General features: G+C 36.1%; 4 protein-coding genes and 1 long non-coding RNA gene across 8 annotated transcripts; 3 read left to right on the top strand and 2 right to left on the bottom strand.

Moving 5' to 3' along the window:
* Window positions 1-5851: 5851 nt before the first annotated feature.
* On the bottom strand, window positions 5852-24092 carry LOC121428031. 2 transcript variants are annotated; one of them, XR_005971729.1, is made up of 3 exons: window positions 23702-24092; window positions 18690-18895; window positions 5852-6228 (listed from the first exon to the last, which is right to left on the bottom strand). It is a non-coding gene; the product is annotated as an uncharacterized LOC121428031 (long non-coding RNA). The 2 variants fall into 2 exon arrangements; XR_005971728.1 differs by having other exon boundaries at window positions 18694-18895; window positions 23702-24087.
* Window positions 24093-34608: 10516 nt separating this feature from the next.
* LOC121428168 (zinc finger MYND domain-containing protein 12-like) lies at window positions 34609-55699 on the top strand. Its single transcript, XM_041624773.1, has 7 exons — window positions 34609-34807; window positions 47047-47191; window positions 48814-48985; window positions 49473-49642; window positions 51691-51937; window positions 52398-52543; window positions 53854-55699. Exons 1-7 carry the CDS (start codon window positions 34701-34703, stop codon window positions 54001-54003), a joined length of 1137 nt encoding a protein of 378 aa, XP_041480707.1. The 5' UTR covers window positions 34609-34700; the 3' UTR covers window positions 54004-55699.
* Window positions 55700-57760: 2061 nt separating this feature from the next.
* Window positions 57761-73054, bottom strand: LOC121428169 (acetyl-coenzyme A transporter 1-like). Of its 2 annotated transcripts, XM_041624775.1 has the most exons (8): window positions 72941-73054; window positions 66931-67723; window positions 66561-66742; window positions 64535-64719; window positions 63669-63789; window positions 60882-61103; window positions 59871-60092; window positions 57761-57829 (listed from the first exon to the last, which is right to left on the bottom strand). In XM_041624775.1, the coding sequence occupies exons 2-7, from the start codon at window positions 67643-67645 to the stop codon at window positions 59889-59891; spliced, it is 1629 nt and encodes a 542-aa protein (XP_041480709.1). In that variant the 5' UTR covers window positions 67646-67723; window positions 72941-73054; the 3' UTR covers window positions 57761-57829; window positions 59871-59888. The 2 variants fall into 2 exon arrangements, with proteins under 2 accessions (XP_041480709.1, XP_041480708.1); XM_041624774.1 differs by lacking the exon at window positions 57761-57829 and having other exon boundaries at window positions 59699-60092.
* An 11078-nt stretch (window positions 73055-84132) lies between these two features.
* LOC121427509 (coiled-coil domain-containing protein 150-like) lies at window positions 84133-109986 on the top strand. Of its 2 annotated transcripts, XM_041623939.1 has the most exons (26): window positions 84133-84427; window positions 85059-85205; window positions 86516-86725; window positions 88023-88091; window positions 89021-89137; window positions 90418-90547; window positions 90842-90885; window positions 91759-91851; window positions 92947-93024; window positions 93696-93817; window positions 94420-94504; window positions 95099-95191; window positions 95787-95855; window positions 97159-97251; window positions 97591-97782; window positions 98257-98319; window positions 99545-99673; window positions 100321-100490; window positions 100662-100755; window positions 101104-101273; window positions 101839-102076; window positions 103492-103742; window positions 104975-105125; window positions 105818-106006; window positions 107352-107498; window positions 108033-109986. In XM_041623939.1, exons 1-26 carry the CDS (start codon window positions 84233-84235, stop codon window positions 108102-108104), a joined length of 3411 nt encoding a protein of 1136 aa, XP_041479873.1. In that variant the 5' UTR covers window positions 84133-84232; the 3' UTR covers window positions 108105-109986. The 2 variants fall into 2 exon arrangements, with proteins under 2 accessions (XP_041479873.1, XP_041479874.1); XM_041623940.1 differs by lacking the exons at window positions 84133-84427; window positions 85059-85205 and adding an exon at window positions 85891-85976.
* A 5101-nt stretch (window positions 109987-115087) lies between these two features.
* Window positions 115088-137606, top strand: LOC121427606 (solute carrier family 35 member E2A-like). The gene is made up of 8 exons (XM_041624086.1): window positions 115088-115195; window positions 119412-120301; window positions 121219-121354; window positions 121892-122140; window positions 129586-129639; window positions 131687-131759; window positions 136069-136199; window positions 136849-137606. Exons 2-8 carry the CDS (start codon window positions 119632-119634, stop codon window positions 137048-137050), a joined length of 1515 nt encoding a protein of 504 aa, XP_041480020.1. The 5' UTR covers window positions 115088-115195; window positions 119412-119631; the 3' UTR covers window positions 137051-137606.
* Window positions 137607-144179: the final 6573 nt, after the last annotated feature.

Here is a 144179-nt window from a genome sequence, read left to right on the forward strand (position 1 = left end):
TTTTTTTTATGAAAAATAAGTGAAAGTTTGAAATGCCATATCTTATTAGACATGCGATTTTGATGGAATTTTTAGTGTTATGCTAGTTTGATTTCTCTCTATTTAATTGAACCAACATTTTTCTGGGGTAGACTTGACCTTTAATAATGAGCTGTTTGATAGAGAAAAAAAGATGAATTGAGATTGAGGGTGATAGACAAAGAGAGACAGGTGTGGAGGAGCCTTTGATTAATGCCCGAGAAAGCGAACATTAGGCCTACCATATTTTTTTTTGTATTTCTAAAACTGTGTATGTTGTATGAAATGAAATGGGTATAATCCTTTAGTAAGATACACTCATTCACAGAATATTGACTTAAAAGAAAAAAACCCAAATATTTTACTGATTTTTCTACTGTTCAGAGACTCATATCCAAAGTACCCCCCCCCCCCCTTAACTTCAAGGTATTGGAGAGAGATGTTGAATGTGACGTGGCCAACTGCAGAAAAAATGCAGGGGGAGCCAAACATTTTTGGGATATGTTCAAGGGAGTGAAGCGACTGAGCAGAAAAATTATTCTGGGGATATTTGAGAGAGCGAAAAGACTGAGAACAAATGGAGGGGCCAAGATATTTCGAGAATATGTGAGAGGGAGCAAAGTGACCAAACAGAAGTAAAAAAGTAAAAGGAAAGAGGGACAAAAATTGTTGTGTGTGTGAGGAAGCAAAGCATCCGATCAAATAAACAGAAAGCAGGTCAGACAAAATATTTTCGAATTTGTGCTGGTGAGCGACACATTCACTCCTGAGCAATAGGGACTTGTTTAAAAATGGCATAGGAATTATGCGTTTTCTAAGCACAATACGGTAGAATTTAAGCTTTGTGAGAGTTAAATTCTGAATGAACTGTATTGGTAGCTAAGACATGCGCAGAGGATTATTTGTCTTTATCCATTTTTATTTTCCACATTTGTCTTTTGTTTGACTTTATTCTCCAGGGGGGAAACCCCAGTTCCTGTGGATGCCAATGGGGCGGGGTCTTGGAATAGTTTGAAAGGGTGAACCTGAACTTTAAAGATATCAAAGAGAGAGAAAGAATTGTAAAATGAAAATGAATGAAAGCAAAGAGAGGTGGAGAGAGTGAGAAAACAGGTGAACTTTCGAGGGGCATTAAAAAGTCTCAGATTAAAAACATTTTTGTTTTTGTAATTGATTATTTATTTCTTGTTTTATTTACTCGGTCAATCAAAATATTTTGGAAAATGTCTGCAAGGGAGCGACACATTTACTCCCGAGCGAAAGGGACTTGTTTTAGGAAATATGCAATTTCTAAGAATGGTAAACACATGATGTAAAGTAAATTGCCAATTCGTCTACTGCCATTTAGTCCACACACCACATAGTCTACCTTCATTCGGTCTAATGCCTTTTTGTCCACCACCCATTTCGTCCAATAGCAGCTTCGTCTACCACCCATTTGGTCTAATTTTATGTAGGCTTATGCCAACTCGTCTATTAATCAGTTCGTCCAATGTTTATTTATTACAATAGCCATGTTGGCTAATATCAGTTGGTCCAAATTGTCTACTGGTACTTGTCATTTTGTCCAATTGCCATTTCGTCTAATTATTTTGTCCACCACCCATTAGGTCCAATAATCAACCAACCAAATTGTGTAATACCCAGTTCGTCCAATTCTAAAATCGCTCAATTGTCATTTAGACTAATAGCCAAATAGCCAATTGGTGCAATAGCCATGTTGTCTAATACAAATAAGATGCATTATCCGAGGGGGCGAAATGACTTCTTAAATATACTTTGAAATTATTGAAGATAAAAAAGAAAACATATAACTAGGCCTACTGTCAGGAATGGAATGATGCAGTACAGCATACAGCATCCCACACGCTCTCTCTACTACATAACGCTCACAAAAAGGGGAATGGGAGTGGTTAAAAATGTTAAAATTGGAATAGGGTCCTTTGATTTGGAATTTTCCCTTTCTTGATAATCATCATTCATGATAATCATCATTCATCATATAACTGATAATATTAATAAATAATTGTAATTCACGATAGTACTAATAAATAAATGTACTATAATAATGATAATAGCTTTTGACGGTACCCAAAAAATTAAAAGAGAAAAAAGTGGGAAAGGAGGGGAAGAACATGACATAAGAACACAAAATGTATTACAATGGAGCTGAAAAAGTTTACTTATAAAAAAAAAATCAAACGACAGGTGTAAATTAATAACAAATCACAAGAGCAACAGGATGATCGAGTCAGCAATACACAGGCACCGAACTAGAAGGGCTGCTAGTAGTAGACTATTCCTATTTGATTATAGACAAAATGAATATTGGACCTATTGATGATTAGACCAAATGATTGTTAGAAAAAATGGGTTGAGACTAAGTGACAGTGGATCAACTGCAGTTGGACCAAATTGAACATAGACAAAATGAAAGTAGACTAATTGGTCATTGGCCCATTTGCCCTTAGACCAATTGGCAAATGGACTTAATGGTAATAGACATACTGTAATGAAAATTGGACCGTGACAAAATGGCAAAAATTGTAATTAGACAAAATGAAAATAGACGAAATGGTTATTAGACCAACTAGCTATTGGACATAATGGTAATTGGAAGATTTGGGAAACAACTGATTTTAGAAGAAATGACATACCATTTGGTGAGTGGGCAAAATGGCAGTGGATGAAATGGCAATAAACCTACTGTAGGCCTACGGTAGAATTTAGGTGTTTTGAGAGTTAAATTCTGAATGAACTGCTTTTGCTGGTAAGACATGCACCAAGGATCTGTTTCTTTTATCCATTTTATTTTCCACATTTGTTTTGTTTGATTTCAGTTTTCAGGAGGAAGCCCCCCCCCCCCCATCCTGTGGAAGCCAATGGGGCTGGGGCTTAGAATAGTGCAAGATAGAGAGGGTAAACCTGAACTTTAGATATCAAAAGACAAAGAATTGTAAAATGAAAATGAATGAAACAAAGACAGATAGAGAGAGAGTGGGTGAACTTTCGAGGGGCATAGGAAAGTCTGAGATTAGAAACAACGTTTTTGTTTATTTTTTATTCATTTATTCTGTTTTCTTTACCCAGGGTAGACTCTTGAGTACAAAACTGCTTTACAAGAGAGCACTGCACATCTACATGTATTTATCAGCATTAATCCCATCTAGGCCTGGGGGCCTCGGAGGCCCCCCCCCCCCTCAACGAATCGCGTGATATTTTCGTCGTGCGAAATTTTCTGACCGCGCCGCTCGCTGACTTTTTACTTTCAAGTCTTGCGCAACTTTTGAGACCAATTTTGCGTCACCCGGGTACATGGTTCCGAAATTACGCAACATTATGTAAGTGCATGTCAGACCGAAAATTGCTCAAAAATTGTGTTTTCAACCAAAATTCATAAATGTATGATTATTTTTAGTTTTTCTAGTCTAAATGTATTCATTTTATGCTTTTTATGATCACAGAAGAGTCCCCAACAAATTTCATTGAAAAAACAATGAAAAACAAAAGGTAAAAAAACAACAAAGAAATACATAAGAAATTGCAATAAACAACATAATACATAAGAAAATGATTTGATATCACAATTTTTTTCATGTACACTTGCTAAGGACACCACAAAGAGTTTCTATACCAAAAATTAGTACATTTGGAGCTTTATTTAGGGAGTTAAAGGGAAAAGTATGATTTCGCATACTAATTACGCATAAATTAGCGTAATAACTTAATAGCGATTCGCATGAAATAAATTACTATACAGTCTTGTAGATTATGCTCCAGGCAACCCGCGTGCCGATTTTCCGCGCGGTCGACGGCTGAGATCTTGGGGGGGGGCCTGGGAGCCCCCCCCCCCCCGCGGCCATAGGAACTCCAAAAATACCCAGGCCTAGATAGGGTTAATGGTTTACATAATTTCTAAAATTAGCGCAAAGCTCTGGCTGAAAATGTGTGATATTCCAACCAGAAATATTGGCATTTTAAGTGTATAAGCCCCTGCCACCCACAGGAGGGCAGAGGGGGCCTTCCCGCCTATGCTATTTTAAAACAAGTCCCTCCTGCTCGGAGTGAACGAGTCGCTCCCTCACACATATTCAAAAATATTTTGACTAACCTGCCTTTCTTTTTGATCGGTTGCTTTGCTCCTTCACATACCCTAACAATTTTTTTCTCCTCTACATTTTCTTCTGCTTGGTCACTTCGCTCCCTCTGACATATTCCCAAAATATATTGGCCCCTGCATTTTTCATATATCCCTAAATAATTTTCTGCTCTGTCGCTTCGCTCCCTTGCACATTTCACAAAAATGTTTTGCCCCCTCCCCCTGCATTTTTTTTTTCTGCAGACATCCATGTCCAGTCCAAACTCTCTATCTCTTTCTCAAATACCTTGGACTGATGGGGGGGGGGGGGGGGGTTGCTTTGGATATGAGAGTGACTGAACAGTTGAAAATCAGTGAAATATTTGGCTTTTTTTCTTTTGTTAGTATTATCTGTGCGAGTGTATCTTACAAACAGTTTATACCAATTTCATTATATAAGACATACAAGTATTCTGAGAAATACCAACAGAAACAAGTGGAATGCCTCTGGCCTTCTCTCGCCTGCATTACGCGATTCGATATAGCAGTAGTACTGACTTTGAAAACAGCTAGTACATAATTATTCACAAAAGAATACTATGTCCATTGACCCAAGATGATTTTTGACCATGATCATATGACCTAAGACATGTGCAAAACAATTATTTATACTTGATTACCTTATGTCTATGTTTCATGAACTACATGTGTAGATCCATACACTTTCTAAGTTAAAATGCAAATTCAACAAATATACCCAACACAGCAAATTTCATTGACCCTAAATGACCTTTGATTTTGGTCATGTGTCCAGAAACAAGCACAAAATATTCAGGAATACATGGTTACTCTAATGTCCCATGAACTAGATCTATAAACTTTAAAGTTATGACAATTCCACCAATACCCCCCCTCCACATTATCAAAGTTCATTGTCCCTACATGACCTTTGACCTAGATCATGTTATATGAAACTTGCACAAGATGTTCAGGGATACTTAATTGATCTTAGTCTAAGTTACATGAACTAGATCTCTAAAATGACAGTTATGACAATTCCTCAAGTACGCCAACATGGTCAAAGTTCGTTGACCAAAGTGACCTTTGACCTTGGTCAAGTGACCTGAAATTCAGGCAGGATCTTCAGTTATACACTATCACCCTTATGTCCAAGTTTCATGAACTAGGTCCATACACTCTAGAAGTTATGATATTTCAAATACTTAACCTTGGTTAAGATTTTGATATTGATTCCCCCAACATAGTCCAAGTTCATTGACCCTAAATGACCTTTGACCTTGGTCATGTGACCTGACACTCAGGCAGGATGTTCAGTAAGACTTGATTACCTTTACATGTATGTCCGAGTTTCATGTGCTAAGTCTATATATTTTCTACGTTATGATGACTTATGATTTCAAAACTCTAACCTTGGTAAAGATTTTAATGTTGACGACTCCGCCGTCATTGGAAAAGCGACGCCTATAGTCTCACTCTGCTATGCCGGCGAGGCAAAACCCCAGATTCTTCCTTATTGTCCAAATCCTTAAAAAAAATTATGGTAATTATGGCTCTTTCTATATTACCGTCATTCTTAATTCATCTTTTTTTCTATATCAACAGCTCATTCTTAATTGTCACCTTGCTCTATCCTGTTCTATTCTTCAGTCAGCTTGCCATCATTCCTTCTTTTCACAAACTTTTTTATCTTCTGCCATTCTAAGTCAGAATGAATATACTGTAAGACATCATTCGCAACACATTCCTATTTAATGAATTCACTTTTGTTACATGCCCAGTGATAAACTATTTCAAATAATCAGAATGCACACAGTGTAAATTATTTGTTGTAAAGTTGTGCAAATTATGTTTGTCCAAACTTAACAGCAAGTACATGTGATCTACACTACAGGATTTCTGTGTGGTCTTCGGCCTCTTCTCCAAGTTTTTAATAACAGTCCATTATTGGTGTTAACTTCCACTTTACTCCTCTTGGACTTTCTGGTATTGAGTAGTAGTGGTCCTCGAGAAATGAAGGTGCTGAAGACTTTGGTACAGGTGTCTTTGCAGTATCTGGGAGGGTGTTTGCAAAATCGAAATTCTTTCCAGGAATTCCTTGGTTTGGGTCATTTCTGTACGAGACAAATTAGAAAAAAGAAACATTTAAGAAAAAAATATATCAAACAAAAGGGAAGGTGGTTATTTTCAAGATGGCGTCCAAGATGGCCGTCACTCAGTATCCACCATAGAATCCCATTTAGTTCGATTTTCATGGTCTATGGGGTAAACAAAATTGTTGATACAGGCTAGAGTGAATCATACATGTAATCCTTCCAATGTGATTGGCAAATCCAAGATGGCGCCCAAAATGGCTACCATAGGTTAAAAATCCACAATTCATCTAATTTGCTTTTATTTGGTTCTTATTCAATGGTTTTAAGGGTGAAGTAGTACATTGGAACAAGTTACAAGGTCTGGTGTGTCCAAAAATCCAAGATGGTGTCCAAAATCCAAAGATGATCGATGGCTTCCCAAAATGGAGTTTAAAATGGCTGTTGAAAAATAAATTGGACATAGTTCTTTCATATCCACCTGGGACATAATGATTTTGGTTTCTAGACCAGGTTTCCAATGGTCAAATAAGACATTGGGATAAGTTACAAGGACAGTCGGTTCAAAAATCCAAGATGACTTCCAAAAATGGATTATAAATATTGCTGTTGCTACTTTAAAACAAGTGGAATGCCTCTAGCCGTCTCACCTGCATCACGCGATTCAACATAGCAGCAGTGCTGACTTTGAAAACTACTTAACTCGCACAAGAAGTTCAGTGATACTTGGTTAGAGCATGATCGGTTCATCACGGACGGACATTTGATAGATTTTGAAAGTTTTGAAGGCTTGTAACAAATTAGGAATAAGATGAACAAGGTTCCTTTGTGTTTTATAGTGAAGGGTAGGACATAGTATGCTGAATGATTAAAAAAGTTTGTTGCCATGGTTACCTACAAACACAGGTATCCACTAAATGTGCCATATCACGGACGGACAAGATAGAAATGTGGTTTTTAGAATTTTTGTACATTTTTATTGTTTCTATCTAAACAGCTTTACATGGACCAATTATTGTTAATGCACCTAACACTCGGGTATGTTAGCTTCTATGTTCAGCATATTGAATTTTTAACCAATATCAAACTTCCAAGAGAATTGCAAATATTTTGCATCACGGACGGACATCATGGACGGACATCACGGACGGACACAATTAAAATACAATGGAAGTACTCTGTAAAAAGTTCTTAGTACTTTTTTGGTAAACAAATGCAATTGTTTTGATGATTTGTACATATTTTAATAATATTAAACAGTATTAGTTGCACAAGTTGCTGCAACTTGATTTAAGATGTAGCAACTTGATTTCTATGCTAGACGCACAGTATAATCTAGACATACGATTGCTCTTAACACATTTCTTGTCAAAATCGAACGTAAAGAATAGGTGATGTACAACTGTATAATAAAAAAAATAAAAAAAGTAAAAAGCAATTGATATGCAGGCAGAAAGGAGCAAATTCACATGACAGTCCTTTTACTTTCAGAAGATAATAATAATAATAATAGCCAATTTTTATAAAGCGCTTTTCCCAGAATGGCCCAAAGCGCGTTACAGCATATTATTACCCCGGTCATTGGATTCGTTTCAATCAAGCACGAAAAGTGCACAATTTCCACTCCCTGGGATCCTTGCATTCATCGTAGCCACATTATGGCGCTGGCAAAACCAAACATACAATATCTTTCGCATCTACCGGTTAGTATGTTAGTATTCATAGAGAATTAGCAAGTGAAAAGACTTTAAATGAAAATTGACATCCTGGTTCTTCCCGCATACATTTTTTACATAGTTTTTGTGGCTCAACTTACCCCAGACGATGGCACAACTTACCCCACAGATGGGGCAAGTTGAGCAATTTGACATCCTTTTTTTCAAAGGTCACAATGACATTCAGCGTGGGGGTAGAAAGTTATATATAGGTGAAAAATATTTCCCAAGAATCAAATTTAAAGGTAAGGTACTTATTTCTACAATATTACTAGTCATATCAATTCTAACGTGCAAAATGCAAAAAGTGTCACAACTTACCCCGCCTTCCCCTATTGTCTTTTTAAAGTGTAGAATACAAGTAGGTTCAAAATCAACAGCTAGTTGATTATTGATCATGTTGATACAAGTATTTTTATGATCATGATGATTTTAGGCATTAATTTTCCAAGAGCAAAGATGTTTTTTTAAGGTCCAAAAACTAAATCTAAAAGATTAACAGGTCACTGATCCTTATGCTTGTTTGTTGGATCAACACTTGTCAGGGGCTCTCTTTAAATCCATCTTTTGCATATATCAAAGCGGAGACACCCCATAACATCAACAGCCCTCATGTATTTAGGCCCTGACCGAATCCAAAATTGAAATTGATATTCCAATCCAAAGCTTAACTTCTAAACACTACATTGCAAGCTTTATGCATTTTCACAGTTTACCAGATAAGCGATTTGCTTAAAATTAGCTCCAAAATGGACTTCGAAAAAAGGTATTCATGTAATTTTCACAAACCTATGTTCTGTTAGAAGCATTGTGAATCCATAAGTTTGTACATGGAAAAATTGATTTTTCTGCTTATCAGATTATGCATTGCATTCTACTTCTCCATCACTTTCTGCAAGCTTGAATTGATGAAATCTACAGCTTTGGACTTGTTCTTGCCATACTTTGTTTCCCGCTTTTTTGGCATATACATGTACATGCAGCTTTTCAACTCTATCTGCATTCCAATAATGCTTAACAATTTTCCTGACAACAATATAGCCCCAATAACGGCCAAACAAAGATATCACAAAAAATTGTGAAGAGTTGTAGGCTTATTCCATTTGAGTTCTGAATAATTCTCAGAGCCATTTTTCACTGCAATTAGAAGCTAAAATTAAACTCATTATCTGCTCAGCAAAGTTTCTCACTTGCATATATGAATCTTTCCACAAGTATTTCACTCGTCCGTCCGTGATGAAATTAATGTCCGTCCGTGATCATTTTTCATTGATTTATTAAATGCATAAAATGTATGGATTTTAGCTATGTTCAAATAAAATGATGAACAGTGTCCAGTGAAATACTTCTACACACTTTTATTTCTGTTTCTATTCTGATAAAGAATAAAAGCTGAGTCCATAGACATTATCCTAATAAAAATGATCACGGACGGACATTAATTTCATCACGGACGGACGGAAACGTTAACATCTACAAGGAAAGTTTACTTCCCATATTTTTTTCCTACTAATTTATGTTTGATGATAGATTAATGTTCAGAGTGCAAGACCATTAAAAAAATTGGAGTAACTTTGAAAACAATAAAACTAGAGTGAAATGAATTTGAGTGAATTAACTTTGTCCGTCCGTGATCAAATTAATGTCCGTCCGTGATCATTTTTGACTGACTTTATGATATGGATAAAATGTATGGATTTTAGCCATGTTCAAATAAAATAATGTACGGTGTTTAGAGAGATACCTCTAAACCTTTTTATTTTTATTTCTACTCTGATAAAGAATAAAAAAACTTTTCATCTTTTTTTCCATCACGGACGGAAATTTCAAAATGGAAATGTTAACACCTACCAAAAAAAATTAGTTCCCAATATTTTTTTTCTACTATATTATGTCTGATAATAGAGAAATTTCAGAGTGCAAGAACATCCAAACCAAATTAGAGTAACTTTAAAAACAATAAAACTAGAGTGAATTTAATTTGAGTAAAAATGTCCGTCCGTGATGAGAGGTAGTAGCACCCCCATGAATAAAATGGACTATTCCGGTACTTTCAGAATCATCAATCTTCATGAAACTTAGTTTTTTGAAACCTGAGATATCAAAGATTATTTTAAAAGCAAATTTGATAAAAGTACCTTAAAAAAAAATTTTCACCTCAATGCGAACCCTTAACCGATCATGCTCGTTACTCTTATTTCCACATTTTATGAACTAGACCAATACACTTACAGAGATATGATGGTAATTCAACAAATACCCCAAGGTTGCTAAAATTCACTGACCTAACATGACATTTGACCTTGATCATGTGACCTGAAACTTGCACAGGATATTCAGTGATACTTGATTACTCTTATGTCCAAGTTTCAAAAGTCAGATCAATAAACTTGCAAAGTTATGATGGTAATTCAACAGATACCCCCATTATGGCCAAAGTTCATTGACCTTTGACCTTGTTAATGTGACCTAAAATGCGCACAGGATGTTCAGTGATACTTGATTACTCTTATGTCCAAGTTTTATGAACTAGACCAACATACTTTCAAAGTTATGATGGTAATTCAACAAATACCCCTAATTCGGCCAAAGTTTATTGACCCTAAATGACATTTGAACTTGATCATGTAACCTGAAACTTGCACAGGATGTTGAGTGATACTTAATTACTATTATGTCCACGTTTCATGTATCAGATCCAAAAACTTTTAAAGTTTTTATTGTAATTCAACAGATGCCCCCAACTCGGCCAAAGTTCATTGACCTTAAATGACCTTTGACCTTGGTCATGTGACGTGAAACTCATGCAGGATGTTTGGCGATACTTGATTAACCTTATGTCCAAGTTTAATGATCTAGGTCCATATATTTCCTAAGTTATGATGACATTTCAAAAACTTAACCTCAGGTTAAGATTTTGATGTTGATTCCTCCACATGGTCTAAGTTCATTGACCCTAAATGACCTTTGACCTTGGTCATGTGACATGAAATTCTAATAGGATGTTCAGTAATACTTGATCAACCTTATGGCCAAGTTTCATGAACTAGGTCCATATACTTTCTAAGTTATGATGCCATTTCAAAAACTTAACCTCAGGTTAAGATTTGATATAGATGCCGCCGCCGCCGTCGGAAAAGCGGCGCCTACAGTCTCACTCTGCTATGCAGGTGAGACAAAAACGACAGTTTGCTCAATATCTAGAAATATGATTTTTCTGTGTCTATAACATGGTTAGATGGGTCAAATAATACATTGGGACAAGATACAAGGAAAGTCAGTGGTCTGTAATGTGCAAAAATCTGAGATGGATCCCAAAAATTAATTCTGAAACTGCTACTATTACTGAAAGCAGACATAGCTCATTTCATTTTGCCCTGGGAGTTGTGACTGTGATGTCTAAACCACTGGTTTCAATGGTCAAATAAAGTAATAGGATAAGTTACAAGGACAGTCAGTGGTCTGGTATGTCCAAAAATAGAAGATGGCTTCCAAAAACCGATCCTACAAAAAAGGCTGCTGATATTTAAAGCGGACATAGCTCATTTCATTTTGGCCTGGGATATGTGATTTTGTCTAAACCACTGGTTTCAAGGGTCAATTAATACATTAGGGCAAGTTACAAGTACATTTTGTGGCCTGGGTTGTCAAAAAATCTAAATTGGCTTTAAAAAAATATTCTAAATTGACTGTTGTTACTTAAAGCAGACATTCATATCGGCCTGGGAGATGCGATTTTAGTGTCTGATTTCAAGGTTCAAAATAATACATTAGGACAAGTTATAAGAACATAATCTGGTCTGGTATGACCAAAAATCCAATATGGCTTCTAAAAATTGATTCTAAAGTGGCTGCTGATACTTAAATGTGACATAGCTCATTTTATATCCACCGGTGATGTATGATTTTGGTGTCTAAACTATGGTTTCAAGGGTCAAATTATATAGGACAAGTTACAATGACACTCATTGGTCTAGTATGTTCAAAATTCCAAGATGGCTTCTAAAAATGGAGTGCAAAATGTCTGATGTTACCTTTTTTTTTAAGAAAAGGACATAGTTTGTTCAATATCTGTCTGGGGAATATGAGTTTGGTGTCTAAACTATGGTTTAAAGGGTCAAGTAATACACCAGGGTTAGTTACAAGACCAGTCAGTTGTCTGTATGTTAAAATCCAAGACGACTTTAAAAAAAAAAGTGGTGTAAATTGACTGTTTTTACTTAAAAGTATAAATAGTTTATTAGAATTACACCTCGGAGGTATGATTTTGCCGTCTACACTAGAATTTTAAGGGTCAATTCGTGCATTGCGTTAAGATGAAAGGACAGTAAGGTGTCAGGTATGTCCAAAAAAAGAAGATGGCTTTTAAATAGGGGTATTAAATGACTGTTGTTACTTAAAAATGAATAAAGAACATTACAAATACACCTTGAGTGTATTATATTCGTGTCTACGCTAGGGTTTTAAGGGTTGAAAATACTTTGGGACTGGTTACCATGAATGCAGTTATCTACATGTACTTTCCTTCTAAAAGTTGGCTTCAAAAATGGGTTCTAGATGAAAAAATTAAAATCCATAATTTATTGTTCAAAATAGACATGAAATGAAATACTCAGAAAATTTGCTTTGCCCAATTGATCATGGGCCCGGCAGCCACTATCCCTTTAATCGTTGAACGCCAAACAGGGTAGCTTGAACCCCCGACCTCCCAGTTGTGAAATAGGCGCTCTACCAACTGAGCCAACACACTGGTGTTGATGCTCATCAGGGCCGTCACCAGCTTTTTTCTAGGGGGGGGGTGCTTTTTATGAAAAAAAAACAAAAACACAAAAACAACGTATTAACTCAATTTCATGCAGTTATATAGCCCGCCGGCCCGAATGGATATAGAAAGTACATACTGGTCAACATGCCTATTGTTCCTCAATGCAGTTTCGGTGTCTGTGTGTCTTTTTTCTTTTTGGGGGGGGTTCTGAAGGGGGGTGCGTTCGCACCCTCCGCACCCCCCCCCCCCTGGCGACGGCCCTGCTCATAGTTCATACAATATCCACCTGTGAGAAATAATCTTGGTGCCTGCACTTATATGCATGGGGATAAGTTGTTTCATGAGTTGGTTAACATACCCATTTTGATGAAAGCTTAGAATCCACCATGAGTTTTGAAACAAATGGAATGCCTTTGGCGGTCTCAACTGCATCACGCGATTCTATATAGAAGCAGTGCCGACTTTGAAAACTACTATAACTCGCACAAGATGTTCAGTGATACTTGGTCACTATTATTTCCACGTTTTATGAACTAGACCAATACACTTAGAGATAGGATGGTAATTCAACAAATACCCCCAACGTGTCCAAAGTTCATTGACCTCACATGACCTTTGACCTTGAACATGTGACCTGAAACTTGCACAGGATATTCAGTGATACTGGATTACTCTTATGTCCAAGTTTCAAAAGTCAGATCCATAAACTTTCAAAGTTATGATGGTAATTCAACAGATACCCCCATTATGGCCAAGGTTCATTGACCTTTGACCTTGGTCATGTGACCTAAAATGCGCACAGGATGTTCAGTGATACTTGATTACTCTTATGTCCAAGTTTTATGAACTAGACAAACATACTTTCAAAGTTATGATGGTAATTCAACAAATACCCCCAATTTGGCCAAAGTTCAATGATCCTAAATGACCTTTGACCTTGATCATGTGACCTGAAACTTGCACAGGATGTTCAGTGATACTTGATCACTATTATGTCCACTTTTCATGTATCAGATCCAAAAACTTTTAAAGTTTTGATTGTAATTCAACAGATGCCCCCAAATCGGCCAAAGTTCATTGACCCTAAATGACCTTTGACCTTGGTCATGTGACGTGAAACTCGTGCAGGATGTTTGGTGATACTTGATTAACCTTATGTCCAAGTTTAATGAACTAGGTCCATATATTTTCTAAGTTATGATGTCATTTCAAAAATTTAACCTTAGGTTAAGATTTGATGTTGACGCCGTCGCCGCTGCCGTCGGAATAGCGGCGCCTTTAGTCTCACTCTGTTATGCAGGTGAGACAAAAATGAAATATTTACCATCCTTGTTACTTGTCCAAATATATTATTTGACCCTTTATACCAAATTTAGACACCAACATTATTTCTTATAGATAGATTATGTACAACTCTGACCATTGAGAGATATGAGTCGTTTTAGATGTCTTTTTTGAAAACCATCTTAGATTTTTTATGCAAACTGGACAACTGCATATCAATGTGACCAGTCTAAACGCATAATTTTAAACATGAAACTTTAGTGTGGACACCGAAATCATATCTCCTTGGTGGATTTAAATAAACTATGTCCTTTTTTTAAAGTAACAGTAGTCATTTTAGACTCTGATTTTTGGAAGTCATCTCAGATTTTCGACATACTGGATGACCACAGACTGTCCTTGTACCTAATTTTCTGACTTTTAATACCATGGTAAAGACATAAAACCTTGGAGGATATTACATGACCTATGTCCATTTGTAAATGCCAGCGGCTAATATTATCTTTAAGGCCACCATGGAGTTAAAGACATAATTGTCCATCCATCATCCTTGTAACATATTCTTATGTATTGTTTATGTTTAACCCTATCTAGGCCGGGGTATTTTGGGAGTTCATATGGCCGGGGGGGGGGGGGGCCATGATCTCGGCCGTGGACCGTGCGATCGCGCCGAAAATTGGCACGCGGGGTTGCCTGGGACATAATCCCGGGGGGGGGCACTTACATTGACGAGTGGATATCATGCACGACCAAAAAAACACGTAAAAAGGATGTCTTTTTCACGATAGGGCACGTTACGTACGTAACGTGATAAGGGTGTCAAAAACACAAAAATAATGAAAAAAGGGTATCTATTTCGCTAGGAAATTTACGTGTTTAGGGTCGAATTTGCGGGGATGATAAAACAAAATTAATTTGTTTTATAAAGGATATCCTTTTTGCTCCAACACTTCGTGTTTAGAGTCCGATTTGCGCGAGGTGTAGAAGTAAAGCCGAAGACCGAAGGACCTGTAACAATAAGACATTCCTGTACTTGTTTAGGGGTTCATTTCAGGGAATATTTGCCAAGAGTATCGTTTTGTTTCCAATACTTGTTAAGAGTAGGGTTTCACACGCCAATACTTGTTAAGGGGTGCATTTTCAGAATATGGAAATTACATGTTTAGGGTGCTTTTCGAGACCCCATGGTCGTGCATGGTATCCTCTCGTGAATGGAAGTGGCCCCCTCAGGGACATAATCTACTAGATTGTCTAGTAATTTATTTCATCCGAATCGCTATTAAGCGATAATGCTAATTTATGCGTAATTAGTATGCGAAATCATACTTTTTCCTCTAACTCCTTAAATAAAGCTCCAAATTTACTAATTTTTGGTATAGAAACTCTTTGTGGTGTTCTTAGCAAGTGTACATGGAAACAAGTGGAATGCCTCTGGCCGTCTCACCTGCATCACGCGGTTCAATATAGCAGCAGTGCTGACTTTGAATACTACTCTAACTCGCACAAGATGTTCAGTGATACATGGTTACCCTTATGTCCACTTTTTATGAACTAGACCAATAAACTTACAGAGATATGATGGTTATTCAACAAAAAACCCCAACATGGCCAAAGTTGAGTGACCTTACATGACCTTTGACCTTGATCATGTGACCTGAAACTCGAACAGGATGTTCAGTGATACATGATTACTCTTATGTACAAGTTTCATGAATCAGGTCCATAAACTTTCAAATTTATGATGGTAATTCAACAGATACACCCAATTCGGCCAAAGTTAATTGACCTTTGACCTTGGTCATGTGACCTGAAATGCACCAGGATGTTCAGTGATACTTGATTACTCTAATGTCCAAGTTTAATGAACTAGACCAATAAACTTTTAAAGTTATGATGGTAATTCAACAGATACCCCCGATTCGGCCAAAGTTCATTGACCCTAAATGACCTTTGACCTTAATCATGAGACCTGAAACTTGCTCAAAACTTTCAGTGATGCTTGATTACTATTATGTCTAAGTTTCATGAATCAGATCCATAAACTTTCAAAGTTATGATGGGAATTCAACAGATATCCCCAATTCGGCCAAAGTTCATTGACCCTAAATGACCTTTGACCTTGGTCATGTGACGTGAAACTCATGCAGGATGTTCAGTGATACTTGATTAACCTTATGTCCAAGTTTCATGAACTAGGTATATATATTTTCTAAGTTATGATGACATTTCAAAAACTTAACCTCAGGTTAAGATTTCGATGTTGAATCCTCCAACATGGTCTAAGTTCATTGACCCTAAATGACCTTTGACCTTGGTCATGTGACATGAAACTCTAATAGGATGTTCAGTAATACTTGATCAACCTTATGGCCAAGTTTCATGAACTAGGTCCATATACTTTCTAAGTTATGACGTCATTTCAAAAACTTAACCTCAGGTTAAGATTTGATGTTGACGCCGCCGCCGCCGTCGGAAAAGCGGCGCCTATAGTCTCACTTTGCTTCGCAGGTGAGACAAAAATTGCGATATCAAATAATTTTCTTATGTATTTTATTGTTTTTTGCAATTTCTTATGTATTTTTCTTTTTGACCTTTCGTTTTTCATTGTTTTTTCAATGAAATTTATTGGGGACTCTTCTGTGATCATAAAAAGCAGAAAATAAATACATTTAGACCAGCAAAACTAAAAATAATCATACATTTATGAATTTTGCTTGAAAACACAATTTGCATTGACTTTGTACACGAAATCACGTTTTTGAGCAATTTTTGGTCCGACATGCACTTACAAAATGTTACGTAATTTCGGAACCACGTACCCGGGTGACTTAAAGTTGGTCTCAAAAGTTGCGCAAGACTTGAAAGTAAAAAGTCAGCGAGCGGCACGGTCAAAAAATTTTGCACAGCGAAAATATTGCGCGATTTGTTGAGGGGGAGGGGCCTCCGAGACCCCCCCCCCCCCCGCCTAGATAGGGATAACCCATTTAACAATGGTATAGGCACAAAAATCATATTCCGGATATTGAACAAACTATGACATTGGGTTTTTTTTAAGTAGCAACAGCATTTCTTACTCCTTGGATTTTTGAACATACCTGACCACTGAGTGTTGTCCCAATGTATTATTTGACCATTGAAACCATGATCTAGACAACAAAATCATATTCGCGCCTAATACTAATTTTTATTATTATTAGCTCACAAGCTTCAGATGAAAATTTTACAATTTTTAGAACTTTTTAAACTCAAACACAATTGAATAGGTTTACAGGATTTTATTAGTCATGATTTTAATGCATGTATTTCACATTGTAACAACTAAAGGGAAACTGTTTTTTATGCCAACATTTTACTCATTTTTATTAAGATTTCTTATGTGGTGGAAGATGTGTTATTTTACAAACTGCGTCATTCTCCAAATTTTAAGTAAGCGTTCTCAGAATTGAGCAGGACGGTTTCTTGGGACGGGCGACCACTCAGCCCCCCCCCTTGGTTCTTCTTCTTTTTTTTTATCTGTATGCTTAATGAGTGCAAGGTGTCAGGGGTGACTGCTGGGTTGGTGGGTGCAGTTGTTTGATTTAACGTGCTTATGGTTGTTTGGATGAATGAGGAGTGTGCTATGAATGTAAATGTTTTTTTTTTTTTTTTGTAAGAGATTGTTTGTCGGCCCTATTAATGTAGTGAGGTTAGCTGACCCTAAGTTCCGCCTGAGCGATGGATTTGAATAACCAATTCCATTGCCCAGGTTGAATGGTGTTGTAGAGGATTGGCATTCCCTGGCTGGAGCTGTGCATTGAACTTGACTGCTCGCTCGTCCCCAGACACACTCCTGTCTTTAGTTCTTTTGTTACTTGCTTAAATCTACGTTTTTATTGTTTGAATTTGAGTGGCGATGTTTGTCAATAAGCATTCTTCCACCACCACCATCTTTCAGTCTTCTATTTGTTCTTTTGTTAAGTTGCATTATATTTTCTTAATCATTTCAAGTTTTGATGTTTTTAAATCAGCTATTTATACATGTATATACCTGTAAATTGTACACAATACAGCCTTTTGGCTGCAACGTGCAATGATTTCGAATAAAATCTTTTCAATTCAATTCATCTCACATGTAGATATGATATCAGCTATGTCCATTTTAATCATACAGCCATTTTAAACTCAATTTTTGGAAGATATCTTGGATTTTTGGACACACAAGACCACTGACTGTCCTTGTAACTTGTCCCGATGTACTACTTCAATACTTAAACCATTGCACAGAATTGAATTTAGAATTAAAGCCACTGAAGTAATAGATGAATTAGATTTTTTAGCCTACGGCAGCCATTTTGGGCGCCATCTTGGATTTCCTGGTACCTTGGAGTGCTAATATTCACTCTAACTTCTATCAATAAATTTGTTTACCCACTGGACCATGGAATATGAACATAAATAGGATTCTAGAGTGGATAATGAGAGAACTATATCCATTTTCAGTGAATGGCGGCCACCTTGGACACCCTCTTGAAAATAAGTACTTTCCCAGATGTAGATTTTGGTAGATTTTTAGTACTTTATTCCTGAGGTCAAATACTGCCAGAAACAGTTGAAAAATCATTTGTTGCAATTTGTTCCAAGTCAAACCATATATTGACCCGTTTACAAATCAAAGGGAGATAATATGGAGTACCGGGTATATTTCTTTATAACACATATATGATATGGATCTACTGTACCTACTTAAGACGAGGCGGGAAATCAAATATGGTTGGGGCAGCATCCTGTCTAAGACGAATCGTTTGCCCAGTCCAGTCAAAGCAAGCATCTTCAAAATAATCAGAACAGAGTACAGAGCTCTTGGAGGAATTCAATGAAGCTTGCTTCATATTGACCATCCATACTATGTTACAGTACCGGTACAGTCCAAAAGCTGAATGGAAATCTGCAGAAAATGTAAACACATGTCATAAAATCAATTACTCATGAGAAAACTCTAGGCCTACTCAGCAGTGGCCCATTTCTCAACAACTGGACAAGTTAGTCATATATCTTTATCTACCAAACACAGAGATAGTTCCAATCTTACCCAGAAGGATTAACTTGAATCCATTGATATCATTATATCAATACTATCAGTAGAAGGTACATAAGCCTAAGTCACATAATAGCATATAATTTTCAAAAAGTAAACTTATGATAAAACTTACAATTATTGTGATGAATCTGGAAATACATCCAATCAAAATAATAGCAGAGGCAAAATAGAAGGGGGTGAATATAAAAATAGTATTTCTATTTGAAAAAAAATCAATTCATTTGATCACCTCCTAGTGTTTTATCATGTTGACCTCAGCATCCATGATTACAACTCATGCAGAAATTGTAACAAGCAGAACCAAACAGAATCAGTTTGCCACACTCAAATTAATTTGCATTGTTTATTTGTTACATGGGTCAGTCCATGTCATATCAACCAATGCTTGTCACCCAACCCACTTCGATTTTCTTTAAACTCGCACAAAATGTTGCCCCAAGTGTCTGACGGAAAAATCTGAAATATTTTGCCCCAAGGTCAAATGGTTGCTAAGATACGGCCTCCCATAGCAACCAATGCGCGCACAACAAAATTATTTTAAATAAAATTGCCTATTTTTGATTGACTACTGCAGCAAAGTTTGATTGATAGCAGTCTTTATTTTCAGTAAATTGGAAGAACTTTTTGGTCTAAACATGCAGAGTATACTGTAGCGCGGACCTGTCAACCGGATTTTGCACACGAGGTCACCGAAAATGGCGTTAAGCATCCGTGTCAATGATTTCAGAAGCATGTTTGGAGGCTCATAAATCCAAAACTAAATTAGCTTAGAACCAAATATTGTGCACATTAATGTACTTTCAGATACTCAACAGATTTACAAAAAATTGACCAAAGAGTATGTGTCGTTTTCCTGTAGGGCGCCGTCAAAGTTGGATATTTTCAAAAGATGCCAAGTTCAAGGTCACGGATCGCCTCCCGTCCCATCGAGGAGGGGGACCAATTTCTGTGTTTTGATAGACATTTACCCATATTTTCAAGTGTTACTTGAGAAATTTTGCTAACGGAATGTTTAGTGGCTGATTTGCGCATTCCAAAATGGTCGTAAACACCCTAAAATTGATGTTAATGACAATATATGCTTTTCAACAATTTTCAAATTGTGATAACTCAAAGATGAAGAGCCCAAAGACATTGATATCTTCTGTGACGATAGTCTGTAATTAGTATTAAAAGAATATATCTTCAGAAATAGTTTTTATTGTTGGCAAGGACCTTGAAAACACACCTAAAATTCAATAAAAACAGTAAATTTGCTAATTTTCCAGAATCATAATGGCATTCAAATGGTGTTTACATTGACTTTCAAATGGGTGTCATTTCAATACAAAGGGTGAGCTTAAGCCAAAACTTGAAAGACATGTTCAACTTTTGGTCTACTTTGGGCAACATAAAATATTTGAACTCAAAACCATATCATTTGACCTTGAAATTATTCCAAATATAGCTATTTGTTGCTTCATAAGTACATGTAGCACATCCAAATCGCGCGTGTACTTTGTACTTTGCAACACATTTCAAAATGGATTTTCTCATAGAGAGAATACCTGATCAGGCTGATATTTGCAGTATAAGTAGTTGGTAATGAGTTCTTGGAGGACCTACAGATTAAGTACCTATTCTCTCATGACAATGACCTTGAAAATACAGCTGATAATCGTGAAAATCAATAAATCATACTATTTTCATTAGTAATCAAGTGTTTTTAACCCACTCATGTCTTGATAGAATAGTTACCTAAACTGTAGATTTTCCAAGCACTAATTACAGACTACTAATACTGCAAATATCAGCCTGATCATGTATTCTCTCTATGAGAAAATCCATTTTGAAATAGGTTGCAAAGTACAATGTACACGCACGATTTGAATATGCTACTTATAAAGCAACATATAGCTATATTTAGAATAATTTCAAGGTCAAATGATATGGTCTTGAGTTCAAATATTTTATGTAGCTGAAAGTAGACCAAAAGTGGAACAGGATTTGCAATTATCAGCATGAACTCACAATCCAAGATGGAATAACACACAATGAAAAGTTGATAAAAAACACTTGATTATTTATGAAAATTGTATGATTTATTGATTATTTTCAGCTGTATTTTCAAGGTCATTGTCATGAGAGAATAGGTACTTAATCTGTAGGTCCTCCAAGAACTCATTACCAACTACTTATACTGCAAATATCAGCCTGATCAGGTATTCTCTCTATGAGAAAATCCATTTTGAAATGTGTTGCAAAGTACAATGAACACGCGCGATTTGAATATGCTACTTATGAGCAACAAATGGCTATATTTGGAATAATTTCAAGGTCAAATGATATGGTTTTGAGATCAAATATTTTATGTTGCTCAAAGTAGACCAAAAGTTGAACATGTCTTTCAAGTTTTGGCTTAAGCTCACCCTTTGTATTGAAATGACACCTATTTGAAAGTCAATGTAAACACCATTTGAATGCCATTATGATTCTGGAAAATTAGCATATTTACTGTTTTTATTGAATTTTAGGTGTGTTTTCAAGGTCATTGCCAACAATAAAAACTATTTCTGTAGATATATTTTAATACTAATCACAGACTACCACCACAGAATATATCAATGTCTTTGGGCTCTTCATCTTTGAGTTATCACAATTTGAAAAGTGTTGAAAAGCATGTATGTGTCATCAATATCAATTTTAGGGTGTTTACGACCATTTTGGAATGCGCAAATCAGCCCCTAAACATTCCGGTAGCAAAATTTCTCAAGTAACACTTGAAAATATGGGTAAATGTCTACCAAAACACAGAAATTGGTCCCCCTCCTCGATGGGACGGGAGGTGATCCGTGACCTTGAACTTGGCATCTTTTGATAAAAATCCAACTTTGAGGGCGCCCTACAGGAAAATGACACGTACTCTTGGGTCAATTTTTTGTAATTCTGTCGAGTATCTGAAAGTACATTAATGTGCATAATATTTGGTTCTAAGCTAATTCAGTTTTGGATTTATGAGCCTCCAAACATGCTTCTGAAATCATTGACACGGATGCTTAACGCCATTTTCGGAGACCTCGTGTGCGAAATCCGGTTGACAGGTCCGCGCTACAGTATACTCTGCATGTTTAGACCAAAAAGTTCTTCCAATTTACTGAAAATGAAGACTGTAATCAATCAAACTTTGCTGCAGTAGTCAATCAAAAATAGGCAATTTTATTTAAAATAATTTTGTTGTGCGCGCATTGGTTGCTATGGGAGGCCGTATCTTAGCAACCGACCTTCTGGCAAAATATTTCAGATTTTTCCGTCAGACACTTGGGGCAACATTTGGTGCGAGTTTAAAGAAAATCGAAGAGGGTCGGGTGACAAATTGTCTGAAAATTGGTTGATTTGACGTGGATTGACCCACATACCTATCCCACTTATTATTACAAAAAATGCTTAGAATGACCATTTTTCGGGTCGGAATCTCAACAATTTTTAGCTCGCGCTTTGCGTTCTCACTATTGAAATATGTACTGTCCTCTAGGGTAAACAGTCCTTAACAGGTCCCTTTTCGATAATGCTCGAACACTTACTTAAAACAATTCTGCTCATGCTTGGCATTTTTAGTAATTATCTAGTTACATATGCATCTTGTTCAGGATCACAAACAGTACCCAGAATGTTGAATTTTCAGGACAAAATACATGAAATTCAAAAAAAGAAAGAAAAAAATATTGGCTCGCACTTTATATAGGGCCTATGAGATTATTTCATATTGATGTTATTTTATAAGAATAATGCTAAGAAGTGACTGATCAGGGAAAATACAGATAATTTTGGGCCCCTTCCCGGGCCATCATCCCCTATTGGCGAAAGTCGGATCCACCCTTGTGACACACACACACAGAAGAAATGGTGCCCCCTGGCCCTGCCACTGAAAAAGCAAGGATCCCCAGTGCCCCCCCCCCCCCGGAAAAATATCCTAGCTACGCCACTAGACTGATTTCTTCATCCCAAACCATTACAAGATTATTTCTATCCAGGATGTAAATCAATTCTAGAAATTCATCATTCTGGGAGTCTTACCTCTGGCCGGGCAGCAAATATTTTTTCTGCATATGGAAACGCTATGGAATATGAATAATTCATACGTTGATTTAAAAAAAATGAAGTGCGCAGGCGCATGGACATGGACTTGGCAATAGTTCTCTAGCTTTATCAATTTGTACATGAACAAATGGACGAGCACACTCTTGTACATAAATTAATGGACTCCATCGCATCCTCCCCGCTTTCTCAAAGTTTTGATTTCTCTCCCTTCCTCTCTCTAATAGCTGGCTTGGTCACATTTGTCCTACGGCCGGCGTACGGCAGTACGGTGAGTCGAAAGCAGCAGTTTCTTTAATTAGGTGATCTGTCAATCGACAATAATAATGCCGTTTTTACATTATATATTAAGATCTAGGCCGGAATATCTTCAGCCTGTATAATTCATTACCATTTCAGATGTGCAGAAAAGACAAATCACCCTCCCCGGCCCCATGCTGTACTGACAACAGTACATAAACTTGAATACACGGGACTAGCATTGTTTTTGCAAATGCAAGTTTGGTAACGATTAACGAATTCGCGAATTTCCCTTTTTTAACGTAATTTTTGAGTCGAAAACATTTAAGCTGAACTTACGAAATCAATGTCCATCCCAATCCTAGCGATTAGAGCAGTTGTATGCAGCTCATGTAGGCATGAATAATGTGAAATCTAAGCTAAGACAAGTTCACCAACTCGTCAACAACTACGTGACCGGCCCGACCGGAGCTTTAGTACAGCTAGCTAGCTGCAGGCGCTGGCAATCAGCGACCCATAGCAGACAGAGGAGACAAAATTTTTTTGTGTGTTTTGACACAAAATCATTTCGTCGACGGAATGATTTCGCAACGGAACGAAATGAATAGACAGAGACAAAATTTTTTTGTGTTTTGACACAAAATCATTTCGTCGACAGGATATCGCATCTGAACGAAATGAATAGACAGAGGAGACGAAATTTTTTTGTGTTTTGGCACAAAATCATTTTGTCCACGGAATAGATATCGCATCGGAACGAAATGAATAGACAGGGGAGACGAAATTTTTTTTTGTGTTTTGACACAAAATCATTTCGTCGACAGAATAAATTTTGCATCGGGACGAAATGAATTTTGTGGACGAAATTGATTAAGGGTGACACAGAATAAATTTCGTATACGAAATCACACTGCATCATGACGAAATGATTTTCGTTTGAGTGAAAAAACAAAGTGTGCATACAGAATTTTCCATTGGACACTTAGGGCGCCATTTCGTTAGATCAAAATTCATTTTGTACATACGAAATAAATTTTGTGGACGCAATTACATTTCGTCTCAACGAAAATTGATTTCGTCGGACGAAATTAATTTTATGTGACAAAAAATAAATTTCGTATACGAAATAAAACAGCGTCATGACAAAATGATTTTCATATTAACAAAAACAAATTTTGTGTACGGAATGGCGTGAATTGGACGGAATTAAACATCGGACATTTGGTGCGCCATTTCGTTTGATCAAAATTCATTTCGTATGGCACGCCAAATAAAGTTTGTGGACGTAATTACATTTTGTCTAGACAAAATTTATTTCGTGCATTTCGTCGAGACGAAATTAATTTTATGTGACAAAAAATAAATTTCGTATACAAAATAAAACAGCGTCATGACGAAATGATTTTCGTCTGAATAAAAACATATTTTGTGTACGAAATGACTTGATTTGGACGAAATATACTGGCGGACACTTGGCGCCCCATACATGCACTGTACCCACTGGCGGATCCAAGGGAAGCACAATTAAATTTGTGATGTAAAAATGGTGTTAAAACAGAAGTGCGCCCCCCACCTCTTGAAAGTGAAGACCTTTTTTCATCTTTTTTTTTTGCTTGTCATTTTTTTTCGTGGACGAAATACCCTTAATTTTTGGTCAAAACCCTTTTTTTTGGCTTATATAAAGGGTATTTAAATCTATGGCTACCCCATTTGGGTAACACAGCACTTGGTATACTAAATACGAAACAGCTCGACGACACCAAGCGAACAAATTTTTCGTTTTGATAGTAAGATTCAGTGGAGTGGCAAGGGGGCACGCCCCCCCCTCAAAAAAAAGAAACGAGGGAAAATGGAGAGAAAAAAAGAGAAACGGATCAAAAATATTTTTTTTAAATTGGATTAAGTATTTGTTCATTTGGCTTGAGATTTATAAAAGAGAAGTTAAATTGTATGTATTTCATTTTAATTGCTAAATTTTATGCCATCTGCATGATTGTTCTTGATTTTTTTTTAATTTTGTTGGAAATGAAGAAAAATTTAAAACTAATGAAACTATACATTTTCTCCTGTTGTTCGGATTGTCTGTTTAATGAGATATATCATCCAGTTAAAGAGGAATATATAGCGCAAAAAACAATCCGTTTTCAAGTCAATAATCAACAAATATTATTTCTCGTGCTTCGAGCTTTTGTTATTTTATTTAGTGACATATAAATCAGTTTCTCCAAGTACCCCCCCCCCTTTATCACATATTTGTATTAGTGAAAATCGTGTGCTCTTTATGAATTTTTATACAAATAGTCCTTCAATGTCATTTTCGGGGCTGAATATAAAAAAAATTCAGCTCGCGCTTCGCGCCCCCAATATTTGGTTTGTGGGATATCTATGTTCCTCATATGGATTCCTAGACATTTTAGTAGTCCATAAAATGTCACTCTTTCGGGTCAGTATATAAATTTCAGCTCGCGATTCTCGCTCGTATATGGTTTGTTTTGAGAGACAGGTATGCTCTTCATTAATGATAATAAAAAAATCCTCATAATGTAAATTCTTCGGGTCAATGTGTGCAAATTTTCCAGCTCGCGCTTCGCGCTCGCATTGTTTGTTCAGTGCGACACGGAGCAGAAATTTTGATTTTGATTAGTGAGATAGCATCCTTTTCATGTATTCCTACCATGACCCTTATTCCACATTTTATGGTAACTATACCTGGCAAGGCGCTGTCAATAAGTGATTCACTGGTAAGATTTAAGCATTATTTATGACTTAAAATACTACAAAATAATGGAAAATTGTAGTTTACATTTTGTCGACTATTTTAAGAAATTTATGAAAACATAATTTTGTTGTTGATGTTTTGTGTAAGGCGGGCATACAACAGCCACAGGCCTACTGTTTCCAATTATCTTTCAACATGAGGTAAATAACATTTTATATACCATGGCTATAAGAAGCGGGGTAGAAAATCCACTATAATATAAAGTGGCATTAATGAAGGCTGGCAAAAAAAAACCGAGGGGAGGAGAGAAAGAAGAAGGAATAAAAATTTTGCTCAGGTCATATGGGTTCATCACTCCTTGTGCTCGACATTCTCTGTTTAGTGAGTTACCCGTTAGGATTAAATAGTGCATGCTATCTGTTTTAAAGTCAATATACGCAAAATATTTTTCTTCGCACTTCGAGCTTTTTTATCCATAAAAAGTCCTGGGAATTGAACAAGATACAGTGGAGTGAAGTTGAAACTGGAGGGGGGGGGGGCACACGGAAAAGGGGAACCTTCTCTTTCGAATAGGGAACAATCTTAAAACAAAGAAAAATTACTTATAATAGTGGTGCAATGAGAAAAAATTGAGAGGCTAGATGTTTCGCATTACGTAAGATTTATAAGCTACGAGAAAGAGCACCTGATAACACCTAAAACAGGCCCTCGTCAGGTGAAAAAAGGGAGCACTGTACACGTTCGAGAGGGGCATTCTTGCTTCAAAAAGTGAGGGCACTGTGCCCCCACGGGTCGCCTCCCCTGATTTGACAGCTTTGCCACCTAAATTAACATTTTAATCATACAATACAACCTATACCTTTTTGGTGCCAGCTAGAACTGAGGACATAACTGAAAACAAAAGTTTAATACAGACATCCCCAGCATTTATTTTTATCATTTAAAGTGGGTTTACATTTCAGGGACTGCGGAAGCGGGGGGGGGGGGGCTTCAGCCCCACTTTTTCCCAAACCGTGTTCAAAATTGGAAAAATGACGATACGATTGTGATTTTTTGCATGGTCAGCCCCCCTCACTTTGAAAACCGTTCCGCGGCCCCTGCATTTCATATTTCATTTAATACTCGTAATTTCTCCACACTTTTCCCAAGCATGACAATGATTAACAGAAAAAATCCTAAGCCATTTCACGTGAATCACTGCTTCGTGTAAAGCAGATTTCAACAGTTATATCGTCATTGGCTTTAGGAGAACTGTACCAATGTGTAAATGTGGAAAAACGTTTCAATATATTACAAATATGATATTTCGTGGGATTATTCTTAAGTGCAAACTTTTTGTATACGCACTGTATAGTTGCATAAAATCATACGCATCTTTTCCATGATTGCTTTTAATGATATCACCTTTCAAAGTCTAAATATATAAGAAAAATGTTCAGTCCGCGCTTCGCGTATACGCATTACTTATTAGTATGCTCTTTATGAATTCATAGTCCCTTATCTGGACTGAATATGAAAAAATATCGACTCGCGCTTCGTGCTCACAATATTTGATAAATGAGACGTATCCTGTTAATTATTACAAAAAGTTCCTAAACTTTTCTGTGTGTAGGTCTAAATCTAAAAAAAAGGGGGGCGTCCGTTTCGCGCTAGTTGATTGTGATGAGATAACGAATGCTCTTCATGAATTCCTATAAAAGAGTCCTTAAAACGGCCCTTTTGGGGGTCAATGTATGCAAAAATTGCAGCTCGCACTTCACTGTTTTGGTCGGGAAGGAGGAAGCCCAGCCATCAGGGATCAGAGCGGTTCATCTTGCAATTCATCGCAAACCTTTGTCAGAGTGGTAGGTCCATGGTGTTACGGAGCCCAGATTACGTTACTTACAAACTGCTCTCCATATGTAACCTACATTCCAATAAATTACATCAAAATGAAAAGGATTTTATTTAAAGCTAGTCTAGACATAATAATGTTAATTCAAATTTTCCTTTACCCCCACCCCTCTCTCACTCTCTCTCCTTTGCCGTTTGTACATGTATAATAAGATATATTGACCTGGGGAGCGTTTATTTTGTCTGACAAGTTATCAGATCTGACTACCTTCCTTTATTCATGGTTTATTTATTTATTCCAAAACAATACACATTTGGCAGCCAATGGCTGAAAAAAAATGCGTTTACAAATGGTTCACATATATATACATATAAAAAAGATACAAATTTAAAATGATACATGTATTAGACCTCGTAGACTTAAAATTGTTGATATGATGACAATGTTGGGTCCGTTGAAAGTAGTGAATAGATTAATCAGAATTTGCCACAAATCGTTCAAAAGGAAATGCCAATGAGACACCAGTGCAATAAATACAAAATTCAGTAATCAGATCAGTAATCAATCAGTAACCCTTTATTTTGATTGGCTGAGATAGCAGTTCTATTATTTTGGTAACTGTTGGATTGTCGGACATGTCGGCTAAAACGTCCGACATATGCCCTTTCATGAACAGGGCGTTGTGACGTGCGCCTATAATCCAAGCTGTGGGGAAGTTACAAATTGATGCTGAGGTTCGAGCCCCGATCACGTATTTCGGATGGTAAAAGGTCGGTCCCAGACGTAAATAATCATAATTATATCTGATTGGTACGTCTGACAAAACTCAAACACACACACACACTCTCTCCCCGCCGGTCTCAGCCAGACGAATTTCAGCTCTTGGCCTATAGGATTTATTATTTTGGAAACCTATTATTGGTTGTCAACATGATAGATTGGCATGTCGAGGGAGCGCAGCGATCAAGATTTTTTTTTATTTTTCAAAAGTTTGCGTTATAGGGCATTCAGCCCACTCAGTTGAATGTTTTCATAGTTGTTATGTTTGTCTTTGCCAAGCTACCGAGGAAGCCGGTGATGCAAAATTTAATTTTGCATGCCCCTCCCACTTGACACTAGGCTTGGGAAGGGCGAAATATTAGACCCCCCCCCCCCGTCTCTGCTTCTAATGCCTTCGAATGTACTCATTCAAGCAATATAATATATATATATATATATATCTCTCTAAACCAACGAGAGTCACAACCCATGCAAAGGACGTATCCCTGCCCCCCCCCCCCCTGACGAGCTTGAAGACCTTTCTTTTTGCTTGTCAAATTTGCCCCTCCCCCTGTGGAAAATCCTAGATACGCCACTGGGGCGTACATAATATCATAATGATTTGCGAGCCGAACTTTGTACAGGATGTTTGATACTGCCGTGGTGCGTGGCGCGTGCTGAATCATTCGCCAGCTAATTACATATTTTGTCTGCCGCCCTCTACATTTTATAACATTATAAAGCTACACGAATGAACGAGTCATGACAGTTTCTGTTGTTTTTTTAGTCGGTTCAGCTACTTGGTTGCACTGTTTGTTCGTACCTCTTTCTTTCTTCTCTCTTTTCCTTTCTTCCTTTATTGATTTCTTCCTTCCTTTTTCTATCACTTGTTGTTTCTTTCTTTTTTCCTTACCTTTTTCTTTCCTTTCTCCCTTCCTTCATTCTTATGATCCTCCTTTATTCCTTCTTTTATCATTTTTTTTTACATTTTTAAATTTATTGAAGGAGAGTGGAAATACTCTCATTTATTTCATTCAATAATATATACATGTAAAAACATACAAATATCATACATTATTTTTAATATAAATATACAAATATAATCATGAAACATTAAGATGAGATTTGAAAAAAAATAATGAAAGAAAACGTATATCCCAAAAAGCCTCAAAGGCTTGAAAAAAGGGAAACCAAGAATAAAACATGATAATGGTTATAGAAAATGATTTACGAATAGAACAGATAAGAGAACCGGAATGCGTCGCCACAACAGTAACATTAAAGTTTGATTGCGATGATTGGCTTTTTTCATGTTCTTTCTGTCTTTTTTTTCTTTCTGATATTTTTAATCATTTCGACCTAGGACCAAAACATTCTATAGACATTTTTTGTCATGTTATGAAAATGATGACTTTCATCATGCGCTTAGATCGAGAAATATTCCTCGTTCTAATGAGCACGCGATGAATTAATATAGATGTATGCATATGTATGATAATCGAAATGCGACGGGGGAAGGGGTAGCTGATAACTGCAATCAGGCCTAAAAAGTGATATGTTGAGAACTAGATATGGAATACACGAAGAAAATATGTAATGTAATCAAATTGCGAGCGCGCAGCGCTCGAGCTGAAAAAGTTATTATTCAGAACTTTAAATTGAGATTTCACGGAGCACTTTTTTAAAAATCAATTTGTAAATCAAATAATGGTGTCCGAGCTGAAATATATTTTGTATTATTGACTTCAAAACTATTTTAAGCTCTATATCAGCTTATTGAGCAAGAAATGTATTTCATATCGAACAGACAATGAGAGCGCGAAGCAGGAGCAAAAATGTTATATAGTGGCAAGATTTTTTTTTATTTTTCAAGTTTTCCCCTCACCTTATTTTATTCACTCGTCTTCCTGATTCAGTTTCAGTTTTATTTTTTCTCATTTCCAACAAAACAGCAGTCAAAATCCATCTTCAACAGGCGCGCCGGAACACTTTCAGTTTTGGGGGGGCAAAATCCCGAAGGGGGCACAATTTTTTTGACAGCGTGAGATACCGAAGCGATCGAGCGGGAGAGGCTATGGGACCCCCACCCCCCCCCCCCCCACGGTAAGGATTTTGTGTAAAAACGGAGTATAAAAGTTGCGTTTCTAAGTGCATTCAAAAATAAAATTTCTTGAGAATTAAACAGTCTTGGAGTTCTTTTTGCTCCTTCTGTTTCCTCCCTTCTGACCCAGCCTGGTGCTTCTTCATGACCAGGGTCGCAGTTCCAGCAAATTACGAGCCTTATTGCAAACGAAATTGTTTCAAACCAATGTAATATAGGCCTTTTAAAGACTTTGAGATGACAAAGATGACCGTACGCAGCCGGGGCCGCCGATCGAGAGGGCAAAATTCACAAAATTCACCAAAAGTGTGCACGAAATCCTTCAATTTTATTCTAGAAAATGCAAAAGCTCCCCATCACAAATCCCCTCGCTCTTACGTTTCTTCGAAAATTTAGGTCTTGCAGCCCCACCCACTCCTGGGTTTTTTTTTTATTTTTGCAAACGTCCATGAATAACAAAAGCTGGGATGAACCAGAGAACATAGCTGCCATCTCAATCTGATTAGTATCAGGTAATGGGAAGAAGCTTTGGAATCTAAAATACATATGAGCTGAAATAGTATCAGACAAAACGCCTTCCAATCATGCCAATGAAAAGGAATAGAGGAAAATACGGGGCTGTGAAAATATCTTAAGATTTTTTTATAGTAGAGCAGTACTGTAACGCTTATTTTTTTCTTTTACATTCTTTACATTTTTATTCATATCTCGGATAATATGAGTCCGGTCAGGAAGACACTTTCACAGATGATTTTATTTTTTCATGTCTAAACATTATCTCTAAGTTGCTTTCGAGTGGGATTCACCATTTTTACAAATTATAAATTATAATCCTCTACACATGATTATTCTGAGTGTAATTTTCTGATAACATGTCTATATTGAGTTGAAATGACCTTGGTATTTTCTTTAGGGCACTGAATTGTTATTATTATTTGTTTGGCGTCACCTGTGCCTGGGAGGCGAAAAGCGAACTGAATCACTATGATCCACAGGTCTCTCCTCCCGATATAACTGATTGGGGGGGGGGGGGCAGGTGGACCTCGACACCGTGGTTTCCCCTACTCTTATACGAATACTGTAGTGCAAAGGTGGTGACTCTCCTCTACAAGGGGCCTCCATTTAACGTCCTATCCGAGGGACGGAGTGTTTTCCATTGTAACATAGCCTGCATCTATGAAACATGGGAGACTGACGTTTACACACAACGCACTGACTTCAGTCATCCGCCCAGGGTGGACTCGAACCTACGATCTTTGGTTCGACTTCGACGGGCAGACGCGTTACCGACTGAGCCAACACCGCTCTCTTGTTATCACTGTATTAACTCAATTTATATTTAGTTGAAAATGAAATAATTGAAACAAGTTTCTCGAGATGTTATGGTTTCTGGGCTTGACAGCTATGACATAGATTCCATATCTTGCTCGAGTAACAAGTGTTCACGTGCGTTAGTGATATCGGGTCCGGTCTTAGCATTTTTGGGCGACCGCGCGTTTGTTAGACGACACAGCCAGCATCATAGAATTATAAACCTAATCATTGGTGGACCACTATCAATTTGCCATTCGCTTTTAGTCTGAAATGTATTCATTAAAAGGTTAAACGTTATCACACTGTAATAAGATGGAAAAGGGGGTTTATCAAAGCTATGTTTCACAGAGGAACTGTTCGTCAAAAGACGCGAGGCTTACTATGATAATGTATTTGCCCCGTTAGGGGCAAAATTTTTTCATTTTTGACAATGGAAATTACAATTTTCAGGCAGAAAAGTGCCTTCATTTACTTTTGTCCTTAAATAATTTATCATTTTTCATCTTTCAGGGGGGCACGTTGGGGGGGGGGGCAAAATCTCGTTTTGCCCCCCCAAATTTTATTTGGGGGGGGGGCAAGTGCCCCCCCTGCCCCCCCGCTTCCGGCGCCCTTGATCTTCAATACAGTTATAATAATTGAAATGTAATAAAGAAACATATAACACAATATATATATTCATCTAAATTATACATTTGAAACTTGATATGGATTATCAAAATGTATGCCTTCATGATTGTTGAGAAGTGGTGACGAGTTCTCCGAATACCAACAATAATAACGACATTGTGGCTGAAAATACCATGCTGGAAATTGAGAGGTCCACTGTGAAGCTGCGCTTGTAAATCGTGGACCCCTCAAAACAAATTATTCATTAATATTAAATTACATAATTAAAATAATGATAGTGGCCAAAAGAGGCTGGAAGAAAAGTGTGAAATAAACAATAACATGATGCATGAAATTAGTAATGTACGAGGAATAGCAAGGAGAGACAATAAGAAGAACATATCTGCATGTGGACTAAAATAATTAAGAAAATGTTTCACAGGTGATGTGTAACGAGTATGAAGTAAACGCGCAAAGGAAAAGGGTCAAAATGTATGCCTTCATGATTGTTGAGAAGTGGTGACGAGTTCTCCGAATACCAACAATAATAACAACGACATTAGTAATAGAAATAATAATAAAGTTGATGATATTGATATTCACAATAAAAATAGTAATAGTAATCCTCTTTATTTCCCCCTTTTTTTCTCCTCTCTTTTCCCACTTCTTTTGCTTTTTTTTGCTCCGCCAATAAGGGGGGGGGGGGGGGGGCTGGCCCAACAGGATCCGCCTATGACTCCCAAAAACTAAAAGAAAATAAATGTGAAATGATATTGTTCTTAACCCTGAAGTAACATCGCCGGGGAGGAGGTTGATTCAAATTTCAACCCCCTCGATATTTTACGCGACCATTAATTTCCTCTGCGTGATTTTTTTTTACCAGAGCGCTCGCCGACTAAATACTTTGAATTTTATAGTCTTGCACATCTTTTGAGCCCAAATTTACGATGCCCGGGCATGCGCTTGAAAAATTACGCAACATTGCGTATGTCAGACTCTAATGCTCCAAAACGTCATTTTGAGTACAAATTAAAAATTGACATTTCTTATATTCATAAGGATATGATTATTTTTTTACTTTCATCCGCTGAAATTAATTGATTTATAATTATGCTTCCATCAAAAAGGTTCTGCTGTACAAGCTACTCATATTTTCATAGTGTAAAAAGTCAAACTTTTAACTATTTTGGAAAAATTAACAATCAGATACAGCCTTGTATTATATCTCACCTTTTTACGGCGTTCTCGCGATCGGCAGTCGATATCTCATGGGGGGGGGGGGCCTCGTCCAATTAACCCGACCTCCCCGGCTTTTTGACACCCCCAAAAGCCAGGCCTTAGTTCAATTCAGTTGTTAGGCTTAATTATTTACGTTATTGACGGCGATCGGTCAGGAGGCGAGGGGGTCAAACAATAACAAACAAACAAAACGAGCAGAAAAAAAATCTCACCGTAATCGCCGCCTATATGCTCATTCTTCACTTTCAGTTTAGGCTTATACGGCTTCACTCTTTTTTCTATTCAATAAACGTGAAAAAACGTAAAAAGGCATATGATCGTGATTTTATGCATGGTCCCCATCCCCCCCCCCCTTCAGAACCTTCTGCGACGCGACCCTGTCCTGTACACATTGCATTCTTCCGAAAAATCAAGTATTGAAGATTGACGCTGCCTTTCTAAGAGCCGAGCCAATCCAATGACACAGATAATTATGTGTCATATTACACTTTATTTCTTATTAACGATTTTTTGTCACGCATTGTAAATATTTAGTGCAATACAAGTTAATAAATATTAGGTAGGGCATACATTAACGAAAAATGTGGAAATAAGTTAGATTTAGATCAATTCTTCAAAGATCAGTGAAACCATTGGCGTGTCTGTCTTCAAATTGGCAACTTTATTAGGTTAGCAACGGAACGCTGATATTGGTTTGCTAATTTTATCTGTAAACATTGCGAACTTCTTTTTTCTTGAGTAAAAATATTAGAAAAGTATCTTTAAAATGACGCTCAATCCACTGTCGAATCCAAAAGGTGTTAAACTTCTCTGTGAACTTTGTCAGAAGCCAGCTTTCATACAATGTACAAGATGTAGAGTGACATATTATTGGTAAGTGATGTAGGCCTAGACTTATTCCACTGAAGTTAGTCCCACATGTTATATTTCCTGTTAGTATGCATGCTGCATGATCAACTCGGTTCAGCTCACTCCTAGTACCAATGAGGTCCAAACTAGTGCTGTAGCTCGGTTCCTTCAACTCGGTCCGAACCCGGCTCGTAAATCTTATCAGAATCATAGCTCGACCCGGAGAGGCCCGGTAACCCGGTCCGGCTAAAATTGATTTATGTCCATGCAAAAGTACAAAGTTTTGACCTACTTGACCAGTAGAGGAGCTGGTCAGAAAATTGGGATCGTCCCAGTTTACAGGGACTGTCTCAGTTTATAAGGATTTCTTCACACAAGAAATCTAGGAAAGTTCATTCACCTGTCAAGTGCCGACACCAATCAAGTGTGCTAGTCAATGTAAACATATCAGGTTTCATAACAAGATTATTGGAAGACGGTAAGTCATGAAAAATAGACGGTGAACTGGGGGGAATTGAGGTCACTGAATCTATTTTTAGCACTCTCAATTTCCGTAATTGCTGTCTTTGTCCCGTAGGGGGAGTGAAAAAAAAAACGTCCCCATAAACAAGGACAGTCTCAATTTGTCAAGACATGATTTGTCTTGGTTTATGAGGATATCCATGTTTTCTGGGACAATCCCAATTTTTGGACCAGCGCCTCTACTGTTGACTCTTATCTGTGACCGACATCACCTTCTGACCCACTCACACAACATGCGAGGTTAGTAAATACTAACCTCGCACAACGCATGTGGTTTCATAGTGGACTTTGACGTTTTCATTCATCACACGAATGTGAGGGAATTAGAAACGCCAAACGTTTCAGTATTTCTCCACTAATGATTTCTTTTTAATAAATTTAGTTTAAAAAAACAAAATGAAGTGGAAATTATTTATAAAACTGTTTTTATCGCTTACCTCCAAGTCTCAACCAGGATACTCCGTTCGATCCGTCCTTAATACTGCGGTGGAAAGTACGCAAACAACAATCGAAAAGCAATTTTTCGTATCGAACATTCTCAATTCAAGTCGTCAGCGCGTAATAGGAAATTGTACCAAAAATCAACAGGTTGCATCTCATGTATATACTTATTGGTAAAGTACGCCATCTTTTGACAAGATGATGATGAAAGTGGATTGAACGAGCAAGAAAATAATGCTGATCGCCTAGAATGCAGCTAGCTTGCAACACCGTAAACAAAGGTACGGTAGGCACTTAAGAACCAAGTTTGAAAGGACACTCGTAAAATTATGTCACTCTCGCGATGAATATTCATTAGATCCGGTTGTGCGTGTTCAATACAAACTCTCTGCATGCATGCACTCGGTGTGTATTGAACACGCACGACCACGATCTAATGAATATTCATCGGCCAGAGTGACATAATTTTACGAGTATCCTTTCAAACTTGGTTCTTAAGTGCCTACCGGCTTGGTGAATAATATCGCGCGCCCTCTTTAGGCAAAAGTTGATATCAACGCTGACCAGGAGGCATCTACGTGAAGATCACGAAAAATGCTCTTATTTTATTAAAACAAACAACAAAAAGAATTCAACAAACGGTCCATATGGTTCGGTTAGTATTATAGAAAAATCATATTTCATAGCTATGATGTAAAGTCATAGTTATTTTAGTAAAGATGGTGTGAAAGATTCGCGTGCACCAGGTGCATATGAATCCTTCACACACGAGACGATTTGAAACCATGAGTGCTTCTGACCTTGTTCTCAAAAGACGATACAAACCCCAAAAATATTTAATTCATTGTTTATATCATCCAGTAGTAATGTAGAGAGGAATTGAGAGTTTGAGACGATACAAGGCCAAATCGCAATTCCTCACATCACCAGTGCAGCGGTCAACAGCACAGTCTGTGCACCGCTAGTGATTTACTACGAAACATGTGCTTTGAGATGATTTTTTTTTTGTGTGTGTGTGTGTGAAATCAAGAGGCAGATTACAAACCACATTGTTTATTATGTTATCATTCTGGTGACCCAATTTTCAAACAGGCTCTCACAGAGATTGTTTCTGTCTATCATAGGGCAGATTTTTTTTGGAGGGGTGGAGGTGGCAGAAAGAGTTAATTTCTGAGCGTATTTCATTCTTCATATTTGCTTTGAAGCAATAGAATATTTTAATCAAACTATTTTTTGTGTATGATTTATTTTTATCTGTCTTATTCTAGCCTTCAGCTACTGGTAATAATATTTTTAATAAAAATATTTTTAATAAAAAAAATGAATCAAAATACATTTTTATTTCATATTAAACTTTGACAATCGGTCCAATATCATCCTACCCCCATATCATCCATTTAGTCATCTCTCACGTTTTTTTGTTTTTGTTTTTTTGCTCTTGTACACATACCCCCCCCCTTCTCTCTCTCCCGGTAACGGGTAACGGCACCCTCCTCTTCTCGTCCGTCTCGTCCACCCTCTTTAATGTATCCTTTAAATGGGAATTAAATTGTTTTGCACCCACTCCCAGCTGAGCTATTATTTTCGGATCACCGACTTTGTGGAAAATGTCAACACAACAGGGTTTTGGGGGGAGGGAGGGCTTTTATGGTTAGCAGAAAAAACTGGTATAAAAGATATCTCAATAAACCGGACAGATTATTTTACAAAAAAAGAGAGAAATATTCCGCATGTCATCACAGTCATAATATCAAAAGGAAAACTTCTTGAGTTATGACCATGCCTAATGGACCAACTGGCCTTTACTTGTAAACAAATTGGACATTCTCACCCAGTGAAACCATTACTCTCAGCCAATCACATGACCAGTCAGACAATATCACATGGCAGGTACTGTGTGCATGTGCGCCGTTAGCCGGCTAGCTATATCATCTCGATCCCTCACACACAAGGCCATAACTCAGGAGGTCCGATCATGATGGGGAAAAAATGAAAAAAAGGTAGGGATGATTGGCCTTTGACCTGTCCCCTCGACCATCACACTAGGTGGATGGATTGCTTGTTAAAAATAGTTTCACAACTTTTATTGTGGTGACAAATGACACCTCAAATATTATCAAACAATCCGGGTTTATTTTCCGGGTTCGAGAGATTAAAAGTGAAACCCGGCCCGTAAAGCTCCGAGCCGGTCAATGCCAACTCGGAAGTATTCAGCCCGGTAAACAATCCGAGCTACAGCACTAGTCCAAACATTACATGAATGGACCTCATAGGCGACATCAGTGGAAATGCGGGGTTAGAAATCTTTGAGTACAGGATATTTCGATATTATTTCACAAGTACGCGCTTTATTTGTTATTTTCTTTAAAATTATAATTAAGGATCATAAATACATTGTTCGCAACAACAATAAAATGAAAGATATTAAGGGAAACTTACATTTTGACGACTTTTTCCTGATTTTCTTGGCAGTTGCTCTTCACTTCTGACTCGCGATCGTAGCTGTTATGCAGATCACGTGATACGCTTTCTCGTCAGGTGATCGGTTGGTTATTCTTTTCGCCAGACGTTGATAATGATATATTTCATAACGCTAGCATTCATCGCAAATTCAGGTGAAAGCGATTGGAGTTAACAGCGCAAGCTTTAAATTTTTCAAAAAGTAAAGTTTAATTTATTGCATAAGTTTCGCGCCGGACATGAAGGATCATTTGGTCCCATATTGGAGTAATGCATAACAACGGGGGGGGGGGGGGGGGGGGGGGGGGGTGTCCCTACCACTTCAACGACTATAGCCAGAAATTATGATTTTTTTTTCTCTCCTAGCTTTTTTAACCAAAATACCCCCCCCCAAAAAAAAAAAAGGGAACTAGTGTTAAAGAGAAAGAGAATTATGATAGAGGAACACAAAATACTTTATTTTTTTCAGCTTTTATTTATTCGACTTATAATCCCATAATCAAATATTAAATGGGGCTTCCACAGTTTTTTAAGCCCGGGGGCCACTTACATTGACGAGTGGATACCATATGCGCGACCAAAAAAAAAAATCTTTTTCACTAAAGGGCACGTTACGTACGTAACGTGATAAGGGTGTCAAAAACACAAAAATAATGAAAAAGGGGTATATCTATTTCGCTAGGAAAATTACGTGTTTAGGGTCGAATTTGAGGGGATGATAAAACAAGATTAAAATGTTTTATAAAGGATGTCCTTGTTTTCCCCAACACTTCGTGTTTAGAGTCCAATTTGCGCAAGGTGTAGAAGCTAGGTGGGGTCGTACTAAGCCAAATAAGGTAAAAAAGCCGAAGACCGAAGGACCCGTAACAATAAACATTCCTGTACTTGTTTAGGGGTCATTTCAGGGAATATTTAAAGAGTATCGTTTTGTTTCCAATTCTTGTCAAGGGTACGGTACACGTCAATACTTGTTAAGGGGTGCATTTTCAGAATCAGGAAATTACGTGTTTAGGGTGCTTTTTGAGACCCCATGATCGCGCATGGTATCCACTTGTGAATGGAAGTGGCCCCCGGCTTTTAAAGTCAATTCATAAAAATATTCCTCCTCTGGATTTGAGCTTTCTTTCATGAAATATCAATCTTTTTCGTGATTACCAAAAATACTTAAAATGTCATTTTTTTATCTTTGTATAAAGCTTTAGCTCATGCGTTGCGCCTGCAATATTTTAATGTTGAGATACAACTTTATGCTTTTAATGAATTCCTAAAAACACTAAATTCTCAGATCATTTGTCGCAATCGAATGATTGGAAATGAATGATTAATAAGTTTCATGAATAATGTTTAAAATGCGTCTCTCTATCAGTTTTGAATATTTAAAAAAAAATGTCAGCTCGTGCTTTTTGCTCGCAATATTTTGATTAGTAAGAAGTTCTTGTATATGCGAGTTTGATAGATAAATAAATAGAGAGGGGGAGGGTCCCTCAGCTACTTGTCCGCGATCGCTTATTCCATTTTTTTTATTATGCTCGTACATGTTGTGAGGTTTTCAAAGTCTTCTTTTTCTCACCCTTTTTATTGTCTCGGAGCTTCCCTCTATTTCTTTGCTACGATGTATAGCCCTTCTTACTTGTTTCAATTCTTTTATGTTCTCATTTCACTGAAAACATAATTATTAAACTGACGTAGAAGACTTTACAACAAAATTTTGATATTGTTTTTTCTTGTTTGTTTGGCTTTCTTTTTTCTTCTCCTCATTTCTTGTTTTTCTTCTTAGTTTCCCTTTCCTTATTTTCTCTTATTTCATTTCATGAGGCATCCGCCAACTTATATACAACAACAAACATATTTAGAGGCCGATATCCAGTGAGGGGGCATGGTGGTATGCCCCTCTAAAAAAGGAGGAAAATAGGAAGGAAAAAAAGAAGGGAAGGGGAAAAAATAAGAAAAAAGAAAGACGATGATGGCAATGATGATGATGATGAAAATTATCTTGGTGAAGATGATAGTGGTGGTGATGGTGGTGGTGATGGTGGCGGTGATGATGATGATGATGATAATGATGGTGGTAGTGGTGACGAAGATGAGAATGAAGTTGGTGACGATGCTATGATGATGATGACTAGATGTAATTTTGTTATTTTGTCTTTAAAAAAATAATAGTGCACAGGCGAAATCATTTAAAGTTTATCATGAAAATAGCAGAAAAAAATAATTTGAAAAATTGTACCGTTGCGTATCCAGTGGAAAATCCATCCCCCACCAAAAAAGAAAAAAAAAGGGAGATTTTGTTTTGTTATTTGTGACGGCGTAGGTCTATGCGAGCAGCTATGGGATGGGAAAAAAAGTAAATGAAATGTCAAGAAATACATGATAATGACTTTTATTGTACATTCAGTATATCAGTAGATAACTTCATACTCTTTCCAAAAAAGAAAAAAGTGGGTATATTATGGACCATTAAAAATGGGCAGTTGCTCTGTATATTATATTACATAGAATATATAGAGCAACTGCTCGTGTGTAGCGGTAAGTTATTCACTGGGGACCGTTTCATCAACATTTTTGTCTGACAAGTTGTCAGATCTGACATCTTTTCGTGATTCTGATTGGCTGAGAGGCACTGTTACTATAGTAACTGTCGGATAAAATGGGACTTGTCAGATAAAACGTCCGACAAGTCCTTTCATGAAACGCTCCCCAGATCTACATAATTCATGCGGCGCACGGCGCGTGCGCAATGTTTAATAATTATTGCTGTGAACACAATGAATGTCATCAAAAACATAATCTCACAGATCAAATAATGCCAGCTCGACGTGCAAAATCAGAAATTTTTTTTTTTATCTGCCCTGATAATTTGGTAACCCTAACCTAACCCAATTTCTAAGTATTTTAAACATAAACAGGATAACTACAGACAATGATTTAAATTAACTTTATATTCTTTTGCGAAAATGAATATGAAGGACAGCTTTTTGATAAAGAACACAGTTTTAGAGTGTTAGAGCGCGATTTATACCTACAACCGCTAAATCCTGTCACTGTCGGTATGAAGCAGTGATTCCATCAGCTTACGGTAATAATTTTTGCAACACGGGCGCCAGTCCGAGAAACAGACAGGTATTTGCCCAAACGGACAACATCTCAACCTCTGCTCATTTCTTTTTGCACGGGCACATAAAATCTCGACGTAACCCATCACATTTCTCCCTATTTTCTCCTCCCTTTTATTTTCCATTAATTTTTCTTTCGTTCACTTTTTCTGTCTTCTTTCCCCATTTTTTTTTACCCATCACATTTCTCCCTATTTTCTCTTCCCTTTTATTTTCCATTAATTTTTCTTTCTTTCACTTTGTTTCTGTCCTCTTTTCCCTTCTATTTTTGTTCTCGTCTCACCGCTTTTCCTCATCCCCCAGCCTCCGACGCCCGTGCAGATTCGCAAACAATATCAAGAGTATGTCTACTTGCAAGGGCGGAAATCTCTCCCCAAAGGTAGGGGGACCAGGGGCTGGAAAATTTGACAAACAAACAAAAAAAAGAAGGTTTATCACCCCCTAAAGAAGGTCATCTTAACCAAAAGAAATTTGACAAGCAAACAAGCAAAAAAAGGGGGGCATCCCAAAAGTAAGATCGTCTCTTCCAAATGTTTTATTTCGATTTTGAATGAAATGACCAAAAATAGTAGGGGGATATTTCATAATGTGCCCCCTACTATTTTGGGTGAGGGGTACATGTCCCCCGGCCCTGGGATTTGCGCCCATGTGGGTGGGGGTGTTGCGCCTCCCTATCGGGATCATATCACAGCGAGTATACACTCTTCCATATGGAAGAGTGTTTACTCGCTGTGATTTCGATCTCACACATATAAAAAAAATAGAACAGCTAAGCCTTGATCACAGGCCAAAATGCCTAACGATTTCTCCGCGGCATTAACAACTCTCGTAAAGGGCGCTCCATTTATAAATAGAGTTGCATGAACAGCTGTCTATGGCGACAAAATCGTAGGCAGAATTGTTGCCAGAAGCGTGGGAATTTGGCAGAAAATTCAAGAAAAGAACCGGTGAGTACCGATTTAACAGTAATTATATATTCATTTACATTTATTGAATCATAAGAATAAAGATTTTTTACGGAAAGAAAGCTTAGTTCTAAGCTAGGGCTGCCCAAATGCGCGTGAGTGGAGTCCCAGTTTCTTAACACGGGTAAGTATTGCGGTGTCGCCTAGAGTGTTAAAAACTAAGTTAGGCCTAGCGGTAGATCAGCGGAGCCTAACGTTAGGTGAGCCCACTTGTCCATAGACCAAAAGCTTCGGTCTATGTTATGTTGGTTGTTCAGCTGAAGTTAGTGCTGAACTCCGTTGGCTTCACTCACCAAATACAGAGACCGAACTTCTAGCGCGATCTGTACAGGGGACTCAAGTCAAGAGTCAATGGCATATGTTTATGTACTTAAGATCGGATAAAACGTGGAAGTGAATTTGCGTGACAGCCGAGGTAAGTCACTGTTTTTGTTCCTTTTAACTTGATTTTTCTCAGTTTTTTGTCAATTAATGCCAAGAGGGAATATTAATTTGCATTTTGGTCGCATTAATTTTCAAAATTTTTATTCATTAAAGACAAAAATTGAAGAGCCCCGACGGGGGGATTTTGCATTGCAAGTCCCCTAATGGTGGCTGCACGATAGCGAGCCGTCTGTGTACGAGGAGAAATATAAAAAAATGTTGAAAAACTCCTCGAAACAGACGGCTGCCAGCTGTCTAACATGTTCACTGCTACCATCCTGCCTGTGTGAAGAATACAGGTCACTCACACATTGTACCGTGTTTGACCCTGGATTTCGAAGTAGTCGGCAAACATCGCTTCATTGCTGAAGTAATATTTGACGAAACTCCTCGCTACGCACCGGGGCTCTTGCCGGTAAGTAGCAATGGGGGCAACAAATAGGAAATTATTTTAAAATCATAATCATTAAAAAAAAGCAAATTTCGCTTACCTCGGCCTCGAAAGTGACTTCGCTTGTCTCTTTCACGGAAATACAAGGAAGCCCGTTGGTGGCGCTAATAATTTCACAACCTTGATTCAGCTCCTCGGTAATTTTATAACTGTATCTAAATTCTTTGAATGCGCAATCCTTATAATTAATTTACTAATTATGGGCATCAATGAATGAAATACCTTCAAAAACATAATTAAAGATTATTATTGGTGATGATAACACTTATTTGCAATGAATTTAAAAAGATGACTAATAAAAAAAATGAAAATAATATACGTGCCTGGAAAGAAACCAGCAGTACAAGCTTTAACGAACGTCATTAATACGTATACGGTATCCCAAAGTCTATACAATGAAAAGATTGGACACTTCACGGACTTCGCGTAATGCCTTGCGTCGATTTGCGTGTAGAAATAGTGTAGGTGCCTAGTCTTTCCCTTGTTGTGTCTTTGATCTGAATATAAATCGCGCGCCCTCTTTAGGCAAAAATTGATATCCGCGCTGAGCAGATTTCATCTCCGTAAAATCTTCACTAAAGATCAAGAAAATATACATGTTTTTTAAAAGAAACTTCAAGGAGAAGTCACGGAAGGATCTAAATGATTCGGTAAGTGTCATAGCAGAATGTGATATATGAAATTTTAAGTCGTATTTTATGATGGCAAAAGCCCAGCAAACTTTAATGTGTCGTGTGTGTCGCATGCATACGACTGATATTCCTTCGCACGCGAGATGCTTTGAACCCATGGGTGAATACAGGTAGGACTATGGTATGCCTATGCTGTATTGAGCACACACTTTGAAAAAACATTAAAATATCACTTTTGTGATCAAAATTGCTAATTTTCATACAGTTGCAATTTATGTTTCATTAGTAACTTGGGAATAATTTTTGTATTCACCAGAGCGCTCAAAAATATGAATTTTGGGCATATTTTGTGTACGCCCTCTATTGGTGGAAAGTAATACGGCAAGAAAATTTTCATTTTTCAATCTCTATTTTTAAATAAGAAATAAATAATTTACAAAATTAAATTTACATAAGAGCCAAGTTATATGATGAATAGCTGTAATGAAAACTGACAGTGTAAGAAAATCAAGCATTCGTCCCACAGAAAAGGAGAGAATAAGCCAAACATTGCCACCCTTATTTTGCCACACATGGAGATGTAACTGAGAACAAGGTTATATCATAACCTTGTTCATTGAATGAGTGGGTGAGCCTTGTCAACATCTTCATGAATGTTCATGATTCATCAACTTTGTCACTGTCATGTTTGTTGAGCAGCGCAGCAAGATCGACACTTAGGCCAAAAAAGTGCCCAAGGCCAAGGGACCAAAACAAATTATGATGGGGTGTCCAAACTTCGCGCACTTTTCAAAAATATTCATCAGGCTTAATTTTGTTCACAAAATATTCATAATTTATACAAAACCTATTCAAGAAATAGTTACCACATTGACGGCAAGATTGTAAACTATAATTTATAAAATCATGGACGAAAATGTAAAGTAGGTCAAGGGATTTCGCCAGTATCGCGATCTCAAAATTCTATTCTGATCGGCGAATGCGGGTTATGCTGGAAAACCGTTCAGAATAAGTGTGACCTAACTTCGCGCACCAAAGCTTTTGTGGAGATTTAAACAAACACTCAAGCTCAAAAAGTGAAATATTTATAACAGATTGATGGCAAAATGCTATAGAATTGGTTAGTACCACATTTTAACTCACATTTTTTATGATTTCTGCTTGCAAAATGGTGATATCGTGATGCTTGTTGATTTCTTCAAAACGGGCGCTAGCGATGACAAATTTGCAGATCTTTTGCCAATATTTTCATGAATACTGAACTCATCGTAAAGAAACTTTCACCAAAGGGTAATTTTAGGTCGCTTTTCACGTTGATGATGTCAGATTTTAAGGATATTGGCTAGTTTTTGAGATAATGACCGTCCGTGAAGTATGGACACGCGCGAAGTTTGGACTCGCTGCCATACAATCATTGAATCGAATAAAAATCATGTGTATTTCTGCAGTACCGTAAGGGCACTTGTATTCAACCCGTTTTGAGAGTTTCCTCAAATATAAAGAAATATGGAATTTACCTGAATTTCAGACCCATCTTATTTCAAAGAGCAAATGCTGGTTATTTTTCCGTTATTTTTTCTTCAACCAGTCGACTGTGTGCGTGGGTAGCCAGGCGGCTTCTAGTTCTAGAGAGTAAAAATCATTTACTAACGTAAGGTTACTCTCATACGAAGCCAGGGATCCTATCTCATAGACCCACACAAAGGAAGCCAAAACTTGAAACTTTCACCCCTGAGATTTCTACTTTCCTTCTAAAAGATCTAGACCTAAATCATGTACATGGGATAAAACTTCATTTCCGACATTTCTACGCTCTCGTTGTTATTTTTGAAGAATTCATAAAAAAATGAGAAAAATATTATGAATAGACGGAAGAGACTTGCCCGATGTTTACGCCGCCATCTTGTTTTCTATTGTTCTTCGCCAATGTTACCCGACGCACGCGTCTGTAACGTTGGCGAAGAACAATAGAAAACAAGATGGCGGCGTAAACATCGGGCAAGTCTCTTCCGTCTATTCATGATATTTTTCTCATTTCTCGTTGTTGCCCAGTGGATTAGTCTCCGGACTTTGAAACAGGGTTGTGGGTTCAAATCCCGGCCATGGCGTAATTTCCTTCAACAAGAAATTCATCCACTGTGTGCTACACTCGACCCAGGTGATGTAAATGGGTCCCGGCAGGAAGAAATTCCTAAAAAAAAGCTGTGTGCGCCTTAATCGGTTGCCTAGCCTAGCCGGGGTAATAATAGTAGTGTAGAGTGGCCGAATGTTCAAAGATACACCTCACAAAATCAGTCGTAAAACAAGCAAACTCAAATCATATCAAACAGCCAGAAGCACCAAATAAGAAGAACCTAAAATATAATTGAAGCTGAACTAAACTCAAAATAAAGATGTCGACAAAATGAAGTCCAGTGATGCTCTGATTTATTGGTCTGTAATCTAGACCTCACAAGGCATTGCCTTTACAAATTATACATTCAAATATATTCAAAAATAATGTCACATGATAAATTCAACCAATAGAGCAACAGAGAATGGAAGAACCCAGAAAAGTGGAAGAACCAAGATTGAAAGGTGAACCAATGAGGATGAGATAGGATGATATGAATGAAGAAGAATGTTATGAATGTAAATGAGAAAAGGACAATAGAAACATGTGGAGATGCATGGAGTTAGAATGGCAATGGAATGATGTGATATAGAAACTAAGGAATGAGAGAAACAGGTGTGGTATAGAAATGGGAAGTAAAGAAAAGTATGGAAAGCAAAGTGTGAAATAAATAATAAGATTAAATAAGGCAAAATTCAACCCATACAGTAGCAGTGCCTTTTTAAAGCACCATGAGCAATGAAGGTGGACCTGTGCGCTATATAAGTAGCCACCATTATTATTTTATTATTATTATTACTATAATAACAAAAATTATTTGCGACTTCGTGGTTTAGTGGTTACGACTCTCGTCCTTCAATCTTTAAGACATTGGTTTTAACCCCAGCCATGGTGTGTTTTTCTTCAGCAAGAAATTTGCCCACATTGTGCTGCACTCGATCCAGGTGAGGTGAAGGGGTAGCCAGTAGGGTTTATTCCTTGACGCTAGAGCACAGATGGCTATCAGCTTCGGCCGGGGTGATAATACGATACCAAGTATCAAAGCGCAGTTGAGTATATGCACATAGTAACTGCAGTATATAAATGGACATATTTAATGTTCTTGGTATTATTATTATTTTTGCTTCTATTTTTTCATAGTTCAGTGGAGCACCAGCAAGCTGACTGGGTCGGGATCCATGAGAAGATCTGTCAGCTCCTGATCCCTCTCAGAACCACCCAGGTTTCTTTCCTATCTTCCGAGGAGCAGCGAAAGAAACAAGAAGTTGAGATGCTGGAGAGAAGGGTAAGTGGATGTGTGTGTGTAAGTATGACAGAACACAATCAAACTGGGGACGTCTTAGCCTCTCAAAATGGTATGTAGATTGTGCTAAAATACTTCAAAAACTATAAAACAATATTTGTATGCACTCTTAGGGAGTGTTTCATCAACGTTTTTTCCCAACATTTGTAGGATCTGAGAACTTTACTTGGTATTGATTAACCGAGAAGCACTCTCATTGTTGTAACTTTCAGATAAAGTAGGACTTGTCAGATAAAACGTCAACAAGTCCTTTCATGAAATACTCCCCTGCTGTCCCTGGTTACAGGCATAGTTCCTCTGACAGATGGCCACAGTTGTATATAGGGAGTGTGCCTGTCTTTCATGTGTTACAGAGATTTTTGTTGTCGTCCCTGTCTAGCAGCATTTACAAGAATCTGTGTGTGTGTCCAGGAAAAAAATTGATGATTTCTGGGTGTTGTTTCAAAAAGTTGTTTGTAAGTTATGCAAGACCTTTAAATCGATATCCCCCCTTTGAAGAAATTTCTTCCTTCTTGTATCCATTAATCCATAATACCTCAAAACTTTTATGGGGCCTTAATCTCCCCTTTTTGACCTGAGAGAATGTTAACTACTTGACTAAATTGTCACTAAGTGTCAATCTGGACCTTATAATAATGGTCTATTGATACATCAAAAAACATTTGTTGCAGCTAAAGGCTAAATTGCAAATGCTAGTACAAGGTAAAAAAAGACATATAAATAGACAAAAACCACAAATATACAAACAATGTATATATTATATATGGATAAAAATAAATATGAAACAGCCAGTCAATACATAATAAAGAGTGACCTCCATTCGACCTTGCAAAAGTAACAAGAAACATAAATGAGTGGCGATATGGAATTAGGTTGGTAAAAAATCAATAAGTATTTAACACGTGTGGAATGGACACGGTAAGAACAACAGGGAAAAAGAAATGCGGAACAGTTGGCATAATCATTAAGTAGCATTGTGGATTATTAGATTATTAAGAGAACGATAAATTGGTGTAATCGAACAAAAAGGCAGTTAACAAGGTCGACCTTAACTCAGAACAATCGTATTCGAAGGACCAAGGCTTTGGAATAATCTTCCAAGCGAAATAACTAGCTGTTTATCTCTAAGTATGTTTAAATGTAAACTGATATCATTTCTTTTGTCCAGTTATGGACACTGTTAAGACGCACTGGCTGAATATATGTAATGTATTTGATTTGTACCTTTTTAAAGGTATAATGTGGTATAGTTTTTATTTATTTATTTTTTTCATTCTTTGCTCATCCCCCTCCTATATTTAACATTGTCCACTTTTCCTCTAATTCTTTACCCCTTGATTTTGTGCTAATTGTTTGGCTTTTCCTTTGTAGTCTAATTATTCTTTAGTGTCCGATCTCCTTACGAACTTCATAATTACTTTAAGGAACCTGTAGACACTACAAGCTCTGCTTTTCATGCAGGTTCCTTCATATTTCACTTTATTTACTGCCATTATCTTTGTATTTTTCTATGTAACCAAATGTATTTCTTGTATTATGTTATTATTTTGTTATCTTGTGAAGTATGAAAATAAATTCAATTCAATTCAATTCAATTTATCTAGGAACACATGATAGAGCTGACACGGACAACGGGTCAGAAGTTACTCTTTGAAGGAAAACACGAGCAGGCGGTCCCCGCAGCGATGCAGTCTCTCAGGTTTAGCATTGATGTGCACGGGCTTGATAGCATAGAATTGGTTCCTTCTTATCTCATCTTGGCTGAAGCAAGCATTGGTAAGTCCTACTTCATGAGGTTATGGAATTTCAAACTTAAGCAATCGGTAATCTAAGTCCATAGAATAGGGATCAAATGAAGCTTCTATTGATGATGATTTTGATAATGATGATGATCTTGATGATGATAACAATGATGGAATAATAATGATAATAATGGTAATGATAATAATAATAAAAATAACAATAAAAATAATAATGAGAATAATAATGATGATAATAGTATCAATAAAAATAGTATCAAAATAATAAAACAATTATTGATTATTATATTGTTATGATAATTAAGATGATGATGAATGATAATGATAACACTAATCATGATATTACAACATTGCAACATTTATTGAGAGCTTAATACAAAATTTTCTAAGCTCCAGCTTAAGCGTGGCTATCTGATTAGGTGCTCCAGCATTCAAGGAATCTTCCTACCAGCTTCCCATTTACTACGCTAGTCCATTTAATTTTTGTGTGTGCCATGATGCAGGTCTTCACAAGCTAACGCAGGCAGAGGAATACCTTGCCCAGGCTCAGTGGACTGTCGTGAAGACACCCGATGCTAGTCACGCCATCAAGTCCAAACTCTACAGGAACTGGGGACTGCTCTACGCAGCAGAGGGCAACTATGAAGAAGCGCTAAGGAACCTGGCTGATGACGTAAGATGAATGTTTTACATGTATATTGACAGGTTTTGGTGTTGTAGGAGTGTTATTTTGACATTGGATTTCCTTAAAACTCAGTTATTCGCTTTATTTATTCAGTTCCAGCTTTGGTGTTCAATTCCATCAGCTTTGTTTACATTCTTTATACTTATGATGTTATCCATTTTCATTTGACTTTCACCCTGCTTCTCTTGTCATTCCTTATAGATGTGTTTATTCATCATATTCTCATATCTGATTCTTTTATTTTTTCTTATCATTATATCATTTATGATAATAATTGTGATGATAATGGTACTTTGTAAATCAACTAAAATTCCCAGTACCACTCACGTGCACGCTCAAAACGAAAACTCCTTATTGCATGACAGTACTGTGAATTTACTACATATATTGAGAATAATTCCCCTGTGTACACTAAACATCCCCATTATTATTGATCATTTAAAGAGGGAATCCAACCCAAATAAAAACTTGTTTTATAAGGAAAAGAAAAATCAGACAAGTTGATAGCTGAAAGTTTGAACAATATTGGACAAACAACAAGAAAGTTAAGAATTTTTAAAAGTTGTAAATATTGGTAATCACTATACCCATGGAGACTTCAAATTGGCCACATATGGGATGTCATAGTGATGTAAGGCAAGGACTACTCTTCCATGTACTCCAATACATATTATGGCTAAATTGTCTTTTTTCCCAAAAGTTTTATTTCAAATTATATTTTTCTTTCATGAGGACATAAAACAATATACTATCTGGGTTATATTTAGATTACTGCCCCAGGGGAATGGGTACTAAGGAGAAAACCACAAATCCCTGATAATAAAGTACATGGCCTATGGGAAAGTTGTCCTTGCCCCTTGTCATAATTTACTTACCCAGTTGCCAATTTGAAATCTACATAGTATTAGTGATCTCAATTTTAAAACAGCAATAACTTTCTTATTGCTTGTCCGATTTCTTTCAAACTTTCACCATTCTGTTTAATTTATTTTTCTCCTTCCCAACACACCATTTTATGGCCAAGGCTGGATTCCCCTTTAATGAATGATCAATCATTTGATATAAATGTTAATAGATCCTCTCATAGAGGCAAAGAAAGAAAGAAAGAATATTTATTGACTTTGTCTGGCCCGAATCTTGTAATAATTCCAAGAGTTAAGCACATTGACATGTGTTGAAGGTCATTTATCTAAGAAAAATAAATTCCTTTAAAAAAAAAGAGAAAAAAAAATATTGCATTGAACAAGTCATGATTTTCACATTTATAAGCTACCTAAATCCTTGCATCTGATTTGCTAAGAGCAGATTTGTCAGTTAAAATCACTATTTGTATCACCACAATCCTTGGTCCAACAATGAGGACAGAGTCTTTGTGAATATATCTTTAGTGTGGCAGCTGATGAGGCAAGGTGGCTCTTGATTTCAAAGAGAGAAGAACAAAGAAAGATCCCCTTCTGTCAGAGTGTTCAGGGGATTCAAATAGACAAAGAATAATAGAAACAGGCTGTTGTGTGTCAACAATAGCTTGCCCCTCTAATTCTTTCTCTCATTAGAACCAGTTTCTAATCCTCTATATGCAATTAATAAGGGATTAAGATGTCTATTAGCAGGAATTAAGCAACATCTAATGAAGCAGCATTGGCAGTGAAATATGAAGTCAAAGATGATTAAATGTACCTCATTAACAGTAAAAAAGTTCCCATGGGGCCTGTTGCTATAAGAGTCACATTCAAGTTTGACCTAAAGAAATAAGAGTCATTAGGTAGTGTTCATTTTCTAAAAATCCACAATAAATGAATTTTTGCATGGTATTTTGAACATAAAAAATAAACATATTTATAGAAAGTCAACACATACCTACATCAACAATTATAGATTAATATGTGAGTGTATAAGTTTGAGATTTTATTGTGTGTAAAAATTAAATTGACATTGACATTGGAATTAAAATATGTTACCAAATAACTTTAAAAATTGAAACAACCCTATGTGAATAATATAGACTGATAATTTATTTGAATTCTATTTGTCTACAGATCTTCAATGCTTCCGAGCAGTATGGTACAGACAACATCGGAACCTCGGGCGGCTACTTCCACATGGCCAACGTTTTCTTCCGTCAAAATCACATGGACGTCGCAGACTCCCTCTATGGCAGGGTGACAGACATTTGGCACACCCATTTACTGAGATTGGTGAGGGCACGCACCCATCGGGCGGAGACGCCAGCGGGGGTAGGAGCTGTGGCGGTAGAGCTGAAGAAAGCAAAACCAGAGTCCTTAGGTAAGGCTCTTGTTTTTCTCGGTACTTTTAGCATTTTTGGATCGTCCTTATTGAATAGGTTCAGTCCCTATTTTAAGTCAAAAGAAAAACATTTCTCATTTACATGGACTCCTATTGACATTAAAATCTCACTGATCTGCGATATTTGGTGTTTTTACTCTGAAAAAGAAGGGATTACAGTACAGTTGTACTGGTATACTATCAGAGAATCACTACGTTTTGTGTTTGTAATTCAATTCATGATTCTTGCTAGTGAATCGAGAAGTAAGAACTTTGAAGATCAATGTAAGAATATCACTGATCTGCAATACATAGTGGATGGGGTTAAAAAGAGGGGATAATTGTGCAATTGAATGCTCCCCTGAAATAACCATTGTTTTGTCTTAAGGTATCAATGTATGATAAAATTTATAAGAAATTTGATTATAAGCGCACCCCTACATGTAATTTGAATCTTTAGATGAAGCACAAGAAGCGGAAGCCAAGCAAGTCTTACATTCCATTCATGACATTAGAGAGCAGTCCAATCCACAAGATCCGGTCACCGTGGCACTGGTTTGCCACGCCCTCGGGATGCTGTACTTCTTACTGGAAGAATACTCGAAGGTGAGAATATATGTTTGTGTAATTATTAAAACGGCGCACCATTTATACACAATAAAGTAATAAATATAAATATTAAAGGGATTGTTTCACTTTGTGAGCAGCTGATTTATAAAATTCTCAAACTGACATGGATGAGTGCCTGTATTTGTCACTCAAAAACCCTGAAGCAGACCACAATATAGGATCAAAAACTCTTATTTAGATACTAAAGCAGTTTATAAGCCTGATTTTGAGAAGCGTTTGGTAGACAGGTTCAGCTTATGACCAGTTTTTTGTTGACTGCCTTCTGCTGTGTGTATGTGCTATACACACACTATTATTAGCTGCACTGTACATTCAGTGTATACCTAGTACACACTGTATGTAGGTCATGCTGTGTTCATCTCGAGTTAGTGTGTTGTAGTTCACAGATTCGCTGTTTACACAAAGTCATTGAAACCAACCGCCAATTATTTTCAAACTTTGGTTCACATCTCCAAAGTTTTAAAATAGTTCCTGTAGATATGATACTTTGGTTTACTTTTGGGATTTAGCCCATTTTTAGGAACCAAAATGGGAATTTTGTTAATCAGAACAAAGTGAAATGATCACTTTAATACGAAGATGCAACATCGGACAAGTCCTTTTAAGAAATGCTACCCCGATTCTTTAAAAACATGTGTTATGGACCTCCCCGAAATCCAACAGATATCCTGTGGTACCAGAAGAATAGACTTTGGAAAAGTTTCCTGTAGTAACATTTATGAAACGGCCCAATTAGTTTATAGAGTGTCAGAGGTCTTACTCCATGAGAAGTAAACCAGTATGCTCTTTGACTTGCTTATACAAACATAGGCCCGAATTTACAAAGGTGGTTTTGAAAACCCACGGTTGAATCCATGGTTTATGCAGTTTTCCTGTATAAATAACGCTTAATTTACTGCATACCGGGCATGTATGTAAAAAATGTCGTATGCGAATGCTCGCTTTTGTCACAGTGAGCCAAATTGACACCTGGTTAGATACGCTATTTTATTCATGAGTCCACTGTTTGAAGATTGCACTCATGAATAAAAACATTGGACTCATGAAAATAGCGTGGATAACCACGGCAACAGGCGTCAATTTGGCGCACTGTGGCAAAAGTGCGCCTCAGCATTGGACATTTTTCAATATATGCGGTAAAATTAGCATAATTTATACAGGAAATCTGGATAAAATGCATGGACTCAACTGTGGGTTTTAAAAACCACCTTTGTGAAATCGGGCCAGTGAGATTTCAAATATTTAAAGCCTTGATCTATCCCTTTCTAATCTGTCATCTTCCACAGGCAAGAGACCTCACAGAGAAATGCCAAACGTTGATGAAGTCATCGGGTGAAGAGGACTCAGAGATGATGGGCCACGTCGCAGACTTCAGTCAGGCGTTGGATGAATTACCCAGCAAGAAAGAACAAGGATTCATGGCTAGTGGCTACTGAAAAAACACATTGAACTTTATCCATTCTTATCGTGGTTTAACACTTGGAAAGATTTCTCGAAACTTGGTGTCAATCATCTAGCATAGGATATTGTTGATGTGAAGGCCTATCGTTAGTTTCGGTACCCCCCCCCCCTCAAGTGAATATCGTTAATCCAGTTGATCACTAGATTGTTTGAATATATATTGTATGCCCAATAACAGTTACCATGCGAACAATATGAAATAAAAATGTGTTTTATTGGATACAATTTGCAATTTACTTCAAAATTCACTTTGATTAGGTGCCCGATCAAAATGATATATATGCATATTAAGTTTGATCAAGGGGCCATTCTGAAAGAAAAATAAAAATATTACATAGAGAGGGCCAATGAAAAAAAATTCATTGGCCTCTACATGTTTGTAAGATTGAAATGTTTGATAATAATAGAGTATAACTAACATTATTGACCCATTACCAAAGCTGTTAGATATTTAAAGATTTCATATACTTGTCCTTTAATATTTATTGTATATCACCTTGATTGGGAGGGAGGAGAAGGGAAAATTTGAAGTTTGGTGTTGGTGTTATTGTCGCAAGCATGAACCATGCTGCCTAACCTAGCTCTGAACACTAAATAAAGGTGTATAATGATACCAATGACATCAGTGATACTGTAGCTTAACACCAAGCTGCACCGAGTGACGTTAGTTGCAACTTCAGTTATAACTTCAGCGATTGTAACTGATGTAAAACTGCAACCAGGTGTCAACACTGAACTTAACATCAGGCAATTTAGAGCTTTTTGCTCTTACAAACTTCAATAGGAATACTACATGTACAAGCTCTAAGAACAAAATCGATGTTCAATACTAAAATTAATGAGCATCAACACTGTCTTACTAAGACACCAGCAGTCAACACTACTTAAATTCAAATTGTTGAACTTCTTGCTCTTTCACTAACACTTACACCCATACCAAAGCTTCTTTGATTTTTGTTAATAGAAGTGGAAAAGAAGTTTGTTAGAAATTACTTTACAGAAAGAAGATATGTGAGAGAGCACATGCAATTTACCAGAGCAATAGAATGCAAACATAAAACAAATGACACCCAAAGTATTTGTATTCATGTAAATATATATTTATATTCATATTGTGCTTTGTTTTCATTCCAATGTTTATTTCTTTCTGATATAGCAGAAATTTTTAATCAATTGTATAAACAATATCTCTACCACATGACAATAAACTTTTATTTATTTGAATTACTGTGCAGGCTTTTATTCTCATTTTTTTATCTGCCCCAGCTAGTATTCAGTTCAAAACTTTAAATAAGTGGAATTTCTTAGTCTGCCTGGAAATTTAACAATTTTTTGTTCAGTCCAATAATAACATTATAAGCAATCGAATAAGGTAACAGGAACCCTAAACAAACATTCTTTCTATTAAAGCCATTGTGATGTCACAACTGTTTGCAAAATATCTTGCAAACATCACATTGCAATAAAAGCATTACTTCATAATTCTGTGAGCTCAGTAGGACTGTATACAAAACCTTTAATCTACGGCGGCTGTACCGGCGATTCGAAAACAGCAGTTTTATTCATTTTTATATGTATAGCTGGTATCAAAAAATGTTATAACTGCTGTTTGCAACTCATTGTTTGGCCGCCGTAGGTCAAACATGACCAAGGTACTACCTCCTGATGAGATTCAGGGGTAAAATAATTAGCTGAATGAATAAACTGAATAACATCAGCAACAATCGAAGTAAAGTACTAAATTTCCAACTCAAAGAATTGAATTTAATACCAGCCCAAGACAAGATTTCAATGCAGAATAAGAGATTGCTTAGAGGTTGCCATCCGTTTTCATAATTCTAAAATATAGTCTTTACTGTAATGTCCTCAGGAATCCTTGTGTTTTGGGGGAAAATTTTAACATATGAACGACCTAATGAAAAGAGACCTGATATGAGGCTGCATTACATGGAAGTTTCTCACTTTTTTCCTTGGGCATTATATGAAATTGAAAAATATATTAGAATTATTAGGCAATAAATGATTTTATTTTGAGGGGCTTCATTTCAAAACCTACTGCATAAATTTGCATCATTGGATAAGTTAACATTGCTGTGAATGGGGATTTGCATTTTTCCATGACTGTTTTGAACATATACCAGCTTGGCGTTTACCAGCAAAAAGCTGTTCTGCCGAATTCCAACGGGAGTTACCAAAATACCATACCATATCGGGGATGAAATCTTCCCGAGCCCCAACGGAATTTCCCTGATTAGAATGATATAAAATTGCAGCAAAACATAACTGTGAATACAAACAAATCCAAAGTAACCCATAAAAAGCTAAATGCCAAACAAACAATTGCACAGTACATTATACTGAGACTCACATAAACACTACGGATCATATTCTTAAGTCTGATTAAACTTAACCCTAAAAGGGCTAAACATTTTTTTTAATTATATCCAACTTCAGAATACGGGCCTATGATTGTTTTTGTTGAATAATTATATAAATCCAAGTAGAAATAAAAAAGGCAATTTCAGTAAATGAATCAAAATAGGCACAAAAATAAAAGACTGCAACGATTAAAACCTGAATTATAATGCAATGTTGACCTTCTCTATGTTAAAACCAGTTATAGGTCCCCTACAACCCAAACAAGTTGATTTATATTGCACAGTGCAAAATATAACTTGTATGCTGTTATACTACATGTAGTATCCATTATGTTGCATAGATTATCAAACTATTTTTGAAAGAATATTTTTTTTAAACTTGCAAGGCTCCACCTCTTAAAAAAGCCGTCAGATCTCATTCTTACGTTGACATCATGTGTCACTCTGAGTTGGCATTACCAGTATGAACAATTTTCTATGCACAGACAATGGAAACTTTGAAAGTAAAAAAAGAGAGATCTTAATATTTTAAAATAAACATTAAACAACCATTTTTCCATTTTATATTAAAGCTTTTGGAATAATCAATCACAGAGAAATTAAAAATGTTGAGAACTGAGAAAAAATTGTGGTTACACTAAAATTGGAGTACAGTTTTGAAATACGACCTTGCCAATTTCATGTTTAGGATTAAAGTGAAATCTAATATTGGTATAAAAAATGATTTCTGTAAAAGAAGAAAGAATGGTGACAAATTTGAGCAGTAAGACATTAGGAATATAGAAATGACTGCTAGAAAGTTGAAATAATTAAAAATTTCGGAATAGACGCAACCCACATTCATATCGGTTGCTTGATTAACCCATTCGCAGTTGGAGAAATTCAACAAATTTTGCATTAGCTTAGCTCACCATGAGTAGGGGAAATGAGTATCAAGCAGGTTGTTCAAACCCAAGCTATTTCATCAATTCCAACATTGTCAATGCCTATAATTTGACTAAAATTGTCAATTTACTGTCACAATCCCCAACAAATTACTGATCGTCCTATTAAATCAACTAATTCAATTTTCTAACTGAAATACAGCTGTATACTTTTAATATGTCATGCATCCTCACTATGCCTCCTTGACTCCAATGCATAACAAAACAACATTCAACACAATATCATTTGAAATTCATGTCTGAGTGACTTACTATTGTTCGTCTTTTCTTGGCTAAAAATATGAAAATTGCACATTTCATATCTACTACTTTTCTGAGTTGTGTCACAGAAACCTGATAGGGGTCTACTGTAGAAGAGTTGTGTGACGGGTACGTATAAAGTCTGAAGTTGAGACTATGAATAGCGACACCTATGGTGGTTCTCGGAGTGGATGCGAATGATTCGTAAATAAATGTGTACGTAATTCAGAGCTGCCAACCTGAAAAAGAACATTTCAGTATTTTTAAAGCTGAAAATCAGTATTTTGATTATGGCATCAGTATTTTCAATGAAATACCATAAGACAATACATAAAACAAAAACTTAAGAAAACAGTAATTTGCATGAAATCATCAGTATTCTTATTTTTCAGTACTAAATACTGAAAATCCCTACTACTTGGCAGCTCTGGTAATTGTACTGAAGTTGCAATGACAACAAGGAAATGTCTGGTTACATGTGAAACAGATATCTACCAAGCCTAATGATGATTGCGTAGTGATCCTGGAAGTTTGGTACAGTACAGAGAACCACAATATTGTATCAGTTGTGTTTAAAATGCATTACAAAAAATCAAGTCACAAATTTGCATCTTGTGATTGGTTAAAAATCGAGCTGAGTTTGATATTGGAGGTTGCGTTTGATTGCAACTTTTTTTGCAATCGGACCCAGATGCAACTTAAAGAAAAAACTTAATTCAAGTTTACAATGCATACCTTTGAACAGTTAAAAATCAATTTGTATTTCATACTTGGGATTGTTTTTTATTGCAACTCTTTCAGAAAAGGGTCGTAGAGTAATGATGTTGGTTGAATGATCACAGGGTCTCTTTCGCAAAAGTGGAATATGACTTCGAAGTCATTCAGAAGTACTAACATGAATATGATAATCTAATACACAATTTCATTGATGAATCCATGCAGTGTGGACATCCTGCAAGCATGATCTTACCAGTGCAACATATGTATACCATACATAATATACCACACACTATTCGGTGGATTCACAATATGGTTCACCATCTATCGGTTGCAGCGAACAGGCCAACTTTCTAACTTTGGGGTCGACATTGCACGCTCGCGCACACAGTGCAAGTGTACCGTAATGTGACTGTGATGCTTCAAAAAAAAAAGGGAAACCATACGTCCAGAATTCTCCCAAATCGGTCTCACCTTCACTCAGAAATATAAGGGCAAATTTCTCTCCCACCTCCTGATCCTATTTAACAGCTTATCCGGTTGAGCTGTGTCGGCCAGCGCTGAATTAGCACTAGTACGCGCAACAGATGTAGACTTTTTCCTATGAGGCATTGCAAATTTTGGCCTGTCCACATATGGCGCACCGTACTGTCAATCCACCGAATAGTAAGTCCAAGGTTAACTCTATTTGTGAAACACTCCCTGGAACTAAACATGAATCAAATACAAACAACTAAGCAATATATACACATAAATCTAAATGCTCAAGGTTCATATACTTTCTAATAACTTAAATTCTCCAGAATATTCCAATTATCTAAATGCATGAATATTAATATTTCTTTTGCATAAAATTTCATATATGCACATATAAAATATCAATATCTCATATTAAAGGACTCTTAACGGTTAACCACATAAGAAATGACCTTGCTCAAGGGTCATAATTTATGGTCCTTTCATACGCTGGATGCTATGAATATTAATCATTGTCTAGCAAGGGGAGGGGGTGGGGATTAATTTGCAACCCTCAACTTAAAGAAAAAATGAATTTCTAATGCAAGAAGTATTTGTACCAATGCTTTGATGACTTGCACATTTTGGGGGAATGAATTTGTATTTCGTGCAAGGTCAGAATTCTGAGGTCAAGGACAAGGCCCATTGCCCAAGACCAATACCAAGCATCCAGAGACAAGAAGTTATGACCTCTAAGGACATGGACATAGCCAAGGACCACAAGCATCTGAGGCCAAGGGTAAGCCCAAGAATTACAGACTTCTGTGGCAAAGGACCTCCAAAACAAAGGCAAGGACAAGACCAAGGATAACAGACATTTGAAGGCAAATGACTGAAGATCCCCAAGGCTGCGGTCTGCAGACATCCAATGCCAAGACCAAGGTATACAGACCTCTGTGGTAAAGTCAAAGGACTAGACCTCTAAGAGCAAGGCCAAGAAGTCGGGGCCAAGGACAAAGCCAAAGGCTACCTATTGTTCTTGAGGCAAAGACCGGCCTTGAGGAACAAAACACTACAATAAAACAGTTCTTAAGATGTGGCTCATACCTGATGAGCCTGTGATAGTCAATCTATTGATGAGCCTTTCTGAGGTGACCTTGATGATCCTTTAGTTGGTAATCTCCAAGAATCAAGAGGTAGCTCTTGCAGCCTGCGTATCCTTTGTGCGCAGATTCTCAACCATGCAAACCCGATTATCACGCAGAGGATGGATTCTATGTAGTAGCCGTCGATATCGGTGACGCATTTGCCATCAGCTTTTGTGCATACCTGGAGGATTCAAATGATTGTGGCAAAGGAAGAAAGGGGGAAGAGAATGAGAATAAGTAGCAATAATATAATAATAATATAGGATATTTATATTGGGCACATATCCACCTTGTTAGGTGCTCAAGGCGCTCCTATATTACCCGGCTAAGCTAGGCGTTCATAGCGCACACAGCTTCTTGAGGAATTACTTCCTACCGGTACCCATTTACCTAACCTGGGTTGAGTGCAGCACATTGTGGATCAGTTTCTTGCTGAAGGAAATTACGCCATGGCTGGGATTCGAACCCACGACCCTCTGTTTCAAAGTCCGAAGACTAATCCACTGGGCCACAACGCTCCACATATTGATATTGATAATATTGATAATATAGGGGGCAAACATCAAGAAGACACTGAAAATACTTAAACTAATGCAAAGATAGAACAAGACTACAATCATGGACTTCAAATGAAAAGATTTAATGGAGATTAAGTAAATAAAAAAAAATATTGTTTAGAACACAATTTCTTTCACCACTTAAAAAGATTTTACTCAAAACTGCTACAACTTATCTTAACTAGTATTAAACCTTTTATGATGGTCTGAAATAAAACAAAATTAATTAATTCTGGCAGATATAGAAATGGAATTCAGTTCTGAATGCTTATACAATAAAGTCAACTGCACAGTATGTTTAAATTTCATTTTTGACATAGATATCACAGGTCAAGAAACAAAGAAACTGCAAAATATCTTTCCAAAGGTCAACAGTAAAACCACTAATAAACAAGCAGAAATGTCTCTATTACCTCTGCTTCTGCTTTCGTGTCGCAGTCCAACCCTTCCTCTGTGCCCCCATGGCATGACTTCCAGCTGAGGCTGTCCACTAGCCATAGGGCTACCGTGACGGGCCAGTTGCCCCCGAGGTTGGAGACGGTGTTGAGCAGGGTCATGTAAGTACCTCCCATCAAAGGATCAGAGACACGGGCATTGAATGCCATGGTAGATACAAACATGCTGTAAAGGGCCACCTGATAGAATAATGAAGTAGAGTAGAAAAAACTTATCTGCTTTTAAGTTATGATTTTACATGGATATGTAATAAGATTGATTAATTTTCAATTGCTGATGTGGTTTACGGTACACCATGTGGAGTGTTATAGAAACAGTGGATAGAAGAAGAGAAGAAGTGGATAAGCGAGAAAGTGGAGATTTGAGAGTAGAGTATTCTTTCTTGAAAATAGTCCTGAAAAGGACTGTAAACCAGAAGGAATGTTGAGTGAGAACAGCTTGAGTAGTAGAGCTGATGAGGAGATGCTGGCTTGAGTCGGCGAGTAGAGATGATGAGTAGTAGAGAGACTCGACGTTTCGGACAGGTTGACTGTCCGTCTTTTCAATTATTAGTATCTCTATTATTTTTTTTGTTATTATCATCATTATTATCCTTATTATTATCATCAATATTATTATAATTATCATTATTATCCTTATTATTATTATCAATATCATTATTATTATCAATATCATTATAATTATCATCATCATTATCATCATCATCATCATCATTATTATTCTAACTAATTGATGAATTAATTAAAAAAATCAATCACTTCTGAATTAAATATTATTTTGATCATAACATGTATCTGCCAACTTTGTAAGTTCAGAGGTTCGTTAGTACATTTTTTTTTGGAAAAACACTATCTCTATCTTTTCTGCCATACACAAGTACATGTATAATATACACATCATGGAGATAACCCCAAAATTTTTCCATAAGCCTGCAAGTAATTTGGCAAAAATCAATATGAAATACTGCAAATATGTGTAAGATGATGACATCTCTGTAATTTATCATTAAGAAAATATTAAGCTTGATGCACAAAAAAAATACCAGGTGTTTTTTGTGATGCACTATCTGTCATACACACATTCTACTAGAATGTAGCTTGGTTCCTTCAACTCGGTCCGAACCCGGCTCGTAAATCTTATCAGAATCATAGCTCGACCGGAGAGGCCCGGTAACCCGGTCCGGCTAAAATTGATTTATGTCCATGCAAAAGTACAAAGTTTTGACCTACTTGACTCTTATCTGTGACCGACATCACCTTCTGACCTTGTTCTCAAAAGACGATACAAACCCCCAAAATATTCAATTCACTGTTTATATCATCCAGTAGTAATGTAGAGAGGGGATTGAGACGATACAAGGCCAAATCGCAATTTCTCACATGCTTATCACCAGTGCAGCGGTCAACAGCACAGTCTGTGCACCGCTAGTGATTTACTACGAAACATGTGCTTTGACTTTTGATTTTTGTTGTGTGTGTGTGTGTGAAATCAAGAGGCAGATTACAAACCACATTGTTTATTATGTTATTCTAGTGACCCAATTTTCAAACAGGCTCTCACAGAGATTGTTTCTGTCTATAGGGCAGATTTTTTTCGGAGGGGTGGAGGTGGCAGAAAGAGTTAATTTCTGAGCGTATTTCATTCTTCATATTTGCTTTGAAGCAATAGAATATTTTATTCAGACTATTTTTTGTGTATTATTTATTTTTATCTGTCTTATTCTAGCCTTCAGCTACCGGTGATATTTGTAATAAAAAATTTTTTAATAAAAAAAATGAATCAAAATACATTTTTATTTCATATTAAACTTTGACAATCGGTCCAATATCATCCATTTAGTCATCTCTCACGTTTTTTTGTTTTTGTTTTTTGCTCTTGTACACATACCCCCCCTTCTCTCCCTCTCCTGGTAACGGCACCCTCTTCTTCTCGTCCATCTCGTCCAACCTCTTTAATGTATCCTTTAAATGGGAATTAAAATGTTTTGCTCCCACTCCCAGCTGAGCTATTATTTTCGGATCACCGACTTTGTGGAAAATGTCAACACAACAGGGTTGGGGGGGGGGAGGGAAAGCTTTTATGGTTAGCAGAAAAAACTGGTATAAAAGATATCTCAATAAACCAGACAGATTATTTTACCAAAAAAGAGAGAAATATTCTGCATGTCATCACAGTCATAATATCAAAAGGAAAACTTCTTGAGTTATGACCATGCCTAATGGACCAACTGGCCTTTACTTGTAAACAAATTGGACATTCTCACCCAGTGAAACCATTACTCTCAGCCAATCACATGACCAGTCAGACGATATCACATGGCAGGTACTGTGTGCATGTATATGTGCGCCGTTAGCCGGCTAGCTATATCATCTCGATCCCTCACACACACAAGGCCATAACTCAGACAGGATCGGGGGAAAAATGAAAATAAGGTAGGGATGGTTGGCCTTTGACCTGTCCCCTCGACCATCACACTAGGTGGATGGATTGCTTGTTAAAAATAGTTTCACAACTTTTATTGCGGTGACAAATGACACCTCAAATATTATCAAACAATCCGGGTTTATTTTCCGGGTTCGAGGGATTCAAAGTGAAACCCGGCTCGTAAAGCTCCGAGCCGGTCAATGCCAACTCGGTAGGATTCAGCCCGGTAAACAATCCGAGCTACAGCACTAATACATTCATTCAATACATTCATTCCAATATTCTTATAAAGATGTGTAGGAAAAGTCTGAATAACGTACCTGATGAACTGCATAGCTGATGAGAAGCAACAAAAAATAAGAGACAGGGAAAGATCCATCAGCAAGTTTAAACGATGGAGTTACCCAGACTACAAAGGCAAATTCAAGGCCCATAATCAACCTGCAATAAATGAGAAATGATGAGGGAAGTTGTAAAGCCTTGTAAATCATTTTGACATTTTGTTTTAATATGAATATTTATGATTTGATGATTTTAACAAAATAGTTTCATTGCAAGTAATTTCAGAAATTGATGAATGGAGTTATATTCATTCAGATAAGTTTTTCTGGGGCCTGTCTTACAAAGAGTTGCGATTCAATCGCAACTATGGAAAGCCAGCAAAGTCAACATATAAAATGCATGATTGTTCAAAAAGGCGACTGCATATCTTACGATTGGTCTGCGACCCAATTTCAGAATAAAATGTAGTAGAATTTAATGCTATTATTGAGACTTGGAATATCTTGCTGGGTAATGTTCTAAATCATTGTACCAATACCTATGTTCAGATCTGTCACCATGCTATCTTCCTTCCTAGAATAAAAGCAAATTTAATATCTAGTCGTAATGACGTCATAGCAGTCGTACGATTGGCTACGATTTGAAACTAATTTGGCCTTTACTCCAAAATAAAGGCTTGCAATCATTGAACATGGTTATATAATTATTCTTTTAATTAATTTTATCCTCAAATAAAATGATATGTTCCATTCACATTTTCAGAAAATGAGCAAAACGCAATTTGTTCCAAAATCGGATCGCGAACAGTCGTAAGGTGTGCGGTGGCCTTAATGGCGTAATATCAGTAACTTTGTGTCAGTTTCGATGGTGTGACTGAAGCACAAACAACAGTGTAAAAACTCACCTCCATGGCATGGCTTTGAGGTAGATATTCAACGGCCTTGTTCCGGCTGTATACTTGCTAATAATCCAAGGCAAGATTATCTGGAGGGGGACGAGTGGGACAGCGAGGAGAGCCATGTCCTCCCTCGGTACTCCGGCTTCTATCAGTTTGAGACCCGTGATGGCATCAGCAGCTGCATAACCCATCTGAGGGAGGTACAGAGCAAAAAGAGATGAAAAGTGAGAAGAGAGAGTGAGAGGGGGAGGAGGTACAGAGCGAGATGGAGAGACGAAAAGCAAGAAGAGAAGTGAGAGTGAGGGAGAGAAAGGTACAGAGGGGGGGGAGACAGAGAACGGAATACACAAATAAAGAATGTTAGAGGGGAGAAAATGGGGCAGAGAAAGAGAGTGGAAAAAAAGGAGGGAGAGATAGCCAGAGGTACAGGGAAGAGAGAGGAGGAGGGGGTAGAGAGAAAAAGAAAGATACAGAATGATAAAGAAAGATAGAGAGATAAATTGTCAGAGATTTCAAAAGAAAAGTAAAGAGAGAAAGCAAGAGAAAAAGAGAAAGATCGAGAGAAAGAAGGAATGTAAAAGAATGAAAAACACAGGCAAAATGACAGAGAAAGAGATAGTTGACAGATAGTCAGATACAAGAAATAGAGAAGAAAAGACATAGAGAGCCGGTCGGGGAGGAAAGAGGATGTAAAAGAATAACATATTTGGTGACCATCTCAAAATTGTTGAACAAATACCCATCCAAACAAACCCAAAATTTAGTAATAACAATTACATTGTTTTTTTTTCAATTCACATTCATATTTCATAACTTTGAAAATGAAACTAGCACATCAATGATATGGAGCTCATCCAGCATCTCACAACAAAATTTAAGACAATTTTAATTTCAGCCCAGTTGACACTGTAGTGAATTATATTGGTGCTATGAATTGAGGATATAGAATGGAAATTGATGAATGACATAGAAGCATTTTATTGTGATCTATGAATAAATTTCATATGAATTAAGTACTAATAATTATCTAGTCTAATTTTCTTAACTCTGTGTAGCCTTGGTGAACCTAATGTAGCTCTCAGATGGAACAAAATAACCAAAGTCATTCAACAAATAAATAAGTAATTTTTGTGAGTTTTGAAAATATATGAATAAATTAGCATATTTAATGAGTTTCAAAATTCTATGTTGAAATTTTGTATCACCCCCTCAATCTATTATATAAAGCAAACAAAATTGAAATTGATCAACAAATTAAGAAGAAAAAACATTTGTTTGTAATTCTGTGTAGAAGTTTGGTGAACCTCATCAAGTTCTACAAAATGGAAGAAAAAAAAATCAGTCTCCAATTAAAAAAGAAAAAGCATTTTATGTGAATTTCTAAAAATATGAATAAATTAATTTCCCATAAATTAGCATAAAAATTGTTTTAGTCAAAATTTCAAAATTCTGTGTAGAAGATTGGTGAACCTCATAAAGCTCTACCAGATGGAAGAAAAAAAATCAAATTCGGTCAACAAATAAAGAAGCATTTTATGTGAATTTTTCAAAATTTGCATAAATTAATTTTGCATAAATTAGCATAAAAATTGTTCTGGTCAAAATTTCAAAATTCTGTGTAGAAGTTTGGTGAACCTCATGAAGCTCTACCAGATGGAAGCAAAAAATTCAAAATAAGTCAACAAATAAAGAAGAAGCATTTTCGTGAATTTTGAAAAATGCGCATAAATTAGCATATTTAATGAATTTCAAAATTCTGTGTAGAAGTTTTGAATCCCCCATCTAGTGCTATCATATAAAGCAAACAGAATTGAAATGGCGAAGTAGTAGCATTTTGAAATTGTGGACGGACGACAGACGATGGACGCCACGCCACAGCATAAGCTCATCTTGCCCTTCGGGCCGGATGAGCTAAAAAAGTTTAAATATCAAAATAGTATTAAGAGGGGGAAATTTCTTTACAGTTTATGGCTATGATATCATTTTACTCAAAAGAAATGAAGAAAAGTATGTCTGACTGTGAGATCTTTACCTTAGAAGTGATGACAATCATAAGAAAGTTTTTGACAACTGGAAGCTGCAAAATTTGATAGAACTGTTTATATGCAGTGATGACATCCATCTCATGATCTCCATGGCTATCCTTCTCATGCTTTAATATGCCGATGATGGTTGTTGTTATGAAGAAAACGATCCCCCAGAAAAATAAAAAATCTGTGGAAAAGAAGATCATGTAAAAATAGTTACAGTTCACACTAATATTCCACAAAGTTATTGTTGCACATTATGAAATCATCAGATTCTGTTTAGGTCTCAGTAATGTTTTTTTTTAATGGTGTCTGCCTTTGATTTTAATATATTCGAAATATAGTTTTTTTGTAGAGTAAAAGATATTTAGTTACCTTGTAAAGTGACTATTCCCTGCTCCTGAGGCTCCCAGCGTAAGTAAGTATTGCAAAAATGAGCGGACTCCAGAGCAATGAAGATCACATTCCCAATGAAGTAACCAGCTGTCTGACCAACGGAATTGCATGTTGACGCATATCCAACATTACTCGGAGACAACATAGTAAGGGCCCAACCGTCCACAGCGATATCCTGCGTGGCTGCCAGGAAGTTCAGCATAAAGAAGAGAACGGTCAGCAAGAGGACATTAGGATCTGCTCCATCATCACCCAGGAGACTTGTAACTTGGCCTGATAGTATCATCATGAAAAGGCCAATCAAGTACTGACATGGGATCAGCCACGACTTGCGACGACCGATCCGTGAAAAGAACACAGAATCAACGATAGGTGCCCAGAGGAGCTTTACGCTAAATGGCCAGTACACAAAGCTGAAGATAGCTTGTTGCTTGTAGCTGATGCTACGGCTTTGCAGGAGGAGAGGGATGCTTCCGGCAAGGCCAAGGGGTATCCCCTGAAGGATGTAGAGAAGCAGAAGCAACGCGATACTGTTCCGATCCCGACCAAGGTTAGTGCATCCTGCATGGTTTTTATCAGGTTCGGAATCCAGCCCTTTTCTGTCTGTTGGGACATCCATATCTTCTTTCATAAGAGCCGCTCTATCATCAACCTCTTGCATGTCACTCCCCTGTCTATCCTTGCCTCTTCTCATGGTCTTTCAGTTGGTCTTCACTGCTTGGCAGGTCTCCAAGAGGAAATTCAGAAACAGGTAGGTTTCAAACTGGAAAAACTAAATCAAGAGAAATATTAATAAATTCAAGTTTTCCATGATTTCCTTATTTCTAAACAAATGAAGTTTGAGGTGACAATGTTAATGGGCTGATCGCTCTGCCATTCTGCAAGACAACTTCAATCATGCAGTGTTTTAACCATCTTGCAGACTGATTAGCATGTTGATTACAAGTGCAAATTCTATGACAAAAGCTAAGATGATAGTTGATGTACATGTAACCATCAGCAAAATTTTCTTCACTGTTCCTAATAGCACTTTTTACAAATTAGGTCTAGAATTTTGCAAGGGGAAGTCATGTCAATTATTACACTTGCAGTGGTCATACCAAACCATATCAAATAGCTAGGTGTAGAACTAGGATTGGATTGGATATTGGATCACCCTAGTATTTTGAAGTTCTATTATTTGAACATCAATACTTACATCCCCAAAAAAGTAATCTGTTCTTGCATGCATATTAATTACATCTAATTTTAACGATGTTTAATTTCACATTTTTCCCCCAAAAAAGTGACTCTCACCCTTTCATGCCTTGCAAATTCACTACACCATGAATAGAAAAAAAAAGTTGTGTGAAATGATACAAGACTTTAAAATAGTATAAATGAAGTATAAAAATTGAATAACAATTTTTTTGCTTAAACTTACTAATTAGATAGGTTGCAGATTGGAGCTAACACATGTAGCTAATTTTTGAATATTTTCAAAGTTGTCAAATTTGAATATAACTTTAGTTGTTCTTTGCATTGAAACCGACTAGAAATACAAGACTGACAGTCAGTATACATGTATATATTATGACATAATTGAATATATTATGGCATAATAATACAAGTTTTAGTTGTTATTTAAATTAATTAACTGAACATAATTTACCTGCATGCCTCAAGAAAGTGATGCCTAAAGTCTATAAATAATTCTTAAGTGAAATTAGACCCAATGTACATGTATATCAAAATTAAAAGAAATTAGGAAAAACAAAGGTAGTTGAATGTATATGTTGTATGTAGAGCGTTGTGGCCCAGTGGATTAGTCTTCGGACTTTGAAACAGAGGGTCGTGGGTTCGAATCCCAGCCATGGCGTAATTTCCTTCAGCAAGAAATTTATCCACATTGTGCTGCACTAGACCCAGGTGAGGTGAATGGGTACCCGGTAGGATTTTTCCTTGAACGCTTTAGCGCCTATTAATATGGCGGCTCAGCTACAGCCGGGGTAATAATATGATACCAATTATCAAAGCGCAGTAGAGTATATGCACATAGTAACTGCGCTATATAAATGGACCTATTATTATTATTATTATATTGGCTAACTTTTTCCTGTTTAATTGAGAATATTAATTAGGCGGATCATTAATAATTTAACTGTATGGGAACATTGAAATAGTTCCAAAAGTTTGTTTTGACAATAAATGAATAAATGAAATGCGACCACATTTGTCTCTTGGTCATGGGTAGCCAGGAGGCTTCTAGAGAGTAACAAGTGGAATGCCTCTGGCCGTCTCACCTGCATCATGCGGTTCAATATAGCAGCAGTGCTGACTTTGAAAACTACTCTAACTCGCACAAGATGTTCAGGGCTATTCCACGGTTACTCACGTTACATTTGGAGACACCTTGACTCATACTTGGAGCTGTTACTCCATTATTATTAATAGGAACCAAACATCCCCTTATTGTAGTAAAGTACACAGTCTGACTATCCATTGTATAGAAACAAACTTGGGAAATTTTATTATGCTCCTGGCAAATCTTTGGAATGTGTCGGTTACTCACGTTACATGATTTGGACATGCATAAAATGAAAAGTTGACATAAGTGAAAAGTCTCCTCATACAAGGCTTTTATGAAAGTTGATTATATCCATTTCAAAGAAGTATATTAGGGAGAAAAACTTTGTACATAATTAAAAAAATAAAGAACACATGGTTTTTACTTGGGGTGCAGATAATATGGTTACTCACGTTACATTTTGTCCATGTATGGTTAACAACACAAATATCATTAAGAATTCAATAATGTGTGTAAAATTCATTGCTAGGAACATCGAAAAGAGATTTTATACCAAAAAATGGAACAATTGGAGCTTTATTAGGGAGTAAGAGGGAAAAGTATGATTTTGCTTACTAATTATGCATAAATTAGCATAATCGCGTAACCTGCGTACACATTTTCGGCATGATCGTGCGGCCAACGGCCGAGATCTCAAGGGGGGCCTAGGTGGCCCCACCCACCCCCCCCCGCCATATTAACTCCCAAAATACCCCAGCCTAGATAAGGTTACAGGTAAGGACATTCAATGTGTTGTTCGAACACTCTTTAAAGTTTGGTTAATCAAAACCAAGTCTTACTAATGCACTCTCGCATTGTGAATACTTCTAATATTCAATTTTTTGTGTGATTGTATGACCACTGATATTTTGATGAACAAAGAGTCACATCAAAGAGGTGTACCCTCATTTTGCTTTTAATTAATCAAAAATAACTTCACAACTCGCCATGAGACTCGATCGGTCATTTTTGTTATGAATCGTAACAAAATGGCTGATCTAGACTGGGGTAGGAGAGAACTTTTTGTTTTTTTGAGGTTCCAGTTTGTGCCCAGATGTCAGGAAACTGCCACTCGTTAGACCTTCATCCATACAATCGTGGAAGTGCTTGATTTCTGTTTTAACTATTTATTCGGAGAATTATTTTGACCATACTTCACGCTAGTCACTAGACCAAAAGCTTTGGTCTCTGTTTTGTTGGTTGTTCAGCTGAACTCCGTTGGCTTCACTCACCAAATACAGAGACCGAAGTTCTAGCGCGATCTGTACAGGGGACTCAATGGCCATATGTTTATGTACTTAAGATCGGATAAAACGGGGAAGTGAATTTGCGCGACAGCCGAGGTAAGTCACTGTTTTTGTTCCTTTTAACTTAATTTTTCTCCGTTTTTGGGCAATTAATGCCAAGAGGGAATATAAATTTGCATTTTGGTCGCGTCAATTTTCAAAATTTTTATTCATTAAAGACAAAAATAGAAGAGCCCCGTCGGGGGGATTTTGCATTGCAAGTCCCCTTATGGTGGCTGCACGATAGCGAGCAGTCTGTGTACGAGGAGAAATTAAAAAATAAAAAAATGTAAAAAAAAAACTCCTCGAAACAGACGGCTGCCAGCTGTCTAGCTAGTCAGGTGAGTATGGAATTACACGTAAGGTCCTGGGCTCCCTACGCGGACGGGAGTTCCCTGGGTTACTTATTTCTGAGATTTATTTTTTTGCAACATACCGGTACCTACTTAAGACAAAATTCAAGTTTTCTCCATCTCATCAGTAGGGGCGCACGGCCAATATTGGAGACTGTCTCCCATGAGAGAGATTATCTCCAATATCAGAGACTTTTATAAAGACTTTGGGTATCCAATTTCAGAGACAGTCTCCAGTTTTGGAGACCAACTTTCTTTGTTTACATTTGCTTAAAAAGGATTACCTTGGCGGCAGATAAAAATGTGACAAGCAGATTCCTCATGAAATATTCCGGTACCCCTTTTCACCGTCTACTTTAAAAATTCACCGTCTACTTTTGTTTTTATTATTTTATAAGGATTTTTGTTGTCATCCACACACAAAACAAATGGGCTTCTGACCTCAGTGGGACAAAAGTTTGGGTGGAAAAAATCATGCTTTTGTTGGTATTGTTTCTTTTGTTCTTTTGCAAAGCAAGTCTCCAATATGGGAGATTGTCTCCCTTATTGGAGAGAGTCTCCCGAGGCAGAGTCCCATATTGGCCGTGGGCCTCTACTAACTACTGCTCATCTAATTCTGATCTGTCTACACTACAGACCACACACTGCCACTGCACTGGTTAAATAAAAGTGCTCACTACTAGCACGACTAGAGATTTATAAAGTCTATTAACATCAATATTTATTTACATCTCTTTCCTCAACTCAAGCTCAGTCAAATACATTACAATTTTCGGCACAGTGCACGTGCACACACCCAGGGCCAGGCCAGGGACCAGGCGCGATGGTGCCGTTCACGGATCACGGCACCTAGGGCCCGTTTCTCAACACCGTCATAAGTCTAACTTCTTGACTAAATCGGAGATAGTGAGCTACTTGTCCGCTAACCGTTTCACGAAGCCCTCTTTACCAAGATCGGGTACAACAACCTCACTAAATATTTATGACACCTCCGAACCTGTCACAACTTCTTTCTTAATGACGTAGTGGCATCACGTGGGTAGACTATGACATGCAAAAGTGCCTAGAAATGTGAAAATTATAATCTTACGTAATCAATCAAAGATGTTGAAATTACATCAAAAAACAAGTTGGATAATGCATTCTATGATCATGGTAATACAAAGAATCTACAAAAACTGTTGGTAATACTCCACAAAACCATTCATTTTGAAATAGTAAAATAATCTATTTGATAAAGATTCTACCACGTCAGGCCATCCATAAATGGACTCGTATTTGTCGTTTTCAGACCCCTATTAACATTTTGATAAATTCTACCTCTAATTTATGCATAGAATTTGTCGAATAGTAAGTTTCAGTATCTAAGATTTAAAAGAAAATTGTTAAACTACATTTTGATGATGTTTGGAATCGTAAAATACCGTATAATTATCATCATTTTACAACGAAAACCGTTATGGTTTTACTTTCGTAAACTATTAAAATTGGATATCCCGGGGGTACCCATCTCAACGTCCACATGTGATTTTTTAGTCACGAGATCAATTATTCATAATTCCATTTTCTCAGCAATTGAATGCTCAAGTCTTCATGGTCTAAGTATGTATGGTGCATAATATACCTGTGCTATTATTCTTAAAAGATGAAATTCCCAATTCATCACAATATTTGCAATTTTGTTATAATTTTTCTTTTTGAAAATTATGCTATTTTGTGACTAAGGCTACGTATCGTCTGCTCTTTTTACTGATAATATCGATATCAAGGTATTTTAGTTAGGAAGCCTTTCGAGAAACGGGTTTAGTAAGATTGGAACTAACTCCGTGGTTGGTGGATAAAGATATGACTAACTTGTCCAGGTGTTGAGAAACGGGCCCCTGGTCTTGAGGACGCAATGATGATTTTTTTAGATATGTCATAGGCTATACCGTACCTGTATAGTCCTCAAGACGTCTACACGGCACCCATCATCACCCCACAATAAAAAGGAAATAAAACAGATAAAGTGCAATGATACGTACCCTAATCAGCAATATAAATTTTCAGCTACTTAATTAGAGGTCCATTTGTCTGTATTCATCCTCCAAAAATTCTGAAAAGGATAGAAAATTAGGTGATTTTTCCAAGTAATTAGACACGTACTACGTAGCACAATTTAGAAAGTTATGACAAGCTGAAAAAATATGGAGTGCCAGAAATGGGGGGGGGGGGGGGGGTACGTAGGGGCGATGTCAATTGTCAATGAAAACGTGTGTTTTTTGTGTGTAAACGTATAACAACGCATTACAGCGATCCTATAAGGATTACCTTTACAGTACAACGCATTTTCATATTCATATGTTGATTTTACATACATACTTAACGGGGAAGTTCACCCTGACAAAAAGTTTATTGTAAAAATAGCAGAAAAAATAATTAAAAATATTGTCGAAGGTTTGAGAAAAATTCATCAAATAATTAAAAAGTTATTAGAATTTCAATTATTTGATTTGTGACGTCATATGCGAGCAGCATTCCTACATAGCGAATGGTAAAAAATCAATGAAATGTCATTTTCTCAGAAAATTGAAAATGGTTTTCACGTACTGTACCTTTTGTATATCAATAGACAAATCATTTCACACCCGATAATGAATAGAAAACAAAATTAAGTCATCAGGAACCAAGCATAATTTGAAATTCATGCCTTTTATGTTACAGAACACATGGGGCAGCTGCTCGTTTATGACGTCACAAATCCAAAACTTTGAACTCTAATCACTTTCTTACTCTTTAACGGATTTTCCTCAAACCTTCACCAATATTTTTTACTATTTTTTTCTGCAATTTTTACAACAAAGTTTTCTTCAGGGTAAACTTCCCTTTAAGGTTACATAAAAAGGTTCAGTTCTGGACGCAGGATCTTCTGTTCCTCTATGTCCAGCTCCTTTTGCATTTTTTTAATGATATTGTCAACATGCACAGGGGATTTCAAACTTATAGGCCTTCTGTTTCATTTTTAAAAAGGGCACCCCAGGCGGATTATATTTATACAGACAATGTAAAATCAGACAAACAAAACGCTGAAAATTCATTAGAAACCTGACAAAGAATAACAAATTTCGGTGAAATCCGGGGGTGAAATCTGATGATGTCAAATCCCCACTCGATCTTCTTTACTTTTTATTCCCGGTTTTTATTGTAATTATGAAATTAAGTATCCTCCTAGAATGAAAGAAAAGGGAATTGATTAGTGATTTAATGTGTAATATAATCACTGCTGAAACTTATTTTGTTACAAAGGAGACATAAACAGTAACACACTGTATAAAAATATGGAAATAATTATCATTTCTTGGCAGCGCTTTATCAATCTACGACTGTTCATAGTGCTTCACAATATTACCGGTCACTGGAGTAGCATTCCAAGCAGCCTGTTAGGCGCAAACTTGCAAAACTAACCACAATGACGGTTGTTTCCTACCGGAACCCAATTAGCAACTGGGTGAGAATGGCAAAGTACGGATTGGCGCCTTGCCAAAGGGCGCTAGGCCATGGTGGGATTCGAACATACGACCCTCTGATTACAAGGCCGCGGAGTCAGAACCGCTACACACGGCGCTTCCACAAAAAGGAAAGTGTTTGGTTTGGTTTTATTTACCGTATAGAAATCACAACAAAATACGATGCACAAACTATCAGGATTAAATATATAACTCTTTAAAAAAGTTACGATGGACCACTGTATTCAGATCCATTGATATCATATGGCTCTGTTCCTATTAGAGGTCCAATCAAAGTAACATGAAAAATGGTATAACATATATAATGATAACAAGTATTTTTTGAATGATTATGAATAAGAAGCAAAATAAATACTACATAATTATGTGGATATGACATCACAAGCCCACCTCTTATTTATTTATTTAATATTTATTTATATGGTTATTTCCCGGGGGGCCACTTACATTGACGAGTGGATACCATGCGCGACCAAAAAAGACGTAAAAAGGATGTCCTTTTCACGATAGGGCACGTTACGTACGTAACGTGAAAAGGGTGTCAAAAACACAAAAATTATGAAAAAAGGGTATCTATTTCGCTAGGAAAATTACGTGTTTAGGTAGAATTTGCGGGGATGATAAAACAAAATTAAAATGTTTTAACCCTAAATAGACTGGGCTATTTCGACGCCTAAGAAGACTGGGGGCTGATTCAGCCCCCCCCCCCTTATGATCTCGGCCGTCGATCGCGCGATCATGACGAAAATTGGCACACGCGTTATCCATGGCATTATCTACAAAACCATATAACATCAAATTCTGCAAAAAATCTCATGTCTCATTAATTATGCTAATTTATGCGTAAAATCATAAGTTTGCTCTAATTAAATAAATAATGCCCCTGAAATGCTAATTTTTGTTTCACATACTCTAGATAGGCATCTGATCAAATTGATTTTTAAAAAATTCAAAATCACATTTATTTTCTTATGTATTCTATTGTTTTCTAAATTTCTTATGTATTTCTTTGTTTTTCGACTTTTTGCTTTTTATTGTTTTTTCAATGGAAATTGTCGGGGACTTTATTTTGACCATAAACAAGATAAAATTAATTGATTTTAAGCAGTAAAAGGAAAAATAATGATACATTTATGAATTTTGGCTAAGAACACTATTTGCATTGGATTTGTACACAAATTCACGTTTTTGAGTAATTTTTGGTCTGCATGCACTTACGAAATATTGCGTAATTTTGGAACCGCGTACCGGGGGTCACAATTTTGGTCTCAAAAGTTGCGCGAGACTTGAAATTAAAAAGTCAGCGAGCGACGCGGTCAAAAAAAATTCGCGCGGCGGATTTATCGCGAAAAATGTCGAGGGGGGCTGAATCAGCCCCCCAGTCTTTTTAGAGTTAAAGGATGTCCTTTTTGTCCCAACACTACGTGTTTAGAGTCCTATTTGCGCGAGGTGTAGAAGGTGCACTCGTACTAAACCAAATAAGGTAATTCAAGCCGACCAAAGGACCCGTAACAATAAAAGATTCCTGTACTTGTTTAGGGGTTCATTTCAGGGAATATTTGCCAAGAGTATCGTTTTGTTTCCAATACTTGTTAAGGGTAGGGTTTCACACGCCAATACTTGTTAAGGGGTGCATTTTCAGAATATGGAAATTACGTGTTTAGGGTGCTTTTCGAGACCCCATGGTCGCGCATGGTATACACTCGTGAATGGAAGTGGCCCCCCCCGGGGGTTATTTATTTATTTATTTATTAACTTATTTATTTATTTATTCATTCATTTATTTATTTATTTGTTTTCTTTATTTTACATGCAGGGTAGGCTTTATGCAAAACTGCTTTCCAAAGGCTCCTTGCAGTTTAAAAAATAACTCAACATCATAGCAATTCAATTTACACTGTAAAAAAATGAAGTGCTAATCTAGCACTTACAGTGCGTGTATAGTGACTGCACTACGAGTGTTGATTTTCTAGTTCAAACATAAACTAGAAAATCAGGTAGTGCAGTCACTATACAAGTGCTAAATTAGCACTTCATTTGACGTGCACATAATATGTTTCTATAACAATATTGCTTTATTTTGAAATTCAACAAATTTGTTATTTTGTTATCAGATTTTGTACACCAATTTGCTTAGTGAATTTTACTCAATTATTCATATACGATTATTTTTTTCAGCCCGGAGTAGGCCAACCCATTTAAGAAAATTTAGTTCCCTACTAAGAGAAAGAGAAGAAAAAAGGGATGAATCGAGGGATTTGGACACCATAAGTGCGATGTGTCAAAATTGTTTTATTATAGGAGCGAATTAGTGACCAACGCTGATGCGGTCTCTCATTGACTGCGTACAAAGAATTTGATTCTTTTTAGAGAAAGATTTACTTAATGCTGCTTTTTTTTTGAAGTTCGGTCAAATAAGTGCTGCCTTACATGATTTATCTCGGAATCGATTAAATGGGAAGTATACTCAGCCTATGTTGATGTTAATAAAAGCAGAAAATATAGAACGGACAAAGGTTTGATAATGAAGAATAATGAATTAAGTTATTAATGTTTTTAATTTATGACGTCACAGACGAGTGCATCTTTTAAAATTCATGGATTTTCATCTAACCTCCATGAATTAATATACCTTTCTCTAAATTGTCGGCCGCATTTACCGAATTGCCCCTAAAATAGTTGTGACAATTCAGGCGTGATCGGGTCCAGAGTATGAGCGAAGCCAAACAAAATATTGATTGGCAGGGTACAGGGGCGTCATATAGGCCTTTTCCAGAAGGGAGGTGTGGAGGCCCTGATTACCGACAAATATATCGCGTCACGGCGATTTTTCTAGGGATGCTGAGGCTAAGAAAGTTCAACCATACAGTTAGACTGAAATGGAGGGTAGGGTTGAGGGGAGGGAGCAGGTCGCGCTTCCTGGGCTTGGATGGGATGTGGGGAGGGGGGGGGGGGGCAGTGGGTTGGGATGGGAGGGCTTTACTTTGTTTACTCAATCAGTTCAATTGCGTCACTACAAATTACTTTGTTTAACTATTTTGTTCCTGATGACTCGAATGTTATATTCTGTATTTTTTTGTACAATTCTTTTTTGTATTATGAATAATTGTTTATTTGACTTTGTGAACAATGTTTTGTTAATTTACTATTGTATGTATGATTTTGAACTGAATGTTTTAATAAATACTACTTCAAAAAAAAAAAAATACCGACGTCTCTCTTAAAACAAATCAGTCAAATTGACTAGACCAGTAGTCAGCTGGGAGCAACTGATATGGCAATCACTGATATTCACATTTCTGACATATATTCTTGTCAGAAATAATCTTTTCTAGTAAAATATGACTAGAAAATAGTCAAATTTGATTAGAATAACAGTTGCTCCCAGCTGACCCTATTAACCCCGGTCCGAACTATAAATTCCCTTGTGGTCATTGCGAGAAACCCGTTAAAAATAACCAAAATGGACTGTTGTGTACTAATTGTCAAAAGTGGTATCACACTAAATGTCTCTGTATCAAAACCCAAATGAGAATTGGGTATGTTTAACCTGTTCATTGCGCCATTTTGTGACTCCACTTTTACACAATCCTTGATTGATGTTCAACCCACCTCAACAGTTAATGCACCTCCTATCCCTGAATTTAACACACCTACTGGAATTGATAAGGCTGTTTTATACAAATCATTTAATGATATATTTAAAGCAAAAGGGTTGCATTTCGTTCATTTGAATATCAGATCCATTTTACATAAAATTCCTGAACTACGCGTCCTTCTCTATGAAAGTAGATTTCAGTAATTGCAATTACTGAAACATGGTTGAATTCGTCCATAAATGATGAAGAAATTTATATCGATGGTTATTCTATATCAAGACGAGATCGTGCAGGCGACCATGGTGCATGGGGTCTGCCTTTATATTAAAAATGATATCGCATTTAATCTAAGAGAAGATCTTACACCTGATGGTATTGAATCATTGTGGATCGACATTCTATCACCACATACAAAGCCTAGTACTTTAGGTGTAGTCTACAGACCCCCAGAGACAATCACTTTCTTGATTCTCTCCCTGATATATTGGACATATTAACAAAAGATGATGAGGTCATTCTTTTAGGGGACATGAATATTTGTCTATTACAACAATCAGCACTGACCAAAAGATACAAGAATATTTTGAATTTATATGGTTTGAGCCAACTTATAACAAAACCCACCCGAACTACACCTACCACTTCTTCATTAATAGACCATGTAATTTGTAGTTAGAAGAAAATATTTGTCAAAGTGGTATCTTTGAAATAGGCTTAGTGATCACTTTTTAACGTATTGTTCAAGGAAACTTATCAGGCCTGTATTTGGGCAGCATAGCACTATAAGCATTCGATGTATGAAAAACTATTGTGAAAACGATTTTAATTTCGTTTAATCTCAAATCAATTGAAGTGAATATTGCTTGGTCACACTTCAAAAGTATTTTCATGTCAGTAGTTGATAAGTGTGCACCTTTAAAACAAGTAAGAATTAAGCAAAGAACAGAAAGATGGATGACCAGTGAAATTATTGGTTTGATAAGACAACGAAATATAGCTTTTAGGAAAATGAAAAAGGATATTGGTAATTTAGAACTCGAAAGGAAATTTAAACTATTACGAAATGTGTGGTACAAAGGAAAGTGAGGAAAGCTAAAGACGATTTTTTCCAAAAATCAAATTGAAGACAATAAACATGATTCTTGGAAATTATGGAAGAATCTCAAAGAGTTAGGTTTAAAAACAAACAAAAAAAATATTCAGAAAAGGATATTAATATGAAAGGGGAATTATGTCATGATAATCTAAAGATAGCCAACGAATTCAGCAATTATTTCACAACAGTGGCCGATAAATTAGCTTGTGAGCTCCCCATTACGGACAGAAGTGAGTTTGGGGCTGACAGTCCTAATTTAAAAAAAAATTTACGACAATAAAGGTATACAAAAAGGCTGTTTTAATTTTTTCTCCTAGTCACAGAAAAGTTTGTATTGATGAATTATCCAAGTTGAAAATATCAAAAAGTACCGGACTTGACTTGGCCTGCTAGATTCGTAAAGGATGGTGCAAAAAACGTCTTTATTCCGTTAACTTACATTATAAACCTATCTATTTCAACTTGTACCTTCCCTGATGAAATGAAAATCGCTAAAGTCACACCATTACACAAAAAGAAAGACAAAACTCATGTTGGGAATTATAGACCTATTAGTGTGTTAAGCATAGTGTCGAAAATTTTGGAGAAATGCGTGTATTCTCAAATTGAGAAATACTTTAAAGAATACAAAATCATTTATGAATTTCAGTCTGGTTTAAGGAATGGTTATTCTACTGAAACATGTTTAATTCACTTGTTGGATTTTGTTAGGAATGAAATTTCCGAAGGCCGTTATGTTGGGATGGTTCTTCTTGACTTACAAAAAGCATTCGATACGGTTAATCATGAAATACTCTTAAAGAAATTAGAAGTGATGGGTTTGAATTTAGCATGCTTGAATTGGTTTAGGTCTTACTTGACAAATCGCCGTCAAGTGGTATCCATGCAAAATGTACTCTCATACTATATGCCTATAAAGTATGGAGATCCTCAGGGGAGCATATTAGGTCCCATTCTTTTTATGTGCTATATCAATGATATGTGTATTTGTGTAAAAAGTAAATTACTTTTATATGCAGACGACAGTGTTTTACTCTATTCTGATACAAGTCCTAAGCTCATCGGTGAAAACTTAGCTTAGAATTATCAAATTGTGTTAAATGGATGACAGATAATAAGCTTAGCTTACATGTTGGTAAGACCGAAAGTATTTTGTTTTGTTCGCGGGCTAGGTCTAAGCATACAGATGATTTCAATATATACTATAACAATCAATTAATTAAGAGACAGAATTCCGTGAAGTATTTGGCCTGATATTAAATAGTCATCTCTCGTGTACATCCATGGTTGACTCTATTGTTTAAAAAAGCTAATGCTCGCTTGAAATTTCTATATACCGGTATCAAAATTGCATGAATACAAAATCCAGACGCATTTTAAGCTTTTCATTAATACAGTGTTTATTTGAATGCAGCATGGTACTGCAGTCTTGGAAAGGTTGATCAAAAAAGTTTAGAATTATTCAAAATAAGATTGTTAGATTTATTACTTGCTTACACCCAAGAACACATGTTGGGAAGAATGAAATCGAAAAAGCTGGCCTTCTTCGCATAGACTTGAGGTCGCAACAACTTATACTTCACCATGTTCATAAAATTTTCTATTCAAACGAATATCATTACATATAAAAAAAAAACTTTACACGGTCATCTAATATTCACGGGCATGAAACAAGAATAGTCTGTTTAACTTTGTTGTACCTATGAGAAAAGGTCAAATTGGCAACACATTTTATTATAATGGTATACATTTTTGGAATTCCCTCCCTAATCATGTTAAATCGGTTAAGACTTTTACACAATTTAAAAGAGTATTGAAACAACATTTAAAAATGTCCCCACTCTGCAATGTTAAATATTCTTTCTAATGTCATGTGTATCATGTAGTCTTATATATATTTTAGTTATGATTTATTTAATCAACTTGTTTTACATTGTTTCATCATCTTTTGTTGTTTGCGTGAAAGTTTGATGTCAAACTTATTTGTAATTGTTCATATCTTAGGTTTTACGATTCATGAATCTTGTATTACTTACTATGCATTCAGCGCTACTTAAAAACTGATTATAGTATAATTTTCATATGTAACCTAGAAGTAAAGATCGTTTACCCAACCTGTTATCCGGGCCTGTTATTTTAATCATATTTTACGTAAATGGTTTTCATGGCAATCTTATTTGTTTTTGTCTTTTTATATATTAAGTTTTACAATTCTTCGTGTAATTTTAGTGGTCTAGCTAGACTTTGAATTGTTTATAGTTTGTAGATTTCTATAGGTGTTTTTTCATAGATGTACATTGTTTTTGTCAATTACTGATGTAAGGACCCCATTGGAAATAAGCCATCTCGGCTTTCATGGGCAATCCTGTCAAGGCCTGTTCATATTTTCATGTACTTGTTCATAGTTACCTGACAAATAAAATAAAATCAAATCACCAGTCATTTTTGACTGATATTCTCCTCAGTAGTCTTCTTTCGTACACTCAGGCCAACCTGGTGGACTGTACTTTAACGGATGATGATGATCAGTTTCAGCTTTTATCGAGGGGGGGGGGGGGTCGATCGCGGCCGCCGAAATGATTTCCCCTTTTTAAGGGGACGTCAGTCGGGGGGGGGGGGCACTCAGTATATAATGCATAGTGAGTATGTGCCGCGGAGGGGACCCCATTTTCACACTCAAATTTCCGTTCAAAGGCATAGCATTTTTGCCTTGTTGAGAAAAAGAACAAAGAAAGCCGCTCCAAGGCATAGCATTTTCTTTTTATCGAGAAAAAAGAAGAGGGAAATCCGCTCCAAAGCTTCGCATATTTTTCGTTACGCCGCTCCGATCGCATTGAATGAGCTGCAATTTTGGTGAAAAGTGGCCGCAAAGCTCCCCTGGCGGAGGCCGCCCTAACCCTAACTCATACGCTGGCGATCCGTTCCAAGGACCCCCGTTTTCACAAACATTTGTCGTTCCGAAGCCCGTTCCGAGGACCCTCCTTTTTACAATAAGCCCGCTCCAAGGCCTCCGTTTTTTGTCTCGCCCGCGGCACACCCCCACCACTATTTTGGTCGAGTGCCCCCCCCCCGGGGTCAGCTAACTAAATTTTCATTTTTTTAGAAGAAAACATTAATTAGGTATTACATGTGGCCTGAATATAATTTACCACAAGAGTGCGAAGCGTGAGCTCAAATTTTTGGATGTTTAGCCCTGAAAATTACACATCATGGAGCAGATTTGCTCAATTTTTGGATGTTTAGCCCTGAAAATTACACATCATGGAGCAGATTTTGTAATCGTCATGGGGTATCTAACTGAACGGTTCATGCGAGCGCAGCGAGCGCAAATTAAGCGCTTGCTATTTTTTTTTTAAATATAGGGCCTACTGGCCAGCAAAAAAAAAACATGTTAAAGGACCAAAGCCACCCCAGAAAAATGTTGATTTAAATTAATGGTAAAAATCAGAGAAACATAATGCTGAAAAAGAAAGAAAGAAAGACAGAAATAGAAAAGAATTAAGAAAGAAAGATCAAGAGAGAGCTGAGACAGAATTAGGACACCCCCTTTTGTGACCGATCGATGTCGAGAGAGGTCGTTATTGCGCTGTTTGTTTTGATGTTTTTGTCGTGAATTTTAAACCGGAAAGAGCGAGAACAGGTCAGAGGAATGATATTTATCAAATGAATTTACAGTTGAGTTTCGTTTTTCTTTTCATTATTTCAATAAGCTTCTCGTTTAGTAGAGATAAAAAACAACATTTCATGAAGATGTGTTGGTATGATGATATAATAATTCCTTATGAGAGAGAGAGTTCAGTGAGTTTTTGGAAAACGAGGATTCGCCTTACATTTATTAAACAGTCCCACATATTGATATTTGTGTAACGCAAAATGCCCAAGTTATGTCGCGCCTGAAATGAAGCCGAATTTCGCTGAAACAAAAGCAAATATTTTCTTAAATGGAATGTGTTCATCCTGCTAAACATAATTCCGACATCATTATTAAATGATATTTTAAAATGTAGGCGCTAATGCAGTTTCACACCAGACGATTACCATTTTTACCAGGCCGTAGAATCTAATCGATCTATTACTAATAGTATTAGTATTATCATGATTTTTTCACAAATAATGCATGTATGCACTCATCCTAAGAACACTCTAAGCGACACCGCAATACTTACCCTCGTTAATAAACTTGGACTCCACTCACGCGAATTTGGGCCACCCTAGCTTAGTCCTTAGAACTAAGCATTTATGTACAAGGTATGTATATTAAAGCAGCTGGGGTCAGTAAATGAACACCACTGCTCGATGATTAGAATTATAAATATAAATAGGGGTAGTAATACAGACCCACTTGAATTATAACGTGTTAATTAAGACCTCAATACATTTATACCGCAGTAATTATGTTAACAAGTAGCAGAACAACCCCTTTTCCTCTCAAAACATTTTAGTTTCTCTATACAAATGCTATTTATTCTCTGTAGTATTAGTGGATATATGACAACGTATATTTTAAGACTATGTATCTATAACACACAGTCATTGAGAGACCACACACAGTTCACTCCCCCTTTAATGGCTGGGACCGAGGAACAAGACTTCAATTTGGAGTAAACTAACAAAAGATTGTTAAGGCTACCAGGCATTATAGGGCTCATGGACCTGTGACAGTCGATTGAACTTATTATAACCGTATTTAAGACAGTCTAGTAAATCTGCATTGGCAGACCTAGGCCTAGTGGGCTTTACAAAAAAGTGATTGATTTTTGCTGCGTACACTCCTTATTAATGATAATACACAGTTCTTGTATAGCCCATATCACTATTATGAATTATGTCTCTATGCGCTTCCAAAGGACTTGGATATTATAACCCCAGCTAAAGCTTGGCAGCCATAATTTACTAAGATTACAGCACAAATGCATTTCAAGGAATAAATTCCTGCCAGGTACACATTCACCTCACCTGGGTTGAGTGCAGGACAATGTGGATAAATTTCTTGCCAAAGGAAATAGTTTTGTTCTATTTTATTTCCCCATTTCAGATAACGGCAGTAAAGCAAGAGTCAGCAGGCCAGGCAAGGCCAATGATGCTTTATAATTCTGATACAAATTTAGAGATAAAATGTCATCAAAAGCAGTCCTTCCACCAAGTCGGCTCAGGAGATCATCCCCAGAGGCTACAGTTCACCTTCTGCAGAAGAAGCTGGATGTCGCCGAAAAGGAGACGGTTGGCCTTGTTCATAGGCTGGCTGAGCTGGGTTTCACTGGTTCTAGCAGAGTGAAAGGCGGAGGTGGAGAAAAGAAAGGCGATTCACTGGTACTATGTTTATAATGTAATTTTGATGTATCAACAGACCAACTATTTATCACCTTGAGAAAGACAAACTTATATAAAACCATCAAACAATGCAATTCAAAAACTTGTTTCAGACAAATAATAAAGACAAAGAAAATAAGACAAATCAAATACTATTTAAGCTTCAACCAATCTTAAATATTACTTGGGGTGAGCTTTTGTCGACTCCTCTGGACTTTCTCAAGCTAATTTAAAGATAAGTTTGAAACTCATTTTTAAGCTTAAAAAATCTTTACAATTACAGTAGTGAAAATAGAAGAAAAATAAAAATATACAAAAAGAATCATATTTGTATTTAAACTGTAATACTCAGGGTAATTAAGTAATGCATACTTGTCAGCTACATATGTTGGATCATTTCTTCTTCTTGGGGCATTAGACAAGTCCTGTCCATTGAAGGATCCAAGATCTAGCTTTAGGGTTTAAAAGATTCCAGATCTTTGGCAGTGCATGGCTCTGGTAATAGGGGTCAGACGAAAAGATGTTGCATTGTCTGATCCTCCCCATAATAATCAATCATGATATTTCAGATAGTGGTGAAGTTGATTTATAAAGTTAACTTTTTTATCTTCTACTTTTTCAATCCCCACAGATCAATTCACCTGAGCCTATCCAGCCTTTCATTCCCAGGTCGGCTGAAACGGAGGTGCTTCATAAGAATTACCAGACTCTTGTTGCAAGGTTGTGCCGAAATGAGAGTCAGATTCAGACGCTTCGACTTAACTTTTGTTCTATGCAGGTAATGAGTGTAGTTTCAACTGTCAAAACTCAATAAGTGTACTTGGTCTAATGTCATACTGGATTTTCACAAAAATTTCATCAATATCTTTTTTTATTCATATTAAAACTAATTTAAATGTCAAGTCCACCTCAGAAAAATGTTAGTGTTAATCAATATAGAAAGATCAAACAAGCATAATCCTGAAAATTTCATCAAAATCGGATGTAAAATATGAAAGTTACAACAATTTGAAATTTCGCTTATTTTTAACAAAACAGTTATATGCACATCGTTGACATGCAAATGAGACAATGGATGATGTCCTTCACTCACTAATTTGTTTGTTTTTTATTGTTTGAATTATACAATATTTCAATTTTTACAAATTTGACAATAAGGACCAACTTTAATGAAACATAAAATGTTGAAACAATGGTAATAACCACATGTTCAGGGTGAAATAAAACTTTGATCCCAGGACAACAGATAGAAAATTGGAATATTTCATATTTCATATAATAAAATACAAAAGAAATAGTGAGAGAGTGATGATGTCATCAGTCCCCTTATTTGCATAATGACCAGGATGTGAAAATAATACTTTGTAAAATTAAGCGAAACTTTTGATAAAATGTCATAACTTATTTTTCATCTGATTTTTATGAAATTTTCAGTGTTATGCTTGTATGCTTTTTCTCTTTTTATTCAATTCCACTTTTTGTTAGGGTGGACTTGTCCTTTAATACCAAGATGAACTTCTTTTCTGAAAGCAAAGTGAAGGAGATACATGTATGTAATTCAAGTTAGAAATTAGTGCAAACTTTTTCAAGTGATTTTTTATCCATTCATTTGTAATTATATTTTGTATTGTCTAGAAAATTTGAATTACATTATAATCATTTTCAAGTATGTCACTAAAAAGTTTACGGTGCATATAAAACTGAAGGTAATCTGAATTTAGACAACTGATATGAAATAATAAATGAAAATTAAACTTTGCATTTCCCATAATGTGAAAGAGCCACTTGTGATCTTTTTATTGAAACTTTCCTTCAGGGGGGTAGTTTTTCCCTTGGAAACATTTGAAAAAAAGTCTTCACTCTCAAAAGGGGGCACTTCTGTTTTAACAGCATTTTACGGTACAAATTTTAATTGTGCATCTCAAAAAGGGGGGGGGGGGCACAGGCCGGCTTTGCCCCCCTGCCCTGGATCTGCCAGTGCCTTCCTTTTACCATGACAACATGTATGAACGAGTAAATGATAAAAAGCGCAATTACAAAACCGAAATAGCTGAATTGTTTCAAATCTTCAATACGTGTTGAATAAAGACTGCCAAAGACCTGGCCAAGAAAGAAGCGGGGACATTGAAAGAGCAGGTTGATGTACTGGCAGAGACCCACCATGCTGAAGTGGGCCGACTGGAGGCAGAGCTAGAGAAGGCCAAGAAGGAGTGTAGCGACCTGGCCGTTGCAAGAAAAGCCTCAGAAGAAGAAGCCAGGAGACTCCAGGCTGCCTTGAAAGATGCCACATTTACCAAGGTAAGACTTAAGTTGTTACTCTGCATCTGAACAGTATGGCTGAACTTGATTGGGAGACACACTTTTTATACCTCTGCCCATTTGAGGTGGTATGGTTTGGGGGTTATATGTCCCCATGTGTTCCTTTGAAAACTTAGATCTGCCATAAAAGAAGACACAACAATTTCATTAATATAAGGGGTATGCAGTTCATATGCCAAAGATCATATAGGTTATTATATACAGGGTCACAGAAATATCATGTTCTTATGATAACAAACAGAATGGATTCTTCCATTTTGACAGGACATTAATGAATGATCCCCTTTGAGAACAAGAACAAGAGAAATAGTAACGTTATTACAGTATAGCAAGTAGTGCTGATTTGGCACACATTGATTCTCGACCTTTTTCGTTGGGAGTCAGTTTGATCTTGTCAGAACTGGCATGATGCCTGTAATTAAATGAAAAAAATATCAAGGTGGTTAGAACTAAATTTCATTTTTCATGATAAATTTTATTGATAATAATAATAATAAATCACATTTTTATAGCGCATAATACACAAAGTCTCTATGCGGTTCACATATACATGAATTAAATATCGCAACTTATAATATACAATAGTCATTGAAAAGAATAGAGTACGATAGGATAAAATATTCAATTATTATGCAGCATGGCATAATAAATCTCAAATCTCAAAGCTTAAATCTGCTGTATGGATTATGGAAATAAGATTACCTTACAGGATTTTTTTACTTTCTTGAATTTATTGGCCTGTAACATTGATTTCTGTGTGGGCACTATCGTATTCGTTTTGTACCTTCAGTGATTCATCCAGGGCCTCCTTGATGAAAATCCATATTTTATTGTTTGAAATAGTCATGAAATGAAATACTCAGAAAATTTGCTTTGCCCAATTGATTGTGGGCCTGGCAGCGGCTCTATCCCTTTAATCATTGAACGCCAAACAGGGTATGGCAACTACCATCATTTAATGTCTTTTGGTCTCATGCGGCTGAAGTTTGACCTCCCAACCTCCCAGTTGTGAGATGGATGCTCTACCAACTGAGTCAACAATCTGGTTCTATAGTGCCATATCTGGGTGGGAGAGGAGTGAAGAACTGCCTGAATTTTAAACAAAAATGGTAGACTCACATAGAAAGCATCGGTGTTATTTTTATAACGAGACTCATTTCGTAAATTAGACCGTGATGGCCTATTCTTACGCATTATAAGTAAAAGAAAAAAATGATGAAGCGAAAAATATACTGTTGAATTCTATTGCTTTCAAACCTTTTTTCTGTCCTTGCAGTCAGACTTCTCTGTTGGATATGAAGACATTCAAATTGCAAAACAAAAACTTGCAAAGAGAGTCAATGAGGTAGGTCTGTTTTCCAATATATATTTTTGGTAGTTGTATGTAATTTATATATAATTATTTAAAGCAGATACGAGCAGCATTTCGAGTTCCCAACTACTCATACTTGGCCAGTTTCCTGACCCAGAATGCGAGTGTAGTCTATTAATATGTACCCACTTGAATGATAACATGTTGACTACTCAATACATTTATACCACAATAATTATGTTACCAAGAAGCAAAACAATTACTTTTACTCTCAAAATATTCTAGTTTCTCTATACAAATACAATTATAGGTCAATTCATTCTCTGTAGTGTTAGTAGATATCTGAAAATGTATGTTTTAAGATTATGTATTTATAACAAACAGTCAATGAGAGACAACACACAGTTCACTCCTCCTTTAAAGATCAAATTCAACCATGCAGGTTACTTTATCAGAGAGAGAGAGAAAGAAAGAGAGAGAGAGAGAAAGAAAGAGAGAGAGAGAGAGAGAGAGAAACAAACCTAGAAACAATTTAACACTGGAAAGATATCTTTTTTCTAAGTTTTGCTCTCTTTCTCAAATTGTAAGAACATGGACAGTATGCAGTATTCGAATAAGGGAGACGATTGTGAGATGAGCTAGTATGAAGTACTAGTAAAACATGCATTACACCAAATGGGATGAGTCCAAGTGAAATAGTTCCACATGTGATAAGACAAATTGAGATTAAACAACTTTGGATTAGATCAAGTGAAATTATTTCTTCCATTCAGTTATACAAAACCAGCGCAACACCAAAAATCAACTTACCTGCATTGTATATACTTGTGAATCAAAACTAGATAGGCTGTTAATGGATACTAGTATTCAGTTAATGATTTGGAATAATTTGATAAGGTTCTGAACTATCTTATTTTGTTTGCTTGATTACTTTTAATTGAACTTATTATTATTATTTTTAGTTGAGAGAAGAATTAGGACGAGAGGTGAGTCTCCGTGGAAGCTTGGAAGAGTCACATGCTACACTACTACAAAGAATATGTGATACAGAATCTATACTAGAAAATGAGAGAAGAGAGGTAAGATAAAAGGATTTGCACTTTCAAAATTCACCTGCCACCAACTTTATTATCATGAGAGGATTGTGGGTCATCAACTTTTCCGAAGAAATACAAGATTGCGATAACTGAGAATATGAATTGAAAAATAAAAGGGGAAGTTCACCCTGACAAAAAGCTTGTAAAAATAGCAGAAAAAAAACTATGGGTAAAGATTAAGAAAGTTATTAGAATCTTAGGTTGTGTGACGTCATATACGAGCTGCCGCCCTATACATTATGTAATATAAAATGCATAAATTTCAATTTTTTGTGGTTTGATTCTTTTCTTTTTAGGAGTGGGTGTGAAATAATGTTTCTATTGATGTACTGAAGGTACGATAAAAACATTTTTTAATTTTCTGAGGAAATTACGTTTTATTGATTTCTTACTGTACGATATGTACGAAAGCTGCTCGCATATGAAGTCCCAAATCTAATAATAAAGATTCTATTAACATTTTTTTATTCTTAAATGGATTTTCCTCAAACTATCGCCAATATTTCAAAATATATTTTTTGCTTTTTTTCCAATAAACTTTTTGTCAGGGTGGTCTTCTCCTTTAAATATATATTTAACCGAACGATGAATCCCAAGTGCAGGAAGAACAAGGTTTTATCAGTAGAACTGTTTCTTGTTGCTTAAACAACACAAGATTGTAATCTTTAAGCATGACCTGTATAAGAATTGTTGCTCTTGGAAAATCCCTGAATGACTTATAGAATAATTGATATTCACTTTGTTTATACCTTTAGTCCATTTCTTGATTTGAAAAAAAAATTGGATCTAAGATTGAATAGAAGGACACTGTTGGTGTCAGCATTTGTGCCTAAAAAGTGCTGGAAAAGGTGCCCAACTTTCACTCTTCATATTTACAGATATTTACTTTCAATGATCCAGATCTCATTTATGTCATGAATCCATTACTTGTCAAAAAGAGGGTTTCATTTATGGGAATAAAATAAGAGAAAATGTCTATTACTATGAAAAGTGAAATTGTACCTGTAAAGAAAAGGTGAAATAATGAATTTAATGAATATAAAAGCTGATGAGTATGTGAATTGTTAAATATGTAAATTGATGAATTTGTGAATTGATGAATATGTGAATTGATGAATATGTGAATTGATGAATATGTGATTTGATGAATATGTTTAATTGATGAATATGTGATTGATGAATATTTGAATTGATAAATATGTGAATTGATGAATAAGTGAATTGATGAATATGTAACTTTACCGTGCCATAATATGACACAGGTACAGTCTTTAAATGAAAACTGCATCGAGCTACGACATGAGGGTGCAAGATTACTGGAAGAGAAAAATCAGGAAAGCGCAAGAAGGAAAGCTATAGAAGAGGCTCTGAATATGCTAAAATCTGAACTAGGTGAGTTTTATTGTGTTCTTGTGCTCGAGCGGTTTCTACACTAGACTTTTCATTGAAGATGGTTGTCATTGTGATTCTCATTCACACATTAAAGGGAAAGTCCACCTTTACGAAGAGGTGAATAGAATAAAAGACAATTTCAACTAGGCATAACACTAAACATTTCCTTAACGTTGGGTGTAATTTAATGGGAGAGTTCTGATATTTAACGTTGTTGACATAACAGTTCAATTTAGAAGGTCTAATTTCTAAATTCTAAGAAATGTTTGTTCTTATTTTCTACTTTTTATAAAGCATCCAAAGATGGAAAAATAGGAGAGCTACTAGAACAGAATAAGGTGAGTTATGACTTTATCAGTTTCATATATCTTTATTACTACATTTCATTCTTTAATTTAATCGAATCAGATAGTATTTTATATGACATCTTTTTTGGGAATGATAATAATTGTGATTAGATTTTTGTGGTCATAAGGTCAGTTGTCAAAGGTCCTAGAGGTCAATACATACAGTAAATTTAAATATGTTATTCTTGTGAGAACTGAAGAATTGTTAGAGGGTTCTGCTACAGTGTTGTATCATATACATGTCTGTTGGAGGGACAGTTATCTCACTAGATTTTTTTTGGAGGGGGGGGCTCCTAAGGTCAAAGGACATAGGTCATTATATACCTTGTTCTTCCGATAGCTGAATAATCACCGAAAGGGATCATGTTCAATCTCTTCATGTATGCATATATGAAGAGACAGTTATCTATTTAGATTTGGATATCAAGAAGTCAAAGGTCATGTATGAAAATATCTCATGATGTTTGAAAAACCCTTTTTGGGATCATCTTCAATCTTGCTTCATATATGCAGCAGCATGTGTAAGTAAGGATAATCGTATTAGATAAGGGGTCACATAGTCAAAGGTCACAAAGTTCATTATTTAAATTTTTCAGAAGATGAGTGTGTAGTATATTATTGGTCTGGCAATGGCGTAGACATTAGTTTTGATTACGTGAAGTCGACAAACCATCTAGTTAAGTACATTTTTAAAATAATTTAATCATATTCCATGTATAATTATATATTTAATATATATGATATTATAATTCCTATAATTTAGGAAAAGATAAACTGTAAAAGTCTCTATGGAAAGTAATTTATGAATACCAATCAATTCTTCAGTGTGAATTATGAATGTTTATTGATATGTCTTACATGCAGGTGTTGGCATCATCTCTTGCCGCCTCTAAGAAGACATCCAGTGATCTACACTCAGAGGTAGAAAAGCAAGCCAAGTTGGTCATAGATACACAGGTATGATCATTGTCATCTTTTTTATCCTCATAGTATTAAAGATATTGTTAACATTGCAAAGGTCTTATTTAAAAGAATGCTAGGTCCTGTTTTATTAAGACTGGTTGTAATAATAATAAACAGTTCTTGTATAAGTGTATATTGCATTATGATCATAATGTCTCTAAGTACTTCCAAAGGATGTGAGTATTATTACCCCGGCTTTAGCTTGGCGGTTGTAGTTATGGTACTTGCAGCGAACACAAATTTCAAGGAATTAGTTCCTACCAGATACCCATTTACCTCACCTGGGTCAAGTGCGGCACAATGTGGATGAATTTCTTGCTGAAGGAAACTATGCTATAGCTGGGATTTGAACACATGACCCTCTGTTTCAAAGTCCAGAGACTAATCCACTGGGCCACAACACTCCACTATAGTTATAATAAGTTTTCAATTTCTACAAATTTTAATATTAGCCAATCAAATTGAATGATGTCAGTAGCTTTCAAATATTTTTGCTGATTTGTTATAACAAGTTTTATGAAACTAGATTCATAAAGAAGTTTGATGTGTGGCATATCATTGTTATGTGAATAAAAACAACTTGGAAGAAAAAAAATCAAATTCATGCACACACTTTCATGATATCTGTGGCTGAAAAATCAGGTGCATTTTTTTTTTCAGAGCATTTTTACAACCTTTGATAGACACAGGTGATGAATTGGAGCTTGCAGCTCAGATTATCAAGGCAATTTAACCAATCCATACCTTTAATGGTTCTATATTTATAGCACTCCTCCCTATCTCCCTTCCCTGTCTCCCCATTTTACAATGTTTTTCTATATTTTTCAGTGTTTACTGTTGTAGTAACATGGCAATATAATGTCTCTGGCTAAGAATTTGAATTCCCGTAATCTTCCGCTTGTTGTTTTGGTATTTTTTTCTTTAACACTACAGTCTATAAGGGGGGGGGGGGGGAGGGGACATTTGGCTATTCATGTATCATTGCCACATTAAAAGAGATTAGATGTGGGGTAATTTTAATTGAAAGGCTTTCATATACTATGTTTTCTACAAAATAACAACTTTTTTTTGCAATTTTATTCTTTTTAGACATTACTTGTCCAAGTTCAATCAGAAAGGGAGAGCTTACAGGAGATAGCCCAGAAAAATACACCTCAGCTTTCTCAGGTGAGAAAATAATAATAATAATAGGCATTTATATAGCGCCATCTGTCTAGAAATATTCTATTCCAAGGCACGTTGTTATTATTACCCCGGCTTTAGCTTGAGCTGCCTTTCAGCGCTCATGACTTCAAGGAATTAATCCTTCCGGGTAACCATTCACCTCACCTGGGTCGAGTGCAGCACAATGTGGATAAATTTCTTGCTGAAGGAAATAACGCCATGGCTGGGATTCGAACCCACTACCCCCTGTTTCAAAGTCAGAAGACTTATCCACTGGGCCACAACGCTCCACTTGCTGAAACAAAAAGAGATACAAATTAGAATTAAAGTCATATACCTATCAGCTATCATATTGAGTGTTTTTTGTTTGTTTGCTGACCACACATTGTGAAAAAGCATATGAAATACCTATAATAAAGACTTCTTTTGGGGAAAGCAAAGTTGATATACTGGCAAGAAATTCTTCGGCCAAGCCTGCATAGCCTCAGGAAACTGTCCAAGCCTGGGCAAAAGCGAGATAATGACTTTGCCGTAAGGCATTGGGTTGAATTTCCAGTGGTATTACTTAATGTCTGCTGGTCAGAAATGCTGTTCCACTTTGGGTGATTGACATCATTGACATTGTTGCTGATTTTCCCACTTTATACGAACCACTGTATTTGTTTGGTATTCAGGAAGAGCTATCCATTGTTGCTGACTTGGAATCGAGAATAAACCTTCTTGAAAAACAGAAGCAGGAATATGAATCCCGAAATACTCAGGAAAGAAACAGCAAACAAAATGTGCAGAGTTCCAGGTATGATGAAAATATGTCACAGTTTATTCGTCCAATTTCCAATTCGTCTACTATCATTTGGTCTACCATCAGATCGTCCAATATCCTCATGGTCTAATCGTTATTTTGTCCGCTCATTATTTTGTCTAATAAACAGTTGGTCCAATAGCCATTTAGTCCTTATATCATTTGGTCTCATTGGACTAAGTGTTAATTGGGCAAAATAATTGTAAATGAAATGAGCATTAGACCAACTGGTTATGAAACGAAGAATTCATAGACGAACTAGTGATTAGACAAAGTTACGATTGGACCAAATGATTACTGGACCAAATGGTTGCTAGACATAATGTTGATGGATGGAATGGCATTACACTAAATGAAGGTAGACCATATGGTGAGTGGACGAGATGGTAGTAGATGAATTGGAAATTTACTATTAGACTATTAGTGTAGACCAGACATATTGATAGTAGTCCAAATGGCTTAGCCCATATGGTTTTAGACTATCTGAAATGTAGACCAAGTACTGATTGACCAAGCGAATAATACTGTATCATGTGCCTCTGATAAATGGATTTGTATAATTATGATTGTGTTACCTGTGCTTTATTTCCATGTAGCTCAAGGTTAGAGGAGCAGCTGATCTCGGTCAAGCTGAAACTGAGTGAGCAAGAAACCAAACATCAAAACGAGGTGGCCACTTTGGTAAGATTCTCCTAACATTTTTTATCATCATTGAGAAGAATTGCTTATTTTCAATTGTTTTAAAGTTTGTGGTTTCCTCGTTTTACTTATGACCACCAGGGTCCCGTAATACAAAGGTTAGCGATTGATCACTAATTTCAAAGAACAATTCTGATTGGTTCCTAGTCAGTCTACTGAGCAAAATGCGCATGCAACAATGATCTTGATAGGTCATTTCATTTAGCAATTAATCGCTAACCTTTGTGTTACGGTTCCCAGATTTAGCTAAATGTTGAGGAGACTGAAATGTTTACTTTTCATCTAAAAAGAACAACTGATCTACCAATTAACTTGATAAAAGAGTCAATCTATGTGAAACATGTATAAAGCAATGTGTAAGTTGTTCATGCAGTCTACAATATCAGTGATCTCAACATTCATATACTTATATTTTTCTTGTTGTTTGATTGTACTTGCACTTTTGTTGATTTGTTTCTTTGATTTTTATATTTCATACAAATAAACTCATTTCAAAGACTTCATTTTCAAATTTGTTAACTTTGGACATTATCATTATTAGAACTATTTTATTATCATTTTTGGTTGCATTCTTAGGAACATGCTGTCAGTCTCTTAAAAGATGAACTGACTGTAGCACAAAGAGAAAAGGAAGCTGTACTGAAATCAAAGGACTCGCTAATGGATGAGGTAATCTCCGCTTTATTTTCTTTTTCCCTATTTGCAGTATTGACATTTTTTCTCTTCCATCACTGCTGCCTTCTCTCTCTGTCGTAACCTCTTTTTTCTTTGGATCTTTTTATCCTCAGTGTGTTTCTTATTTTCCCTCTTTTTTTCTTGCTTTTTGTCTTGCCTGCGTAGCAGAGCGAGACTATAGGTGCCGCTTTTCTGACGGAACTAAATGCATTAGTTGAAATACAGTGAATGCAAGATTTCATTAGAGAGGTAAAACAAACTGCGCAACTATTCAGCATGTGCCCAATGTGTACCATTCACAGAAACAGAGCGTTCACTGAATTTTCTTTATGCACGACAGCAAGTGCATTATTTGTTTTATGAAATATCAGCCAATCAAATTGATTTATTTCAGTAGATTTAAACTGTAATTGCAATTTTTTTATTGTAACAAGTTTTACAAAACACCTAAGCATTCAATTCAAAATTGTGGTGCACACCTTTTTGTATTGCAGAGCGATGCGAAGAAGTTGAATGTCATGTGATGTGTATCGACCAATCATGATGCTTGAAAGATTTTATGAATTATTTAATTGCTCACCTTTCCCAGGTGAATCAAGCAGTTGATAGTATGGCAGAAGAAAGGCGATCAGTTCAAGAGAAGATCATGCAAGCCCAGGTTAGTCTTGTTCCATGGTATTAGATAATGACGGATGTCATAATTTTGAAAGTTTCCATGGCGAAGTAGAAGAGTGTGGTAGGTTTCACAGTACACCAAGTATTCTTTCATGGGCATATGTTGCTCCTAAAGCATGTCAGTCAGACCTTCATTTTTGAGGAGCGCGATCGCGCCGTCGCTCCTACCGCGCTCCTAAAAAAAATTGCGCTCCAAAAAATTGAAAAAAATTGAAAAAAAAAGCTAAAATTTCATATTTTACATCTTTAAATCCATGAAATGGCCTTCTTTTTTCCATAATTCCTTGAAATTACTTTGATTCAGTTGAAAACTATCAGAAAAATGAAGAATATTCATCTCTTTCCCGACTCTGATTTTAATTTAATCTCGGTAAATATTGCAGTCCCATGTAGTCCCATATGTAGATTTTCATGGCAACACCATGGAAGTCTACATGTGGGACTACAATATTTACCGAGGTAAGTTCAAATCAGAGTTGGGAAAGAGGTGAATATTCTTCATTTTTCTGATAGTTTTCAACTAAATCAAAGTAATTTCAAGGAATTATGGAAAAAAGAAGGCCATTTCATGGATTTAAAGATGTAAAATGTGAAATTTTAGCAATTTTTTTTTCCATTTTTTAAATTTTTTTTAGCAGGAGCGCGTACGACATCTTGTAAACGTATTGCCGTGACCCAGGCCTAGTTTCACCACAGATTTAGCTAACACAGCTATTGCATATATACAATGTTAAGAAAAATCTACAATTTATCATACATGTATTGTAATGAATTGATTTAAGCTCCTCACGGAGAGCGATTCTGAGGAGCTCAATTGAGCTCGATCCTCAAAAAAGTAAGGAGAGCGATTTATTGAGCTCCACGAAATTATAAACGTGAAGGTCTGGTCAGTCACAAAGAAAATGATGAATGATGATGATGAAGGAAAGGATAAGGAGGAAAAGAATAGAGAAATTTTGAAAAAAAGGAAAGAAAAAGGATAAAACAAGGGATAAAAAAAAGATGAAGAAGTAGGAATTGAGAAGGGAAATAAGGAGGAAAAAAAAGTTGCTAACAAAAATTATGATAAAAAGGGGAAGAAATATATCAGGTTGTAGAGTATATTATTTAAAGAAGTACATGTGTATCAAAATTTCACTTTAATTGAATGATAGCTGTATTATAGAGTTACACAAGTTAGACTTTGCTCTTTTGATAGTCTTCTTCCTCATTTTTTCTTTCATTTTCACTACATGAAAATTATAGGTTGTATGATAAGGACTGGTGCATTTTTTTCTGTATTGCAGGCTGAGATAACAAATTTGACAAGACACAAAGACGCTACAGAGCAAGACAATACACAACTGAGAGAGAGGATAGCAATCCTTGAACAACATCAGGTAAATACAGTAATCTTTTACATATATGGTCTTTGTCCTGTTTCACTGTGTTTGGAAATTGTAGCACAAACGAGTAAGGCTTCAACTGTATTGAATTAATAATGAAATAACAAGCACAGTAATGATGATGATGAGAAGAATATAGCCAACGAATATAATGATCATAATATTAATAATTACATCAACCTTATATTTTTTATGATGTCCAGCATATCAGTAATGCCTTTAGGCTCCATGCAGATTACTAGTATTGCCCCAAAATCAGATTAATGCCTTTATGAGATAGAAGATGAAATAATTTAGATATTATTATATAGATTTTCATTAATTTGTTTTCAGTCTGCCCATCAGAAAGTGGAATCAACCATCACTGAGTTGCTAGACAGTAAGAACAGGTTAGCCTATGAGAAGGGGCAACTCCAAAATAGGGTAGAACAACTTCAGAGGGACATGCGAAGTATGGAAAATGTTCATGCAGATGCGAGTAAGCTGAAAAATATCAACAGTGATCTGGAGGCAAAGCTGAGGGAGGTGAGCTTGAAAATCATGCATAACGATTTAGATCTTAACAAAAACGAACAGTTTGCAATTTGACAATAAGTAATGGAAATCAATTACAACACGGAACAGGAATTGAACTCTCAAATTCAAATCATTAATTATGATCCAAACAAACAGGTACGTTCCCTATTTTTAAGACTCTTCTTTTATCTTTAGTTATTTCCTCCTTCATTTTATCCTGTATTTTTATTTTTTTTATAATTTGATTTTTTTTTAGCTCTATCCATTTTGATCAATATTTTTATCATTAAACTACGTTGTGACTATGAAGATTGAATTTTCAAGTGTGAGAATTGAAGACATTTTCTAACACAAATAAGTTTTCATGATGGAAGAAATATTACATATCCAGTGATCTCTTTCAAAACTAATTCACTAACAACTTTGAACTTTCATTTAAATATACATATTTTTTTTAACTTTATAACTTTTATAACTTTACAGGCAAAGCGTGAACTAACTGAAGCAAAGCAGAACTTTCAGCATGTGGAGAATGTTTTGAAACAGGTAAATCATTTCTGTGTACATTGAGGACATGATTTATATTTTACATTTTTAAAAACTAACTTTTCCCATAAAATTTTTATGAAATGAATATCAAGTACAGTAAATAAAATCAAACCTTACTCATATCTCAAACTTGAATGAAGTTTGGGATATGAGTTAGTTTTATTTTATTTGCAATACTATTCATTGTCATGGAAAGCAAGCAGGGCTCTGCATCATAAAGGTCTGCAATCAATCCCAAATGCCAATAACTAATCAGAATCATTGTTACATGTGCAATTTGTTCAAATTACTGACCAGGAACCAATCAGAGTGGTTCTTTCTTTTTTGTAATGCATTGCAAACATATTATGTCGCAGGGCCTTGATGACCCAACGAACGGTAGAAGTCTTGAACAAATTGATGACCATTGAATGTTTGCATGGTGGTATTGATAACGTAGAGGAGGCTGACGGCTCACCATGTGATTAGTTCTTGGCCCTGTGTTTGCAGTGAATTACAAATACAAAAGAATCACTCTGATTGGTTCGTGGTCAGTAATTTGAACAAAGTGTGCATGCAACAATGATCCTGATTGGTTATTGGTTGGGTGACGGAGTGAAAGAGATGAAAATTGATTGGAGAGAAAGAGAAAGATGAGAGTGAGAAGTGTCTTTTGTGAAAATAAGGTGAAGTCCTATAAAGAACTGTTAACCAGATGAGAAACGAGGACTTGGAGCAGAAGAGTCGATGAGTTGAGAAGTCCTTGACAGTGATGAGTAGATGAGCTTTGGAGAGTAGATGGGATGAAGAGTCAGCTTTCTGGGCAGCTGTACTGCCCAATATCAGGGGCCCGTCTTACAAAGAGTTGTGATTGATACGATCAATCGATTGATTGATCGTGTGGAAAGTGTGGAAAGCCAGCAAAGTCAACATATAAAATGCATGTTTGCTCAAAAGAGATTCTCTACATATGAATGTATATCCATAAATTCATTGATTTCTTGACAATTTGATGTGTTCTCCTTTGTCCACCAAAGACATTTTGCAAACTTAATGTAGAAAAAGTATGACACTGATGGATTTCCATAGAGTTACAATTGATTGGATCAATCGTAACTCTTTGTAAGACGGGGCCCAGGACTTCTCAACTCATCTACTCTTCCGATTCTTCTCTTGCTGTTTTATACCTGCCATTGTACCTATCATTTTAAACTGAATTCTTAATTTTCAATAATATCTGCAGGAGCAAGCCAATGCAGGCAGAAAAGAAGAGGATTTTAGACTTGCAATTCAAGCTAGAGATACTGCATTAAAAGATGCAGAGAAAGTCAGAGGAGAACTTGAAGCCATCAAGCTCAGAGAAAAGCAGAAGGTAGGAGGCTATCCAGGCATTTGAATCTTGATAGAATTTTACATTTCCCACAATATTACTTTTTCAATTAAATGAATAATTTCTCCTCCGTAAATACTAATTTTGATATTAGACCACATCTGCCATGGCAAAAATAATTTTCATAACAGCATTGTGGTTTAGTGGTTTGGACTCTCACCTTCTAATCAGAGGATCATGAGTTCATGTGCCAGCCATAGTAATTTCCTTTGGTAAGGGAATTATTGCTTTGAAAAAGACTGGTCAACTGGCAGATACCACCACTCATATTTGTAAATTCCCCAGATTTTACTCATTTTCTACCAGAGCCGTTTAGCAAATGTTATTTATACAGTCAAACCTGCGTTAGTGACCACCTGTTTTGAAGGACCACCTGTCTGTAAAGACCACAAGTTTATGTTTCCTTGGATATCATTCTCCATTGAAACATGTCTTAAATGAACTTGACCTAAGACCACCTGCTCATAAAATTGTTTCTTTTGTCTCCTGTGGGTGGTCTTTGAACATAGGTTTCACTGCGCATTCAAACAGTTGGGTGGTCATTTTGTTGACTATGTTTGAAACCTTTTTCTGATCGTTACCACAAGTAAAATTTATGTTAGAAGCTATGCATTTGCCACTTTTCCTAGACAACCACCCTTCAGAAGAACCTCTGTGAAGCCAGGAGCGATCACAGCAAAATGGCCACCACGCTTGAAACCATCATGACATCACATGGTCAGCTTCAGGTTGTCGTGGAAACCTTCCAAACGGAGATGGGTCAGAGGGATCATGAGCTAGCTGCTCTCAGACAAGAAAGGTAGATTGTTATTCAGATTAATTATATGAAATTATGATAATGATAATAGTGATGATGATAATATGATGCCGATGATATGATGATGATATGCGATGATGATGATGATAATGATAACAATGATATATGATTATAATATTGATTAATACACATCTGCTTTTTTTTTTAAATTAGACAAAGTCACAAAAGATCCATGGAGAAGATGCAGAGGGAGGTCACTAGATTACAGGAACAACTCACTGCCATGGAGACAGCTGACTCTAACCAGGTTAGAATTTTTTCTTGTTGCTAATTTAAATATGTGTTCATTGTGCTTGCACTTTCCCATGGTGGAAAATAAGAATACAAATACAGATTTCGAGTTTGGATGGAAGATGCACAGCACACCAACATGCAGCTTTGAGTTTTGGTAAGGTGCCTTTCTTTCTCTCTCTCTCTCTTAATTTTACTGTTACAAACATGCACGTTTCACATGGATATTTGGTTCATTAAACTTGATATATTTGTTAAAACTCTTATTGTATTTTCCACCATATGTGTACATTATTACCTCTGACATCAATAATACTTGATGGAAATCCATATTTTTTTTGTTGGCCATCTGCCATTACACCAGCTCGCAAGCTTGAACGTCGACCTCACCAAAGCTGCCCAGTCCCAAACCAAAATGGCCACCAGATTACAAGAGGCCTTAGCAACCATCTCCAAGCAACAGGTTGCTATGGAAGCTCTTCAGGGTCAATTAGACAAAAGAGCTGCCCAATATCAGATCCTCTCAGATACAAGGTGAGAAATATTTCATTATATTGTTCTTTCATTTCGGAGGGGACAGAATTTCAATTAACTCTAGCAGACTTTGTTCATAATTTCTAAATAAAATCAATATTGGAATGCATATCATATATTGAGACAGAAAAACTGTTTGAAGTGAAATAATAGTAATAACAAATATTTTCAAAACATTGCTCTTAAAATATACTTAAACATTCACGCATGACTAATAACAAACGGTGAGTAGGTGATCAAAACAAACAAACAAACAAAGCCTACACTTTTCTCTTTCATATGATATACAAAACCTTAGATTTTATAATAACGAGGAGACTGTTGCATAACACATTTGCCATAAAAAAATTTGGCAATTAAACAGAAACTCTGGCAAACAAAATTATGCCATTACAATAACGCATTGCAAAACTCTGGCAAAAATGCCAGATTTTTTCTCTTATGCAACAGGCCCCAGGTCAGTTGGCAATTTTTCTATTTTTAGCATAATTCATCTTCCCTGTTTAGATTGTTGTTAATGTCAAGTACACAAATGATTCATGAGGACATTGTTTATCTCTTACAGACAACATGAAAAAGACGAGTCCCATCAGATTAAAGAAGAACTGGCAGGAAAGATTGAGTCACTCAAACAACAGCTGAGAACAACCCGAGACAGCAATCATAAGAAACTCACCCTTGAGTTGACGGAACTCAGACAAACTCATACAGACTCAAAATCTAAAGCCGAGAAGCTTGCTAAAGAAAATAAAGAACTCCTAGGAAAACTAGAGGACCTGGAGCAGAAGCACTCCAAGCTCAAAGTAGGATATGGAATAATTGGTTTTTCATATTGAATAATTATATTTCATAAAATTTCATCTCAAATTTGAGTTTACTATATGTTTCTAGACTGAAAATTAGATATCGAGTGTATTTGGTTCCATGGCCTCGGAATATAACAAAAGCATGTAAGCCTATCAGTTCCGTTAAACATTTTACACTCATAAATCTATAACGTGGAACAGAACACTCTAAACTCAAAGTAAGATACAGAATTATTTAGATTTTATAGAAATTAAAATCAGTTTTGAGTTTATGCATGGCTTTAGATATTAAGTGTTTTTTTTTACAAAAGTTTACCAAAATATGTTTTAACTCAAGCCTCTAAAGCTGAAGTCCAACCCCCCTAATTTAACTTGAATAGAAAGAGAAAATCAAAGCATTACACTGAAAATTTCATGAAAATTGTAGGTAAAATAAAAAAGAAAGTGATGGCATTTCAGATTTTCGCTCATTTTCACAAATATTAACAAATTAAAGCTGAACGACACAAAAACTGAATTTTTCATAGCTACCTCTCCACACAATTTGAAGAAATTACCTGATATTCAACTTGAAATTGGTGATCTTCGCATTACTCCTCCGGAAAAAATTAAGAACCTAGGAGTATATTTTGATAAACATATGACTATGAATGATCATATTTCCACTGTATGTTGTATTGTCACATATCATTTGAGGAACATAACTAGAATTCGTAGGTTTATTGATCAGTCAACTGCTAACCATGCCATACGCTCCCTTATCCTTTCTCGTCTTGATTTTTGTAATGGCCTTCTGTCTTCAATACCATTGTCTCACATTAATCGTCTCCAGCACCTCCAGAATTGGGCTGCCCGTATTATTTTTGAAGTCCGCCGTGACACACCTCCTGAACCCCTGTTAAATAATTTACACTGGCTCCCGATTAGACAACGTATTATTTTCAAGTTACTACTCCTTGTATACAAATCACTCTATAACCAAGCCCCAGAATACTTATCTGATTGTTTAGAAATTTATGTCCCAGGTAGAAGAACTAGATCCTCTGAAGACCCACTTAAATTAACATATCCAACAAAAAGAAAACAGACTGGAGATAGAACATTCACTGTTGCATCCTCAATGGAATGGAACAAGCTCCCTCTTGCAATAAGACAATCCCCAACAATCAAGTCTTAAGAAGTCACTCAAAACTCTCTTGTTCTAAGCAATTGCCTTTATTTAATATGTCATTCTGATTTTCGTTTATATCTTTTATATGTTAATTGAAATTGTGAGCGCTTTGGGCCATTTGGGAAAAGCGCGTTACAAATGTTGAGTATTATTATTATTATTATTATTAAATATTCATGGACGTCATGCAGAGGAATATGAACTGATCATGCTCACGTATTTTTAATTTGGTCGTCTTCAGATTAGACTTGCCAGTCAGAAGACTCAGTTGGATCAATCCAGGAACACACAACGGGCCAACAAGGATCTAGAATCCAAGCTGCTCCAGATCCAGGACCAGCTTAAAGAGATGGAACAGACCAAGACCGAGTACGCCACCAAGAATCGGGACCAGTCCAGGACCATTGCGAGCTTCATGGATCAGATGTCGGGGCTTCAAAGGGAACTGGAGAGTCTCTCTGAGATACAGAAAGAAGAATCTGATCAGTCAAGGTACAAGTTATTTTCTACAATTCATTCCAAGGGATTTTATTCATTGCTCTACAAGCAGTTTTTTTAATTCTCAGATAGTCTTGGGCTAACCCAATTGGTCTGTTATCACTTTGGTCCACTTGCTGTTTGGTGAAACCTTTGGCTACACTACACTTGGTCCAGTAACCACTTAGTCTAATTCTCATGTAGTCAAATGCCCAGTAGGTCTGGGGGCCTGTTTCATAAAGATTAACAACTGTTATAACTTTGCCATTATGGCAACTACCATGGTAACCTTGATTTTGATTGGCTGCCGAGCCCTGTTCCATGGTAGTTACCATAATGGCAAAGTTACAACAGTTGTAAGTCCTTTATGAAACGGGCCCATTTCCACTTCATTTACTCATTATTTTAGCTTTGTCAAGTGAAAATTTTGTTCATTAAACAGTTCAGCTAGCTATATGGACCAAATGATGTTATACCACATGGATACCAGATGAAATGTACGTAGCCAAAGTACTGGATATTAGATACGATGGTGAATGGGCTAAACGTGAATTAGATCAAATGATTAGTTGACAAACATGTAGATACAATGGGTGATTTCAAGTTCAGTGTTGGCTTTGGTGTTGGTGTTAGTGTTGAAATTTTGATTGCTTCCCCTAGCACCAAAACTTATTCAGAGTTTGTAAAACTGATTCAGATCACATTATTGACATCTCAACAACCAGTGAATGACTTTTTGGGACCATCCTCATTTTATGTTTGGTGTTATAATCGTGTAAAAATTGACCCAACACCAACACCAAAAGGTCAACACTGAACTTGAAATCACCCAATGAGGATTAGACCATGTGGGATGATATTTCTAAAGATATTTGATGGTAAATCTTACCCCTGAATATCAGATTTGAGATTGCATCTTTAATAACAAATAATTGTGATGTATGATATAAGGAGTATTGCAAGAATCTTGCAATTGATTGCAATTCAAATTTTGGTCCCCAAGGTCAATCATTAGTCTTGCAATTAATGGCAATTTTGCAATTGGCCGCTGGTCTGCTTTTTGTATCAACAAATATAAATTGATTTGCATTTGTTAAAATTGATCTATCTCTTGTAAATTTGCAATTGGTTGCTATTATTTTCTTGCAACACCCCTATAGTCTTTCATTTGATCTCATAATGAATTCAAACTTTGTAAATAAATATTTTAGATTTACAAGGCTTTGATGTAACTCTGTCTTCAACAGGGATAAAGTTCTGAAGTTGGAGAAGGATGCTGAGAAAGCTATTCGTATCCAGAAAGAAAACGCAAAACTAAAGAAACAGCTGAGGGAAATGGAGGAAAAGAAGTTCGCTGCGGAGGAAAAACTTGCTGAAGCCAGCAATGAATCCCTCCAGGTGGGTCTATTTTCAAACCATAACACATTGAAATATCAATTTTAAATTAGTCTTGCTTGCTTTACTCGATCATAATGATGATTTTCGCATTTTCACAATAAAAGTATGCAGTATAGTTCAGATCTGGCTGTGGCGGAGGTGTAAATGTGCAGTCGAGAATTCATTTAGTTATGTTTGAAATGACAATTTTAGTTTAATTTTGCTTGCTTAACTTAAATAATATTTATCAATTACACCACCTGATTAAATACCAATTTACTTGTATGTATAAATTTTTACGATGTTCTCAATGATTAAAAAAAGTCGTGTAACACTATTTCATATGAGATGAAAGTGAATTGGCCTAAGTCAAATATTTAGAACCACAGAACTCTGATTGTCGTAGGAGAAATGCAACTTAGAATAGGTGTGTGACTCATTTTGTGTAATCTAGAGCCTGTAACGCAAAGCTTAGCAATGATCGTAGAACATTTTTCTATGATTGATTCCATTGACTACAATGTACAATCAATCATGAAAATCAAGCGTACAATCAATCACTAACCTTTGTGTTACGGGACGCAGGTCTAAAAATTGCTTCAACTTGGGCGAATATTGTAGTTTTTGAAGTTTGACTTAATCAAGTTTACCCGTGATATAATACTTAAGTATTTTCTGGGTGTCAAGTTAGATTTCCCCCCTCTTTTTTGAAGATTTCCAACCACCTCCAGGAGGCCCATAACTGGTTCCAGTCTCGGTATAGCAGTCTTCAGAAAGCTCTCAGCGAGACAAAAAAGAAGCAAGCCCTGCTGGAACAGACAGCTGCGGAACAACAGAGGGAGCTCTCCCAAGAGAGGCTGAAGTCTGAGGCTCAGACCAAGAAAGCTGAAGAGATGATCAGGGTAAGGACATTTGCATGTAGAACTTTGTTATTTAACACTTATATAAGCAACTGAGACCATTTGCATCTGATTGTCTAAAAGCAAATTTGTACAGGTGGGTGTTTCATAAAGCTGTTCATAAGATAAGAACGAATTTAAGAACGACTGGTGATCCATTCTTTTGGTAAATGGTATACACCATAGACGATGGTTTAGCGCGTAAGAAACGATCACCAGTAGTTCTTAAAGTCGCTCTTACGAACAGTTTTATGAAACGGCCCCCTGGTGTGGTATATTTCTAATACTTGCCCCCACTGATGTGTGATATCTGTATACCAATCATGCATAAAGAACATTATCACTTAAAACTGTTATAAGCTACTGAAATCCTTATATCTGATTGGCTAAGAGGAAATATGTGCTTTTGTGGTTAGTTCTTTATTTGTATACTTGTGCACTCAGGCTAGTTGACAAACCCGTAAGGTCAAGTCCACCTCAGAAAAATGTTGATATGAATCAATAGAGAAAAATCAGACAAGCACAATGCTGAAAATTTCATCAAAATTGGATGTAAAATAAGAAAGTTATGACATTTCAAAGTTTTGCTTATTTTTAACAAAAAAATGGTATGAACGAGCCAGTTACATCCAAATGAGAGAGTTGATGATGTCACTCACTCACTATTTCTTTTGCTTTTTATTGTTTTAATTATACAATACTTCAATTTTTACGAATTTGACGATCAGTACCTCCTTGCCTGAAGCACAAAATGTCAAAATAATGGAATTCCACGTACTCAGGGAGGAATGAAACTTCACTTCACATGACAATGACGAGAAAATAAAACTATTTCATATAATGAAATACAAAAGAAATAGTGAGTGAGTGATGTCATCAGTTCCTCATTTGCATATTGACTGAGATGTGCATATAACTGTTTTATGAAATAAAGCGAAACTTTAAAATGCCATAACTTTCTTATTTTACAACCAATTTTGATGAAATTTTCAGTGTTATGCTTGTTGAATTTTTCTCTTTTTATTCAAATCAAGTTTTTGTTGGGGTGGACTTGTCCTTTAAAAACCATGCCAAGGTGAAAAGTTACAGAAATCATTGCCTGTGATTGGCTAAGGCCAAATTTGTATTTTGGTGGGTAGTTTTTTGTAACACTCTTATTCCTGTGCATTATTTGTATACTTATGTGCACACACCAGTTGTCAAACCTTAAACCAATAAGCCAACCATGCCAAGGTTATAAGCTACTGAAGTCATTGCCTTTGAATGGCTAAGAGCAAATTTGTGCTTTTATGGTATATTTCCTACTAATACCCCACTGCTGTGCATTATTTGTTACCTATGCACTCAGGCCAGTCGTCAAGCTCTTAACCAATTAGCCAACCAAGCGGAGGTAGACCAACTGGAGACCAGGACACAGATGCACAATCTTGCCATGCGGGTACAAGCAGAGAGGGATCATGCTACGTATGCTGATCAAAAGATGCAGAAATTACTGGTAAGCAGTGGCATGGTGAAGCAATGAATTTGATAGGTCTTGGTTTTGATTTGATCTAATGATGCAATGAATTTGATAGGTCTGGGTTTTGATTTGATCTAACGATGCAATGAATTTGATAGGTCTGGGTTTTGATTTGATCTAATGATGCAATGAATTTGATAGGGTTGGGTTTTGATTTGATCTAATGATGCAATGATTTGATAGGGTTGGGTTTTGTTTTGAATTGATATAATGCATGCTCACTCAGGAATGAATTGGCTAGGCAAATACATTTAATAAAGAAGTTAGTTAATGAAAGTATATGAACGTTCCATGCCAAATTATTTTACAAAATGTCAGATTTTTAAATAAGGGGGAGTTGCATTTTTTACTCTGTTTATATCTCTTTGTCAATACGACTTTTTAAAACATGCTTGTATAATTAATAATTTGTTTTATAGATGTTGTGCTTTGAAATCGTCTGGAAAAAAAAATTGATATATTATTGTCATTGTCATTATTCTTATTTTCTATTTCATTCTTCCCCTGCAGAATACCAGTGCTGAATTAGTAGAAGATCTTGCTCTTGAGTTGGACCGATCCTACAGCAGTATGCGGCCTTGAGTTGGACTGGTCCTACATCAGCATGTGGCCTTGAGTTGGACTGGTCCTACATCATTATGCAGCCTTGAGTTGGACTGGTCTTACAACAGTATGTGGCCTTGAGTTGGACTGGTTCTACATCATTATGCGGCCTTGAGTTGGACTGGTCCTACAACATTATGCGGCCTTGAGTTGGACTGGTCCTACAACAGTATGCGGCCTTGAGTTGGACTGGTCTTACAACAGTATGTGGCCTTGAGTTGGACTGGTTCTACATCATTATGCGGCCTTGAGTTGGACTGGTCCTACAACAGTATGCGGCCTTGAGTTGGACTGGTCCTACAACAGTATGCGGCCTTGAAATGGACTGGTCTTACAACAGTATGCGGCCTTGAGTTGGACTGGTCCTACAACAGTATGTGGCCTTGAGTTGGACTGGTTCTACAAAAGTATGCAGCCTTGAGTTGGACTGGTTCTAAAACAGTATGCGGCCTTGAGTTGGACTGGTTCTACATCATTATGCGGCCTTGAGGTGGACTGGTCCTATAACACTATGTGGCCTTGAGTTGGACTGGTCCTACAACAGTATGCGGCCTTGATTTGAAGTGGTCGTACAGCAGTATGGGCCTTGAGTTGGACTGGTCATACAACAGTATGCTGTCTCGAGTTGGACTGGTCCAACAGCAATTTTCAGTCGTGAGTTGGACGGGTTCTACAACAGAATGCGCCCTTGAATTTGACCAGTCCTACAGGAATATGCGGTCTTGAGTTGGACTGGCCCAATAGCTGTATGCAGCTCTGAGTTAGACCGGTTCTATAGCTGTATGCGAACTTGAGTTCAGCCCGTCCCACAACATTATGCGGCCATGATGATATTCCTATCATTGTACCTCATGCCTCATATTCTAAAAAATGGTAAAAATACCATAGTTACAGTTAAAAACCAAAGTGAAAAATTTGCTTGGAATGTTGCTTGTAATGTGTGGATTTCTCATATATGTGTACCATTTTGCAGCTGTGCAAAGCCTTTATTTTGGTGCTCTGATGTGGTTGATGTGAAGAGAATGCTGCCATCATTTGCATAAGTTCAATATCTCTCTTTCAAATGCAATAGCTCAAATTGATTCATGCGGAATAATCTAATGGCTAATGCTGAAGCCAGTTTGAATTACAAAGACTCAAGTAAATTATTGAATAATTAGATAAATCAATTAGTAATAAATCTGTGAATTAGTGAGTGAATACATAGATGAATAAATGATAAATAAATTAATGAAAGATGGAAAGAAAAGTTGATGCATGGATGGATGATTGCATGCATGGATCCATGAATGAATGAAATGTTGAAATAGAGACAATACTTGAAATACAAATTTATAGATAAATTATTTATTTATGTAAATTGTTTTATTGTGCCAAATCAACTTACTATGCATCATATGATTAATATGCCATACACCACCTAAAATTAATATTCTCCATATTCATGGATCTTTAAGAATTGTTTATCTTTTCGCAGCTGTTTTCCCCCTTAAATATTATTGCCCACTTTAATTCAGAGTTTATTGTATAATGCTGACCCCAGATTTGTGAAAAAGAACTGGAAATTACTGTAGTGAAATAACATTAGTGGAGCCAGCTAAACTCACTGTCCCAGGAAAAGACACCTTGCCCTCTTTGGCCATTAATATAGTGCTTTATACAATGGCCCGTATTCTGAACTCGTGTGTAAATTAAACCTTGGTTTAAAGTTACGGTTTAAGTATGGAGAGCTAAATGGCGCACAAATCACTAACAATACACATCCAATTTAATAACTTAAAATCTGTTCATAATTGTTCATAATTGTCTGGGAATGATAACTGAAGTATTTTTCTTCATTACAAAAGCAAAAGAAAGCGAAAATAGTAAACATAAGAAATATACAATATAAACAGAATTTTTGAAATTTTGGCTCCCCATAATTTTAGCACAGAGTTAGACCGTGGTCTAAGTTAAACCTGACTTCAGAATATGGGCCAATGTTTCTAAGCAGTGAAAGCAATGCAGACTATTATCGCAGCGTTAGCAGGGCTACCTTGATCAGGTGTTCGAACATTCAAAGAATTACCAACAGGTACGCATTTACTTTTAAGTACATCTGGTTGGAGGGTGGCAAATAATAATATTGTGACTTATTAAAAGCCAGTCGCTTAAAGACTTAAGAATTTATTAGAAAGGTTTTGGGGAGATACTTTATTCAGATAAACACCTTGCCAAAGGAGGCAAAGGCTGCACTGGAATTTGAACCATGGCCCTTGCGGCTCAATGCCTTGATACTTATCCACCTACATGTCTACCTGAAATTATAATAGTAATTCTTATTACTTATATGGTGCTTTTCCCATAAGGCCCAAAGCGCTTACAATGAAAATATTTACTATTTGTGGAATATACAATAAATTGCATGACAGTTGTATGTCATTTATTTTTTTCCATTTCTGGATGATACACAACAACTTATACTGGATAAACATTTAAATGTATCCAATTCTCTCTGAAATCCGATTCTCATATCACTTTAAAGTTTGCATGATTTGCAGTGATTATCTTGTCTATTATAAGGCTCATATCTTCTTGATGTGAAGGTAGTGTTTATTTAATTTTTTTTTTTTTGGGGGGTGGTGTTGTGGATAGCAAATGAAATAGCACACTGGGCTTGAGAATCTGAATGAAATTGGTTGATCAGTGCTTTTCAATGACCTCAATGATATTTTAGGGTCAAAGGTCATGATGCTAAGGTTGTTTGAATGAAAATATGTGGTTATTCATCAGTGTCATGCCTAATTTTTCTTTGGCTAGCATTGATGTATATTATACTATTGCACTTTTACAACGTAGCCATGCTGACGTTCAAATGGAAAGCCATTTCACCATTTGATCCTATATATTGATATCAGTCGAATTCAATTTTTGATATAATGAAATAAAATTGTTGATATTACAATTAATTTCTTGATATCAAAAAGTAATTTTGTTCTTTATGTTATAAATAGCAATTACTGATTATGAATCTGATTCTTGGTATCCAGAAATAAGGTTTAATGGTAAAGCAGCTTGCTATAGGCATTTTAGAACCTCTGGGCCCCGTCTTACAAAGAGTTGCGATTGATCCGATCAATCACAACTATGGATGGCCAGCGATGTCAACATCTAATATGCATGTTTTTTCAAAATATTTTTTGTTAACTATGTGTATCCATGCGTTCATTGTTTTCTTGAAAATTCACTGTGCTCCTCTTTGTTTACAAAGGGGCATTGTGCAAATTTCCTGTAGGAAAATATTATGACTCTGATGGATTTCCATAGTTATGATTGATTGGATCAGTCGTCACTCTTTGTAAGATGGCCCCTGGTGTGACAGCCCTTTGTTTCTTGCAGAATTTAATAAAAGTCATTATCAGATATTGGCATAATTTAGAAAATTGCCATATTATTTGGAAAATTCCCATTTGGTCTACAAACAAGTTCTCTGCTTTATGTTCAGTCTCATACCATCAGGTCAAATTCTAGTTCACTTACAACCAGTTTGTCTACTAACTATTTGGTCTAATTGCCATTTGGCCCATTAACCATTTTGTCTTATTTCCAGTCAGGCTATAGCCTACCCATTTCGTCTAATATCCACTTGGAGTAACACCACTTGTTTAAGATTTAATGAACTGTATATGAACCGATTTTTTAAGTGACAATCAGACAAAGTGCACAATAATAATAAGACAATGTGTAAGTTGATTATGTGGGAATTAAAGTAGGCCAAATGACAATCAAAAGTGATGATAAGACCAAGTGATGGGTGGATGAAATTGTTATTAGACCATTTGATAGAAGACCAAGTAGGTTGATTCATGATGGTGTTAGACAATTTGATAGTAGACCAAGTGGGTTTAGCCCCGGTTTAGCCATGGTGGTGTTATCTGATCTGACAATGACAATTAAAAGTGGTTTAACCATGATGGTGTTAGACAATCTGCTATTAGACCAAGTGGGTTTAGCCCCGGTTTAGCTATGGTGGTGTTATCTGATCTGAAAATTAGACCATCTGCCAGTAGACCAAGTTGGTGTAGCCATGATGGTGTTTGCTGGTCTGAGAATTACACCATCTGATAGTAGATCAAATGGATATAAACCTCTGATATTGTGAAGTAAAACCGAAAATGTATATATTGTATAGAATATTTATTTTGTAAATTCGAGGATTGTTTACATATTTGTTTTATAAAGCAATAAAAATATTTTTTATTCTTTAAAATCATATTTTCACAGATTTGTCTGCATATCAGTCTAGATTTCATAATGCTACCCCAACCTCTATACTCAAACCACATTCAGTTTAATAAGAAAATGGAGAGGGAGAGAAAGAGAGGGAGGGGGAAGGGGGCATTTCATTACCCTTTTTTTGTGTCTGGCAAACTGTCAGCTAGATATGTCTGAAATTCGATTGGCTGTTGTCAACATTTAGATAAAACAGGACCTTTGGAATAAAACGCCCGACAAGTCCTTTCATGAAATGCTAGATCCCCAGGCCAGGGGTATGTTTCACAAAGACTGACAACTTCGATGGAATCCTTGATTTTGTTAGCGAGCAATAATGATAGAAGTTACAATAAGGACAATCCTATTATAATTGACATTTATACCTCTGTCACATTTGCTCTACAGCGAGTCGAAAACAGCCATTTTATTCATTTTTATTCAAACCACTTACATGTATAATGTGGTTGGCACAAAAAAGATTAGAACGGTTGTTTTCGACTAGCGGTACGGCAGCCGTAGAGCAAATGTGACCGAGGTATTGCTTATGCCACCGGCAGGAGCATATAAAGGGGGGTGGGGAATGAGTGTGGGACAGAAACCATGCGGCTTAATTGACCAGTTTTTAGTTACTTCATGGACAATTTTGGTCAAATGACCTTTCATTTCTTTCATCATGATAGGCAGATTTCAAAGCAAGATATTACTTAAGCTTGCCTTACATAGCAGGATGAAGAAATTGAATAGACCAGGTGACTAGAATAGCACACAAATGAACACTTAATGAAGGCATTTGTTGCATTCCTACTTTGAATCCATATCTTAATTAGCATGTTGCACAATGTACTTTGCAAACTGTGAAATACCAGTCGTTCGTGGGAGTATTGTTTTTTTTTTGTTGATGTAAATGAAAACGACAATTCAAAAGAATATATGAATAATCAAGACATTAAAGTTGGTGCTTATCTGATTAGATTTTAAAGGGGAATGAAACCTTTGGAACAAATAGGCTTGTGTAGGAACAGAAAAATCAAAGAATAAGAATAAAGAAAGTTTGAGAAAAATCGGACAAATAATGAGAAAGTTATGAGCATTTGAATATTGCAATCACTAATGCTATGGAGATCCTCCCATTGGCAATGCGACAAGGATGTGTGATGTCACTGATGAACAACTTTCCCTTTGGTGGACTATAAAATACCCTCAAAATGTCTCTTTTTGCTTTTTCTTACGATGATACAAACTCTTTATCCATTATGTATTCTTAAAAAATATGTATTACATGCCCTCATGTAGAAAGAACACATGATCTATGGATAGATGTGATAAAAGAGGCAATTCAAGTGAAATATATACTAAAGTAATGGGGAGAGTTGTTCATCAGTGACATCACACATCTTTGCCGCATTGCCAATTTGCTATCTCCATAGCAATAGTGATCGCAATATTCAAATGCTCATAACTTTCTCATTATTTGTCAAATTTTTCTCAAACTTTTGTTGATCTGTATCTTTGATTTTTCTGTTTTCACAAAAGCTATCTTGTTCCAATGGTTTCATTCTCCTTTAAGAACTGTCAAATGACCTTCCTCTGATCATGCGTAGAAAGGAACTACGAACTGCTTATTAATGAGCAAACATTTTTGAAGTGGCCAGTTATGTCGGATCATGGAAAGAAAAGTTCTAAAAATTTCTTTTAAAAAAGTTGTTCTTTCTTTCTTTCCTTCCTTCCTTCCTTCCTTCTCTCCTTTCCTCCTTCCCTCCTTCCCCGGCTTGCTTCCTTCCTTCTTTGCTTCCTTGCTTGCTTCCTTCCTTCCAAGCATATAACACTGAAAATTTCATCAAAATCGGATGTAAAATAAGTTTCGCCTAATTTCACATAACAGCTAGCAAATCCTTGCTGGTATGCAAATGAGAAGACTATGACGTCATCCACTCACTATTTCTTTTGTATTTTACGAAATATTCTAATTTGCTCATTGTCAATTAAGTGATATGTACAACGATTAATTCTTCCCGAAATATGTGGAATTAGCATTTTTCATATGTTTCCGTCAAGTTGGTCCTTATTGTCAAATCTATAAAAAAATTAAATATTGTAAAATTTAAACAATAAAAAACAAAAGAAATATTGAGTGATGGACATCATCGACTGACTTATTTGCATGTCACTGATTTGTGCATCACTGTTTTGAAAAATAAGCGAATTGTTAAAATATGTAAATTTCTTTTACATCCGATTCATTTTCAGCACTATGCTAGTTTCATTTTTCTCTATCAAGCCAGCATTTTCCTGGGATCGACTTGACCTTTAACTCTTTTGTTTTACATTTCTTTCCTCTCCGTTTTTTTTTCTTGGTTGTGATTTTTGGGGTCCTGAACTTGACCTCAAGCCCAACCACGGACACGGTAGCTAGATGGCAAAAAAAAAAGTTTTGTGAAACTGTCGAGGTCTTTGTTTGGTATCATAACTAATAGTCTTCTCTTATCAGTCATAAATTGGTAAATTGGCGCAAGATACACTAAAAGGTAAATCGCTTTGCATGCTTAATTGTGTAAATACATTTTGATTTTGAAAGACACTGAATTATTTCGATATTACTTACTATGTCGATTTATTCACTTCCCTTTGCCTTGCAAAATGATCTCAGAGAAAAGTAATTTTGACATCTCATATGCATAGTTTTCTATAGCGTCTTCTTACGAAGACTATTAACGAAGAGGCATGTCATGTCATTCATCCTCTGAAGATCACCAAAACTGCGATAGGAATATCATTTTTTGCTAAATCACTTAATTTTTCTGTCATTTAACCATTTTGTGAGTATATGCGACTATTATATTTGGCAATATGATTAGGCTCTTAAGTATGTGAGTGCGCGATAATGGTGTTTTTAAGTATTTAGTCGCCATTACCTGTGCTGTGTTTGAGTGCTGACTTCAGCACTGTGTTTTAGCCGCGACAGTTCTAGAGCGTATCTACCACACGGTGCGGTGGATGTCCCCGTGGACTCGGGGGCAAATGTGGCAGCCAGCTGCTGACATCAGTAGAAGTTGAGGCATCTGCTAACGTGTGAAAAAAAAGATGCGCCACGTAAACAACAGTGGATGCCTCTCAGCTCGGCGGCGATAGTGGATGCAGCACTGCACTCACCATCAGCAGACAGCATGTTTTGGTTCCAAGTTGTTTTTTTCTTCTCATTTTGTCTTCATGGTCTTGACCTTGAAGTTTAAAGGTGAATTTGAGCATTTTTATCATGTTTCTGATATGAGTGTGTAGAGTCAACATCAGCTGCCATGGCATGACCAAGTCGGTTGTGATGTTTTCAATGATTGTCAGATACTATACTAGTAGCCTGCCAGGTTGTTCATCTATCATCCCCCGATGCATTTGATGATGGGACTACCACTTGCCATAATGCTGGCAGTGGTAATTTTTAGGCATGGATGCAAAGTTAAAGGGATGATTCAGTCTGGAAATATTAATATCTCGATAAATTGAGTAAAATTCACAGAGCAAAATGTGAAAATTTGATTAAAATCGGATAACAAATAGTAAAGTTACCGGTAATAATGAATTTTTAAGATTTGCATTATTCTGGTGAAACAGTTCTAGGCATGTCTATATGAATATTCATTACGTGGGCTGATGATGTCATATCCACTCACACAACATGCGAGGTTAGTAATACTAACCTCGCACAACGCATGTGGTTTCATAGTGGACTTTGTCTTTGATGTTTTCATTCATCACACGAATGTGAGGGAATGAAAAACGCCAAACGTTTCAGTATTTCTCCACTAATGATTTCTTTTTTTAATGATTTCATTAAGTTTGTTTTAAAAATGAATTGGAAATTATTTATAAAAGTGTTAATATCGCTTACCTCCAAGTCTCAACCAGGATACTCCGTTCGATCCGTCCTTAATATGCGGTGGAAAGTACGCAAACAACAATCGAAAAGCAATTTTTCGTATCGAACATTCTCAATTCAAGTCGTCAGCGCATAATAGGAAATTGTACCAAAAATCAACAGGTTGCATCTCATGTATATACTTATTGGTAAAGTATGCCATCTTTTGACAAGATGATGATGAAAGTGGATTGAACGAGCAAGAAAATAATGCTGATCGCCTAGAATGCAGCTAGCTTGCAACACCGTAAACAAAGGTACGGTAGGCACTTAAGAACCAAGTTTGAAAGGACACTCGTAAAATTACGTCACTCTCGCGATGAATATTCATTAGATCGTGGTCTTGCATGTTCAATACGAACTCTCTGCATGCATGCACTCAGTGTGTATTGAACACGCATGACCACGATCTAATGAATATTCATCGGCGAGAGTGACATAATTTTACGAGTATCCTTTCAAACTTGGTTCTTAAGTGCCTACCGGCTTGGTGAATAATATCGCGCGCCCTCTTTAGGCAAAAGTTGATATCAACGCTGATCAAGAGGCATCTACGTGAAGATCACGAAAAATGCTCTTATTTTATTTAAAAAAAACAGCAAAGACAATTAAACAAACGATCCATATGGTTCGGTAAGTGTTATAGAAAAAGTAGAATTCTTAGCTATGATGTAAAGTCATAGTTATTTTAGTAAAAAGGGTGTGAAAGATTCGCGTGCACCAGGTGCATATGAATCCTTCACACACGAGACGATTTGAAACCATGAGTGTGTCATATCCCCACTTTTATCCAAAAGTTTTTTTACCAAGAACTAAACCAATTGGATTGAGAACTGATGAAGTGCATTAGTTATTTTTTATTACCGCATCCTATTTCATCATAATGGAGACACACCATTTACACAAGGAAAGGGGGATGTGTCATCATCAGCCCACCTAATGAATATTCATAGCGATGTGCATATGGGCTATTCCACGGTTATGTTACATTTGGAGACACCTTGACTCATACTTGGAGCTGCAACTCCATTATGATTGATAGGAACTAAACATCTCCTTATCACAACAAAGTACACAGTCTGACTATCCTTTGTATAAAAACAAAACTTGGGAAATTTTACTATGCTCCTGGCAAATCTTTGGAATGTGTCCGTTACTCATGTTATATGATTTGGACATGCATTAAATGAAAAGTTGACATAAGTGAAAAGTCTCCTCATACAAGGCTTTTATGAAAGTTGATTATATCCATTTCAAAGAAGTTTATTAGGGAGACAAACTTTGTATATAATGAAAAGAATAAAGAACGCATGATTTTTACTTGGAATGCAGATAGTATGGGTTACTCACGTTACGGTTACTCATGTTACATTTTGTCCATGTATGGTTAACAACACACATGTCATTAAAAATTCAATAATTTGTAAAATTCATTGCTAGGAACATCAAGAGATGTTATACCAAAAATTTGAAAAATTGGAGCTTTATTAGGGAGTAAGAGGGAAAAGTATGATTTCGCTTACTAATGCATAAATTAGCATAATCGCTTAATACCAATTTGCATGAAATAAATTGCTGTATAGAATTGTAGATTATGTCCAAGAAAACCTGCCCGCAGATTTTCGGCGTGATCCTGCGGGCAATGGCCGAGATCTCAAGGTGGGCCTAGGAGGCCCCACCCCCCCCTGGGCCATATCAACTCCAAAAAAAACCCGGCCTAGATTGGGTTACAGGTAAGGGTATTCAATGTGTTGTTCGACACTCTTTAAAGTTTGGTTAATTGAAACCAAGTCTTACTAATGCACTCTCACATTGTGAATACTTCTACTAATATTCAATTCTTTGTGCGATTGTATGACCACTGATATTTTGATGAACAAAGAGTCACATCAAAGAGGTGTACCCTCATTTTGCTTTTAATTAATCAAAAATAACTTCACAACTCACCATGAGACTTAAAACTTGACATCCCACAGAAAATGTTACCTAACTAAATAATTTTTACTGGTTACTCACTTTACACGATGGTTACTCACGTTACAGTTTTTCTTCATCATTTTTATAAGAAATTGTACTTTTTACTGATTTTAATTATTTCTAGGCAGTTTAAAAGAAGGGAACAACTGAATGTTATAAAACTTTGACAATTTTGAAAATATGCAGGAATGAAATACATGTGTACATGTATGTCAGCTCTAATCTGCAACCTAATTAATAGTAAACTGGAGAAATTTGGTTATGTAATTTGTAAACATAATTTTTAGTACAAAAGTTGTGTATCATACATTTCTACCATTACCAATGATATAGTCATTTTGCCAAGCAAATAAACAGCAACAGGCATTTTTTAGGAAAAAATATGGAATTAGATATTGTTTATAATTAATTAATTGAATTAATATGCATACAATAACAGGTAATTATTCAATGTTACAGGTTTAATCATTGATGTTTAAGATTAAAACTGTAAAATACTAGGGTGATCCAATGTTGCATTAACTTTTGACACCATTTTATGTGCAGCAGGTCAAATTTGAGAAAAACATTTCAAAATTCATTTACATTGATGTCTATGTAATATTTTAAGGTAAAAATAAAGTTATTTGAGACTTAAAACTTATTTATTATTTACAGAATAGTAACAAACATATAAACAAATAATTTTTTGACCATTTTTACCCTGTTCGGGAAATGGGACCACCTTTATGACACACGACCATGTATAAAGATAATGCTTTTTAGTAGTTCAATGCTGTTTCGTTTTTTTCGTTGTCCGACCTCGCTATGTCAAGAGGAGTAATGTGTAGGCCTAACATTATCAGGATGAACACTTGCTTACAGTTTATGCATAATATTTTATGGGAATCAATCCAATCTTGATAATGACATAGTTTGTGTAAATGGAGCAAGAAGAAAAATAAAGTCATAACACAATTGTGTATCAATATATGTATTTTAAAATCACTGAGACTTAAATTTGGGCTGTGGCATTCGGATGAGTAGATTGCAGCTATAGCAGGGGCGTCTCTCCTATTGTCAAGCCTGTGTTTAGAATCATTCATGTTCCAACTGAACTATCTATACAGTTATTTAATTTTCTGTTTTTAATAATCTTTGAACAGGTCTTCATTGCTGCCATCCAAACAGATGCTCTTTGTGGTCATGATCAAAAGTTAAAACAACACTCGGTTCCTGGTGGTTCAAGATTTCTGTGGGAATACCAACTCCGTTATTGGCTGTGCTGATAATCAATAACATAGCCATGTGTATACTGAGGTCATCAGCTGCAGTTTTGTTGGAGTACTGAGAGTATGAGATGGAGACATCAATGTGAAGTTGCTTATGATGAATCATCAACTTGGTCAACATGGGCCCTCAAGTCCTCTCTTTGATTTGGTCCAACCAGGATCCAAGAGCCCACTTGATGCGGACATCAAGAACACCAGCAAATTCTTTGAGACAGATGCCAGGCACAGAGGTCCAGATTCCTTCCAGTTCCAGTCGCGGATGCGAACCCGTTCAACGACGGAAAACAGCAGCTGCGTGCCCCACAATCACGAAGATACCCTGGGATCTCGGCAGATGGAAGTAGCTACCGCACCTCTGTCGGGAAGTCTGCCAAACTCGACGGGAGCTTTCAAGAAAGCTCTCTCAAAATCCAACTCTCTTGATAATCCTGCAGAGAAGGCCTCTCCTGACACCTTGGTGTCATTCTCAGACGATGATGCGGTGATTTACAGTAGCTCTTCCTTTGATTCTATAGAACACCCTATCACCAAGAACCACAAGCCTCCTGTAACAAGACAATCATCATTTCACAGAGAGTCCCTCCAGGACAAACGAGCCATTCCAGTACAGGGAATCCGTATACAAAGGACTAAGGATTCCCAGGACAATCTACTCACGGCAACTGCCATCTCTTACCTCCTGCTTTGGTATTTCTTTAGCTTTTGCACACTCTTCCTCAATAAGTACATCCTAAGTTCTTTGAAAGGCAACCCAGGAATGTTGGGTGAGTCTATCTGTAATCCTGGGGAGCGTTTCATCAATATTTTCGTCCGACAAGTTGTGAGGTCTGACAACTTTCCTTGATTATTATTGGCTGAGAGGCACTGTTACCATAGTAACTGTCGGATAAAAAAGTACTTGTCGGACAAAACGTCTGACAAGTCCTTTCATGAAACGCTCCCCTGAAGTTACCACACATTTTGTCGCCTGGCTGGATGGCATAAGGACTCTAGGATTTATGATATCCCATCTTTGTTCAGGAAAAAGGGGAATAACTAGACGTATTGTGAACTTTGATTAACATCGTTTTTGCCAGCATGGCGCATGCAGGTTTTGAAAGTCACTGCACAGTACACCCTTCTGCCCTTCTGCCAGCCAGGTGACAATGTTTCAAACAAAAATAGAATAATTTCGGTGAAATTCTAATCTACTTAAGATTTTCTGTCACTCTGATGTCAATCAATACTTTCTTGAAAAATTAAAGAGCCTCTAAGTTTAGTGATTGGTTCTCCTGACAAAAGGAAACAGGTCCCCAACCTAAACAGTCAGGAACTGGTGTGTCCGACCAGATCGACTCAGCTTTTTTTATTTGGGGTTTACATAGTTGGTGTTTGGGTGTGTACACATATTGTCACATTTTTTTCATACCTTTCCTTTTTAGTATTAAAATGATGATTTCTTGGTTTATTTAGCTGATGCCTTTACTTTAGAATTTACAAAATTTAACCATAACATAGATTCATATTCCTATTTTACAATTGAAATAATGTACATCATTTTGCTCAGGCATTAGAACTCTGTTACTGCCCACACTTGTTTTCTTTTGAAACTCCAATTATGTCATAACTATTCCAGAGGTTCTTTGTGAGTATACTAAAAATGCCCTCGATTTCATGTATTTTGTATATAATTTCTTGATAGGTTCAGTACAGATGATGATGACGACAATCTGTGGCTTCATCAAGATGCGCGTGCCCTGCTGTCTTTACCGACATACAGTGAGGGATGAGAAGCCACACAATTTCAAGAGAAATATGGTTCTTCTAGGCATAATGAGGTGAAGACATACAACAAATTATGTACTGCATATTGAGGTACTAGGCCCCTGATTGGTTAAAAGGGTATGCATCAGATCTATTACTGATCAGCCAGGCATGATAAGGTGAAAGATATGGACTGGGTGTAGTTCTGTAAAGTATGCATGTAAATTGAGTTCTGGTTTACAAATCAAAAGATTTCTCATGCTCAAAGTTTTAATTCAATTTTATAAAATAAAATGAAAGAGAACAATGAAACTTCTTGTGTGAAGAATTTGATCTAAAATGAGATGTCTATGTAAAGTTTGCAATTAAAATGTCTTAACAATTGTCTTAACAATTAAGGTTTGGTATCAGACAAAAAAAAAAAAAACTGATTCGAAATCATATTTTTAATCATGGGATGGTGAAAACTATCAGAATAAAAACTTATTTCTTTGTTTGATGTAGCTAAAGATTCGATCTAAACCTGGGTTAACAAGTGTGGCGTCAAGTCAAGCAAGCACTATAATAGCCCATTGATATTTCATGAAGGCTTATTCTCTTTTCCTCCTTAGGTTTGCCACCGTAGTATTAGGTTTAGTATCGCTGAAACATATAGCAGTGTCTTTTACCGAAACAATAAAGAGCTCCGCCCCTTTCTTCACCGTCGTATTAGCCAGTGTTGTGCTTCGCGAGAGAACAGGCATGTGGGTCAAAATGTCTCTTGTTCCTGTCGTTGGGGGTCTGGCGCTCACGAGCTGCTATGAGCTCAGCTTCACCATGATTGGATTCTCTGCTGCCATAGCAACAAATCTTGTGGACTGGTGAGTGCAAATATGTATTCTTGACATTTTCAGTGTACCTATGGAAAATGACCTCATAATTGATCTGTTTTCATTGATTATTTCCCCCCATGTTTGTTTCACGAGAGAAAGTGTTTTTGAATAAGAAGACAAACTGCTGATCATGATCTTGTTGTCAAGAGAATAAATTTACATGTAGTAGTAGTAGAACACTATTTCTTGGTCTTTAATATAATTACCTCTAATAAGACAGGGGGGGGGGAGGGGGGGGGCGGGGCTGATATAGCCCCCTTTTGAATTTTTCGCAATAAATGAACTGCGCAAAGGTTTGTGACCACGTCGCTTGCTGACATTGTACTTTTAGTCTCTCGCAACTTTTGAGATGAAAATTGCGACCTCAGGGTACACGGTTCCAAAATTACGCAACGTTTCATAAGTGTATACAGACCCAAAATTGCTCAAAAGCGTGAATTTGTGTACAAATCCTATGCAAAAAGTGTTTTAAGCCAAATTCATAAATGTATCATTATTTTTCCTTTTACTGATTAAAATAAATTAATTTTATCTAGTTTAGCTAAAATAAAGTCCCGACAATTTTCAATAAAAAAACATTAAACAACATAAGTTGTAAAACAAAGAAATACATGAAAAATTTAGAAAACAATAGAATACATAAGTAAATAATTGTGATGTTGAAATTATTTAAAAGCACATTTGATCAGATTCAATAAAGAGTCTGTCAACCAAAAGTTAGCATTTTAGGGCCATCAATTTGTTAACAAGAGCAAACTTTTTTTTATTTTAAACATTTTAAAGTAGCATTCAGTAATTAATTAGCAATTAGATTTTTGTCGGAATTCGATCTGATACATTCAGTTTGTAGATTCTACCATGGGTTATGTGCAACGCAAGTGGAGCGTTGTGGCCCAGTGGATTAGTCTTCAGACTTTGAAACAGAGGGTCGTGGGTTCGAATCCCAGCCCTGGCGTAATTTCCTTCAGCAAGAAACTGATCCACGATGTGCTGCACTCGACCCAGGTGAGGTAAATTGGTACCGGTAGGAAGTAATTCCTTAAGAAGCTGTGTGCACTATGAACGCCTAGCTTAGCCGGGTAATATAGGAGCGCCTTGAGCACCTAACAAGGTGGAAATGTGCGCAATATAAATATCCTATATTATTATTATATTATATTATGCCAAATTTTGTCACGATTGTGCGATCGATGCCCCCTGCCCTCGATCTCTTTCCACTTCATCTATAACTTGCATTCGTCAAAGACGACATTTTAACACGACCAAATAGTCATTAGACCTACATGTAGACCAAGTGATATTGGCCAAATTTACAGACTACCGGTCGTAAAAGTACCAGTCATTCAAAGCAACACCTGTTTTGTGGATCCTGAAATCGGCAATATGACGGGAATTAATTTCAAAGTGGCATACCTTTAGTTTTATGGACTACTCTTAATTGATAGGTATTGAGATGAAATTTCATCAATGCCACTTTGACTTTAACTCTCTGTGAACTCAGCATATTTTGTGTGAAGGCATTTTCCCACAAGACAAACATGTATATTTGTTTTGTGAAGGGAGACTAGATACTCAGATGCACCTGTGGGCATTGTTATAAAGCTGTTCAGAAGCTATTCAGACTATGCAAGACTGGAAACTATTTCTCTTGCTAAATTAACCCAAAATTTCCCTAATACATGTAAATTGGGAATGCACTTCCTACATTTCCCTAATATAACATGAAAAGTATTGAATGCTTATTACCTGACCTTGCAACGATAACGCTATTTGTCCTATTACCCAATGGTGTACCTAGGATTTTCCACAGGGAGGGCAAATTCGTCTGCAAAAAAATTTGACAAGCAAAAAAACAAAAAAGGTCTTCAACCACAAATTTCGTACCAGAAAAAAATTTACAAGCAAAAAAAAGGGTCTTCAACCACATTTATAGGATTTTGTACCAGAAAAAAATTTGACAAGCAAAAAATTAAGGTCTTCGAGTTCGTAAGGGGGGGTATGGCTGTGACTCGTCAGGGGGGGGGGCAATTGTCGCCGGAGCAAATGCCATGTGATCATCCAGGTATTATAAGTGAGCAATGAAAGGGGAAGTTCACCCTGAGAAAAAGTTTATTGTAAAAATAGCAGAAAAAATAATAAAAATATTGCCGAAGGTTTGAGATAAATTCATCAAATAATTAAAAAGTTATTAGAATTTCAATTATTTGATTTGTGACGTCATATGCGAGCAGCATTCCTACATAGCGAATGGTAAAAAATCGATGAGATGTCATTTTTTCAGAAAATTGAGAATGGTTTTCACTGTACCTTTTGTATATCAATAGACAAATCATTTCACACCCGATCATGAATAGAAAACAAAATTAAGTTATCAGGAACCATAAAAAATTTGAAATTCATGCATTTTATATTACATAACACATGGGGCAGCTGCTCGTTTATGACGTCACAAATCCAAAACTTTGAACTCTAATAACTTTCTTACTCTTTAACGGATTTTCCTCAAACCTTCACCAATATTTTTTACTATTTTTTCTGCTATTTTTACAACAAAGTTTTCTTCAGGGTGAACTTCCCCTTGAATACCTGTTGTAGAGCCATCATAGGATGATTGATGCTTTTACTAAAGACAGGAACTCTCTCCCTTCAAGTAGGAAGGAACCTACGGTAGTCACCTAGTGATAGAAATCTACTTTTCATCACAAGCATCCTTTATAGAGAGGAGTGCAAACCAAAGATTCTGACTGTAATACACGTAAGCAGTTTATAAAAGACACTGATTTTGTTTGGGATATCCAAGGTCAGTGTTTATAAAAATATATTCAAATTAATGGTTCAATCATGGAGAATGAAATAAAAATGTGCCTTATTACTCATTGCAGGCAAAAAAAATCATTTAATTTTTTTTCCGGGGGGGGGGGATACTTTTTCTCAACCTACTACCTAAATCTGCAACATATAAGTTTTCACATTGAAGTGAATAGGGATTTTCTGGGTAGACATTGGACATGTGTGAGGTCTCTTATGATCATTTCGGGGTGAAATTTCCCCAAGCACCCCCCCCTTCTAGGATTTTCTTTCTAATTCTAATTTCATAGTTCAATTTAGAAAAAGAAAAAATTGGTTCAGGGAATGTCCTGGTGTACAAAAGACAAACAGCAAATTTTTGTGTGCAAATTTATTCTGAGGACAAAAATCAATAGTGAACATTGCATACAGGTGTAAAGTAGTCAATACATGTACAGTGTACACCCAGGCAGGGCAGTACACATGAGTGCTCTTCTGTAAGAATTGGGGCAGTTCACGTGCAAAACATGTAGGTCCGGGGGAGCGTTTCATGAAAGGACTTGTCGGACGTTTTATCCGACAAGTCCCATTTTATCCGACAGTTACCATAGTAACAGTGCCTCACAGCCAATCAGAGTCAGAGAAAGATGTCAGATCTGACAACTTGTCGGACAAAAATGTTGATGAAACACTCCCCAGAACAGGCTAAATCTTCCTCTTTATATAAAAAATGCTTTTTGCAGACCTGCCAACTGTCCTGATTTTATCAGGAATGTCTTGGTTTTCAACTTTCAAGTGACCAGAAATCAGGATGTCCTGATTTCTAAAATTTCGTTAATAAAAAAAAAAATGTGGGAAAAATTGCCGTTGAGCTATTCTTGCTCCCAAGTCTTCAATACATAGTCTTTAGGGTTAAAGCTGCTAAAATACAGAAATTTCAGGGGGAGTTGCTTTCTTGACCTCTGCATGGGGTTCTGACCCTGGCTAGAGATGTCTGGTATAAACTTTTGCTCAGATTCAGTTATGTCCCCAGATCCAGCTGTTACAAAAAGGGTAAATGTTGTGTTTACTAAGTGTTGAAATTTCAATTTGGGTGGCAAAATTGTTAGAAAATGCTTGAATATATCCGTTTTATTTCAATTGACTAAAAGTGCAGGGGAAATGTATGATGAATGTTTCGCAGGGTAAGTTTGATTTCGCCCTTTCCCCTTGACACAGCGTACAAACGAGCATTTCTGTGCAAACAGATTTCTGCGAGCTTTACAAAAATGAACAGTGCTCACTCAAGTGTAATATTCTGTCAAAACCTTTACTTTCATTTGATAGATCAGACCCAAACCCAAGATTATATGTGACATAATTACTCACATGTAATTCCCAGGGCTTTTTCAAAGTGTAAACTTTTATTTGATATACACTATATAGGTACTTGTGCCTGCAGGCACAACAGAACAACCCTAGACTTTAAGGCGCTGTCACACCTTGGCGTATTAGACAGCGTATGCCCGACGTATGAGGAATTTGGCGAATACGCTGGCGTACGTCGAATACGTTACGGGTAAGTTTTGCATAGGTTAAGAGTACGCTAAAACACGCTGGTATACGTCGTCAGACGGCGAGGTCGTCGAAAAATTTTGTGCAAGCACAAAATTTTTCGACGTATGCCAGCGTATGGCTCATACGTCCCGCATACGCGGGCCATAAGTTGTAGGCAAGTTACGCGATCGTTGATACACGTTGACACACGTTACTCGTAAGTTACTCATAAGTCGATGTACGTCGAGATAATGTCCAGTGTACCCTAAAACTTACTTCTAACCTATGAGTAACGTGCTTTTAACATATGTGTAACTTAACTCCAACGTATATTGACGTATGAAGACGTGCTCCGGACGACCACAAAACTTACTGAACGTGTTTATAACTTACAGCTACCGTATAATGGCGTATTGACAACGTTTATCATGTTTATAGGAATTGGTATATAAAGGTGGGGTTCACATGAGTTTTCTTCGGCATGGCGGTGGTGTTGGTAGGTGATGTATCGTGCGGTTATGATTTGAATAGTCGAGCGGCAGCCTTTTTATAGGCTACGACACGTGTTCGTCAGCAATACGCTGCCGCGCGCTATGCGTAAGTTAGGCTATCGTAGGGCATAAGTTGTGTACGCCAGCAATACGCTAAGCATTCGTTGGAATACGTTACTTATAAGTTAACGAAGCGTTCGATATAAGTTACTAATACGTTATGTATACGTCCAACTCGTTATGAATACGCTAAGTATACGCCCAGAGTTGAAAAAAAAAACATCAAATTTCAGCGTATGCCGACGTTTTAGAGAAATTTTGATACGTCGGGCATACGCTGTCTAAAACGCCAAGGTGTGACACCACCTTTACATAACAAACACTTGTTAAATCAGATATTGGCCTGTGAATGTACTTTATTGCTATAGATCCTTTCTAGTGTCTACATACATGCAAAAGCTCTTGATAGATGGCTAGCATCAGACCCAACTTAAATTAAGCCTAAAATTTTTTGTTATGTTGCACTCATAAGCCTCAAATCAGAAAGTTTGATCAGCTGTTTTTTCTCTGTTTTAAAGGGATTCTCCCAGCTGATAATATGATCAAAATCGGACAAGGAATAACAAAGTTACATTTAGACCTATGTCATAAAGACTTGCATTATTCCTCATTATTTATCATTATTCCTCATTGTTTATTATCATTCTTCATTATTTCTCATTATGATGAGGAAATTGATGTTGTATTCCCACTTGTTATTTTGTATTTTATGACATGAAATCGGGTATTTCAAATCTTTACTACCAAGAACTGAAAAAATTGGATTGACAACTGATTTAGTGCATTTATGGATATTCATTGCTGCAAGATATTTCATTATAATGGAGACACATTCACACCTGTATGAAAAATGAAACATTCATGATTTCATACAATATCATAAGAAAAAGGAAAGTGGGGATGTGACATCACCAGCCCTACATGTACATGTACATACTAATGAATATTCACGATGACCTGCATGTAATTATTTTCATAAAATATTACTAAACTTAAAAATTGAAATAACAAATGATAACAAATTACTTTGTTATTTTTTATCAAATTTTGATGGAATTTTCAGCATTTTGCTCTGTGAATTTTACTCTATGTATTTAGATATAATTATAAATATTTTCAGACCGGAGTATCCTTCCTTGCTGCACTGCACAAAGATGGGACGCCATCAAACGCTTACATCAAAAGGCATATTCTTCATCCAAATCTGACTTTGTCTCACAAAACCATGCATTTGTGTGTTGTGGTCTACCCCCCACCCCCCCAAAAAAAAGAGAGCCTGTTTTTTTTCCACATTTTATGGTTGGTCAAATGAGGGCTACAATTTTATTATTTTTTTTAGTATCCGTGGATCAGAATGTGGGCTCACTCACTTACGAAAACAGGTGTTTTCCACACAAAATATATAGATAAAAACAGAAAAAATATTTTTGCTGCATTTGATACTTAGAGAAGTAGAGTACATTATTTTTCTGTTGGAAATATTTAACTACATGTAAATATCTGAATTTGAGAGTTGAAATTAAAGTAATTTGCCTTCACACTTATACGAAACCTCTTGGAACATGTATTTTCCAATATGGGTAGAAAGCCCGCTCTACATGTAATATAGAAAATACCAGGTATTTTCTTTGATGGAGCAGGTATGACTATGAAAGCACTTCATGTCACTGCAGTGAAAGTAGGGCACCTGCCTTTTGACTCAGGGTTTTCTCTTGTGTACACAAGGATAGGTAACTCAATCTGACTTTTGTTTTGCCGGCAGGTACATGTATGTTACGTACACAACTACACGTGTACATAGTAACTCAATATTCTATTCTTGATTTGCTGGTGTTTGTCTTGAAACGTGTGTTCAGTCGATTCTATTGAGCTACAATCACAAACATGTTCACAAGCTGTAGTTAGTTTATACTGATCAACATTAAAAAGAAATACATCTTGATTGATGTGTTTGCTGTTGATACCTGTAAAATGAAGCGAAGCAAGCAAGAAGTACTATTAAAACCAAAAAATCTGCATTTGAAACAAACAAGGATTTCATGGAAAAGTCTTTAAAATCATTCTGGATCTTGTACTTTGAAATTTAATTATGGTTTATTACATACATGTACATGTGGCAGGCATGGGCCACTTTTCATCTTACAATGGCAACATCAGGCCCGAAGAACAATCTAAAAAAAAAAAATAAATGTCATGTCTTGTTTGCTAGTTTCCTTTCTTCTGTAAACATACATGGAGTTCAAACATCTATATTAAAGTACATGTAGCTACCAATATTATTAAAAGAGAAATGCAATTACACTGTATGTGTTAACCTACAAATGCCACCATGAAGTTCAAACACCTACTAGTAAGTAGCTACCAAAATTGTTAAAAGAGAAATACTGTATGTGTTATAGAACCTACAAATGCCACACTGTGGCCATCTATCTGTCAAGATATTACATGTAGGTACAATATTTGGATTTGTGAACCATCACTACCTTCCCATTTCAATTGCAGCTAATCACTTTTTTTTCTTCTTGTCACTCTCTCTCTCTTTCTTTCTCTCCCTTGCAGCCTCCAGAATGTATTTTCAAAGAAACTCCTAAGCAGTAGCAAGTACAAATATAGGTAAGTAGTCCATGTATTGTGAATCATTTAACAGCTAAATAATACATCACTTTGCTCGTTTGTTCTGAGTAGAATCTAGGTAACAAGTAAGTGATATAAGAGCAAACATTTAGCTTGGCCTAACCTATACAGACAGTACAGGGTGATTCAAGAAAATAAGGAAATTTCTACTGAGTAGAATATCAGTTACAAGTAATACATTGAAGACAGTTAGCATACTAGTAACCCCAAAGCTGAACTGATAGTAAAAAGCAAAAAAGCACTATAAAATAAAAGAAGTTCCTTAACAGAAGCAAATAGAAAGTACAAATATGGGTTATTACTTTTTAGCAGCTCAATAATATACCAGTTTGCTCCTTTGTTGTCATAAGAATCTGAGTAACAGGTAAGTGATGTAAGAGCAAACATTTAGCATACCGCAAGCTGTACAGACTACAGGGTGATTCAAGAATTAAGCAAAATTACTGAGTAGAGTCTCAGTAACATGTAAAAAAAACAGACATTTAGCATATCCCAAGCTGTACTGATAGTACAGAGCACCATAAGATAAAAGAAGTTCTTTAGCAGAAGCAAGGACAATGAAAAATAGAAAAAGGATATGGGTTATTTTTTTAGAAGCTCTATAATATAAAATAAAAGAAGTTCTAATAGCAGAAGCAAGGACAATTAAAAATAGAAAACGGATATGGGTTATTTTTTTAGAAGCTCAATAATATACCAGTTTGCTCTTTTATTGTCATTATTAGAATCTGGGTAACAAGTAAAAGTGATACAAGGCAAACATTTAGCATACCCACAAGCTATAGAGACTACAGGGTGATTCAAGAAAATTAGGAAATTTCCACTGAGTAAAATCTCAGTAGCAAGTAATACAAGGCAGAAAGTTTAATAGCATACTAGTACCCCAAAGCTGAACTGATAATACAGAGCATTGTGAAATAAAAGAAGTTCCTCAGCAGTAGCAAGGACAAATATAAATAGAAAGTACTGGGTATTGTGAATCTTTTAGCAGCTCAATGATATACCAGTTCACTCCTTTGTTAGTGTAATCTCGGTAACAAGTAAGTGATACATGAGTAAACATTTACTCCAAGCTGTATTTGCAGTACAGTGTGCTTCTAGGAAAAAAAGCTAATAAGCAGTAGCAAGTGTAAATATAGGTCAGTAGTCCAGTATTGTGACTCATTTAAAGTGATTGGTTAATATTGGTTTGACTTTTAAATGAGCTAGAAGGTCACACTTGTCACCTGTGTCTGTGATATGTTACAAAAATGAAGCCCAGAAAAAATTGCGTTCCAAAATAATTATTTAGTGCTTCAAAAATTGAAATATTAAGTGACCGGAAACACCATCTTAATTTCATCCCATACACTTTATTAGTTAATTATGAAAAAGCTTGGGTTATACCCAAAAGATATTTGTTTCAACATTTCTTTTTTAATTTTGAGATTGAGAATAGCACACTTAATTATAAAAATTGTGAAAGTTCTGGTAGTTTATTAGTATTTTTTTTTCAGTAAGTAGCAGGAACCGAGATATGATAGTTTTCATCCTGATTATGATAAATAAACAAAAGGAAAAATAATTGAAATATGATTAATGTAGAAACTGTTTGGACACATTAGAAATTTGTGTTCAGCTAGTTTCATGTACATAAAACATAATATATGGACCTCTGCACCTGCTAAAGCCTACCAAATCTTTGACTTTCACCCAGGCCTCGATTTCCCATTGGGAGGTCAAAAGTGACATTTGGAAGTCGTGCAAGTTGATTTTGGCAAAATAATTAATATTTGCACATAATTATTCAAGAATGTATCCTGTTCATCAAAGCATATACATATATATAAACAAGAATGATACTAAAATTATTTATGTGTAATGTGCTGTCCATGATAGATTTGTAAGGTAATAAGGAATAGTTAATTTGTATTGTATTTTGACTGACACAGTAAAATTCATTAGATACCAGCTGATTGGTTTCATTGCATGCATGCATTAATGATAATTGATCTGATGTGCATTCTGGATCAATTTTATTCCACAGCCCTCCTGAATTACAATTCTACACAAGCACTGCAGCTGTTATACTTCTTATACCATCTTGGTATTTTATATTGGTGAGTATATTCGCAAGGGCTGTTGATAAATTATGATCGTATAGATAATCTATTTCATTCCCCACCATTTTCCATTAGGCATTCCCCACCATTTTTCATTTACCTTAAAATATTTCACTGTATATATTTCATCATATATACAGTAGTTTCTCTAAAAGTAAATCCATTTTCAGGGATAGATGTCACAACCGTCATATATATTTTGGTTTCCAAATGTGGCACCGTTCTAATAAGTTAAATCTCCTCTTTAATTTGAGACCGATATGTGGGGGATATGTCTTACATACCGGTATATATACATACCGGTATATATGTCTGAAAGATTAAGACCAATTAAAAACTGAGACCTGAAAGATTGATTTTTGCAGAAATTCACGTTTAAATTTCCAACTACTCTTATTTACAGAACCACTGGAAGTTACAACAAAATCACCTAAAATCATAATTTTTATGCAGGATTGTTGAATCCGGTATCCTAAACCCGGGGGGTCACTCTCCACATGACCTGCTACGCACCCGCGTCCAGAAAAAGCGTTGAAAAGGGTCCCGTTTCAGGCACTCAGGCGGCGTCGACGTCTTTGGCAAAAAGGGTTGCATTTCAGGACCACTCGCTGGTAAATCTCCGTTTAGGGTAGCCTTTTCTCTCTCTCTTCACGCCATTTAGGGTTGCTTGGTTATGAAGATTACGCCATTGAAGGTTCCAAATATGAATAGATCTACTCCATTTCCCACCATTTACGGTTGCAAATTTGAGAAGATTCGGGAGCAGACCTAAGCCATAAACACCATGAAAGGTGTGATATTAAGGGATACAAAATAATCCTCGCACATGCCGGCGGCCGGCGCATCACTTGAGAGAATACCCCCGTACAGTATAGTCTCTAGTCTTACACCTGCCTCTATACTAGGCAGCACGCCTAGTGTTTAGGCCTATAGTCTACCCTCTTGTTTGGTTCATACCGGGGATTCCTATATTGATTTCTTTTTTAATTGTTAATTAAAAAAAAGAAGAAAAAGATAAGGTTTAATTAATATATGTATTTTATAACACATTAACTCTTATGGATTCCATGTTATCAAGTTTTGACGATATTGGTAAAACGAATCGTGATGTATCAGTCAGTCAATAGGCAAGCAACATTTTTCACTTGCATTCATTAATTAAGGCTAATAGATGGCTATTCAAAGTAGCTAAAAGAGAGGTGCCATTGAGAGCAAATTATGCTGGCCTAACTTGCAATAACTTTAAAATAATGCCGGGAATTTACACCTGTTGTATGTAACATCAATTTAACATATATTAATCAGTACGGTATCAAATTAATCGATTTCGATATGTTAATGCCACTTACGGTATCGAATTAGGGGCTTTCCCTGTTAACGCCACTTAGGGTGGCTTTTCTCATGGGTTACGCCATTTAGGGTTGCAAATTTAGTTAATGTAGTTACGCCTTTTAGGGTGCAATTCTGAGGTTGTCGGACATGGGTGGGTAGCAATCCATGAGGAGAGTGACCCCCCCCCAGATCCTAAATGGTACGTTGAAATTTTAAACTCCTCTTGCTCATCGATGCATAAACTAATTGAAATCATATTGGCACCAGAATAAAGCAGAAAAAAATGATTTGCTAAAGATATTGGTATGATATAAATCATTTATTTATCCTGGAACAGACAAATTAGAACATGAGTTTCCTTTTTTTTCTGGGATGCCCTTTAAATGTTGTACGAGTAATTTTTGTATGTTGTAGCATTACTAATAGGAATGATACTGATACATACATGTACATGTACAAGCTATTTCAATGCAAAATATTTTCTGCAATTTTTGTAATGTTAATACTGTGAATATTGTTGTACTCTCTTGTACCAGCAACAAAACACATATACATGAACGTATGAAAGGACATATGCCTCATATTATTTTATGGCCTTGACTTGATTTTATAGCCAAGCTCTATTGCAATTGCATTCTCTCATTTATTAACAGTTTAGGGGGTTAGTGTGCTGGGCTGTGAAAGTAATTGAACAAAACTAAAGAATGATAGATTATCATGTTAATCATGTTATCACCCTTAGTTGTGAAATACAAATTTCTGGTTGTGCTTGATCAGTTTATGCAAGAATGATTGCTTTATGTAAACAGAATTAATACCCCCACCCCCACAGCCGCAGGCTCCCATAATTTGCTTAAATGATCTTGATGTTAGATGGAATAGAACATTGCACTCTAATACATACTGTACATATATTAAGTAATTAAACAAAACTAAAAAATGATAGATGATCATCTTAATCATGTTATCACCCTGACTTTTGAAATGCAGTTTTCTGGTTGCGCTCGATCAGGTGTATATGCAAGAATGATTGCTTTATGTAAACAGAATTAATAAAATTTTTTATGTAAATGGAATTAATCAAAAAACAAATCCCACACAACCACAGACCCCTTTAATTTGTTTTTATGATCTTGATGCTAGATGGAATAGAACATTTCACTCTAATACATAGGGGAAGGCGGGGTAAGTTGAACATAGGGGCAAGTTGAGCCACCAGCCCCAGGCCAATAATGAATGAGTCAGACATTGTGGTGGTGTCATGTATTGATGACCCATAGCATAACCCTTAACCCCACCACATTGTTTTCCACTTTGAAACAAAAAGTAGTTTTTTAGAGGGAAAAGTATGAATTTCAGCCAAAAAAGTAAAAAAGAGTGTGAAATAGATAAGTACTTTATTCACACACACGTCTTTAAATATAGTAAAGACATGATAACAACATTGTTAGTCCGGGTATGGATCTTCATTCTTGTCATAGTCTTTTATATGATAGATGCATAATAAATGTGTGGATACAAAATTATCGCACTAAGTTCGGACTGGGGTAAGTTGAGCCAAACAGCACGGGGCAAGTTGAGCCATGGTAATTCTTATGGTAATGTATCTTAAAAAACAAACAAACCATAAAAATCGATTGAAATGCAGGCTGAAAGGAGCAAATTTACATGACTGCTCTTTTCCTTTTAAAGGATGTTAGTATTATAGAGAATTAGAAGTGAAAAGACTTTAAACAAAAAATTAACATGCTGGTTCTCCCCCCATACATTTTGTACGTAGTTTTTGTGGCTCAACTTACCCCCAGACGGTGGCACAACTTACCCCATATATGGGGCAAGTTGAGCCATTTGACATCGGTTTTTTCAAAGGTCACGATGACTTTCAGTGTGGGGGTAGAAAGTTATATGTAGGTGAAAAACATTTCCCAAGAATCAAATTTAAAGGCAGGGTACTTATTTCTACAATAGTACTAGTCATATCAATTCTAACATGCAAAATGCAAAAAGTGTCACAACTTACCCCGCCTTCCCCTACTGTACATATATACACAGTCTCCTCATCTTGAATAACAAGTCAATGCATACCATTTATTTAACATCTAATATCATTGATGATTACCTACATGTAGAAGCATGCAATTGAGTAACGAAGTTGATTTTGAGTCAGACTTTATTCTTTGTGAAACATTCCCTCTTCTTCCCCCTCCCCTGCCCCCCCCCCTCTGTGATCATGCATTTTTAATGTACCAGCTGGTAATTCAGTAATTATTTTACCTAAGCAAAACTTCTTCCTAACTATTCTATCCACCTTTCCTCTTTATTTTAAGACCTACTTAATTTTTGGCCATTCTCTTTGCTTTTTTATGTTCCTAGCCATGTTTTTTATTTTCTATTGCATAGTTATATTCACTGTATGATTTATGTTTATATTTTTTATGGTTCAGTAAATTGAAATTGAAATTGGGATTCAGGGCTGTTACAGTAAATATATAATAAGACCCCCCAAGGGAAAAGCAGTCAATATGATCAGGGGAGTGTTTCATCAACATTTTCATCCGACAAGTTGTCAGCTCTGACATCTTTCTCTGACGTTGATTGGCTGAGAGGTACTGTTACTATGGTAACTGTCGGATAAAATGGGACTTGTCGGATAAAACGTCAAACAAGTCCTTTCATGAAACGCCCCCTGGTGATTTTCTGGACAGATTTCTGCAGTATGTTTTTCAGTTGGGAAAACTATTCAAGGGAAACCAATCTTGTGGTCTAAACAAGGGGCCCTTCTGCACAGGTAATGCAGGTTTCATGAACAGATTTCTACAAAACGTGTTTTAATGGGGGGAAAGTATTGAGGGGTAACTGATATGGTTTTAATAGATGGATGATCCTTGAATACAGGCAGTTGTATGAAATCAGCATGGACTAATGCTAATCAGGTACATGTAGCCCTTCTTTTTTGCCTGATTTCTTAACACAGGAAATTCCTTTTAAAGATGGTGCTCCTGACCATGTTCTTGTCGTGGCATTGATAGTTGATGGAATCTTCTTTCACCTTCAAAGTATTACTGCTTATGCCCTCATGGGCAGGATATCGCCAGTTACTCACAGGTCAGTATGCCCATAGAGGGAGACATTCTTGTTAGGGGGAGATGTGGAATTTGGTGAGACACATATGTAACCCTGTACATGTAGATGGAATGCCATTCTAGTTAAATATTAGATGTAAATTCTCCATTCATAAAAAGCCTATGAATGGAGAATTCACATCTAATATTTTGTCATGTCTTTATACAACACCTTCAAATGATTTTAGATTCTGTTTTCAAAAATTTGAATTGTATTCTTATAGAATTATTAATTTCTGTATGTTTTTATCCATTAAGTATTCATTCATAAATTGTTCATTCGTTTGTTCATCCATCTGTCCATCCATCTATTCATTTATTTATTTAATAGCTATCTGTCTATATTTATTATTTATTTAATGGCGGATTCTAGGGATATTATTTTAATAAAAATGTATCATGTCAAATGTCACATTTACCCTGAAAAAAGTTTCTTTTTGCAGTTATCTTTCTAAAATATATTTCTATGTTCCTGTGGTTTCAATTTTATATATTACAAGTCATGCTACCATTCTGAGATTATTATTAGTAACCAGATATCCCTATATTTTCTTTTAAACAAATGGGTCGCCATTTGAACCTCTTTAATGCTTTGTAATCTCCAATTGATTGAAAACATATTCCGTTCACAGCGTTGCCAATACTGTAAAAAGAGCACTCCTCATATGGCTCTCCATCCTGACCTTCGGTAACCCGGTAACCTTGTACAGCGGCATAGGAACCCTTATCGTCGTGTTCGGGGTCCTCCTCTACAACAAGGCGCGGGAGCACGAGCAGCTGACGAGGGAAGAGGCGAAAAATGTCTGGCGCCAGACGCAGGAAGTAGATTTATGACAGGGTGACCCAGAGTAGCAAGTATTGTAGTTATGATTATGTGTTATATTGGCACATTAATGATGCCATTGAAATTGACCTCCATTATTGCCTATGAAATTGACATTGATAATTTGGCAGATGAAATTGACACTGACATTGCAATGTGAAATTCACATTGACATTTTTTTATGTACAAAATCATTATTCTGTGATCATTGATGATTATGGCTTCATTGCGATAAATCCTTGGCATGGACATCTGAACTTACTTTTTATGTGATGATTATTTTCATTGGGCAGTGACTTTGACACTGTCGTTGACACCAACATTGTCATTGTCATCGTCAATGACATTGTGACAAGTGTATTTTATAATGAATCTGCTTGGTATTGCTATATACATAGTCATTGCCATTGTTATACATTCACCAAATCCATACCAGTGCCGTTGGTCAGTATCATTTCTTAAAAAATGGCACGTGGCATCTTTCAGTGGTATCATTGATATCGTTGGTGTATATTTTCAAGACGTTGACACTATCCAGGGATGTTTATACCATAGATGTATACAGTATTTTTGTACAAAAATCAACAAAATAACCACTGCAGAAACTAGCTATTACACAAAAGCAGAAGAAGTAGATATATTTTGTTCATGTATATGCACAAGCAGTGATGGTTAATTACATTTGGTTGTTCGGGGCATTCTTTTGCAATTATTTTCCAGCATTTTGTTTTTAGAAATAATTTTATTCTGTATGGTAGTATACTTCTGTTCAATATGTTATGTGTGAGATGTTGCAAGGCAGTGTCCAGAATAAGTCAGGCTTGGTTCATCTTATTATTATAATTATTAAAGGACAAGTCCACCCCAACAAAATATAAAATAGATTTGAATAAAAAGAGAAAAATTCAACAAGAATAACACTGTAAATTTCATCAAAATCAAGAATAAGAAAGTTAATAAGAAAGTTATGGCATTTTAAATTTTCGATTATTTTCAAGAAAATATTTAATATGAACGAGCCAGTTACATCCGAATGAGAGAGTTGATGACATCGCTCACTCACTATTTCTTTTCTATTTTATTATAAGAAATATTAAATATTTTTATTTTCTCGTCATTGTCATGTGAAATGAAGTTTCATTCCTCCCTGAGCTCGTGGAATTCCATTATTTTAACATTTTGTGCTTCAGGCACAGAGGTCCTAATCGTCAAATTTGTAAAATTGAAATATTATATAATTCAAACAATAAAAAACAAAAGAAATAGTGAGTGAGTGACATCATTGACTCTCATTTGGATGTAACTGGCTCGTTCATAACAATTTGTTGAAAATAAGCGAAACTTTAAAATGTCATAACTTTCTTATTTTACATCCGTTTTTGATGAAATTTTCAGCATTGTGCTGGTCTGATTTTTCTCTATTGATTCAAATAAAAATTGTTCTGAGGTGGACTTGACCTATAACAAATAGTACTAATAGAGAGCATTATGATTAGATCTAAATCAGATCAACTATTTGTAAACTTGAGCTCAAAAGCTCTCCTTCCCTGTACTTATAATCTTGTGTAGGCAGTTCTTGTGCACACACAAAGAAAATTTATCCCATTTCTGAAATACAGCAAAAATTCATTAATTTACAGTATTTTTTTCTGAAATCATGTCAATGTATACATTCCTCAGAAGCACTTCATTTATACTTAATTTCTATCAATGTCAACAATCAATTATATATATAAAAATAAAGAGTATTAAATGATGTTTTGATATTGTGTGACCATGGACCCATCTTATAAACGGCATAGATTATAGACACAGGTTTTCTGTTGTTTTTTTTAATGCTAATTCTGTTTTTCTCCAGTGTTCTTAACATCATATTCTTTGTTCTTGGGTGACATAAACAAATATGATTAAAGCAACTATTAAAAGTGAAAATCTCATAAAATCATGAGTTCCGATGCAGATTAAGTTTGGCATACACGTGTGAAACACTAAGAGCAGGTTTGATGGGCAGATTTTGCACTTATGAACAATCCTTTTTCTTTATATTGCCTCAATTTTCATGATTTTCACTGTATTTCTTGTAATTTAATTACTTTTTTTTGCCTGAATGATTTCATTTTCCTTGAAATATTCTGAATTTTGTGTTCTTGAATTCTGTGAGGTTTATATGTTGTTGTTTATGCAGAAAACTGAGGACTCTAGTCAAACTGAGATTGATTTCAAATTGTGACATATAAGAATGGAGATAGATCTCGATGGAGTTTAATTTGATTGAATAATGATAATAATAATAACAATGCGCCTTGGAATAGAATATTTCTAGATACATGTAGATGGCGCTATATAAATGCCTATTATTATTAGTAATTGTCATGCAACTCTTATATTCTGGCCTATTTTATATTGAAGTGTTATAATTCAGGGCCCTGTTTTGCAAATATTTATGATCAGTAAAGTGATCTCAACAACTGGAAGCTATATTTTCACAAACCTTCAAAAGGCAACTTTCCCTTCAAAATACTGATTGAGCAAAACAATCATGCACAGTCAAGTTTTTTATCGTAGTAGAGATAACAGTTTTAATTGACAAATGCTTTCTAAATGATGTCATTACTGGCTTTCCATAATTGAGATGTATTGGATAAGTCACAACTTGTTTGATGTAGCATGAACTGATAACATGACCTAGCTTATTGTAGCTATTTTTTCAGGATTAATTTTGTAGAATTATGTTCTGTACTTGTAGCTCATTTTAGAGAGAATAAATAAAAGAGCCAAATAAAAGATATACTGGTTGATATGTTTTTTTCAGTAACTTTATGATATTGTAGATCATAATATACTTCTCTCTTGAATTAGATTTCAAACCTGCCACTGATGTCATGTGAAACCTGTCGATGTTACATTTTAAAACCTTGTTGAAAACCCTGGAGAGAAGGAAATATTAATAGTACTTACTCAAAATCTACAGCTTCGATAATCAGAAAAATTGTCATGAATTTTTTTGTAAATGAAATATACAGTCTATATGAAGTAAACATGACAGAGACATTGACAGTAAATTTTCTCCCTTTTGATATGTGATTTGGAGGAAAAGTAAGTATTAATTCCTTTTGTGTAAAAGAAAAAATATTTTGTTTAATGTTTTACATTCATTGTGTTTTCACCATATACAAAGTAATATCATGAAATGAAATGTTTATTTTGTCTGTGAAAATTGATCAGAGCTGTTAATTACAAATAAGTTCCATTCCCTTTTTCCTTTCTCTGCAGAAAAGAAGACAGTGTCCTACATTGTGTTTCATTTGAAATCATCTTCACACTGTCGCATTATTTGAGTATTATTTTAGTGTGAATCACATATTCACATAGTCCACTTTGTGAACACACTGTGATCACTCATATTGTAAGACGTTTCCACAGTGTGAAATTATCACCACACTGTTATATTTGAGCATTTTGACAGTGTGAACACACTATGAACATCCACACTGTACTACACTGTGTTATTTCTGGACAGCAAGGTTTGTTTTAATTTGCTTATCCTTCTTGATATGACCGAAATCGGAGCTTTGTGGTGTGCTTGCTAAAAGGTATATTTTTCGTTATATTTTAGTGTAATTGTAAAAAATGATTCATGCCTCAACAGTTCTATTTATGTTGTATATGTATTGTATCTTAAATACATGTAGTTATCTTGTTAAGGTTATCTGTTTTTGGAATTAATTGATTTTTCAATCTTGCCAGGTTCATATCATCTCTAAGTAATATCTATGATTTTCGTTATTTTAGATGCATGTATGTACAGATTAGTTATTTTCTTTTATTATGTGTTTTTGAAACACGCTTGATGGTATTACATGTACAACAATGGTACTTTTACAATTAAATTATTATTGTAGAAAATTAAGTTGTTGAATATTCATTATCATTACTCATTTGTTTTTATGGTTAATTTGTGCAACAGATTGTCACTGGGCTGTTTAAAGCCTTGCATCTTAAAATTTTGAGGTCAGCTCAGAAAATGCTGTATTTTAGAAATTTGGCAATGTTGGCAACCTCATACTGGGTGAAAACAGTCTTCTAATTTTGTAGAGAACTTGCCAGGCCAAAGAAAGTTGCTACTTATGTCAAAACTCTAAATTCACACTTTTGCCAAGGTTTCCTCAGAATGTTTAATTTTTAACAGCCCAGTCAGGATATGTAAATGATGTTTACGTGCAAAATGCTTAAATGCTAGCAGTATAGATATTACAGAGAAAGTGATTTTATGTTATTTCCAGGCACTATTCAGGTTCTCATTTTTTTTAATCAGGGAAGTATCTGGAAAGTTGTTCACTCTTTCGAATCAGAGAAAATTTCAGAGAATTTATCATTCGACGTTAAATACTCTTTACTAAACTCTATGGCCCGTATTCTGTGGTCTAAATATGGGCTGGACTTATATGGAAAACTCTAAGTGTCAAACATTTTTAACACCCTTTGTTTAGAACTGTATATTTTTGTCTTTTTTTTGCAATGCTATACCCGTCTGTCACAAATTTGGTCTCAAAAAGTTGCGCAAGACTTCAAAGGCGCTATCTTTTTGTGTTTTGGAAATATTGAGCGAAGTGTTGGGGGAGGGGGCCATCATAGCCCCCCCCAGTCTTTTAGGGTTAAGTTTAGCTAGATTTCAAAACAAGGGTTCTATTATTTTGTAGGCATAAATGCCTTTTCTCGAGTGTAAGTGCCATATTAAAAGTGCATCACTCTGCACTTTGTCAGATATTTTTGTCAGTATTTTTCAGACCCCCCCCTCCTGTTCTGTTTTTGTCCAAGATAATGCAGGTTTCATCATACTTATCAATTTATTATCAATATATTCATGGGGGGGGGGTGTTTCACCAAATTACATTATGTATGCCTATCACAGGAAGGAAAGGAAGTACAGATTTCTTCTAATTATATCCATTTTCAGCTCCTGAAATACAGTTATTTCAATGCTGTTTACAAGGTAAGCTCCCTGGGGAGCTGAAGTTTTCACCGACTCTTTTGCTCTGAACCAATCAGATGCAAGGCTTTCAGTAGCTGATAGCAAATTGCAGTGAAACTCAGGGACTATACTTTTCATGAAAATCCTCCCCCCATGTTCACACCGTGTAACTATTATTCATTGACTTTGTGCATTCATTGTCCCAGGGATTCGGATTTGTACCTTTTTCCTGCGTGAATCATGCTCTTTAGCTAGTGGGATAAAGAAGGAAAAATAATATGGAGGAAAAGCAGAAGGAAATTGTAAAGGTTATAGGCAGTTATTTTGGGCTTCTCTAAAATGAATTAAGATGGTATCTCTACTATGACTAGGATGGGCCAAAAGTGTTTCAGCATTATCGCCTGATAGAATTACTACTGCAGGACAAATGTCATTGTACTTTATTCTTTAAATGAAATCATGTGATTAATTGAAGACTGTATCCTGTGCTAATTTGAAATAGAATGGACTTGAATTTGAGAGAAACTACTTTAAGTTGTGTTCTTAATTTTGTGAGCTTTTCCCCCACAAATATTTGACTGAGCACCGAGATATTTAGAGTACCCTTCATATATCCTAAGTTAATGAATGATATTAGTCAAAAGTACAGTAAATTTTCTTTGGGTTTGTGTATTGTAATAAAATCCTCAAGCTCATCAAATTGGCTACAACCAAATTACTATACTTGAGCAGTGAGTGATATAAGTTATCTCAAATGTTTCCAAACATATGAAGCTGGTATGTGACTCACCATTATTTTGTGTTTATGTTTTCACTTCCCACATGTGCACAAACAGTTATCTCTGTTTTTAAATTCATTTTTGAAATTTTCTATGGGGGTTACACATTCAGTACATTATGTAGAATATCATATACCATCATTTCTGGATATGATTTTCAAAAGGGTTTATAACAGGGGTTCTCAAACTACGGCCCGCGGGCCGGATCCGGCCCGCAGAGCTTCTCAATCCGGCCCGCGAGACTCTGCTGGGATTTTTTAATCACTTTTAAGTCACAATATGAAACATAGCTCAATATGATTACATTGTGTATCCACGTAGACCTAACCGTAATAAAAGTAATGGTAGTCAAACTAATTTGACTTTTAAACAAAGTTTAGTGGAGTCTTTATTGTCTGTTCGATCTACTTTCTTAATAGATGACCAGCGCTGTTGTCACCATGTTTGGATCTACATATAGGTGCGAAAGTACATTTTCCATAATGAACATTTCAAAGAACTAACTCATACCGAAGTACCTTACCAAATGGGGGTCTGGTCATGCAAAAAATCACATATATGGTCAGTTTTAAGTTTTTGTACATGGTTTTTGAAAAAAAGTGGGGGGCTGTCAGCCCCCCCCTCCACGGCCCCTGCTTGCCCCATCCTTGTTATAGTCTACAACAGACATGGTCTATTATTCATTCTACTTTGACTACAAAAAATATGATACTTCAAGACATTATCTGTCTCCCCAATACCAGGTATTGGTACAATCTAGATTCGTTTTATGTTTTAAAGTTGTACAATTTGTTATCATTAATATTGACTTTTGCTTTATTGTGAAATCTTTTCTAATTTTGCCTGCGTTCCATATGAAACTTTTATAAATTTGTTAGATTAAATGTTCCCAAAATAAGGACAAGATTGCGCAAGAGGGCATCTAGGACCCCGACCGCAAGGGTCATTGCGCTTCGCGCACAATTTTTTTCTAAGTATCCACTTCACCCTGGCCCTTTCAGGTTTACTTGGAGTCTCATCTGGCCCTTCAAAGAAAAAGTTTGAGAACCCCTGGTTTATAATGTAGCAGTGATGCAATCTTCACATTCTGTTATTCCAACTTTAAAGGCCAAATGACATAACAAAATTATTGATTTTACTTTTATAAATATTGATTCCTTTTTGCCCTTGCCTTGGTTTTCTAATGCCATACTAATTCAATGATTTGAATGTAGCTGGCATGCTGTATTTCTTATTTCTATGATGTAAAGCTATAAATAAGGATTATTTTTATTTCAGTGACTTAAATATGCTTTATTCGTTCCAATGAATATTCCGAATTACAATATATTTCAATTGCCACAATGCCATTGTTTAAGTGCCACTTCCCGTTAATCTCTCTATGAAAAC

This window comes from Lytechinus variegatus, chromosome 14 (assembly GCF_018143015.1).
Source record: "Lytechinus variegatus isolate NC3 chromosome 14, Lvar_3.0, whole genome shotgun sequence".
In the NCBI taxonomy this organism is placed as follows: domain Eukaryota; kingdom Metazoa; phylum Echinodermata; class Echinoidea; order Temnopleuroida; family Toxopneustidae; genus Lytechinus; species Lytechinus variegatus.

Excerpts from the sequence above, each read along its gene's own strand:
- LOC121428169 (XM_041624775.1), bottom strand. The coding sequence starts at position 67,645 with ATGAGAAGAGGCAAGGATAGACAGGGGAGTGACATGCAAGAGGTTGAT. Across the intron at positions 66,743-66,930 it reads GGGAATAGTCACTTTACAAG|ATTTTTTATTTTTCTGGGGG; the intron begins GTAACTAAATAT and ends TCTTTTCCACAG. Across the intron at positions 60,093-60,881 it reads ACACGAAAGCAGAAGCAGAG|GTATGCACAAAAGCTGATGG; the intron begins GTAATAGAGACA and ends TGAATCCTCCAG.
- LOC121428168 (XM_041624773.1), top strand. The coding sequence starts at position 34,701 with ATGACGCTCAATCCACTGTCGAATCCAAAAGGTGTTAAACTTCTCTGT. Across the intron at positions 48,986-49,472 it reads CTTGGCTGAAGCAAGCATTG|GTCTTCACAAGCTAACGCAG; the intron begins GTAAGTCCTACT and ends GCCATGATGCAG. Across the intron at positions 49,643-51,690 it reads TAAGGAACCTGGCTGATGAC|ATCTTCAATGCTTCCGAGCA; the intron begins GTAAGATGAATG and ends ATTTGTCTACAG.
- LOC121427606 (XM_041624086.1), top strand. The coding sequence starts at position 119,632 with ATGATGAATCATCAACTTGGTCAACATGGGCCCTCAAGTCCTCTCTTT. Across the intron at positions 122,141-129,585 it reads GCAACAAATCTTGTGGACTG|CCTCCAGAATGTATTTTCAA; the intron begins GTGAGTGCAAAT and ends TCTCCCTTGCAG. Across the intron at positions 131,760-136,068 it reads CATCTTGGTATTTTATATTG|GAAATTCCTTTTAAAGATGG; the intron begins GTGAGTATATTC and ends TTCTTAACACAG.
- LOC121427509 (XM_041623939.1), top strand. The coding sequence starts at position 84,233 with ATGTCATCAAAAGCAGTCCTTCCACCAAGTCGGCTCAGGAGATCATCC. Across the intron at positions 100,491-100,661 it reads GCTGCTCTCAGACAAGAAAG|ACAAAGTCACAAAAGATCCA; the intron begins GTAGATTGTTAT and ends TTTTTAAATTAG. Across the intron at positions 101,274-101,838 it reads CAGATCCTCTCAGATACAAG|ACAACATGAAAAAGACGAGT; the intron begins GTGAGAAATATT and ends TATCTCTTACAG.